This window comes from Zosterops lateralis (genome assembly GCF_965231275.1).
Source record: "Zosterops lateralis genome assembly, chromosome: Z".
NCBI lineage: Eukaryota > Metazoa > Chordata > Aves > Passeriformes > Zosteropidae > Zosterops > Zosterops lateralis.
This window is the reverse complement of record NC_139800.1, coordinates 42627615-42771793: the sequence shown is the minus strand read 5'-3', so window position 1 is coordinate 42771793 and position 144179 is coordinate 42627615. Positions and strand designations below refer to the sequence as shown.

Sequence of the window (144179 nt, the reverse complement as noted above, 5' to 3'; positions counted from 1 at the left end):
TAGCCAGATACTCAACTATTATTTATTTGATGACTGTTCTAGAAGGGCTTGGTGAATTAGGAGCAAAAAGTAAGAGTAGATTCATAGTGTTTATTTGCTTGGAAGAGAAAGTGTCAGAAGACATTTGGTTTCAGGACTCCAAAAAATAGTGGGAATGGTTTTATGCTTTTTATGAGTTGACCAGCTATTACCCATGCACTGATTGCAATGTTGTCATTAGAGTTACAGTAATTCCCTCTCAAACACTTTGGAGCTCCACAGAATTACAAACAGGAGCTCCTGGGAAGAACAAACACAAGACATGGGACTCTGCCATGATTTGATTGTGGGTTTGTCTCCTGCATGCAAGCATCCTTCCTTCTCTTAGTGCATCTGAAAGAGACGTTATCTGAAAAAGTCTGCATCAGTCCAAACGTTCTGAAGAAGCTAAATGGCTGTCTAATACTACCAACATTCAGATAACAAGGTCAATTTTTCCACCACCATCCCTCATTCCTGTGACAAGTCAATGCACAACCCAAAACATTAGCTAGTTGTTAGACTTTTTCATGTTATTCAGATTCTTAGATGTGCAAAGGGGCATTTCATTTAACAACTTACACTTGTAAAACAATTGGGCTACCTAGGTATCTGTATGTGCCAGCATTGGTATCCATTATGTCTACATTCTGAGGCATGATGCTAACAAGTTTCTAACAATTTGGACCTCCAAAAATTCTCTTAAATTTGGTATATAAATATACTGAGAACATAATGCATTCATTTCCATGGCAGCTCTGTTATGAAACCCTGAAAGCTGCGACATTAAAGCTTTGTATAAAAATCAGAAAATATCAAAGCATAATATTGCATTACACCAAAGAGCTGAAAAGATGATAAAATGCTATGAGGGCAATTGTAGCAGAACACTGTTTTCCTTTCTCTGTGTTCTTGACACTATACACATAAATAGACAAAACACGTACTCAAAGTTTTCATTCTCAATAAAAGACTTGGTGGCGTATGTTCTATAAAAGCTTCATGGTTAAAAATGTGAACAAGCAAGCATCAAAAATATTTGTGTAAGCAAAACTAAATTGGACAAGTGACAATAACAACATATATGAACTATCAGTATTGCATGGGACTAGAAGGAATTGTTCACATTCTCTCATTTTCTGTTACGAGATTACATAAGAAATGCAAATTTTAGCTTCTTTCATTTAATATTTATGTCACTGAAAATAAACAGGAGCAGAGCAAACAGCAGTTATTTGATGGTATTGACAGGTATTAGAATGGGATATTTTCAGTTGTCAGGGATCTGACAATGGTCATCTAGTCCCACTGCTTCACCACTTCAGGGCTGACCAGAAGTTAAAGCCCATTGTGTAGGGCATTGTCCAAATGCCTCCTTTTAAGACACTGACAGACAGGGAGCCTGTTTCAGTGTCTGACCATTCTCCCAGTAAGGAAATATTTTCTTATGGCCAGTCTGAACCTCCCCTGATGCAGCTTTGAACTATTCCCATGTGTCCTGTCACTGGATCCTAGGGAAAAGAGATCAGCCAACCCCTCTTCACTTTTCCCTCCTCAGGAAGCTGTAGAGAGCAGTGAAGTCACCCCTCAGCTTCTTTCTCTCCAAAGTAGATAAACACAAAGCTGTTGGCATCCATCTGGCACAGATAGGCCCTCTCTAAGCAGAGCAGAAATACCAGCACCAGGGCTGGATCTGGACCAGTGAGAGGAAAATCTGTGCTTAAGGGCAGTAAGCCTTTTCTTGGCTGCCCACCAGCTGTGCAGCCTGACACAGATGCCAGTTTGACATTGTCCCTTCCCAGGGGCAGGACTTTGCACTTCTTGGTGAACTTCTATGGGCCCTTGCACCTTGGCAGGGTTGGATGGTGGGATGACAGAGAGAGCAGCACCAAACTGTGACTCCAGGCAGGGGGAGGGAATTGGCCCTGGCTGTAGTGAGGCTGCACCACGCAGCACAGGCTGGTAGGAGAGCAGGGAACCAGCATGGGGGGGCAGAGGCTGGCCTTGAAGAGCTCATGAGTGGTCTGGGGTGATGATGAGCTGTGGGGCACAAACTGGACCTGGGAACCACGCCCCCCTTCCTGCTGGAAATATCTGCCCTGGGCCTGGCTACAGGAATGGGTCTGGAGCTGGCCATCTCTTGTCTGATGGGAGAATAACAAAGACAGAAATGCCACCTGTCTTGTTTGTAACACTAAGACATTTTTGAGTTTCCATGCATTCATTTTATTCGGATAGCTGGATCTGAGGGACTGAGAGCCCTAGAGGGTTGGTGCATGCCCCAGCTGGTGGTCCAGTCCCAGTTTGGCTAACCCCTGAGGCATCCTCCAAAGTAACGGATGCAGGGGTGGCTGAAGAGGCCCCAGGGCCACTTGCCTGCCTCTTCAGGGGTCACCACAGTCCCTCAGGAGAGGGTTCACTGCCCTGTCTGGAAGTGGAAGGTCCAGGAACAGACTCCTCTGGGTCCTCCTGGGGCTCTTCTTGCTCCAACAGTGATGGTAATGGGTACAGAGGGGTAGCTTCTGAAATCCCCATCCATGGCAGTGGAGGAGGTGTTGGGCACCTCATCCATGGTGCATCTTGCAGGGCTGTCAGAAGGGCTGGGACCTGGGCAGGAAGATAGGGCTGGTGGGCCAGGAGACGACAGGCCTCCCTGCTGCACCATCGCACAGCAACACGGATAAGCTGTTGCACAAATGTTGCTGCATGGTTTTGGAGGGAGACCCCCAGCATCTGGACCAGCTGGTCTTCATCGATTCCATGGTTGGTCAGGATGTCCATGACAGTGTCCTCTACTAGGTCTGCCTCCATCCAGTTGTTCCTGAAGATCTGCCTCAGCCTTGGTCGGACCCAGAGCACCAGGGTATCTAGGAGGCATGGGTGGTCCCGGAAAAGTACCACCCATTCCCCAGGCTGGAGGCTGCCCACAGGATGCCTGGGCACTCCTGCAGCCCATGCTTGGGATGCTCCAGAGAAATGGAGGTCAAGGTGCCTGGGGTCTCCTCTCGCCTGGTGGACAATGATGGGTGGTGTTTCAGATAGTGCAATGACATGCTCCACATAGTCATTTTCTGTCCCCACCGAGTGCAAGATGGATAGAATCCTCCTCTTGCAGAGAGGGCACTTGGGTGTGTTCTCTGCCCACTGCAGGATGCAGGAGTAACAGAACTGGTGCAGGCAAGGCAATATGTAGCTAATCTCCTTCCAGCTGTCCAGGCAGATGGGACAGCAGCTGTCCATCTCTGTGGCCATGCTGTTCTCTGCAGTGGCCTGACTTCTCAGGCTGGGATTATGAGTTGCTGGGGTTATGAGTCGCTCCTGTTCATCAGCATTGCAGCAGTAGGTTTTACTCTGGGAGGGGAAGAAGCACAATGGCCATTTCTTGGACCCAGAAGGGGCAATAGAAATGCCCTGGTCCCTCAGGAAGGAAACCATTTCAGCTCTGCAGTGGGTTTCACCCCCCAGCTCACCTTTGCTGCTGCAAGTGCAGGGTGTCCTGGATGCCTGAACCTGGCAGAGAGGGGGAAAATCCTTCAATGGCTCTGGAGTTGAACACAGAGAGCTGCAACAAGCAACTCTCCTTGCACAATAACAACATCAAGGCCTCACTTAGCACTCCAAATCTTGCTCAGCAGGAGTCACAGATTCATAGAATGATTTGGGTTGGACAGGGACCTTCATGATCATCTGGTTCCAACCTTCCTGCCATGGTCAGGAGCACCTTCAACTAGAACAGGTTACCCAGAGCCCCATCCAACTTGGTCTCGAACAGCTCCAGGGACAACATCCACAGCATTATCAACTTTCCTGGGCAACCTGTTCCAGTGCCTCACCACTCTAACAGTAAATAATTCCTTCCTAATATCTAATCTAAACCTACTCTCTTTCAATTTGAACCCATTCCACCTTGTCCTGTCACTACATGTCCTTGTAAATAGTCTTGCCTCATCTTTGGTGTAGGTTCCCTTCAGATACTGTGAGGCTGTAATAGTCACTCCAAAGCCATCTCTTTTCCAGGTTAATCAATCCCAATTCCCTCAGCCTTTCCACATAGGTGAAGTTCTCCATCTCTCTGATCATCCTGGTTTCCTCCTCTGGACTCACTCCAGCAGTTCCATGTCCTTCCTGTGCTGGGACCCCAGAGCTGGGTGCAGGGTTCCAGGTGGGGTCTCAGCAGAGCAGAGCAGAGGGGCAGAATCCCCTCCCTCCCCTGCTGCCCACACTGCTCTGGATGCAGCCCAGGACACGTTTGGCTTTCTGGGCTGGGAGTGCCCATGGCTGGGCCATATCCAGCCTCTCACCCACCAGCAGCCCCAAGTCCTTCTCACAGGGCTGTTCTCCATCTGTTCATCCCCCAGCCTGTGCTGATACTGAGGGTTGTCCTGACCTAGGTTCAGCACCTTGCACTTGATCTTGTTAAACCTCATGAGATTCCCATGGGTCCACTTCAGGAGCCTTTCTAGGTTGCTCTGGATGGCATCCTGTCCTTCAGATGTGTCTGGGTGTGAGCTGGCTGTGTGAAACTTGGTGTTCAGCTGTAAGTAGTGAGGGATGCTGGGTCACAATCCATTCCTCAAGGGCATCACAATCCATCTCCAGGTGATATCACAATGGGCCATCAACACCCACAGTACACTGTTTCAGTACGTGCATCTGGGGTTACCTCTACACCAATGCCAACTCCATTCCCCATCTTGTAATCTTATACTCACATTGCTGTTACAAGATAGTCACTGAGGCCTTGGCTGTGCCTACCCAGGGTCCTAACAGTTTGCTCTGGTCATGATGGACATCTTCATGCACATGAAGCATGAGGGATCATTCAGCAACAATTTGTGCCTCCCTGGGAGGCTGCAGGACAAAGGCCCACAGGTTCTCCACACACTCCACCCTGCTGGCCAGCCCTTTAGGATCTCCTGATTTCTTCCATGATTTGTCACAGGCAGCACTTGGCTTGTTCTGGCATGTATTCTCCTATCTTTGTTCTCTAGCTGGAAGGAACTAGGGTGATTCCCTTTGCTCAGCATGCATCAGACTTCACTCAGGCACTCTGTCCTCTTTGGGGTCCTGGAGTCGGATTGACAAATAAGAGAGGCTCCATCCTTTAAAGCAAGAATGCTCTGTGAAGCTGGCACTGGTTCAACATGGAGCAGATAAGGTGTTGGGACATCTCATGGCACTGACTGGTCTTTCTAAGGATGGGGACATCCCCTGTCAAAAGGGTGGGAACAGATGCATGGGAGGGTGAGAGAAGGTGATATCTCCTGAAACTAGAGAGTTTCAAACTGGAGATAAGGAATAAAAACAAAATTGCTGCAAGAATCACGAAGCACTGAAGTTGTCCAGGTCTTCAAATCCTGAGTGGCCATAAGCCACAGCACAACAGTCACAAGCTGGCTGAAGTTCTGGAAGAGAAAGCATTGACAGTAGGAAACAAAGCAAAGTTCCCCAAAGGAGCAACAGCTTTGAGAAGGTTTTTACTTCCTGGTTGCATTTGATTCAGCAGCTTTTTTAATTTGGAGAGAATAGAATAGTTCCAGTTGGCAGGGGCATACAACACTCCTATAGTTAAAGACCATTATTGAGGGTGTTTTCCAAATGCCTCCTTTTAAGGGGCCACCAGGTATGAGACGTCAACCATCTTTTTAGGGAGCCTTTTCCAGGAAATGCTTCTGAATGTCAACAGGTCAGTTCTTCAGCCAGCACAGTGTGCACTTGCTCATCTCACAGCTGGACAACTTGTCCAAAAAGATGCTCCAAGAGACAGTATCAAAAGCTTTATGAAAACCCAAGAAAACCATATCTACCTCTTTCTCTTTACCCACTAGGCAGGCGACCTAATTGTAGAAGTGTCTCAGATTAGTCAGACAGGCCTTCTCTTTGTGAACCCATGCTGGGCCTGATGCTTGTGTTTCCTTGAAATGCCTTTCATGACCAGTAGTATATTCTCCATATTTTTTTTCTAATTACCGAGCTTAGACTCACAGATCTGTAGTTTCCTGTGTCTTCCCTCACATCTTTCTAAATTGTAATGATTGGCCAGCTTCCAGTCAGCAAAGACCTCCCCAGACACCCATGACTTGAGTGGGGTCCTGCTGTCACATCCAACAACTCCTGCAATACTCTGGGATGAATCTCACCAGGTCTCATGATCTTATGGACAGTCAGGTGATACAGCTGGCCCCTTAAAATTTCTGTGCACAAATGGAGAGTCACTGTTCCTGCAGTTGTGGTCCTTCAACTCTGAGGTATTACCAGTATTATTAAGGGCAGAGGGGAGGAAAAAAGCACTGAATACCTTCAGTTTTTCTGTGTTTCTATTTGTCAGGGGACCAACTTCAGCAATAATTGGTCCAGTGGTTTTTTTTGGCCTTCTCTTGCTATTAACATGCTTTACAAATCCTTTCTTGTTGTTCAGCATAACAATGGCCATTTTCAACTTTTATTGAGCTTGCATGCCATCTCCTCCTGTGTTTGTAAACATTTGTGATTTTCCTGCAAGTTCTGATCTTACTTCTAGATATCATCCAAACTCTTTTTCTTCCCAAGTTCCAAGAGGAGTTCCCTGTTCAGCCAAGTTGGTCTTCTGTCTCTCTTGCTTGACTTGTGACAAAAGGATGACTTGCTTCCACACTTTTCAACAGGGGTTCTTTAAGACTGATCAGCACTCAGGGCGGCCTCAAAAGCACATTCCTAGGGGACACTGCAAAGCAGCTACTTGAGTAGCTGAGAATTTGCTCTCTTGAAACACACAGTAGAAACACTGTTGAACTCTTTTCTCATTACATTAAGAATTTTGAACCCAACCATTTCATCATCACTGTGGCCAAGACAAACACCTACCATCACAGGCATGAGAACTTCTCTAAAAACACATAACATGTATGGGAAGGCATCTTCTCTGGTTGGAGGATTTGTAGCAAGAAATTATCTTCAAGTAGCTCCAAGAATTGCCCAGACTTGCTTGTAACATCAGTACAGTATTTCCAGTAAATGTCTGTGAACTTGAAGTCTCCCACAAGGACAAGGAAATCCAGAGATTTCCGTTAATTGCTGATAGAATAACTCATCAGTGCTAGTGTTAAAAGGGTATGGAAGACATATACAGTCTTTTAGTTTATAAATTAATCCACTTTTTTTTTTTTTAATCAACAATAAATTTCACTGTAAATCCTAGCAACACAGTGATATATACATGGAAATCAAAAAGAATGGCTTGTATCTTAGAGTCCACTAGGGAATCTTCTCTTTCTATACTGAGAATATGATGTGATCTATACTCATATATGATTCATGTAATATCCCTTCACTGGTCTCTCCACATATAAAAAAACCCAAAAGTGTGGCCTATAGATGACATTCAGAGGGAGGAAAACCACTTCTGCAGTCTGAATTCTTTAGAAACCACTCTGGTTTTTTTAATGTCTTTCATCTTCTTAACAAGTGCAGGTTGAGAAGGAAACTGCCCTTGTTAAAAATGCTACAAACTTCACACCTTTGTGTGTTAGGTTTCATGTGAATAAATGTTTAAGTACAATGACAGATTGTACAAGAAGTCAGGTGTCTCTCAGAAGATTATAAGTATGATGTCACATAATGAATCTGAATAGTAAGAAAAGCCTGAGAGCCTCCTGGTTCCATGTTATCACTATCTGTTTCAATCTGTCAATGTGACACTTGAATCTGATGCTTTCACTCATTAGCTTGTTTCATGCTTGTGTTAATTTTATTTTTCTTCTGGTAATCCTGCTCACCTTAAATCTATCTGATAATGCTTCTTAAGGAAAATATTCTTTCTGTTCACGTGCAGCCTCAAGAGATTACAGAAACACCTCAGAGACTACATGCTAGTCTCCTCTCTCTTTGTCACTTGTACACATTGTCTCAAAAAATTGACTGGAATTGGCCTTTTTTCTTAAAAGACCATTGGGGTCTATCTGGATAACAATGGACTTAGACATTGCTGCTGCTCCAGAGTGATTTTCATATGTCTCACAATTGCTGGCTAAGAGGTTTTTCTCTCCTGTCAATTCCCATGGGCAGATCTCAGAAAGTTTCTGTCTGTACCAGTAATGAACTACTTGAAGCTGTCACATCCACAGTAGTTAGTTAGATGCTCAAATTTTTTATAGGTTGCTGAAGCTATCTCCTGAAATAAAGAAATAGTGATTAGTTCAGTCCCACAAGCAACTGCTGATTAAAATCAGCTATCTTTATGGTTCTTATCAGCTTCTCCTCAAAAAGCATTTATGGATTCTAAGCATAAATGAATAATCCTAGTTAAATTTAAAAATTAAAATATTAACAGTTGTTCCTAAAGAAAGTTGACCTCCTTGTTTATTTCTGTTCTATAGACTGTATCTCTCAATATCAAGCTGAGTATTATGGTGTGTTACATGGTATATACTTTCCATCTATATCTTCTGACTCCTGTGAAATTAGGAAATCTGAATTCTACTACCTTACTACTGCTTTAATTTGGCATAAATTTTCTGGCTGCACTGTATTTACATGAGATAGAAGAAAAGAGATACAGCCTTCAATAAGAATCTCATTTTTTTAATGGTAGAATCTTTCTGTGTGATGTAATAGGGGTGCTGGAAATGGGGAGAATGTTAAAAGCAAAGCAACAAGTGTATTCATTGCGTGTGGTTTGACAACTTGGATCATATTTGTTATTTATTATACAAGTCTTTCTTTACACAATGTGGTGTAATAGTTAGATTTCAGTTTTCTGGGATTCTCTGCCTCAAGTTAGACAGAAGTATTTTCTGCAATATCTTTGAAAATGCTTGGTTCCAAACATTGTTAATTAAGTCATAGTTATTTCACAGGAAAAACCCCAATTGAATCCTTTAAATCATGAAGCAAAATATAGTCCTTTGAGAGGCAGCTGCTCCTTAGAAAGGTACTCAAGTGTTTGGACAAAAGGCAGATTTGTTTTTAGAAGGCTGCATACATACATATTTTTACTCATTCTCTTTTCAAGTATCCCTGATCCAGCTGAAGCCACAGTCCTAAAATATCCATAGACCAGTTGACTGCATATGGCAAATAGTGGTTTTCCTGAAGTGTAGTAGAGTGTCTCATCGGAATTTCAGTCAGGACTATTCATGGTTATTAAAGTACTTAGGTAAAGAAGAAAAGAAATTAGACTACAGATGCCAATAGTTTCTATTTAAATTCAAGGATGACTGAAAGTCCAAGGGCAGTCTGCAATTCAGTAAAAGGATTACTAATTCTGAGATATGAAAAGGGAGACAGGTTATTGGATTAGGAGGTGTTTTTCTTGGAAATGGTACAGTGTATGTGTTTGCCTATCTGTCTATTTATAACATGAAACATGACCCAAGCACATTTTTCCTGTGCAACATTTTATTAAGTGTTGAATGGCTTTTGAATACTTAGGTAATGGTGAAATACACTCAAAAGCTGCTGTTATGGACTGACCCAGTTTTCTCTCAAACTTATCAAAACCCCTTTAGTAATAATAATAATGATAATTAATAAACCAGTTTGTTGTTCCATCAGGTTTTGAACCTGAGTTTAAAAGAGAATTGTGAAGAGTAAAATTTGTTTCACTGAAACTGCATTTCTGTAGCTCTCCAAGCTATTTTTCTGAGTTTGAGGCAGAAGCAGTGTCTGTTAAAAACTTCTGCTAAATTTATGTCTTAGTACATTTCTGAGGCATTCACTAGAGAAATGGGAGCTCTTATGTTCTTGTCTGTGACCATTTTACCACTCAAAGGTTATGGGAAAGAACATTAAAATGGGATAAAGAACAACTGAATTTGCAATGAAATCAAAAGAATTTCCCTTAGTGTAGCTGATTAAATACAGCATCAGGCAGAAAGTTAAGTAAACATACAGTCATAGTAAAAAAAAAGATCCTACACTGGGGAAGACTCCTTTGCTTCTTCTTATTAAAAAAATTGCTAGATGGCAAGACTAATTCTCTCAAGAACTTTGTTACAAACTTTGCTGCAATCTTTGTGCTCAACATTTGGAGCTTATCCTGTCAAGGAGAAAGTAGAAGTACATGCAGCATGAAAGAAACATTTCAGTTTCCATGACAAATGTCACTTGAAAATGGGCTTTGCTTTTAATTTAGAACATTGTAAACACACTAGGAGAAACTAGTTTTGATCATTTGCCAAATATTGCACAAGTATTTAGACTAATAAATAGCCTTCCATAACAGGAAGCGTATTGTATATTTTATGTGTTCCCACAATTTTTAAGAGAAAGTCTCATCCCTTCTGTTTCACAGATGTTTATAGAGAAAAATACCCTAAACTAGATAAAATAGCACACATTATTGTCCAAAAAGCTTTTCAATCATCAGCTAAAGACTTACGGAACTTCAGGGGTATACTTTATAAATAAGAGTACATTTTAACTAGTGGGTTTTGCCGACTTAATAATCTTTCAGACCCCAAGTTAAAGTCTTATCTTACTGAATTAAATGAGATGTATAGTTAAGAAAATAACCATAGGGTCTATCATTTCATTATTTTCATTGTGAAAAATACAAAGTAAGGCACATTCTAACTGTAAGGAAAACCAATTGGTCTAATTTCCTATGCCATCATTACAACATGTGAATCAGACCTATGAATGTACACTGAACACTATATTCTGTCTCATATTGCTGTTACCAAAGATACGATATGGATGTAGAGCTAAGGGTTTTGTTTTCTAAACTTTGCACTGTACTCTCCTTTTTGTATCCAAAATGTCTCAGGAAGGAAGTGAGCCCAAAAATCCTCTGTGCTTTTTATGCTTGACAAAAGCTCTCTTACTTGCATTCCCCTGCCTTTCATCTTGAAGGGCAGATGATATGGAAGAAGCAAAAATAATTCCAAACCATTCTTCCATGTGAAGAATTATTCTACTTGTAAGCCTCCCAGCTGTGGGGAGGGGTGGGTGGATCTGGTGATGTAGGTATGTGTGGTAAATACTAGATGAAGGAATGCATGGTTATCTTTATTTGGGTTTTCACAGGACAAAGATGTTCTATGGTTAACGGAGGTAACTTCAGCTAAATTCTGCAGAAATTTGGTGTGACTTTGGGGAAGTTACAGAACAGTATGCAGACTGCTCAGCAAGTTCTTGGAATGCATTAGTAATAATGTTTTGGTGCAGGCAGTGAAGTATGCAGTAGTGAAAGAGCTCTAAAGTTTCATTCTTACCAAGGAGTTTGAGAATGTTGAGAGTGCAAAGTAAAGCAACTTATCAACCATGACTTGAGGGCCGACTTACTTTTAAAAAAGATGGTGCAATGTAGCATGAAATCAGCAAGCTGAAAAAAAAAAAAGCAGAAATCAGGACATCAAGTCAAAGAAGTAGAAATTTTTGTAGAGCCGGTAAAGCTCTACAAGTGATACTAAGAACACAAAGTAGGGAAACGTAGGAAGGGAGAAATTTGCTTAATGATGGATTTCACTGTCATCAAACACAAGCAAAACATACAAAAGGTGGAAACTAGATTCAGGTATGTAAACACATACGGAGATCTGAGGTAGAAATTTGTGAGATACATCACCAGGAACAAGAGCATCAGCACTGTAAGGCTGAGAATTGCTGCTCTTTTGCAAGCAAAAGAGGAGGAAATAATGATATATATAATGCACAAAATTCAAATATTTCATGTTTCTTGATTAGTATTCTCTAACAACATTAAGATAGTATGAGGACAAGAGAATATCTGTACAGGACAGCATGAGAATAATTCAGTGAACTTGATGCTTCCAAATTGGCATCCACTAAAGTATTTCACCTGTGGATTAATACAAATTCAAACTAATGACTGATGAGATTCTTGGTCAAACAATCATCTGAAGATATCTCAGAATTTTTAGTAGCTATTCTTGAGCAATGGAGAAATTCTTGAGTCTATGGAAAAAAAAAAAAAAAGAAACAGATTCCTTCTTTTAAAAATGGGAGGCAAACTGAAGTAATGAATCTATCTACTTGCCAACACTACCAAGTCAGTGTGGAAATGGGTGAAAACACACAGGAGTTCATAATGAACACATTAATCTGCTGTAGTCTAGCACAGCCTCTGATGGCTATGGAGAAGAGAAGAACATATAGATGGTATATATCTTGAGTATTGTAAGGGTCTTTTTTCTCTGTTTACATGACAGATGCATACTAGGTCAGAGATGTGTGCTTGAGATGAAATTCCTAAGATGGGGATGGCAAAAGCACTTACATGAAAATACCTCATGGTAAGTTATCAGTTTTTTAATCTAAACAAAACCTGGAGCAGATAGTATTTTTCACTAGCCTGCACCTAGTTTCCTATGTTAAATATTTTCAGCAAAATTACAAAACTGTAATGTGCTTATTAAATTTGCAGACAATGTGAAAGAGGTTGAAAATGGTGTTGCAAAATTGGAAAAAGGATACACAAGTGAGTGGATGATACACAATAGTAAACACAGGACAAGACTTTACTCAAACAAGAATGTTCAATTGCAGAATTATGAGATGAGCATCAACTGCCTCACAACAAGCCTCCATGGGTGTGACTGTGACTTGGTTTACCAGTTGATCATGAGTTAACAAGACCATGATGTTGGAAGAACAGCATATTGGGACATACGAACAGAGGAACAGTTTAAAAGATGTAGATAAAAATTCTGCATTATTACGGCTTTGCGTTTTTTCAGTTTTGGACAGTACTTTCAAGAAGAAAACAAAGCAAAATCAAAACTATAGCAGAAGACCCAGAATAGGACCATGAAAAGCTCACTGAATGCAGAACCTACAAGAAAAACTAGGAAAATCAAGGTTAATTAACCCCCCTACCCCCCCAAAAAAACCCCAAAACAAACACTAAGGAGTAATACAGACAAGAATCTTCATGTACATAAAATGTTGCTGCAAAGATTAGGATAATCAGTGACTATTCAATGGCGATAAGATGGGAAGCAATAGGCTTCAACGAAAGCAAGAAACGTTAGAGATGCTCAATAAGAACAACTCACATTAAGAATGTGTTGGAAAGTCCTGGACAGATAATTTATGGAGGCTATGAAATCTCCTTTACTGGACATATTTAAAGGAACCTTAGATAAGGATCTTTCAGGATGTTAGTTTTTTGGGAAAGGGGATAAATAGTCTGTTTCTTGAAGTTCCTTTAGACCAACCTTTGTGCAGTTCTGTAGTCTGTCTTTGCCCTAGCTGCTTATCTCAACAAACCTCTGCCTCAGAATGAATGTATAAAAACCAGTATTTGCAATGTACTTGGAAATAGTGGTAATCAGATCATTGTTTTATGAGTACACTAAAAGAATCAATGTTTAGATCATTTTCAAGGAACTCAGGCAGTTATTTACAGCTGTACAAACTATGTGTGCCCTTACTTGGGAAAACAGGCTCAGTTTGCATGGATTTACCACTGCCAGCAATGTCATAGACTCACAGAATCACTGAACACCTCAAGCTGGAAGAGACATAAAAGGATCATGGAGTACAACTCCCTGCTCACCATAGAATTGCATAAACATATGACCAAATTATATGTAGTAGGAGATGCCACAGAAGCCAGTAGTATGTAGAAGAAGGAATATTCCCAGTCCTTACTAAGAGGGGCAAAATGGTTGTATTGTTGACTGTCTTTCACTAGATGTTAGTGTTTTACTTTTATCCCCACCTCCTGTTCATACAGTATTTCTTTGTTTTTGCAGCTTATCACTATTGTTACAAGTAAAAGCTTACAGAGTGAAATTTAATATCATTGGATGGCATGTTATTTCTTTATAGCTTTTAAAAATTCATATAGAGCCATTATGATTTGCTCTGGTTCTGACTTCAGCCACTGCTGAAAATTTACTGTTCCCTTATAATACAAGAAAATGTCAGACAGTAGTTCAGCTATCTCTGCCCCCTGAATGCTGTTTGATTTGTAGTTCTATTCTAGAAATACGTGTTTTTTATAACTATACTTTTTGAAGGGACTATTTGATTTATAAATTATTTTCATTGTATTTTAGACTTGCTATTACATTGTACCTGACTCCTACTTAATTAAACACTTATCTCACCTCATCAATTCCTGTTTGAAATGTCAAATCATTGCTATTATTTTTTTTATTACATAACAATAAGAATTATATTGGTAAGAAAACCCCATCTCTTTAAAAAACTTTAGCTCATTGGATGAAAATATCCCTATGAATCTAAGAAGGAACTTGATTTACTTAAAAAATGCAGATAAACAAAAAGCTGTGATGGCTTATATTTATAATGTAAAAAATCTGTACAGTCAAATAAAGATGTTTTTGAAACATTAGTTAGACTGCGGTAGTAGAAATACATAGGAATTACTTTGGAAAATACAGTTCTCAAGACAAGGCATTTGTAATACCTTTGACTAGACATTAAGTCTTTGTTTCTGACCCTTTTTCTTACTTCGATTTCAGATAATGGATCTTTCCTAGGGTGACTTTATGACGCTTGTATCCTCAGTCATCTGATTTGTTTATGTTGGATATTGTGTCCTGTACCTCTAAGACTGGTTCCGAGAGCAAAGATGGGGAAAGAAGAAATGTGCAGTATGTTCTCAGAAACCACACTCACTCCTCCACATTCTGGCTTCTGGACTGTGTTGTCTGCAGCATGGATAGACGGCGGGATAGAGCTCTCCTTTGCTTTTAGTTAGTTTTTGCTAGCTGAGGCAGAGAAGTTGCGTGGACTGGTGTTTTTTTTTTTTTTTTTTTTTTTTTGTTTTGTTTTGTTTTGTTTTGTTTTGTTTTGTTTTGTTTTGGGTTTTTTTTTTTTTTTTTTTTTTTTTTTTTTTTGGTTTTTTTTTTTGTTTTGGTTTTTTTTTTTTTTTTTTTTTTGGAATTGTTCGAAGCTGCTCTGGACTGAAACCCAGAGGAGCGCTGGGACCTCACACCTGTGGCCACTGGGGCCCAGGATGGCATTTTCCAGTGCCAGAGGGACTGATAAGAGACTGGGAGAGCTGAGCTACACCTATGTCAAGGACTTCCTCAATTTACCATCTCTTTTCAGAGTGGCAAGAGGTTTTATTGTTTCATATTATTCATTTTTTTATGCTTGTGAGCACTTTATTTAATAGCTTTTTCCACTTTTCTGAGGAGATTTTTTCCTGGACCAGTTGGGAGAGAGGCCATTTGGGTTTGCTTCCCATAAGGACAGTATTTGGAGGTTTTCTCCTAAATTTGCCCTAAACCAGGACAAAATCACAGATGCCAGAGTCAGAAAAATCCAATTAAGTCACATCTACCATCAACATGAAGGAACATACTCCTCACTATTTTTCCAGGATAATCTAAAAATTGTCAAATTATTAAATTTTTCATATTGTAGAAATTCCCTTACTTGTTTTCAATTGACATTAATCTGGTTTCTCCTAATACAATTTAAATACAAGTCTTCTTTTTCTGACTGTACCATGTACCATTGTAAACACAGATCTGCCTTAGACTCAGTGTCATTCCTTGATTTTATGAGACATCCCTTCTCAGTTACCTTATTTTTTGAGGAGCATGGGTTTCTCAGAGCGAGGAACTGAACATTTCTAAAATTAAGAGTTTTTAATATACTCAAGTGAAAGCAGTTAAAATCCAGTCACTTCCAAATACAGGCAATTGGAATTGAGAAAATACATCTAAATTAACTTAAAGGCAGTGGAGGCAGAATAAATATTGATAATTCAAAACAAAATGATACACAAAAAACAGAGAAAACTTTTTTCCAGCGTGAAATAAAGAAAAATCCTGCCCCTAATATAGTAATAAGGGATATACCCATTCAGTTCTGTGGTAGCAGGATTTTTACTGTGTTAACACTTGAAACATATTTTATACTTTTAATTTCACCTGAAAACACTGTGGAGGTTTTCTAGGTTGTTTTTTTAAGAGAGCTGAATGAATTTACAAAAATTTACAGTTTTTTGTGGTAAAAGTTTCCAGTGTACATAAAAATGGAATATATATTATTTCTGTTTTGTCAGTTAAAAGATAGTGCCCTCTTTTTTTTTTTTTCTTTTTCTTCTCTTCCAATAATGTATTGTTGTTTGTCTGCCAAGTCTTGTAAAAGGAATTACTTTCTTTGGAAATCTTTGGAAACTCCTACATGTATAAAAGAAAATAATTCAGTAGCATTATAATATAACAAAAGTTATAGCCGGCAATGTTAGGGCATAACTGGGGAATTGAATCTGAGCACAGTATGAAACCATTTAAGGGGAAAAAGCATTAGCAAATGCACAAATTTTGCTAGTGTAATTTGTCATTTCGAAGAGAAAAACAAATAGGTCAGAGGTGAAAGTTCAATTTTATGAAAAGCTGTTCCCGTATCTTTAGTGCTTATTAGCAGGGAAAATTGAAGGTTTTACAGTCAGTTTTGGCATTTTCCAGAAAGGGTGAGAATGTTTCTCTCTCTTTGTAGTAAGAGTTCTGCATTAGTTCTGGGAGTTGTTGAGATCAAGACTGGAGTTACTTTCGATTTGGCCTACTGTGATTCCTGCATACAAGGTATTCTTAGAGAGGTAGAATAAAGTAGAAATTCAAGGTCACCTACAAATTGCATGAGAAATTTTACAGGTCCTTTATGACTGAGAAGCCCAGTGCCCCAGGCAATTAATTGATCTTATACTGTATTGCTTGAAAACTTTTACGGGTGGTTTTGGACAGAAACTGAGAGTCTGAGTGAGTTTGCTAATTATTTTTCCTCCATCCTTAATGCCTTTCACATAGGTGCCTATGCCACCTTGAAACAAAAGTTTTTTTGAATGAATAACTTCCTTAAGAGCAGTTTATTTTTCTACCAAGGAGAAAAAAGTATAAACACAGTATGTATCTTGTTTCTTATAGACTGTATAGAAAATGTAGCTTTAAAAGTAGTTTCAAACCTATACAGCAGATATTTGCATGGATTTAATTACTTTGATGATACTGCCTCAATATTACCATATGGCACCACTTGTCTTTAAGACACACTTGTGTTTTAATATGGCTTATTTCTAAATTTTAGGTCCTTCAAGATGGAAATACTGCAACTTAGCCCTGTTTGCATGACTTTTGAGAGAAGGGTGAAAAGTCAGCAAAAGGCACATCCTTGGCACTCCAGTGATGCCACTGATGAAGTGTAGTACTCTGCGACAAGACATGGAGATGATAAAGGGCTAGCTAGCTGGCAAAGCTTTCAAGACACTTCATTTCCTGCAAAAATCTTAGAAATGACTGGGTCATTTGGTTTTAAACTTAGACAAAGCCTGATACAGGTATTCACCATGCCAAATCTTAGTCTGAATGGCTACATTTATTACAAGTATAAACTGTTTTATAGTGTGGACAGGGGGACAAATGTAGGCAGCACTGGTGTATAGCATGAAATAGTTTTCAGCTTTCGCTCTTCAAATACAGAAAATAAACTGTGTCTGGATGAGTATCTCTGTGCCAAAGTCAGCCTCCAAATAATCAAATGTCTCTCATCTACTCTGCATCCCACACACAAGTGTGTGTGGGAATGCTTGTAAATTTAATGAACTGCTGACTGAAAGAAGTTTATGCCTGGCTTCTAATTAAATACTAGTAAGATAAGCTTAGGCAGCATAAACTCCTTGTAATTATGAAGATGGATTATGTTAGCTATCAGCAACCTCTGACCTCCCAACTTTATAACATTGCCGATTTTTTTTTTCAGTGGGATCTTCCGTTGGTTATAGTGAGGCTTGGATTGGTGTCTTTGATGTGTAGCTGTTGCTAATACAGGGTAAGTATTCAAATACCACACAAAATGAGTACAAGAAATGGTCATTGATCCATCTTGTACAAAACTGTAATCTGGAGGTAGAGCAGAAGAAAACAAGATATCTAGTCCTTTTTTTTTAGATCTCCCAGGTCATATGTAGCTGGTGGTTTTCCATCTATTCAGATCAAATTGCACATTCCAACTGTCTCTTAGCTCCAAGTAAAGATCTGGGCATTTGTACATCTATTAGAAAAGGTACAGAACAAAAAGAGTCTACATTCTGCGTCCCTACCTGCACTCTTTTTGAGGTCTGCCTGTATGACATATCTGTTATGTAAGCACTTTGGCCTTTGTACAAACATTATGTTCATCAGTTACCTTGGATGCAAAAAGTAAACTTTACTGCTAAGTTTTTCTAAAAGTGAGCCTGGTATCATGATAGAGAATATTTCAATGCCCAATTTTTAGAACAACTAAGTGTACTGCTGGGCTCTACAGTTTACCTCCATGACAAAAAGGTGGACATTTTAAGACTAAGATTGCCAAAAAAAAGCAATGTAAGCAGCAAACAATCTAAGCCAGCCAACAAGGAAATACTGAGGGAAAAAAAGATTTAAATACTTTATCCTATCCACAAAGCTGTTTAGTCCTATCATGAAGAAACAAATGTCTTTGCTACTTACTGGGATCTGAAAAAATATATTCAGAAGGCTGCAGTAACTCCTTTTTTTTTTTTCCTTTCAAAATTTCAGTCTTCAAATTGTTGCAATTATCTGCGTCTTACCTTTGTTGCTAGTAAAAGTGTAACAGCTGGTTACATTCTATGGTAGGAATGGGAATGTAGCTCACTTGGTACCACAGAGCATCTTGTAAGCACATTTTTATTCCAAGACATACTGTATCTGACAAGTCTGACAGACCACATAAAGAGCTAGTAAGAAGTTTCAGCCAACACATGTAATTGAAGTCTTGGATACAGTAAAAATAACCAAAAAGACATGCAAAATCCGATCTCAGAGAAAATGTCATTTTGTGAACATACTAACATTAATTTGAATAAATCTTTACACGGTACTTCAATTAACTTTTCCAGTAATGAACAAAGAGCATAAGTAGCAACTCTTAATCAAAATGTATTTTTTTCCAATTGTTAACATTAAAAAACCCCACCTATCATTTTCACTTCTTGCTCACTATTGTGTCTATTTTGTGTACTTCTGTATTGTTACATGTAATAATTCAAGGTTGGTTTTATGATATACTTGTACATGTATTTTACATAAAACTCTAAAAACAACACTGTATTTGAAAGAGAAATTTCCTTCAGTACACTTCAGTAATAAAACACCTTACTCTTTGTATATCCCTGTGTATTTTTTCCTTTTAGCTTGTTATCTAAGCTTTGCTATTTGAATAATGATTTTCTTCTTCTCTAGTCGATTTTTAAAAACAATATTTGATTGTATCAAGAAGTTCTAACTGAATTTGTGATATCAATCACTTCCATGACAACAGACTCCTGCTTTAAACACAGGATTATTATGAATCCAATATAGGATTGAGTAAAAGGGAAACAAGACTGTGAGCAACCAAGATTTCATTAGACTCAGTGGTGTTCTGTTGAAAAAGTGGAGAAAGGAATATAAATGCTGAATACACTTCCACTTTTTAACATTACAATTCTGTGTGATGGTCCATACACTGTGGTTATTTATTTCAGATGTTTACAATATTTGATGTAACCTCTGTGGAATTCAGACATTGCCAAAATTTTCAGACATATTAATTAGTCTTATTTGTGTGTACTTAACTCAAAGTATAGTGAGTTTTCATGACTTGTCACAGTGCTACATAGGCTCAGTAGAGGTAGTTTTCATCACCTCTGAAAAATCATGCTGGGAACATTCTAGGCTTAACTTTGAAAAACTGGAACACGGGCAACTGTTTGGAAATATGACTGTAGATAAATTTGTCTTAGTAAGTTTATGTTAAGAAATTCTATGCATTTAACAAAATGAGTCAAAAAATCCACTTATTTTAAAGAATCTTTTTAGTCCAGCACAGTACACTTTATGTAATGGGAAAAAAAATGGTGTGTCTTCTGTAAATGGCACTTCCTGTAGCTGAATTCTGTTATTACGAAGCACCTTGAGTATAATGCAGATATACACATGGATGTAGATTTCTGTTGTAGAGTGAAACACCTACTCTTTTTTTTCCAGACTAAAGAGCTACTAGTTGCATAAGAAATTTTACTAAAAATCTAATTCTAGAGTCAAAGGAAACTTCAGGGGTTCCATCTTGTTCCAACCTCATCCTACAGTGCATACAAGTGAAGCTATACTGACAAGGCTCTTAGTAACACTGACAAACCAGAAGCTGTGGTTGCATCAAAATGACAAAGAAAATGACAGAAGTTTTATTGTATGGTGAAGTTATAGTACTCTAAGTTTCTGGGCAGTGGCTACTGGAAGGATTGTCTAATCCTGTTTTGCTCAAGATGCATGAATTCAGAGAAGTATGACATTTTCCCTGTGAGTTTCACTGGCAGAGGGTGCCCAGATGAGATAGTAGAAGATGCCAAGGATATTCAATACTTCCATTGCAAAAAAAAAAAAAAAAAAAAAAAAAAAAAAATTCAATATTGTTGTAATTAGAGCCTGATCAATACATGGATTAAGAATAATATGTAGAATTGTCCCAATATACCCAATTGTATTAAATATGTATTTCAGTTTTCACTGGTAAAAGAGTTTATTAGTTCTTCTGAATATCTTGGGAACTTTTTTCACTAAGTAGTTTTTAAATACTGTTTCAGAATGTGGAAATGCTCCATTCTTCTTCATACTTTACTTCTTTCCCCTACTGGTAGATTACATCTTCCACAGAATAATGGCATGCCTGAAAGACTTCAATGAAAAGGAAAACAATGTTCTTAACTTTTTTTCAGGTACACTGTTGAAACAGCACATTTGCTGCAGTTTCTGAACGTTAGGGGCCATTTTTGAAGCAGACAGCTGTGGGCAATTTTAGTTTAACATACTGACTTAGTCTGGCAAATTTGGTTTACATTTTTTTAAAGTCTTAGAAATGGTAAACTTTGTTCTGCTTAGCAGGTAGAACATACTTCACCATGCATAAAGGAGTAGGATTATAATTTCACCTTCCAGACATAAAATGATATACACAAAAAGATACACTATCTAGAAGAAAATGTTAACTATGACTTTGCAAATAGGTGGGTTTTTAGGCTTTTTTTGTAGGTATGTTCTCTTTAATTGATGTTTAATTTTAAAAAATTGCCAAAATTAATTCCTAGATGAGATCTTATCTTTTACAGATCTACAAAAACAAATTCCTTATGGAATGCTGTATGAAGCCAAGCAACACCAGGCAGGTGCAAAGGAGAGCAGTTTTATTGCAAAAACCTTTTAAAGCAGCTGGTTATCAGTTTACATAGTTTTAAGGTACAACAAGTCAACCAACACACCCTGATGTGGACATGGGGCAGTCACACAGCACGTCTCTCACATTTCTGACATCTCTCTACCCCTATCCCAGCTGAGTCACTCTCCCATAGTTCCCTTCTACTTAGCCTAAGAAGATCAAGCCTGAGCCATGATCTTACAAAAGTAACAAGGCCATTATTTTATAAGGCTTTACCTATATGCAACAGAATGCTAAGAAATTAGAAGCCTGGAAAACGCTGTGTTGGAAGCGGCTGTTCACTGGCATTGGTGAATAACTCTGTATTGCATCTGTGACCAGGCACATAAGTGCATGCTAGCCATTTAGTAGATATTTTTCTTTTTTTTCATATACCAATTGATAGGTTCATTGTTCTTGATCTTAAGGATTCTGCTTTCTTATATAGACAAGTGACTTACACTGAGGTGATTAAACAGAAGTAAGGTTATGATGAATCCATTTTGAAAAAACAGAGTCTTTAGCTTATGAAGTTTCCCAATTTATCTATTCTTGAATCCATGAGATGTGAAGACTGTGATTATTTAACCTTTGCTCTGTCCTGGAAATTTGGGTCATAAGGTCATGTAGATTCTTTGTGACATTAGAAGAATTCTATATAGGACTGAATAGGCTTTCATTGAAAATGCTTATTCAGCTTATCAGAGTATTTTAATTGGACCAGTATGTAAAAAGTGCAGGAAAATATAGTTAAGGCTACAATGTAAAAGGTAATCTAGTCTAATGTGAAGAGAAGAGCAAAAAAGATTCTAATGTTTTCCCCATATGGTGTGAAAATCAAAGTGAGGCATCTCTTAGAAAGAATGCAATATATTCAGTAAAACTCGGCACAACATACTGTTAATTATAAAAGACTAAAAATTAATTTTATATCATAAAATGTAAGCTTATATTTTTTAGAGTGATTTGTGTCATATTTTTCAAGCAGTAACTATGCCATTATCTTCTTTAAAAATGCTGCAGTTTTTAGCAAAACGTTGAACTTAGTGTACTATCTACAGTATATTGACTATAAGCTGTGTTTACACAAATCCCCTCCCCCATCCCCAACAAAAAGAATTAGCTAAACATAAAGGAAATGTAATTATGCTATTCAGAAATGTAACACACATTTTAACTCTTAGCTTGCTCATGGAGAGTAGTAAAGACTTACAACCAACAAAATAGGCTATGTAGTGTTTTTCATTTTTCTGTTACCTTTTCTTTCATTACTTGAGCATAGAAGACCAGCTTCTCTTAGCTCCTCATAGTGAGCTGACCTTCATGAAAAAAGTATTACCTCAAACAAAGCAAAGGTTCTTGGTAACTTCTTTTCATTAGAAATCATATTACATGAGGACAGAAGTATTAAAATATTTTTCATCTCCTGATTGTACTGGTGACAGAAATTTTAAATTCGTTTCATTGAGAGTTCTACTGAAATGTCCTTTATTACTTTAATCAAAAAACTTTAAACAAAATGTTACTCAGATGAATTTCCCTTTCCATTTTACCAAATGCTCGTGTAGTTGAAAACTCCACTCTCTGCATTTAGACACTGTTTTGATGAAGATAGTATTTTTTGTTGCAAAATGCTTCCTTCTGTGGGCTTACATCTAGTTCTATTTCATCCTTCTTGATATAACAGATTTGACAATATTGTTTTACTGTCCCCTTAGCAGCAGCTTGATAGCCTTCTACCACACATAAGAGTATCCAGGTAAAATTGAGATATCCATTTTCTACTAGAAATTTACATTGAATATCTTAAATCAAATGCTGTTTACATTAATTGTGCTCTCCCTGGTTTCTGTGCTTTTTCTGCAGCTTTCACTAACCCATCTATACTACAGGAGAGCTTGCCCTTGCCCTGCCTGTAGATAAAGCAAAGATTCTCTCAGGCACAGTTAACATCAGTGTTGGCTCAAGTTCTTCTGAAGGATAAGGAAGGAGAGTATTGCTTCAGACAAAGGTTTACCTGATCATGAGGAAAACAAATTATTTTAACAATCTTAATAGAATGGGGTACATTCATGTAGCAATGTATCTGTATAACAGGCTGCTCTGATGCACCAGCCAAACTGGTTGTGAGTAACATTACCAAACCACCTGCAGTTTTGCTATTAGAGCTCTCAGGAATTCATCAAGGTTACTGAGAAAACAACAGGATCAAAAATAAGAAGAGAGCCTGAGAAACTGTCTGCAAAAAATGTAAGCCCTAGACAGGGGAAGCACAACGTGAGGATGGAGGCTTGACCAACTGGATGTCCTGAAGGATGTGTGCCTGCCTCATGGAGAAGCAGCTCAGCCAACCCAGAGATGTGTGCCCATGTGTACAGTAGACCTAGAATCTATATCTGACATGTAATGCAAACAATTAACAGCTCTGTTGGAATCATATTGATTCGTGTATTTCAGTTGTCCATTTTCCCCCTGCACATTCACTGCAGAAAAGTATTCAATGATGTTAAGAGTTGGTTTGCAGTTTGCCTGAATGCATAGTTATTTAGTTGGCTTAGTAAATGTCTGAGGTGTTGAACTACTTTAAAAATGTAAGAAAGCTTTTTGAAAGCTTTCGCGAAAGGAGATGTATCAACATGAACATATTTGGGAATTGCAATTACATACAAATATATCCATTTTTAAGATCTTCACTGTCTGTAAATTCTCTGTTTTCAGTATCTGTGTTTATGTGTAACTTCATAAAAATAAATACCTTTTATTTTAGTCCTTTAGGGATAAATTATGTGTCCTGCCTCAAAATAAAGCATTCTATACATTTTATTTAATAAATATCTGGTCATTTCCAGTTTTAAGTACTTAAGGGCCTCCTCAGGCTCTGATCTTCCACTATTACAGAGCTGTAGCCCTGTGGCTGCTGGTGACAATTTATTCATGGAAGATGCCCTGCTCAGCATGTTTGTGTTCCTGTAATTGTTTTAGCATTATGTCTTGTTTGTGATCTGAAGAGAATGGGCAGACAATTTTGGGAAGTAGGTTTTTAAGAAATCCCTGTAATTGGCTCACATATGCCATGCAGTTTTCAGTATATTAATCCAATGCAGTTGTCTCTATTTTCAAGATGAAGGAGTACATGCAAAAGTAAATGGGGCTGACATTAATTCAAAGCCAAAATCTGCTCTGTGCTCCAAGACAGGAGTGACACATAGGTACAGTTCTCAATAACATGTGCTGGAGCCAAGTAACAAGTGTCAGGTAAGCAAGCCTGTAAGCATACCAAAGTAGACTAAGTTTAGTAAGAGTAATTCCTGAAGAGAAAAAGTAAGTTGTAAAAACATCTTATATCTTGGCATTACAGTCTTAAAGCTGCACTGAAAAGAAAGAAAATAGACAATTTAAGGAAACACCTGCCTGCAAAACATATTGAATAGGCTCAGTGCCAAAAAAGGAACATGCTGTGTGCACCATATGCTTATTAATAATAAATACATAACAAGGGTTATGTCTTTATCACTATGAGTCGTAAAAGATCGAAAAGGTTTTACAAAAAGTTAAAAACAAGATTGGAAAGGCAAGTGTACTAACTGTACAACACACTAATCAGAAAAATCCAGCTGTTGATAAAAAGCAAATATATGAATACTAGAAGAGACAAACGCTTCTGGTGGGTGGTGTGAAATTGAAACAACGTTTGCAAACCAACTTTAGAGGACAGATAACTGACAGATCTCACTCCCAAATACCACAGTCCCTTTACAGAGACAAATACTTTTCTATTTGAAACACAGACAAAGTTTGAAAAGCCAAAATTGGGTGCTACATTTTTCCTCTAAAACTTGTTCCCTTTTCACTTTACCCATTGACACTGACATGCTCATCCAGAGAAAATGAAAATATTACACTTTACCTACAGACATCAATGTAAGAAAATTAAAGCATCTTAGAACTAGGTGAGATTCCTTGCCCTGATATTCCTGCTTCATTGTACATACTGTCTGAACCCTTTCATTGTTCACCATAAAACCACATGCTATATAAATATGCATGCAATTATTTTTCTGTCTCATTTCAAATGATTTATTAGCATTTTTAATAGCACTAGATCCCTAACTGAACATCCAGAAGTAGTTTCACACTCTTTGGTTTTAGGTACTTAATTTAGATCTAAAGTTTGGAGACCACATGCTTCTGTTATACCTAATTAACAGTGAGATTGCTCCTCTAGAAAATGAACCATGGCAGGTGCCCTGCATCAACACATACAGAGTAGCATTATGAAGAAACTCCTCTCCACAAACCACATAAACAGTCTCCCAATTTCTGCACCTTTGCCCTGGTGCTGCATAAATTGCAACAGTACTGTCCTGACCCCAAGCCCCAACCCCCCTGCTTCAGATTATATTATCAAACAAAAGACATAGTCAAGCTACAAAAGGGGCTGCACATTTCATCTGTCAGTTTCAGTCCTGTACACTGTGAGAACCTGTAACCTGACATATATGGGCTTTCCAAGGCAACTCCAAATGTAACATTAATTAGGGTGAAAGACCTTCAAGTTTTTCCCCTTGGATTAGACAATAGCTGAGGGACTGTACTAGAAGTTACAGCTGAGTACAGAGAATTTGGCAAGCTAGTCTCCATCTACACCGGTTCTATTTTCGTTCACTGCTTCCGTGGACATAAGGGAGGCTGAGTCAAGATTTATTGTAATCAATTTATTTTACCCATCACCAAGTATCAATATTTGGATTTCTGTGTGTAGCAGCAATCAGGCTACCAAGCAGCGTGATGTGATTTAGGTAGGTAGTTACAATTGTCTTCCAGTTGCACCTTTTTTTAAAATTAGGATGTATCTTTAAATAATAATCCCCATATCAACATACTTTACCTTTCCATGTACTACTGTGACCCCAAGGCTGTGTTTAAGAAGTAAAGTACAGTGAAAAAAAGCAGGGAACAAGAGAATATGGAAAACTTAGCTTTCATTTGAGAACTGAATTATGCTTGCATGTCAGTGAATGGAAGGAATAGAATATACAGTATTCAAAATGAAGTATAGTATTAAATGACTGCAATAAAACACACATATAAGCATATCATATCATGCAGTTTTACACACTAATAGAGAAAAATAAATAGAAAGTAAATTTTCTTTTCAGTTCTTACACAAAGAAAGTAAAGTCAGACAGTGGCATGTAAAAGAAAATTGAATTTCTAAAATTTTTCATTTTAAAAATGACCTGGTGTTTCTACAACACAGATGAATCCATTGACTTGACTGCCCTTACTGACCTCTGCTCAGAAAAGTGCTCACTACTTCTTCAGTCTGGGAACCACTGCATATGACTAAATGTTTGCCTTCAGCTTCAAGGCAGCATTATGACGTGGCAGTGAATTTAGTTCTGCTTTTAATGCCTTTTTATCTTCTGTATCTTTTAGAATAGTGCTGTCTCTCTGTTTCTATTGATGTAGTTGGATATGAGGTTTCAAAATTCCTCCTCATAAACGAAAATGTCCTTCAACTGCAAACAAAATTTCTTTCTTTCTTTCTACTGGAACTCTTTGGCATTCTGTGGGCTCTGCTGGAAAGGGCTGTGAATCACAAGCTATCGCCCTGCTTAAATAGTAAAACACAATATATGCAAGGTGATAGTTTGCCTATTCCTCCCCCCACGTGCACATTTAGCCTTCATGGTGCTCCACAAGAACAAACAGGACATTATTTTTAGACTTTAATTTCTTCAGAAGGAAGGCATGGAGGAGCTGCTGAGCAACCGCATGAAGGAACGCAGCAGCTAGTTTTCCGAAATAACAACTAAAATGGCTCCATCTGAGCCTCTGCTCAGAAGCACTACAACTCTATTCCCCTGATTAAGTAACGTTGAATTACGAAAATGGCAGGGGGTGGCTCAAAGGCATGTTTTCATCAGTTCTCAAGGCCTAACTTGAAGGAAATAAACTTGAAGAAGACAAACTTCTCAGCTTTTAAGAGCCTCATTACTGGCCTGCATTCACTGCAGTTATAACAACCTTTGCCAGATCCTGTGTAAGGGAACAAGTCAACTTCTTTTATATCTAATGCAAATTCTGGCTCAACTAAATTGCTACGGTGTTGACACTTGGATTGATGAAATTTCAACCATTTTGAAACAGGTCATAGCTGTCTTGAGTCATGTGAATTTACAAGAGAACATAGCAATTACCTCCTACTGCCATTGTTACTGCTTTTATTGTTTGACTTGCTTCATGCTGGTATGTCTGTTGGTGTGGATGGAGGGCAAGCAGGCATTATGGCAGTGTTGCTTAGAGACCTAAACCCAACTCTAAACACCAAGGTGTATTAATTTGATCCTTAGTTTTGCAGCACAATGGTAATTCTGAGAGTCCCAAACCAGGAGGATGGCCAATCCAAGCAGTCTTTTATTGCAGCATACAGAACCATGTGCTACCTGGTTTCTGTTACTGACCATAGCTCCTTTCTTTGTTCAGTGCTGATACCAAGATCACACCTGGCCACGGCTGGTGTGGGGGAAGAAGCAAGTGCTGCAGAGTTCATAAGTGTTCATTCTGGTGTCACCACACACAGCACAACAGAGTCTGAGCACTTTACCTTTAAGGCAGGATGTTCTGAAGTTCACGGTAAAGAAATGTGCTGCACAACTTCCAGAAGTATCACAAAGCCCTGATGAAACCAAACATCTGCATTTACTGATGAGAAATTTGTCCATGCACCTGCATATTTCAAGCTGTGTGTCAGAATCACAGAATCATAGGATGTCAAGAGGTTGGAATGGACTTTAAAGATCATTCTGTCCCAACCCCCATCCCATGCCTTAGGCAGAGACCAGCAGATCTCCTGCTAGGCCAGGTTGGCTCAAGACCTTATTCAGCTTCAACGCTGCGAGGGCTGGGGCACTCACAACTTCTCTGGGCAACCTACTCCAGCATCTCATCCACTGTCACAGTGAAAGATTTCCTCCCAAAATCTCACCCAAATTTCCTCTCTTAATTCACACTCATTACTGCTTGTGCTATCACTACAGATCCTGATGAACTTCCCTGCAGACACTGGAAGGCTGCTGTGGGGCCTCCGCACAGCCTCTTCTCCATCTCTTCACCAGAGGCAGCTCCCTCCGCCTGTCTTTGTAGGGGAGATGCTCCAGCCCCCTCAACACCTTCATGGCCTCCCCTGGACTTCCTTCATCAGTTTCTCGTCTTTCTGTATGTTGGGCACCCCAGAGCTGGATGCAGGGTTCAGGCGGGGTTCCACCAGAGCGGAGCAGAGGGGCAGAATCCCCTCCCTGGCCGCGCTGCCCACGCTGGTTTTGACGCAGCCCATGAGGGCCGGTTTTCTGCCAGGTCTCAGATCTCCCCTGGCCGCAGAGCCTTTTCCTGCCACGCGTACCAGCCGAGACGGGGCCGGGGCGGGGGCCGGGGCAGGAGCAGGAGCAGGAGCAGGAGCAGGGGCAGCAGCAGCAGCAGGGGCAGCAGCAGGAGCCGGGCCCGGCAGGCCGCCCGCCCCTTCCCCCGGCCCGGGCGGCGGCGGCGCGGGGAGCGGAGCGGGGGGGAGCGGGGGGGAGCGCGCCCCGTGCGTGCCGCAGCCGGTCACGTGGGCGGCGGGAGCGGGGCCGGGGCCGGCGGGGCTGAGGCGGCGCCGGCAGCAGCGATGGCGGCGGCGGTGGCGCTGGGCGGCCTCGGCCTCGGCCTCCTGCGCGCCCGGCTCAGGCTCGCAGCCGCGGCCGCCGCGACCTCCGCCGCCCTCTGCCGAACCGGCCACCGCACGCCCCCGCTGCGGGGAGGCGTCGCCGCCGCCGCCGCTCTCCCCTCGGCCGGGAGGAGCTACGGCTCCCAGGCAAAGGAAGAGGAGGAGCTGCGCGTCCGGTACCTGGATGATGAGCACAAAGGTAACGAGGGGAAGGCGGCTCTGCCCGCGCTGTCCCGGCCCGGCCGGGGTGACCCCAGCGGGGCAGGCAGAGGGCGGCCCCGGGGGCGCTGCCCGGCGGTGCGGGGCGGGAGGAGAGCGGTGGCTCCTCCTTCTCCTTCTCCGTGTCACCGCGGCCGGGGTGGCGTCGAGGGGTACTGGGCGCTGCAGGCATGGCAGGGGCAGGACTGGGTCAGCTTGGTCTCTCTTGGCTCTTCACAGCATCGTAGAGCGGTTTAGGTTAAAAAGGACCTCGAATACTATCTGGTTCTAACTGCTCCGCCGTGGTCAGGACACCTCGTACTAGACCAGATTTGCTTAGAGCCCCATCCAGCCTGGCCTTCAGCACCTCTGGGAGTACACATCCACAGCTTCTCTAGGCAACCTATTCCAGTGCCTCACCACCCTCACAGTAAAGATTTTACTTATATTATCTAATGTATACCTCTTCTCTTTCAATTTGTACCCATTCCACCTTGTCCTGTTGCAATATGCCCTTGCAAATAGTCTTGCCTCATCTTTCAGGTAGGTTCCCTTCAGGTACTGGAAAGCTGCAGTTAGGTCACTTCAAAGCCTTCTCATTTCTACACTAAACAGTTCCAATTCTATCAGGCTTTCTTTATAGAAGGGGTGTCCCATTCTTCTCATCATCCTGGTGTCCTCCTCTGGATTCGCTCCAACAGTTCCATGTCCTTCCTGTGCTGGGACCCCAGAGCTGGGTGCAGGGTTCCAGGTGGGGTCTCAGCAGAGCAGAGCAGAGGGGCAGAATCCCCTCCCTCCCCTGCTGCCCACACTGCTCTGGATGCAGCCCAGGACACGTTTGGCTTTCTGGGCTGGGAGTGCCCATGGCTGGGCCATGTCCAGCCTCTCACCCACCAGCAGCCCCAAGTCCTTCTCACAGGGCTGTTCTCCATCTCTGTTCATCCCCCAGCCTGTGCTGATACTGAGGGTTGTCCTGACCTAGGTTCAGCACCTTGCACTTGGTCTTGTTAAACCTCATGAGATTCCCATGGGTCCACTTCAGGAGCCTTTCTGGGTTGCTGTGGATGGCATCCCAATCTTCAGGTGTGTCGACAGCATCACTCTTCTTTTCCAGAGTACTGCAATATATGTACTCTGCTTGTGAGGTAGATCTCTCTGAGCTGGCATCTGTTTTCCTCTCTAATTGTGAGAAAATGAAGTTTAGCAGCAAACTTCTACTCATGCTGCTTCAGACATGAGTCTTGTGCTTGTGTGCAGGGAGCAGAGAAGGGCATAGATCAATGATTTCTGTGCTGGAAGCTATGGCTTTAGTATTCTTTCATCTCATGCCACTTTCCTAATAACCATCTCATCCTCCTCCTTGCTTTTAGTGTTGTCAACTAAAACCTATTCATCTTGTTCTACTCAATTATACCAAGAGTCTTATTTTAACTCACCTGCTTAAAAAGAGAAGAAGATCTGTGCTCCTTAGTGACCTACAGCCAGTGCATCATAGCACAAACATTTTGTATTTCCTGTTGTGATGTCATGCTCACTGGATTTTGGAGGTGTTCCACTTCCTTTGCTGTTTGTCACTTCCTTCCCCCATGGATGCAGCAGGGCTAGGAGTGGTGGAGAAGTAATAAGTGCAAACTCTATTCCTTAGGATTTTTTTTTATAGCTATGATGTTTTTACCTGCTTTTATGTAGAGGGGCGTAGTATGGAGTTTTGATTATCTGCAACACATGAATCGCTTTATATGGAGATTATATCTTGGAGCCGCCATGTGTTGAGATGCACATTTTAGTTGGCATCTTTGAGCACATTAACTCAGCTACTTCAGACCTGCCCATTCAGGCAAATGCCCGTGAGTTAAGTATACCTGTATTTAGATTTGTATATGTATACAGAGAGGTAACTTTAAAACTTTGAATTTTAGTATGAGGCTTAGAAGATTATTTCTTTTTCAACAGAAAACTGATGTTGTGCTTTCACCTGAGGGCAGGTTTCTGTCATTATTTAGGATTGATAGTAAAGATGATGATGTAATCTGATCCTGAAGTCATTGAACTTGTAGTTCTGTTCCCAACTCTTTCCACTTCCTTTAAAATGGAAGGACTACTTTAGTCCTGTTTTTCCAGCCAACTGTGGAACATGGAATCAGTTTGAAACACCTGTTCTGATTTTTTTGGGGGTTATTTTAAGTTAAGGAAGAGGCAACACAGGGACAAAGAAGAGTTTGTAAAATGTTAGAAGAGTGTTTTTCCTTGTTTATTTTGTGCTTTACTAAGAAGTGGTAGGAAATATCATGATCTTACATAGTACTCAACTTTTATTTCTGTTACACAACAAACACAGAATTATGCAGTGTGTTCCAGCTGTTGAATTAGCCAGGAATCATTGTTTTTGTAATGTTAGAAAGGTGTTTCATACTGAATATGTAGCCTAATGCTCCAAAATGTGGAGATAGCATTTGTAATGTTAAAGCAACTGTCAATGTCATGAGGAAGGATTCAGTCAGTGTATTTTTAATGAATGAGTTCTCTTAAGCAGAAGGAATTTTCTTTGGTATTGACTTTCAGAAGGACATAGAAACCAACGCTGTTACAAAAACATGAGAACAAGGATATAGAAATATAGAGACATCATATGCCCTCTTCAGAACCACAAAGAACAGGCAACATTTCTGCAAAAGAAAAATTACTCTGCTTCCTCCCTGTAGTGCTATCACACACCCTCCTCCTCACCTTATATGCCAAGTTCATCTATATTTATCTGCTTACAGCATGTAATATCTTTGCTGAATGAGGACACCAGCTCTGTAAACACCCCTGTGGTCTTTCTTGCTCTTTTCTACCCTGCCAGTCCTTGATCTACCATTCCATGTTCTAGACTTTCCCACATGGTACTCTGGTGCCCCTGTGGCCTCATCACACCATCCCATCCCATACTTCGTGGCTCCACACAGGGTCAGGCCCTGTTCTCTGGCTACCTTTTATGGCACACACATGCTTGTTGATGCTGTGGTTGTGCTCTTGCACATGCCTGGTGTTTCCATGTTGCTCAGAGAAGGATGTGTTGTGAATACTGGGGAGAAAGGAAAACTGGCTGTACCTGTCTCACATACAGGCATGTCTTGTAGCACTAGAGAAATCTTTGCCTGTAGGCAAAGTAGCAAACTGTTCTGCTTCATATCACTTCCATGTGATTTGCATACCCCAGGTCTTGGGAAGTTGTTGAACATGAGCTAAAACGAGACTATATTTGCAAAGGCTAGTTATTGAAATTTTAACTCAGGGTTTTCCAGCTTCCAAATTTGACCTGAACTAGAATACAAAAGGTGAGATTTTTTGAAGAATGTGATTGAAAAATACCTGTGTATTCTGCCCATGTTGCAACTTGTGAAGCTCTTAGTGCCAGTTTTCTGTGAGTAAAGATGACTATTTGTGTGTTAGTTTTTTAAATTAAGTACATATCTTTTACTTTATTTGAGATTCTATTTGATCATCACTAGGGCTGAAATGTATTACAGCAATTGACCTTTCAGAACTTAGCCAAATTGCATTAGTGATCCCTATACAAATTTAAATAATCTAGTGCTTTGGATTTTTAAGTTATGGGTGCAATTGGGAGAAAGATCTTTTTAGTCTTGACTCCAGTGTTGGTGTCACTTGCCAGAATGTGATATAAATATTTATAAAATTTAGATTTTAGAATGACTCCTTATGATCAAATTTCCCTGCTGGTTTTGGTTCAGAGTTTAGAGTAAGACAGCTTTTGGTCTTCATCAGTTAGAATTTTAATGTACATGGAATGGGCAAAACAAATACAGTCTTGGTTGAAGTTGTTTGGTCAGAGGTTGGAAAGTGATAACTAGCTGATAAATTAGAAAAACTTCCCATTCTTTTGCTGTGTTTAAAGCAGGGCTGAGCAGGTGAGATATACTAATTTAAGAAGTGCAGAAAAGAGTTAAATCAGAATTTAGAGATAAAACAGGCTCAGGGGATTTCAAGGAATGTTTTGGTGCTTGTAAAAAGTGCTGGTTAGGACACTCTGTGTAATTTTTCCTTTAAATACTTCTTGATTAATGAAAGCCACCAGAATTGTGTGTGATATATTCACCATATGTTCCTGTTTTGCTTAAGAAACTACTTTAGAATAATAAACATCTAAATCCACTTGTCTGCCTTGGTTTATCTGAGTAGTTAAGTGAAACAAGCTTAAAAATAACTTGCTTTGATCCTCCTTTAATTTTTCAAGCATAATTCAGACATTTTAAAATATTTTTAAATTATAGAAAATTACGTGTGTGTATTTAATGCAAATAAATAATATAATAAGTACAAATTTAAAAAAAGCCTGCAAGTACTTTATATGCAGATGTGGTGAATCTTTCGAACTCTGACAAAATGATTAATAATGGTTTAAAGACAAGATTAATTTATAAGTAACCGTTTAAATATGTTTCTACCAAACATTGAGGATGAATGTTTTGATCTCTTAAAAGTGCAAGATAAAAGAGATAAAAACCAATATTAAAAGTAAGATTTCCTGTGTGCTGATACAAACATTAGTTAAACCAGTATCTAATCTCTTCACTTTATTCAAGTATTAAATTTAGTGTATGCCATGAAATCAGGATATTTCTGGGAATTTACGGATATTTTGAAGCTATCTTCCAGATATGTATGTATCCTTATTTCAGTAAAAAACATTTTTTGCTTTTACTATGCTTTCATTTTATAATATAACTTCCATTTTTGTAATATAGCTTTCATTTTTTTTTTCTCTAAAACACTGAGAATTATACCATAGGCAGCTTTCTCTTTTGACAGGATGAAGTTATAAGTAGAGAACGTATTGTACATTTACATTTACTACTTTCCTAGCCAATCATTAGATTGGCTAGGAAAGTAGTATAGAGGAATATTGTGGTTTATATTAGACAACACTGGGAATCATAATCTCTTGGAGAGTCTGGCCAGTTAAGTTAGTTTTCAGTATGAAGATACATTTTTAATAGATGCACATTATATGCTGAATTGTGTCCCAGAAATAATGTGGGGATGATTCCCAGGAAAAACTATGACATTAATATTGGGTTTAGCATTATGTGAATGCTTATTCTTTTTTAGTAGATCTGTCACATTTTTGATACCATACAGAAACCCCAACAAAGCAAATACTACTACTAATTTCTACTTATATTTATTAATGATTGCTTTTTAATATCTTTTCTTTCACAAGTAGATTTTTCAAACAGTTTATTTTAAAGGATTTCAGAAAGCACATATATATGCGTGTGTGCTTTAGGAAGAATGAATCATGATTAAATGTTTCAGATGACAATGTAACAGGTCCGATTGAAAAGTCACAGCAGTCAGGTCAAGTGCCTGGTGACTGGACAAGGGGAAACATTGTACCCATCTTTAAAAGAGGCAGAAAGCTTGCAGCTGAGAACTAATGACCAAGGAGCCTCACCTCCGTGCCTGGAAGAGTCGTGGAACAGATCGTCTTGGAAGCTATGCTGAGGCTCAGGGAGGACAGGGAGGTGATTCAAGACAGGAAGCACAGCTTCACCAAGGGCAAGTCCTGCCAGACCAACCCAGTGGCCTTGAATGATGGAGTTCACTCCATCAGTAGTTTAGGGGAATGGCTACAGATGTCATTTATCTGGATTTCTGGAAAGCCTTTTGCAGAGTTCCCCACAACATCCTTCTTTCTGAAGTGGAGGGAGATGGTGTCATGGTTTGAAAGCAAAATGAGTGAGAGGCTCCAAGTCAGAAATACAATTTAATAAGAAAAAAAAGGTAAAAAAGTAAAATAAAATAGAATAAAATAAATGCAATAATACAAAAGACCACTGACAGAGTCAGAATACAACCTGAGCAGCATGGTGGAAGCAGTCCAGGTGAAGTGCTCTTCCTGAAGCAATGATCCTGTAGAAAGATCTGGTAGCTCTGGTCCTCTGGGAATCCAGTAGGTAAGGGCTGCTTGTACTGCCCCAAATCCCAGCTTATATCCAGGTGAGAATGCTTGGCTCCTCCCCCTGGCAGAGCATCTCACAATGGGATGATGAGTTGTGAAGTGGGTCCTTGATGGCCCATTAAACAGAGATAACTCCTGGAGGGAGTTACCTGTGAGTCATGGGCAAGACGTTGATGGGCCATTAGCAGAAGACACCCCAAAGGCAGGGGGCCTGGGAAAACACTGCCCCACTTGGTCTAACAGTTCATGAAGATGGTGATAGAATAAATACTTTGTGTACATCCTACACTACAACCCAGGACAGATGGATTTGATGCATGGACTGTTGGAATGTGGATGAGAAGTTGGTTAAATGGTAGCATCCAGAATGTAGTGGTCAATGGCTCAGTTTCCTTATGAATGTCAGTGACAAGTGGTGTGCCTCAGGAGTCTATACTGGGACCACTGTGATTTGGTATCTTCACTGATGACATAGATGAAGGGATTGAGTTCACCTCAGCGAATTTTTAGGTGACACCAAGCTGATTGGTGCCATTGACACACCTGAAGGTTGGGATGCCATCCAGAGGGACCTGGACAAGCCTGGAGAGTGGGCCCATGGGAATCTCATGAGGTTTAACAAGACCAGGTGCAAGGCGGTGAACCTGGGTCAGGGCAACCCTCAGTATCAGCACAGGCTGGGGGATGAACAGAGATGGAGAACAGCCCTGTGAGAAGGACTTGGGGCTGCTGGTGGGACCTTAACACCTAAGGTGCTTGAGAGGCTGGACATGACCCAGCCCAGAAAGCCAAACGTGTCCTGGGCTGCATCCAGAGCAGTGTGGGCAGCAGGGGAGGGAGGGGATTCTGCCCCTCTGCTCTGCTCTGGTGAGACCCCACCTGGAACCCTGCACCCAGCTCTGGGGTCCCAGCACAGGAAGGACATGGAACTGTTGGAGTGAGTCCAGATGATTGATGAATATCACGAGAGGGATGGAGTACCTTTCCTGTGAAAAAAGTCTGAGGGAATTGGCATTGTTCATCCTGAAGGTTAGACTTTGGGGTGCCTACTGTGACATTCTGTTTTCTGAAGGGATCCTGTAGGAAACATGGAGAGGGTCTTTAAACTGAAAGAGAGCGGGTTTAGTCTAGATATTAGTAAGAAATTCTTTACTCTTAGGGACTGCAACTGATTGGCCGGAGATGCTGTGCATACCGCATCCCTTGGAACGTTCAAGGTCAGATTAGATCAGCCTCTGGACAACCTGGTCTAGTGTAAGGTGTCCCTGCAGGGGGCTTGGAACTAGATGATCTTCAAGGTCCCTTCCATCCTCAGGATGCTTAGATCTTGTAGTAATAGCATATCAGAACAAAAATGATTCAAATGTGACTGTAAAGCATGCCTTTTGTATATATACGTCACTGCAATACGTAGGTATCCCTTTTATACTTCTCCTCTTGCAATTCTTGCTTCATATTTTTTTTTGTACTTAGATGAAAACAACTGGATGGGTGCCATCTTTATTTTATACTTCAGTAGAGGGAAGCAGAAGTGGTAGTTTTATGACTTGATACGAAACTGCTAAGCAAAAATTGACTTTTATGATTTGTCTTCGAGGATCATTCCTTTGTAGGAAAAAAATCTTTTAAGTGCTTTAATGTTAGTTGGAGCTTCCTTCCGAGCACACTGTTGGTGGTGGTGGAGTAGCAGTCTTTGGGCTTCAGTGGGGAGAAGAAGAATTCAAGTGTCATTAAGTGTCATCGCCATTAAGTATACATGCTTCTGAAAAGGACTCTATTTCCTGACTGAAGTACAGTTTGGAATAATAGCATCTCTAGTTTATTCAAGTGTAGGATTTGTAGTGCCTGAAAATCAAAGTGAAGTCAGGGTAAAGGGTCTTTTCATTGCTTTAATGTGTGATAATGCTTTTGCCGAATCTATTTGTGTTGAACATATGGAGTATTTGAATTAGGAGTGATCTTCCTCCTGGAGAAGAAGTTGTAACAGCTGAAGAAAAGTGCTACGGCACCACTCCTTTTTGCTTAACAGAATATAAACAGATTCCTATCTAAGTGCTGACTAATGACCTTTGCAGGCAGTCCTGTATGAACATCTCCAGCCATAGGGACAAACGTGGGAATTCAGGCTTGTAGAACAAGGCAATAAAGGTCATTTGGGTTGACCTGGCTCCATTCCCCTTTTAGGAATTATCTATACTTAGCAATTGACTGTACCTTAAGAACAAGAAAGGCATGTGTGCTTTATTACTTGCATTTGGCACTATTTTTATTTAAATCTTGAGAGTGGTAGCTGGTAAATAGAAGACTTTGTCTTCAAATTGGTAACTGCAGAAGGAGTTGGAGCTCTTCTCAGTCTTGTCTTTTGTGTATATGCGTGCAACATACTTGCAGGAGGAAGGAGAGGAAGGGAGCTCAAACACTTACCGGTCAGTCATAAAGGAGGACAGGTTTTCCGGAAATAGAAGAAGCAGTATGCACTGAGATGACAAGGAGGGCTACAATGGCGAGATTATGTATAGACTGTACATTCTAAGCTGAGTGGTGAAGTAGTAATCACCTGGGTAAACACTGAGTTTCTGCAATTTTGTTCTTTCGTATTGTAGGTTGATGGCAGTACTGTGGGCATTTCTGTTTGAGACAGAGCATCCTTTCTGCCTGTCATTCCTCCTCCCACCCTATTCCTTTTTTTCCCTTTATCCTTGCATTCTTTGCATGAAAGGTCCGGATTGATAAAATGTTACCAGGGCAGGATCAGAACTCTGTGCTGGTGTTTTGAACTCAGGCAGTTGTGTTGGGTTCAGGCAGTAATTGTCTAAAAGAGTGCTATAGTTGTGGTAAATTTAGGCATTACCAAATAGACTTTTCAGAATTTTCCTCTTTGATAATCATGCCTGTTAATCTGAGGGGGGCAAAATAAAGACAATTTTTGTTCCATGCTGCAACATTTAAACCAATGCACAGGTAATCAGTCAGTTAGTCAATTGATCTGTGACTGAACTAAGGGAGCTGTGAATGTGTCTTTGGAGCCATGAACCCACCATTGAGCTTGATTTTTGTGTTTCAGGGCAGAATTATTTTTTGATTTTGTTTTGTTCCTTTTTAAACAAAACTACATGTTTCCTTTGGCATTTTTTCTATGTTTATGACATCCTTCTTTCTGTGTTGGAATTGCTGGTCTTTGCTCTATAGCACTTCATGTTTTAAGAAGTCTCTGAACTCTAAATATGGAAGTATGTCCTTTACAATTAAGCAACTTTCCTGATGCCTCAGGATGATGATTCCTTAGCACTTCATGCACAAACATTAAATTTGTGCATGCAGTTGTCTAATTCTACATTCAACCTTTGTAAGCACTGTTTCCACATGAAGATGTTAGGGCCATATTTTTGTTTTTAAAGTAAGTGCAATTTGTGTTGAGTATTGAAAAGAATATTTTCTCTCAGAAACTCCATAGTGTTTACACTAGCATTTTTTCAGTCCTCACTGCCTTTTTTATAAGTTAATAATAATAATAATTTACATAGATGATACATATTTCACTGAATTGTAACAATGATGTAATCTTTCTTCTCCTCCAGGAATTGTGGTGCTTGGATTAAACAGATCTCATGCCAAGAATGCACTTAGCAAAAATCTTGTGAAAATGGTAAGTGAAAAGAATAGTTTTTAGTGTAAAGGTAAAGTATTGGAATGAAGCACTTTAAAAAGTGTTTGGTTATTCCCTTTCCTCCTTTTCTCTCTAGATGTCAAAAGCTGTGGATGCTTTGAAATCTGATAAGAAAGTACGAACTGTTGTATTCCGGAGTGAAGTCCCGGGGATATTCTGTGCTGGTATGCAAACTTAATTTTCCTGAGAAGCTGGAAATCCACATTCTCCTATTGCACTAAAAAAAAAAAAAAAAAAAAAGTCCCAGATTCCAAGGAAACGTGTATTTTTCATGTATTCATCTCAGTAACAAACAAAACATAACATTTTTGAATTATTTTTCTCAATTGCTAACACACATCAAATATTGGGTTTATTCTTTCTGTGTCATAAAGTATTTCAAAATGCAAAATAGTTTAACCATGATGGTGAAAAGTCATTTAATTGATGTAGAAACTCTTGCAAGTATGTCAGAATAAGGTGCAAATAATTTTAGAGGCTGTATAAAGAGGCTTCATAGAAAGCTGTATCAAACCTGTGTTTCAAACGTATTAACTTGAACTTTTAATTAAAGAAACATATGTAAATTTAAAATTTCATGATGAATATGCATATTACTGCAGACTGAATGTATTCTTAAAAAAAAAAAATAAAACAAAAAGCACACACCCCACCCTACATATCCAACAGTATATGCATCTTGTTAAAGTGCTCAGAAAAGCAAAAGCTCTCAACTACCAAATGCTGGGAAACAGAATTTGCTGATATGTCAAGATCGATTCACACAGAAGTATCTTTTAAGAATATCAAGTGAATAGTCCTCTTATTTAAAAATATTTCAACCAGGTCTTACTTTATTCAAATTTAATTTACATCCATTTGAAACAGAAAACAGAAGTAAACCAAATTGTTCTTTCTAATACATTAGCAGAACTGTCAATAAAGAGGTCAGTTCTGAAATTTTACTCTTCTGATCATTTATGTGGTTGCTATTCTCGATGGCCCCAAATAGCATAATTAGTTTAGTTTTAAATGCAAAATGTTTTTCCAATTTTTTAAATATGTAGCATGCCTAAGCACTTTTATTTGAATTTAAAATTCTTTTTGTTGCTTTTAGTAAGTCTGTTCTTATGCAGATACAGTTTGTCACTTATAAGACTTGTGAAAATAATTGTCTTGGAAAAAAGGGAATAATCAATTCAGTACTTAGTAATACATATAGATAGGTTAAATATGTATGCATTAATCAGCATATTTAATTTAAAAGTTGTATCTTGTTTTAAATAAATAAGTTTTAAGTTTTAGTCATCTCAGAAAAACACTGTAGTTTTTAAACTGATGAAGAACGAAGCAGCAGAGCAACACATACAAATGGTGTTTCAAGTTAAATGTTATATATTTGAAATAAAAAGATGGCTGTTGGAGGTTTTTAACAGTGTTTTTTATTTGACGTTCTTGAATTTTGTAGTGGTGGTATATTGGAAATAGGAGAGCAGAAATACTGATTTTGAGGGAGAGTATCTCAGGTATGCTACTATTATTGTACTTAGGAGCTCCAAGTACATCTCCAGTATTCTTTGTCATCTGACTCTTCCAAGCTGTTTTGGTATAAGGATTTAACATAGTCATTGCTGCGTATTTGTCTGGCTTAGAAAACGAAGCAATTCAGAGTATGTATTAACACATAACTATACCGAAGATACAAGGACATTAGGAAGGAAGATTAGTCCTGAAAAGAAGACTGTGAAAGACAAGGGATGTCTAGCTGTGTCTGGATCTTAACCTAGGGAGTAAAGAGGATGTGAACTAGGTGTCTGTAATTTTAAAAAAGTGATGGGTAAAACAGGCATCCTGAGAAAGGAGATTCTAGTAGCTGAACAAGTGAAACAAAGGATGTTCCTACAGTGGTAATTGAAATTTAGAGTGAAACAATACCTGAGGTAGAGTTTTTTTAAGGAAAATAGGCAAAAATTGCACAGTGGATGGATGGATTATTTCAGTAGGTGACTTTAACAGGTGTCTCTAAAGAGAATGATAATAGAGGAAGCATGGTGAGATCTGGAAAAAAACAGGCTGGCTTAGTGAAGTAAGAGGAAGAGAGGAACATACTGGAAGTAAGAAGGCAGTTTCTGGAGGGGACTCAGGAGATTCAGTAGAACAGAAGAAAGCATTTTCAAACTTAAATGTTAAAGGATAGTATGTTCCTTCAAGAACATTTAATTTCCTTAATTTCCTACATTTTTTAAGGAAATGTAAGCATCATATTGTGAAATGTCACATTTTCTTATGTCTTATAGTGCTATTTAGTTAGGCTAAACCTGGAATGTTTTTATTTTTTTGTATTTCCTCAATAATGTTTTCTTGCTAACATGTGTGGGAATGTATGTTTTTAAAAATAGACTTTTATGATTATTTTTTGGACCACCATCTGATGTTTTACAGACCACAAATTGGGAAACTTTGTCCTAGAATATAGTTTCCTTTTATGAGTGGAATGAAGTCCAAGATCATTAAATCCTGCCATTCCTTAGCTCTCAACAAATATCTGTGAAAGCCACAATCCAAATGTCTTGTTTCCTTCTATGGCCTAGTCCACAAAACATGACATCCAACCATTTTTCTCAAAGTAGCAGTGTGGATGATTAAAAGATTTAAACTCTGTTGATGACTGATGTAGATTTGGGTAGGATTTCAAATTATGGTATTTTCACATGGTGAAATTGGAGAGGGACAAAAATGGGATTGTATTAAAGAATGTAGAGGTGTGCCAGAAATCATATAGTTTCATTTCTGCATAAAAATTCACTTTGAGTCTTTACCTGCTCTTTTCTTTGTGTCTCCTTTTTAGTACTTCATACATCCATGGGTGCAGAAAGTTCCTCATTAGTGCTCTAGCACTGATCAAAAGGGACGCCCACAAGTCAAAACCTTGCATGTCTGGGGTTAAGGATGTCTGTGATTATGCATAAACTATGTCTATGAGCAATTATGTCTATGAGGGCTTCTTGTGCTTCCATTGGAAATGCTCTGGCACTGAGTCACTTCTTGGCTCTTTTCTTTCTACATCTGAAACCAAATAAGTAAAGTATTGGACTTTCTGGAGTGAACATGTGTGACCAGTCCTGGCCAGTATAAGTTGTGGCTGTGTACTTACCATTCTACAGCCAAAGCAGATGAGTCTGTACAGGAGTCTTTTTATTTCCTGACAATGTTCCATTCTTGAGGAAGGCATAGGTTTGTGCATGGAATAAGGTAGGTGTCCATCCCATGGGTAAAGTGCTGTGATCAAGTAGTCGTGGGCTGTGCTGTGTTCACACAAGGGACCAAATTACATTCACAGAGGCAGTTTAAATAGTTTGATTTTTCATTATTAGTATAATTTTAACATATGCATATTAGAGATATTGCTGAGATACTGTTTCTGAGCAGATTTTTAGGCTTTTTTCCTGTTCAAAATATTTCTAGAAGTAAGTATGTGTGATAGTGTTGGGTGATACAGTACTGTGAGGAAGAGAGGAGGCAGTATCCATGAGTTGTTGCAAAATCTAATTTTGTGTCAGTGTGCTGGCAGAATGGATAAGGTTGGAAGAGACTTCAATGAGGTCATCTGGTCTAGCCTACTGCTCAGTCAGGGTAATTCTGGACACAATCTTCTGATTTTAACTACATAAGGTCAAAAAAATGGTACTAATAAAACATATTTTTTAAGAATACTTTTTCTGGTTTTCAGAGAGTATTTGAGAATGGTTTTGGTCTGAAGAATTAAAGCTAATATTGCACCTTAAAGCTTTTGTTGTTCAATTTTCTAAGGTTTTGAATAAAACGTAAGATAATATTAATAGAACTTATAGTTATTATAGAATTTTACCTTTGAATATGTTTTGCCTGAAGCTGAAGACTGCTGCCTGGTTCTGAGCCTCCTGCTTTCTTCTATTTTTTTCCCATCTCACCCACTCTTGTCAGTGTGTTTGATGACATGAAATAGGGATTATGCTATATTTTGCAATTGAAAACTATGGGTTTAGTAATAGTCTTTCCTTTTTAAACAGTTTTATGTGTTCATGGTTATTGTGATTAAAGGAACCGATTCTGATTATGTTCTTTTCCTTCTCCTTTTAGCTTGCTGTTCCTTGTACTGTTGTTTTTCTTGCTACTGTCATGTTCCTCCAGCCCTCTTTTCATGTTCTGTCAAGCAGGCATTAAAAAACCCATATTCTTCATGTATTTGTCTCAGGTAGTAACTTACTGGCCTACAGTCCGTTGGTTCAGTTTACAGCTCATGCTAGTAACTAAAACTCCTTGCTACTGTTCTGCAATTCAGAGTAGCACCTCTGGTGCCTGAACAACCAGGACAGTTGCTTAATTCTTACTGTACAAATTCGGTCGGAGATAATTTCTCTTAAAAATCCTTACGGGAGTTGTTGCCAGTTTCCCTGCATCCATCCCTCCTCTGTTGATATGCAGGAAAAAAATCATACTATCTCGTAAAGGAGAAAAGAACTAGAGTAACACACTGCTTCTGGATTTTGATTTGCCTAGGAGAGTAAGGAGAGCTTTCTGTTGGAACTTTGAACTTTTAGAGATTTTTTTGGTGACTATGTTTAGAGTTTAAGGGTTTAGAACAGTCTCTCTTCAGTATTGTTTTGTCAAAGGGAGCTGGACTATATGAAATAGCGGTTGTGAGGTTAATGGGTTATTTTTTGCATTTTATATGTGTGCATACAAAGAGAGCAAGCTTTGGAACAATTTTTACTTGGCATATTTGAAAAGTGTTCTTTGGAGACCTTATTTCAAAAACCTTTGAGACATATCAGAATATAGACAGTTCAAGACAGTTTGGAAAATTTTGGTATTTGAGCTCTTTAAACCACTTCAACCTAAAAGTTACAGCAGCTTGGCCAATAAAGTCCCTTCTTGGAAGAGCAGAAGAAATCTCTGTGCCAGAAAAAATTCACTGTTTGAATCTGTGGTGTGAGTAAAGCCAACCCAAATGCTTTTCCTTTTGGCATAATTTGTCTGTATCAGAATTTTGTTTCCAGCAGGGTTGAATTGGCTATTTGGAGTCTAATTCCCGGCTGCCACATCCAGCTGGTGCAGTTTTCTGGCAGAAATTTATGAAGCAGACAAACCTGGTAGAGCAGATCCTTGAAGACTTCTTTGTTTATGAGGTTTTGATCTGAAGGAGTAGAGGAGTTTCATAATAGCTCTCAAATACTTGACCTACTCTTATTTTTATAGAACTAGCAGGAGTACTAGGGAGGTATTTCTGTGGGTGTAGTCTCTCCTTTTTTCTTGCAGTCTCTGTTAAGCAAGCAAGGAGGAGTGCATACTTTCACAGACCATATTTGGTTCTCCAGATTTCATCTCCTGCACCAGAAACTGAGAAGAGATTTTGTGTATTACTCCACTCTTCCCTCTTGAGCATTCAGATCACACATAAAAATGTTGTAATGTCTTCTGAATATTTCTGTTGCTGCAATGTACCTTTCTTTCCCCCAAATAAATGCCTTACGATGTAGACTGTAGTTAGGTTCTTCCCTCTTTCTCATTCCAAGCTTTCATCAGTGTTCAGACCCACAAGTGCTGTTAGTTGCTTGTAGACTATTAGACTCAAAACCAGTTTCATTTTCCCTAGAGTGACATCAGTGGCATGAAAGGCGTTGGGTTGGTCAGCCATGTGGCAGCTCTGTCTTGTGATTGTGTGGACACTCATCTGTTACATCTGGATTCTACAGCTTTCATTTGTCTGACATAGTTGATTTTGCTCCTTAATTTTGATGTTGTCTTTCTGGAATGACTAATTCCCGTTATGGTTTTCTAGATCACATGTTGAACAACTGAGTCAATAAAGAGTGCAGTTAGGATTATGATTTGATTCTCTAGTCTATATACGGAAAAAAATCCCAGTAAGAAAAACTGGGTTTAAGTACCTTTCTTTTGGAAGTACCTTAGTCATCTAACTCCAAATGCTCCTCTACCTTCTACCCTGACAGCACATACTAAATTTAAGAAGGAATTGGAGTGACAGTGGATTTTTCAGAGCTAAAAAAAATGCAAAAAGGAGTTTTCCAGGAGGTTTTTTAGTAAGAATATGAAAATTTAATGATGGTAATTTTTTTTGATTTGCAAAAGACTGATCCATTCCTGATGAGGAAGTAGGCACAAAGAATATGGTAGGAAATTGGGTGGGACTGTACTCAACAGTGCAGTCTTCAAATCCACATCTAATCAACTAGGAAATTTTAAGCTAAGAATCACTTGTCTGTCTTCTCATCAGTTAGTGCAATGCCTTACTTGAGAAAATGATAAAATTTGGTTTTTATCTGTTCAGCTTTCTGAAAGTTATTCTCTCTGATTGGGAACGGAACTTGCAAACTCTATTGTAAATGTTTGCATTTACATGGGCCTCTCTTGGTACTTGACAGAGCAAGCTGCAGCCAGTTCCAAAACAGACCCATGACTGCCCAATGGTGAGTATTTAGGAGATGCTGGTGGCACCTCTGTGATATATGTATATATTAGAAATTGTAAAGAACCATGTGCAGTGGCCATGAGAGAGGAATGGGAAAAAAATGCAAGAGGAGCAGCCTTCCAAACCCCCAGATCAGTAGCAAGGAAGGGCAGGAGTTGCTCCAAGTGCCAAAGGAGAGATTCCCTTACAGTGCAAAGAGAAGACCATGTCAAACCAGGTTGTCACCCTGGAGCTCAGGATCAATCTGGAGAAGATATTCACACTGCAGGGCATGAGGAACCCCATGCTGAAGCAGGTGGACACATCCTGATGGAAGCTGCAGCCCATGAAGAGCCCAGTCAGGAGCAGGTTCCTGGCAGAGTTGTGACCCATGGCGAGCAGCCTATACCGTACCAGATGTTCTGGCAGTTGTGACCCATGGGGGGCCCATGCTGGAGAAGTCTATTTCTAAAGGACTGTGCCCTGTGGAAAGGACCATGCTGAAGCAGTTCTTGAAGAACTGTGTCTCCTGTGGGAAGTCCTGGAAAAGACTGTATTGTGTGGGAGGGATTCTATACTGGAGCAAAGAAAAAGAGTGAGGTGGAAAGAGTGGCAGGGATGAAGTGTTATGGTTGAATTACAAGCCCCATTCCCCCTCCCTTTTGCTCTGCACTGCAGTGGGGAGAGGTGGAGGAGTTAGTAATAAAGTTAAGCCAGGAAAAAAGGAATGGTGGGGGGAAGATGGATTTATTTTGGGTTTTTATTTTTGGTTTTTGTTTCTCACTATCTATCTTTTATTGGCAATAAATTAAATTTATCTTTCCTAAATCCAGTCTGTTTTGCGCATGATGGTAGCAAGTGAGTGATCTCCCTGTCTTTATCTTGATCCATGAGCTTTTAATTGTATTTTTTTCCCTGTCTTACTGAGGAGGGGAACTGGCAGAGAGTCTAAGTTAACCTACTACGTCCAGTTATTGGGGATTTTTCAAAGTAAGATGAGTCAAGACCTTTATTCTTGAAGACCTCAATTCTTTGAATTGAGGGTGGATTGGTTATATAAAGTCTCAGAGGACCTTATTTAAAAAATGGTCCAAAGTAAAAGTAGTCAGGAAGATTCCTATCCAGTTGAGTGAGTAGTGACCAGAGCTGTGTAATAAGTATGGTACAGAAGTTTAAGTGGAATAACTTCAACATAAAATACTAAATCTGTAACTACTTGGTTCTTTTTTCCATCCTTTACTTGTGGGTGCAGGATTTTTTTCTTAAGGCTTGTGTATGGCATCTGTTTAGATGACTCACTCTTCCTACATTATGTGCTCTGAAGACTTGTGTATGAAATATTGTGTGTCTTTCTCTAGTTTTGAAGTTTTCTAATGATAACTTCAGTTTAGTTACTCCTTTAATATCAGGAGCAATTTATAAAAGTATTATATTTCTGTCTAAGAGGGATTCCATTATTTCACTGAATACAGACAGTTTGAATTGAAAGTACTTTCAACCACCATGTACTTGTCTCCATGTCAAAGATTTCTAAGGGTCTAGTGGAAGTAGAGACAACTTAATTCATAGCTAGTATTAGCACAGCATAAAACTAAGGAAAAAAAAAGTTTCTGGTAATTGGATGTATTCAGTTGTAATGCTAAGTTGTGGATATTTCCATGCCATTTTTCTTCCCTTTTTGAATGAGCTGTTGACCATAGCTTACTGTGATTTGTGCGTACAAAGTAAAAAAACAAATTTAACATCAGGCCATTAGTGAATGATAAATTATCAGCTCCAGCTGGAGAATCATCTTTTTAGCAGTATTTTTCCTTGGTTGATGCCATTTTGAGATTTGCTTTTACAAGCTGATGAAACAGAACTTCTGACCATTCTTTCTCTTGTCTGTTTTGTGACATCTGATAAAAAATGGAAATGTAAAAAGGCTTATTTGTTCCAATGTTGCAAGCATTCTTCTTCTTCCTTCCTCAAGAGAACTGAAGCAATCTTGAACTTGAGATCCATGCTGTTACTTAAAGTTGGCTAAAAAGATTCAAATCTGTCTGAGTTGGTTCTGTAATTGTGTGATGAGCTCTACCAAACTGAATCAATATATTATAGACAGTTACCTAATTTGATTGATCAAGTTAGTGCTTTACTAGTAGAATATTTACCAAAGGCTGGACTCTATAATACAGTTATGTGGAAATACAACAGCTATTTCAGTTACTGGAAATGTGGGACTATTTTATGAGGTGGATATCTGTCTTTAGAACTCATTTTGAGCAACAGAACGCTATACTATATTTGGTGTCATTCATCTGGCTTATATGTTTTGGGAAGTATACAAGAAGGATTAAAATGTATCTTTGGCTGTTGGAGAACGTAGTGAGGGTGTTGTTTCACCTGCTGATTAAAAATACATTTTTAATCAGCAGGTAAAAAATTTTTAAAAATTTTCTGTTTTAATAGTTTAACAAATTGTCTTAGGCTTTTAGTCCATTACAACAAATGCATACAATTATTGTGGTATTTTCTGGAAATATGTTTTCTACTGAAAACCATCTAAAATATTAAGAATAATAAATTTTTTCCGAGGTAGTGGTTAGTTTTGGTTAGTTCTTTATCCAGAGGAGGGTAACAAGAAAGGGAATGACTTTCCCAAAGCCATGAAAAATTATAAAAGCATGGGAAAAAATAATCAAATTGAGTGCCTAAAAATGTTAAATTGAAATATTAGGTACAAAGTAATTTATTACGTCTGGAGAAGTAATTACAAATAAATTTACTGTGATAAGAGAAATTTATTTCTTTGGATTGTGTGTATGGCAGTCAGAGTCACGCTCAGGGTATTTATTCTCTGAGTAGCTGTACAGAAAACCTGAGGAGACAAATGTCTGAAGGCAACAATTAGCCATTTTTGAGTTCCCTTCCTACATCTTGTTCATATTATGTCAAGTAAAATTTTGGAGGTGCAGCTTGCTTTTAATAATGGTAAATAGAGGATTGGAGTCTAACTTTAGAGCTAAGACTTTTATAACCAAATGACTGAAAGTCACTTAATGAACGAAAAGAAGTATAACCATATAGCTTACAAGTAAGTAAATCAAGTATGATCCTGAACAGCTGGAGAACTTCTGAAGTTTCTTGAGATGCTTGAAATGGATGCAATGCTCTAGATCTTTTGGATTTTTACACAAATGGTACAGAAATCTCCACTGTAGTTACATTTGTAGTGACTTATTGTCCAAACTTGATACAGGTGGGAATGGTGAATATTTGGGATATGCAACAACTTCAGCATATCCCAGAATTCAAATAAAAGTGATATCTTGATGATTATGAAGCAATGAAAAGTACTTCACTGGGGTATGTCAGCTGACTACCTAGAACAGAGAAACACACATACAGACCTTACTTATAATGTTATAGTGAGTTTTCAAACAGTGAAATATTTCCTGGAGTGCATATGTACCAGGACAGACTAAATTAAAATGGAAAAGATACCAGATGATGCAGAACATTATATATTGGGAAAACTCTGTTCTGCAGTGGATGTTCCTAGCTAGTTGGACAACTTGTTTTCCCATTTGCTCTTATAAAGAATCTGTGCTTTTGGGATATAAAATATTTAAAATATTTTATGTAAATATTTAAAGAATAACCAGAAATTGTTTTTGTCTGTGTTTGTTTGTCTTTTTTTTAATATATGTCTCAAGGGCTTGCTCCTCAGATGGTGATGTCACTGCCATTTTGCAGTTTTTGCTGCTTGGGAATGTATCTTTAATGGCTATGTATGTGCTGCAAGTGCAATACCTTTAATTTTTGATTTAAAAAAGTTGTTCTATACTATTTCTGTCAGGTTTATCCAAGCCCATATTGTATGGGCTTGGATTACCCAAGCCCTAGCCCTAGATTGTATGGATAGATGAATTCCTGTATTTCACATACTTGTTACTGTTGGATTTGACTTTTGGAATATAGTCCTTGTCGCACTGCTTAGGACTGCTTGGGAGTTGCATTGAATTTCATGTATAGGTACTCACATGCATCACACTTTTTTTCTCCCTCCTTTTTAATCTTGTATCATTGAACCATGTAATTAGAAGGCTATTGGCATCCATGACACCATAAGAAATTCTTATAATTGCTCGCATGTTAGAGATGTGTAGATGAACTTGACTGTTGTAGAGAAAGACTTAACTGGAAACCTGCGTAATTATCAGCAGGCCGCTTCTGATGTTTGTGTGGATCAAAGTGAGAGGACTGTGGAATTCAGTGCTGCTGAAGTCTTTGATTTGCTAGGATAGACTAGTGGACAGGATGCTGTATCTGAACAGTTTTGTTTCCATGGAAGTGAGTGAAGTCTTGAGATTCTCCTGTTCAGAAAAAAAATTAGTGTGGTATAATTTGTCATCTTTAAGCAAGCTCTGGTCTGTGTCCTGCAGGTGTATTAAAGCTAGAAAAGTGTTAATTTAATATCTAAATCTGCAGGAATAACTGTGTAGTCATCGTTGGTATTTTTAAGCTCTTTGAAGTCGCAGGGCAGTTCAGATGAGTATATTCTTGTATATATCAACTTTCAGATTTCTGTACCTCTCTGTAGCTATTTTAAAGTATTTGAGTTTTTTTCCTCTGTGGTCAATGTGTGTACTAACAAATGTATTAATTACTAGTGGTTTTATCTTTAGAACTTGTGCTAGGAATGTCTGGTTTAGAGTTCATTTCTCATGTAGCAGCCCATATGGTGCTGTGTTATAGATTGGTGACCAGAACAGTGTTGAAAAGACAACGTTTTATAATTGTCACTGAACAGTGCTTGAACAACATGAAGGTCCTCTGTACTTCTCGCTGTACCAGTCAGCCAGCTGAGGGTAAGCAAGAGACTGGGGTGGGGCACAGCTGGCAGAGCTGATGTGAATTGAGCAGAGAAATATTCTGTAACGTATGACATCGTACTCAGCAGTAAAACTGGGTGGTTGTTTTTCCAAAGTAGACCTTGTCCAGACTGGAGAGACATTGGTCTGCTGGTGTGGAATGACTGCTTTTGCATCATTTGTTTTCTTCATTTTTTCTGCTTGTATTTACTAAACTGGCTTTATCTCATCCTGCAGGGTGGGTCCTCCTCTCCCTCCCCACTGCTTTTGTGGTTCTTTTCATTTCTCTATCCTGATGTGCAGTGAGAAGGCAACTGGGTGGGGGCTTACCTGCTATCCAGAGTCAAGCACTACAAAACTATGGGTTTGTATGACATGAAAAATGAAATCTGGAGTCATTAGCTGGATTAGTTCCAAAAATGTCCTGTATGGTAATGAATACCAGCATTGCTATAATGCTACTGTACTCCTTTTTAGCTTTGCTAGAGGGATGCTTGAAATCACTTTAAGCCTGTTCTGACAGGTGTTGCAGCCCTAGATGGTTATTCTTTTTCCCCATTCTATTTTCAGGATACAGTGGTGAAATCTTGATTAGGAACTTAGTATTTAGGGAGGTGCTCATTAGCTATTTTTAATCCAAAAGTACCATTAGCACTCTTTCAGTAGAAACACAGGTTTTGGACAAAGATTCTTTCTGTACTTCTAGCCCCTTCACGGTTAGCAGTTAGAGAAACTCTGAGATGATTTACAGGTATTGTTATTCTCACTGCTTCACAAGTTGCATTTTTTTCTTGGAGTCTGGAATTGCAGCACCGTAGAATATTAGGTATTAGATTATGAATTTGAGGTATATTCCTGAGTTACAAAATATTGTTTGACTGTCTTTCTTTATGTAGACCTTCATCAACAATATGATTTTGTTTTAAGCCTTTGATTTCAAATCTTGGAATAGAGACAAAGTTGTCTATATTTAAGAATGAAAACATTTTTTTTTTCACTTTTTTCCCCCTTCTTTTTAGATCTCTTGAGACTTGGGTTAGTATCATAACTGGCATTAAGACAATCCAGGAACTTTATCTTTTCAAATTACTTGCACTTTCTGTAATAAATACATTTTTAGATTTCCAAGACAACTTTGCATATTTTGAAATAGAGTTTTATACAATTGCCTGGAAAACACAGAGGACTGTATTAGGTAGAATTCTGTGTTATTGTAATAGCATGTTGTTCATGGTCTGGCAATTGTAACAGGTTAGTAGAGGTGTTGAGCAAATTGATTGAGTCCAGCAAGGTCTCTGGAGGTATTTAAAAGGCACTTAGGGATGTGGGCAAGGTAAATGGTTGTATTCAATGATCTTGAAGGTTTTATTCAGGCTAAACAATGCTCTGATTTCATGATACATGAGCCATTTTGACATGATTATGGTGGAGGTTAGCTGTTTTAGTTAATGTAATTTTCACTGTTCAAATCTTAGTTAAAAAGAGAGCAATAGCATGCTCATGGATCAGGTTTTTTTTCAGAACTTAAACTCACTCATCTATGATCCATATAAAATGGTTTAAAACTTCGTGGTTTTAAAGGGGCTAAAACCATGTGAAGATCGCTTTAACAGGAAGTTACAGATGATTGATTAGCCCTGATCATACTAAATTGATAAGATAAATTTGTCAAGGCTCTGGTAATTGCATTTGTTCTTACATGAGGAACTTCATTCCTCTTAGTTTCTTTTATGTACCTCTGAACATTTGACTTTCCACTGCAGTGTCTAAGGTCCAGATCTCTTCCATAAATATTAAGTCAAATTGGGCAGTCACTTCCATTTGAAATGTTCATTTCACATCTGTGGGTATTTGTCATGTTGATTTGTGAAAAAAGTGTGCAAGTTTTCTTTACAGTTTTCTGAGGCAGATTGTCACAGTGCAGTGTACGAGTTAAGTAATCCTTTTCTCTAGAGTACTAAGCGCCTGTGGCACCTGATTTCTTTATTGGTGAGGGAACTGAGCCTGCTTAGCCATTTATATCCTTGGCAGAGAAAACCTGCTGGCAAAAATAATCTGATCTCGTGTGCTTGATGGTAGTGTGCTGGAAATAGAACACATGTGCGCAACACATGGCAAAAATAGTTATTACGTGGTAAAGAATTCCTTCCCATTTGCTTTTCAAAAGAGTGAATAAAAGAGGCATGTAGCAGAGGTACTTAGATATATCTGAATCTGTTGTATTTTCATCTTAAGACAATTTGCAACAGTCAGTTTCACATCTGCTTTTATAAATGGCATAGAATTGGACATAAGGCAGCTATATATATGTTAATCGTTAATGTTAATTTATATATGTGTTAATTACGACAAATATGAAGAAAAACTTCAATAATTAAATTTTACTGCAGTAAATACACAACAAAGGTATTCTTAAAATAAACCAGTGTCAGCTGCAAGCCAAGACAAGAGAGTAAAAAAAGATATTTTTTTGGTAGCATCTAAATTGAATGTGCAGCTCTTGAAAGCTGAAGGAGAAAAAAGTAACTGAATTTATATAAATGGAGCATGGAATTGCTTATATATTTGCATGTGTAACATCACCTTTATAATATGTTCATGAAGTGATGCAGGAAAATGTAGAGACCTGTCCATAGCTAAAATGGTTTTAATTTTGTTAGATTTTTTTTTTTAATGTACAATCTGTGGACATTTGTTTTGAACATTTAAAAATGTATTAAAACATGAAAAATATATTTGTAAAAGTAATATAGGTAGTATAAAAATGAAGAGATTCTGAATTTTCTATTTTGATCTTCTCCTTGTAAAATTTTTACTTTTTTTCCTAGTTAAGCACTGATTCCATGTTTGTAATATAATAAATAGAAATACATGGGTGCTTCTGTTTATACAGATCAGGTTTTGTTGTCTTGCACAAAATTTATGACAGAAGTAAAAAAATGCTCTGATTTCTAGTCTGATCCTGCCTGTTGTGACAAAATGCAATCCCCCAAACTTAGTTAATGATAAAAAGCTGCATTGATATTGAAGTTGGCTAGGAATGAGCTTCTAACACAATTTGAAGTATAAGAAAGCAGGTGCTCTTTATTGCAGGTCTGGACACATTTGGAGGATTTTTCCTCTAATTGAATGTGTGTCATGAAACTTTACAACAGGGTATTTATTCCATCATGATCATACATATTCATTACAGCATACTTCCTGGGTAATACATAAACATCACTTTTCCTAGAACTAATTTGCATGCATCTGCCTCCTATTGGAAGTCCTGTTGTGATCCTTGAGTGTCGTCAACAGGGGTCTCTGGTTGTCTCATCGTATTCACTGGGTGCCCCCAATGTTGTAGTGACTTTGCCTTGAACTTCTCTTAGGTCATATGCTGTTGTTTCTTGTTACATAGCTTTGCCACAAAACCCACTTATTTTCCTCATTACCTGTTTATCCATTGGTTCCAGCTACTAGTTTAGCATCCTGTGTGTCTAGATTCACATTCTTTAATCTAATTTCGTATTTAGAATTTGAGCTGTATTTTGCAACTTCAAGGAACTGAAGATTTCTATTCTCTGTTGTCTGTCAGCAGGTAGATAATTAGTTGTCTACAATTTCCCTCGGATCTTCCAATCTAACTTATGTAGTTCATATTAATGGTGAAGCATTAGGGTTTTGTAGGATATAAGAAATTTAGATCTAAAATAATATCTTTTTATATTTTAAGATGTCTTTGTGAGGTTCTTGTCACCAGCTGGAACTTACTGAATGCATATGAATGGACATGGTTTTTAAGTGATTGACCTTAGGTACAAATATTACCAATCCATATAATTTGCTAAACCCCTCCAGATGGCAGGTAATACTCCTGTGTTGGATCTTCTTTTTTTTCCCTTTCTTTCTCTAAAGTAATTTTCTGACAAGTCTATTGGATGGTCTTTTAAAAATAGAGGAGATCAAATATCTCTGAAGTATTTTAAAATAACAAGTCCTTAGAAAATAGAATTCAGTTTGCAATATTGGTGCTGAAAATATATTCAGTGGATGGGAAATTTTGTAATTTGCAAGCTCTTTGATTTATTTTTCTGAGTCAGTTTGAAGCCTTTGGGGACACCAGGAGTAAGGGGAGATTACTGCTTTTGAATTGCTTAACTTGGTGTACTGACAAATAGAATTGCAGCTGCTGTTTTCATATCTAGTTTTGTGTGAACAAAGGATAATTAAGATATATTCTTGTTCATGGCTCAAATACATACTTGTCCTTAGTTTCACACAGAAGAACACATTCTACTGTGTAGAATGGGAAGATTACTGTCCTTGAATGCCCCAGTATTAATCTGATCCAGAGATGTTTGTGCAGAAATGCCAACATTTTAATGGTAGTGCATGTTTGAGGATTTTTTTGTTGTTGTTGTTGTTGTTTTTTTTTTTTTAGTCCAAGATTTAAGTTTAGGTCCAAGATTTAAGTCCAAGACTTAGAATAGCCAAAGCTGAGCTCTGTATCTTTAGCCCAGAAAATGCTTCTTCTCCCATTTGGATTTTTCCACAAAAATCCATGTTCTTACCTACAATAGCTTGAAAAGGTTTCTGGTCAAACTCAGTTTTCACCTCATACGGTCTTTCTAAGGCCTAAGGCCATTACTTCAAGTCTTTCTCAAGTTTGTTTGCAGTCTGATGTATGCAGAGAGTGGTCGTTTTGTAATTTGGGAGCAACAGGACATGATTATTGTTGCAGACATTCTTTACAAGGTTGTCTGTGTTTTCGTATACTGTATGTATTATTTACTAGCTTCTTTAAATGTTCCACTGAAGGTATCACTTGCTGCATAGCAGCACAGAATTCAGTGTTGTTGAATCTTGACCTCTGGGAAGTTTATAGCTAATAGTTTATAACTACTATACCATCATGACTAATACAGATCATTGGAAGAGGAAAAAAAAACAAAAAACAAAAGAGATACAGGGTGATGAGTACAAAATCAAGGGAAGGAAAGGAAAGTAGTGAAAAAGAATTTAACCCATATCTTTTTCTGCATTCAAATGATATAGCAGTACAAACCAGTTTTTCTCAGGAAAAACTTTTCCTTTCCTAAATAGCATTTATGCTAGAATACTGACTTCAGGACTTCTTTAGAAAAAAATCTGACTTTCTCTTCTTTACCACACAGCACACTTCCTCTTTTTCTGTTTACAGCTCATAAAACCGGGTGTGCTGCTAGTAAACTATTTTTCTACTTATTGCTAATCAAAAAAAGGTTAAGCCATCAGTATCAATTCCTTTTAATATTAAAACCCTATATCTGCCATGCTCAGATGTACAGTATATGCAAAATATTTGAGTCAGACATCTGTGATAGTGCTATGAAACGTCTTTTATTATTACTGAATTTACTAGAAAACAAAGTGGAGTAGACAGGTTGCTGAGAATTTTGTGTGAGTTCATATTTTTTTGAGTTGAAAGGCTTAGTAGTATTTACTAAAAATATTTAGTCTGAATATTCATTTAAGGTTTGAGAAGAAAGATGAAGAGTCTCACCACTAGCAAGTTTTGGGAATGCTTTCTTGTGAATCAGAAGATAGAAAACTGTGTGTAGGTTGTTATTATAGGGATTAGATGTTAGCAGACTTTACTGCAAAGCTGTTGCAATTGATACAAATAAGATGTGGTACTACATTAATGCTATTTTTTTCAGTCATAGTGTTGTTAGAATTACCATATATTATTATTCTATTAAGTAAATTAGTTTTATTTTTAATAACTTTGGTGCTGATCTCTTCAGAGGATTTTGTTTTGGAAGATGCAGAATTAATAGAAATCACAAGTAGTAATTGCACCATTAGTTTGGAGCTAAATAGTAGGGTAAAAAAACAGGTATTGTGGTTGTCTAACTTGAACTTTCCTATCAGTATAAGAATTCAGTTCTGTTTAATGTAGAAGTTCTCCTAGGGAAGGTTGAATCTGAAAATGAAAAGTTATTTGGGGAAGTTGAAGTTGAGTTTTCAGACTACCACAGTGACTGAAGTACTAAGTACTTCTGTAATGCTTGTTGTAGAAATAATGCGGAAATACAAGTGTTAAAGGAAAAAGCTTTACTTTTTTTTTTTTTAAGAAAATGCTCTGTATTGAATAATGATTGCAACATACATTTTTTAAATTAAATTGTGATATCTTTACCATGATGTGAATTGTAAACTCATGATCTTGTCCTGTAGCTGGGATACTTTATAAGATACTATTTTAAACTTGGAGCACACAGATTTGTCACAATTTGATTGTTTTAGAGGCCCATGGTTGTGGGTTCTAGCAACTTACCAGCTGACCTTTACTTCTATCACCACCATTTTCTCTTTCTGGATCTTCTCCATTGATTCTGTATCCATCTGAGAATCAACATTTATGCAGCCTTTGTGCTACTCTTCTGGTGGTCCTGATTTGTTAGCCTGACAGAAATCAGTAGAACTGAGACATAACACAGAATCAAAAAATAATGTCTTAATTTACTCTTTGGAAACATGTAACGGTCCTATCCTCATACTTTTCCCAGCTGTGCTTAGTTCCCAGCAAGCAGCTGGGAACTAAGCAGACACAGCTGCTTGCTCACGCTCTCACCTCAGTGGAATTAGAGAATGAATTGGAAGAGTAAAAGGTATAAAACCTATGAACTGAGATAAAGACAGTTTAAGTGGGAAATCAAAGGCTGCAGACACAAGAAAAGTAAAACGAGGCATTCATTCACCACTTCCCATGGACAGGGAGGTGTTCAGCCTTTGACAGGAGAGCAGGGCCACATCAAGTGTGACAGTGACTTGGGAAGAAAAATCACTCCAAATGTCTTTCCTTTCCTTCTTCTTCTGCCACACTGTATATGATCTTCCACCATTGTCCTGAGCATGATGCCACATGCTCTGGAATATCCCCTTGGTCAGTTGTAGTCACTTGTCCTTTGTCACCTTATGTCTGTGTTCCATCTGATGCGCCCCCAGTCTCCTCAGCAGCGTGACAGTACAAAAAGCAGAAAAGGCCATAGCTCTGTATAAGCCCTGTGCAGCAATAACAAGAACATCTCTATATTATTGGCTCTATGCTCAGCACAAATCCAAAACACAGCCTCATTCCAGATGAAAAGAAAAAAAAAATTAACTCTACCCAAGCCAAGACCAGCCATAACTGGTTTATTTCAGGTTTCATGGAGGAAACTTCCGGAAGTCCTGTTGTAATAGGAGCTATAAGAGAATAGGGACTGGGGAGAGACTGGATGATGCAAGTTTCACAAAGAAAGCTGGTTGATATTTAGTGAAAAAATTCGCTTTATTTTTAAGAGATGAGGTTTGTATCTTTATAATGATTCTTTTTTTCCCTGCTTTTGCAAGTGAGTATGATTTCAGGAAACACATGTAAGGTGTAAACTTTTTTTTTGTTTGTTTTGTTTTGTTTTGTTTTTGTTTTTGTTTTTTTTCAGCTGAAGAGGTTAACAGGAGGAATATTGTTGTTTGTGTCTAAATTTAGAGCTGGACACAGAGGATGGAAAAAAGAGCCAGCTGACTTTAAGCTATAGCTGATCTGAATTTGCATAGGCATTGGAAGAAGATTTTAGACCCTTTAAATATGAAGTTAGTTGTTTATATTCAGGATTCCTAGATTTTTTTTCACACAGTGGAAACTTGTGTGAAGTAGCACCTGGGCCTTTCAGAAAGTCTCAAAATTCAAAATCTTAAAGGAAAAAAAAATAGGCAACCCTCCCCCCTCTATCCCTGAAGTTGTACCTTCTGAAATATCCTATTTGGGAGAACTGATATAGCAGCTAGTGCTTTAAAATATGCTGATCTACGTGTAAATTATTGCAAGATATGTAAGATAACTTACAGTGGAGCTATAATGCTGCCATTTTACCAAACAGGGAATGTTGAGGACCGGCATCTTGCCACAGGCTTAAATATATAGGAATTGCAGACATTTTGTTTGTTTTTCACAGTTGGATGGTTCTCAGGAATGTCTCTCTGACAGGAGGGTATATGTGCAAAAACTGCAGATATCAAGTCATGCTAATAAATTATTATGGCCAATGTTATATGGAAGAATATAAATATCTATTTTGGCTTAAAAATCATATATCCACATTTAGATAACTTTAGGAATATACAGTACAAATGAAAGAATTTGGTTTTATTAATTTAAATTACTTCCTTATGTAGGAAATATACATGGCAGCCTTCATGCCAAACTGTTTTTCTGTCAACTAAAATGACTGCAGTGACTGTCTTTCTCATTTTGTTTTGAAATTTAGAATGCAGCTTGCTTTTTATAATTGTTATATGTAAATGCATTTTCATTTGTACTCAGTTCAGATGGTGTTTGCAAAGATTTGTGTCTGTACAGGTGTGCAACAAGATTGATGGTTGGTCTTTAGTAAAGCAAATGGCAACAACTGAAAGTAGATGATTACTCTTTAGTTTTGAAGGGTGCTTTCTCCTAAGTTGTGAAAGGTGCTTTAACCATATATTGTGAACTATTTTCTTAGATAAAGTGATATTTACCAGGCAATTATGAAAAATATGTCATAATCTCCTTAGTATGTTTGTGTAACAGTACCAAAGGCTGAGAGATAACCCAATTAGATAGGCATAGGGCCAAGGTCTGTGTTTTCAGCCAGTGACTGTTTAGCTCTTTGCACTTCGAATCCTGATCTTAGTATATTAATTCACTGTTAAAGCTGAATCTCGTGGTAGTGCTGTGGTTTTACTTTTTTGGTTCCTTACATATTGCATATTCAAATATCTTCCTAATGCCCATGAACATATGTACCCTTACTTATATTAGTTTCAAATCATTCTGGATCTTTGCAATTGCTGACTTTCTAAGAATTTTGTGCATCCAGAAAATATCCGAATACTTTTATGTACCTTTTGAAGTTCTCTATTCCATTTTATATGAGAAGATTTTAAGCAGTTGCTTAGTATTTTGTGGTATATTACTGATTTCTTTACCATTGTGTTTTTTGTTTCCTACCTTAATGAAATCATTACATGGTTTTTGTTTTGGGTGGGACAGAGTCTATTTTCTTCCTAGTAGCTGTTACAGTGCTGTTGTTTAGATTCGGTGTGAGGATAATGTTGACAACACACTGATGTTTTGGTTGCGGCTAAGTAGTGCTTACCCTAAGCCAAAGGCTTTGCAGGTGCACAAGAAGCTGAGGGGCATCACAGCTAGGACAAGCTGACCCAAACTGGCCAAAGGGCTATTTCCTACCATGGAATGTCATGCCCAGTTTATTAACTGGAGGCAGTTGGCTGAGAGCTGCTGATTGCTGCTGGGGAACAGGTGAGTGGTGACCCATTGTACATCATGTGTTTTTTCTCCTTGGCCTTCATTTGTATCTCTCTTTTTTCTTGTATCAGTTGTTATTGTTGTTGACATTATGAAGATGATTATTCTTATTTCACTCTCATTATTAAATTGTTCTTATCTCAACTCTTTTCCTGATTTTCATTCCCATCACACTGGTAAGGAGCTGGAGTGAATAAGTGGCTGTGTGGTATACTTAGGTGCCAGCTTGGGTTAAACCACAACAGAGGTGTACCAAAATGTAGAGATCCAAGTCATGTTTGCCACATAGAACTGGTGATCATGTCTGTTTAACTTCAAACTAAGAAATAAAGGAAAAATTAAGTATGAGAACAAGGGAGAGTTTGAAGAAACTTAGAATAAATGTTGTGGCATTCTTTCCTCATTGAAAAGTTTCAAGGTACTCTGCAGCATGGGCAAAGTTAATGAGAATCTTAGGGTTTTTTATCAATCCTTAAGGAGTTAGAAAATAAAACAAAAAACAAACAAACAAAAAGTTATGCAGAGCCATGTTTTGACAACCATACATGATTTTTTACAGATTATTCTCTGAGGAAATGATCTTTTGATATAAATTTTACCTGTTACATGCACATTTAATTTCAAATCTAAATATAAAATCTCAGATCACAGAAAACGTAGAGTAAATTACACTGCTTTGTAAGATCTTCCTGTTCAGTAGCACTCCTAAAAGAAGCTGATCCTCAGAAGCAAGTTGCTAGCAGTTCTTTGTTTAGTAGATATTTTGGTATGATTTTTCACTTTTTGTCTTTAAATTTCAGATCTCTCTCTCTCTCTGAAATGATGTTTCATTTCTTAATGTTATGAGTTAGTAACTGATTTAGAAGTATTGGTAGAGTCAGTTTGAATCTAAAATCTTGAAAATATTTAGGAACGCAGTATATAGCGTATTCAGTACATTTTAACTTTGTGTATTCTTTACCTTTTAAACATTTAGATTTGAATATCCATTTTTATTGTGACAAAAAAATTTAAAAATTCTTGTCTTTTAATCTCTTAAATATTGTTTTTATATTTTTGGAGGAGTTGTTTATTCACCCTTGGAAAATGGGACAGACTTCCAAAGTGCTCAGTTATGCAGAAATATGTCTAGGGTGGAAAAAACTCAACTGGAGTTTGAACTGCCAGGTATTAAGAGCAACAAGAAAAACTCCTGTAAGTATGTTAGTACCAAATGTAAGGTCAAGGAAAATGTAGGTCTCCCACTGCACAGGTCTGACAGCTTAATTATGGACAACACAGTAAAGGTAGAAGTATTCCATTTTCTCTTTGCCTGGGAAAGGTCAGCTCCCAAGTCTCTATGCCAAGAAGCAACAACAGAGTTAAGAGCAAAACAGTGGTATAGTAGGATTGAGTTAAGATCCAGCTGTAGCAGTTGGAGACATGAACAGTTTTGGTGGGATGCATTTGAATTGGTCCACCATCTATCTTATTTGAAAGGTCATTGAAGGCCTAAGTGACTGGAAAAGATCAAATACTATACCCATCTAGAGAAATGAAAATTTGGGGAACTGCAGAGCTGTCAGTCTCACCACATTTTTGGGAGAAAAAGTGTTTGTGAAACAAGTGTTTATTGAAGTTTTTTCCAAGAATATGAAAGACAAGAAAGAAAAGGGCTGGGAAAACCCAACTCAGACTTACCAAGGTAAATTGTGCTTTACCAACATGATGTTTTCTGTGATGAAACCACTTACTCGGTGGATGAAAGAAGAGTTACAGATGCTCTTGATTTAAACAAGGAACTTGACATGTTCACCCTAGTATTCCTGTAGAGAAGTTGGTAAGATAGAATTTAGACGTACAGACTGTGTAAAGTGTCTCATCTCTAAAGATCAAAGGGCAGTGTTATGTTAGCAGCTCAAAGTCTAACTGTTAGTGGTCCTTAGAGTAGAGTTCCTTGAAAGTTGATGCTGGGTCTGATAGTGCTATTCAATATATTTGTAAATATTCTAATGATAGGACTGAACCATCCCTGAGCTTGCAGATGACTTCAAAGTGCAAGGAGGGGAGATGTCTGAGGAGGAGCCACCATTCATTCAGAGAAACCTTGAGAGGCTGAAAAATTGGACCAACAAGAATTGTGTGAGTTTTAACAAAGATAAATAGGAACTGTATCTGGAGTGGAATAAACTTAAGTGGCAGAACAGGCTGAGAACGCACTGGCTGCAAAGCACTTGTGGGTTCTGGGAGACAGCAAACTTAACATGAATTAGTACTATAATACTGTGTAAAGAAGGCAAACAGTGTCATGGAGTGCATCAGGAGAATCATCAGTAGATTAAGGCATGTGCTTATTCTGCTCAGCACTTCATAGGCCACATACCATGATTAGCGGGTTGGAGGTTGCTGGGAGGGGAGAGGTAACTAACTGTGCCAGGTAGATTTAGAGAAAAATACTTTATTTGTGAGGGTTTATACAGCGACAGAAAAGGCAGTGTGCACAGGTTGCTCTAGAGGAATACCATCCAAATTAAAAGAAAAAAAAAAGATCAGTGTGAGAAGATTAATTAAGAATTAATCATAGGAATAGCTTTCCCAGAGAAATGGTGGAATCTCCCTTGCCAACAGTATTAAAGACTTGGAAGGACCCCAGACAACCTCATCTAGGGCTGTGCATTTGATAGAAGTTTGGACCAGGTCACTTCTAGAGGTTTTATATGAGAAGATAAAGTGATTTTTTTTTTTTTAACTTCGTGGAATGTGTTCCAGAGTGTCAATAATTATGACACATTTTGCCTGTTCTTGATTGAGCAGCCTGAACTCATTTGCGTTCAGGATTACAGTCAGTAATAGCCCTAATGGTTACAGATTGATGATCTGAGTATGCTGGGTCTGGCTGAGCTGGAGGTGCAATGGAATTGCACTGGTATACATGCATATATTTTCTGCAAAGCATAAAATGTTTTATGTGGGCAAGAGGTTTCAGTAGTGACTGACATTGTTTTGTGCTGTGATTTGTCAAGCTTGTAGCTTTATATGCAGAAAAATATTAGTTGAAACTGGAGTAAAAATCATTAATCTATATGACAACATTATTATGATCGAATTTAAATGATGCTTTTGTGGATTTTAAGGATATAAATTGTAAGTATATATCAGTAGAATAATACTCATGACTTACTACTGTGTTAATAAAGTTCTACTTGTGTTAGACTTGACACTATCTTTAAATAAATACATTTATTTCATAGGGTATTGTAGTTTTAAAATTGGGAGTTAAGTTGTCCTAAATAGATTTCAGGATGTAAAATCTTTATTTCTGAAGTTCTTTGAAATTGGAAAAAAAAAGAAATGTGGATGAATCTTTCTGGTTTTGAATGTGAGTTGACTATAGTGTGGTCTTCACATATGTATGTACTGCTTCATCTTGTGGTATTCTTCACCTTGTAGAAGTTTACTGGTGTTCTGCTAATGGTTTCTTGGATTTCTTGGAATGACATCTCTAGAAGTTGCACACATCTGCTTTTAAGTAAAGATATTTCCACGTACCTTAATGGATTTTTTTTAGTGGTTATAAGTTAATCTATAATGTATGTCAAAGTTGGCCCTTTGCCTTCAGTATTTTATTTAGTTCAGTATGTGTGGAAAAGGATGAATATTAATTCATAGTCTGCTTAAATGCGTTGTATGAGAATAAGATGAGGGTTCATAAGAATTCTTAGCATTTTAATCGGTGAGTTGGTGTGTGTTTTGTATTTCTAGCTAAAAGCACTATATGTTTCCTTCATAAATTCCTTAACCTGTTTGAATTGATTGGTGGTGCCTTTGTGTTTTGCTGTTTGCAGTGTTCTTAGTTCTTGCTGACAAGATACAAAAGAATTGGATATAGTATGCAAGACATTATCTTCTGATATTCCCTAGTGTTACCTCCTTATTGAAATTTTAGTGTGTTGAGAGAACTGGTTGATCTGTGTTTGGTAAGATCAAAGGACAAGCTCATGATAACACTGCTGCTGCACCAAGAATTTAATGCTTTATTCTATCTCAAATGCCTGTGCATGTGTCACTTCCTTTCCTCTTCTCAGACAAAAGACAATTCAAGAACCTTTTGGACACTTCATAGAATAACTTCATTGTTTAATTTTGGTGTGCCTGCTTTCTAAAAAACATATTTTTTAATACAAAGTATTTATTGAATAAAGTTTAATTTTAAAGTATCATATATAAACCATTACATTATGCGTTTTTCATTTAGAGATTTTGGGATGTGTTTTGGAACTCGCATAAAATAGTCCATACAAGAAAATTTCTAGGCATTTATATTATTTGGAAAGTGAGGCTGTTTTCTCCCAAGTTTGCCCTAAACCAGGACAGAGGCTTATAGTTGGAACGTATTTTACAAACAGAACATATAGCTTTTCAACAGTATATAAATTTTGATTAGCAAGTTTGTAAAAATATCCAATAGGGCAGGAGGCATGGCATCAGAATAATCACTGTAAAATTGGTTTCCTTTGTGTGTTCTCTGAGTTAAAAGCCATCCTTGTCATACATAGGTAGGTGTAGGTGGAAGACCTCTGGTGAGTAACAGCAATATCCCTATCTTGCTGAGCTGCCCTTGCCTTTCTCAAATAAACATTTTTCTGCCATCATTGTGAAGTGGAAGTCAAGCACCTGCTGCAGTAATTCTCTCAACTGACAGTGTATTACAGCCAACCATTGAATAGCCAAATATTTGAAACCATGTGAAAGAGAATTATTACGACAGCATCTTCGTATTCAGGGTAAGTAAGGTAAAAAAGGCAAATAAACTAGCCTTCCTATTTTCTTCCAATATTGAAGGAGGGAAATGAGAAAGTGATGGATCAAAATCAAACAGAGATTTTCTTTTGGATTGACCAACCTGAGTACAAGTGTAGGTAGTATTTAAAACAGCATGTGTCTTCCGTACATCAGTTTCAAGACTAGATCTGGAAATACCAGATCACTGCTGACCACTAAAAGACTGCTGTTTACACTGGTATTTTTCAAACATATCTTTTCATTGAAAGGTGTCAGGAAAGTTCTCTCCTACCCTGTTTGCTGTGTAAATTTTGGAGTGATACTTCTGTGAATTAAGTTGATTGAAGAAGAGTTTATTCACAAGTGGAGAGTACCTGACCAAATGCTGTTATAGCTGTACGAGGAAGTGGTTGATGGTACTGTCAATGTAGTCTTTCACTGTGGCACTTCTCTTTTGTTCTGCGGTAGCAGTTTGTAATTTGAAAATTCACAATCACTTCACATTTCAAAATCTTTAAAATGTAGTTCATAAAATGCTGGGAACAAGGAGGTGAGAATTGGGGAGCATAACTCCTAAAATCACGCTTCTGCTATTGTTCTGAGTGGATGAAAATCAATTAGTGGGACAAAGAATCAAGATGCCAGGAAGCTCAATATGGAGGAAACAATGATTCATGCTCCAGTACAAACTGGATGGATGTGGGGACATAATTACAGTGTACCATCAAGACTGCAGCAGTTCATTTGCCTCTGCTCCCTGGTAGCTTGGTTTTGCTGTTTTCCTTCTTGGGTAGAACCTCTTAGAGAGTTCTGTATTTGGTGTGGTGAGAAAGAATGGACTCAGAATAGAGCCCCTGGAGTCTGTTGGGAGTGGATGTGGGGGAGCGGATAGGTCAAACTTTCCACAGATTTCAGCTGTGGCCCACAGAAAAATTGTAGAGTTTTGTTGTGCCAGACTTTTTGTGGTTTGAAGACCATAGCTACATCGTTGCTCTTAGCAGTTAAGCAAATACTATTTTCAGCTACTTAGAAGTAGAAAAAACTGGGGTGATAGGAGGGGTCTTTGGTTTTAGTAGCTGAGAGAGCAGAACTGTGTGGTTCAACCTGCATTCTCCTTCATGGCTAGCTTCAGAAACATAACCTTTTCTAATTCTGATTTTGAAGAACTATATGAACAGTTCTTTGCTATGTGGGTCAGAATTCATCAATAACTCTTTGAGCAATAGTCAAATCTTATAACAGGAACAAAAAGTATTAAGCTGGTGACAGTTCCATTTCCTGTGACCCAGAGGATGCCAAGGCATATGTTCTTTTTGGAGTGCAGTGAATGGCTTCTCACTAAAATTCTTCCCTCTGAGAAAGCTTCAGTTACTATTATTATTCTTCAGAGAGCTAAAATAGAAAAAGGGCTACCAAAAGGGCTCTTTCCATTTCCTTGACATTTATGAGGGAGAAACACTTAAAAAAAAAAGAGATGTTAGTTTACAGGAATTGGTTAAGGCATTAAGATCAACTATGTACTTGAAATTTCTTTACAATAGTCAATATTGTTAATTTTAAATTAGAAGCTATAATTTAATCCGTTCCTAAACAAGGTTTTTGTTAAATATTTAATCAATTTATATAAATATCTTCAAGGAAATGTATAATCTAACTGAAGGAAGAAGTCTGCAGTGTATTTTTTATTTTAGATTTGAGATTTATTTTGGTTGAGTCCATTTTTCTGTGCATATGTTCTAGTCTGAATAAATCAAACTATAAAAATTGCTTTAATCTTTTACTGACAGAAGATTTTCCTCACAGTACTGCTAGGTGTTTTTTTTAATAATGCTTTTCAAGAGGATGCCCAGTGAGCAGGATATCAGTGCATCAAAGTTTTGAGTCAGATTGCACAGCTAAAGAGGTTTTTGTTCGTAAAGCATACAGTTTCTTACATAGGCAGTGATTTGAACAGAGTTGAAGAAGCTAAATCCAGACTTTAACTGATATCAAGTAAATGATATTTTTTTATTCGCATGCTTGCTGATGTGACTTTTAAAGCAATTTACCATTTAGCTTCTTAAACATGACATTTGAAAACCTCCTTTTAGCTCCAGAACTCTATACATAAATGGATTTGTGAAAGTTGCTTGCAGTTTTATATGATTTGGCATTCTATCCAGATTTATGGATGCAAATTTTGTTTGCTTTTTGGGTTCCTGGCAAGATTTCTTTATGCACTGATTGTGAATTACTAAGGTAGCAGTTGCAATTTTTCTGCAGTGCAGGCTTGACTGTAATAATTCCTGTTTTGTACTGTTTCGTCAACTGGCCTGTCCTACTGTCTCAGTTGGGGCACATTCTAGAAGGTTGTTTGGAAGTTTTTGGCAAAGTGCCTGATACTATAAATTAAGCTTAACATTACTTAGCAGGAAATAAGCAAATGCAGCCCCAGGACTGATGCTTCATTGTTTTTATATTGACATAGAAAGAAGGAGAACAGAAGTCACAGTTAAATGAGGAGCTTTGCTATGGTAGAAATAAAGATGTAGAGCTGCATTATTAGGCATTGTACTTTAAAGCAATAAGCAGATGTCCGTCAAAAAATACTGGATTGAGATACTGATTTTCATAGAGCTTGCCTAGTTTAGCATTACAACTAATGCTGTCAACAAAAGTATGTCTAAAGCTATGTTTGATCAAGAGGGCCAGGATGGCCTACCATGAGTTAAGTCCAGAAAGTTAAAAGGTGAAATGAAACCTATGAGTACATAATTAAAAAAATTCTGAGCTACAGTCTTCACCCTCAGGTTCAGTGCATTTTCCTGAATGGATAGTGTTGTCAGGGTAGAGAAATATAAACCCCTTTTCAGCCATACAAAGAGACTAGCTCAGTAGGTTAATTTTTACCAAATGAAACAAACACACCCTAGGTTGCATTGTGACTGTTTGACTTCTTTAGAGAATAAATGTGTCTATGCAGGTTTTGCCTTCTTAATGTATTTTTCATCTATAATAAAGATAGGCTGCTGTATTTAGCTATTATTATTGTTATGGTTATTATTGTTAATTTTCTTTTTTTTAACACGCTCATGAGTGAAAATGTCAGCTTTTCTGAAAAGAGAGTTTTTAAAAACACATTGTGTCCATGTCTAGCTATAGTATGCTTATTAAACTAGCTTATTTTTATATAGTCATGAAGAAATAGGTAAACATTTTCAAGATGTGGCTTTTTTTTTACAAACAAAAAAGATGGTATATGTAACTTTTTCCAAAATAAATTTAGGTAAATGAGTGGAAAGTGAGTTGAAAAATTTGTCCACTGTAGCATTTTTATTTAGATATAGATAGTCTGTTAATGTAAAGCCATGCAATGTATGTTCTATATGATCTACCAGTAAGAGAATAACAAGAGTACAGTATGAAAAACACATGTTTATCAGACTTTGTGACACAGTTGGGAAAATAAAATAGTAAGACAGATGAACTATAAGCATAAATACTACTGTTCATAAACTATTTTAAATAAGAGAAAAAGATATGTCACTGGGAAGAATATACTCAATGAAAATCTAGTTACGGATAATTTCTTTTTTGTTTGTTTTGGGCTTTTTGGTGGGTTTTTTTTGTCTTTCCTTGATAAATATGTTTTCCTTGAAATCTGTGGAAAATATATATTACCAATTTAAACTCCTTGTTCAGAAGTAGACTTAAAATTTTTATAAATGAAGAAATATTTTACTTTTGAAAATGTAACTAAATTACTGTTTACAATTTGCTAACATATATATATATGAAATGTCACTTACAGGTGCTGACCTTAAGGAAAGGGCAAAAATGCACTCAAGTGAAGTTAGTTCTTTTGTCTCCAGAGCAAGAGCAACTATTAATGAATTGGGTGAGTAACCTCTCATTTGAAAAATGTTCTTGTAACTTTAACTTGAGAATGTTAGATCAGAGGAGTGAACATAAACATGCATAATTAATTCTGGACAGGTAGTAGAGTATCCCTAACTGTGTAGTATCACATCACAGATCTTGAATTTGAAAGAACCCATAAGGATTTTTTAGTATATTGATAAATATGAATCATGGTGCATTTATTCTTTTAAAATGCTCCAAGTTGAGTTGGACTTCTAAAAAGGATGCTAGAAAAGCTGAATCTCAACTGAAATAGAGGTGTTTTGCCCTGCTGTTTTTACGCAGGATGGACTGATGACGTGAAAGTGCTTTACAATTCAGTTTTTACTATTGCACTCTTTTGGTTTGTATAATTAGTACAGTTTAATACATTTTAAAAATATGTTAAACATCAGCTGTTGATAGAAATTTAGCTACTAAGGTCTTTTAAAATTTTGTTTAATATATTTTAGTGTAGTAAAACCTGTTAATAATTTTGGATTTCAATTAACTTGTACCAATTTTTAAGGTAGTAATTTCTCTGCATGTTTTACTTTAGGAATTCACCATCAAGTAATTATATTTCTGCATCTCTGCTGATCAGTTTAAATATAAGTACTTTTCAACAGGTTATTGCTGATACAATCTGTTGAAAAAAGAAGTGTAATGTTCCAAGTTTTAAGGAATTAATTTTCTACATTTAACTTCTATATAAAACATATTCTGTCACTTGAAATTTGGCACACAACTCTGAGGAATAAATAATTACTTGGAAAATTTCTTCAGATGCATTTCCTTAAAAACTATGTCACATTTTGGTTTGGCAGAATGTTATGAATGGATAGCAGGGGTTTTTTTGGTAAATGACAACCTGCTGAAGAATGAAACTTTGATTAGGTAATTCAGGGAGATACTTATGTCCTGAAATGACTGTCATGTCTTTGAAGTGAAATAGACACTCAAGGCTGTTTAAATAAGTGAAATCTGTAAAATAACTAGGAGTGAATAGATCATTAACTTCCTGCAGCTGATACTGTATGTCATGCTAGTACTTGTCCTTTTATTGGAATGCTGAGCAAGTGGCAACAAGTTGTTCCATTCATTTTCTTTGTAAGAATTTTGGGAGGCTTTCTCTACCATTAAGTAATAATTTTTCAGCCTTCCTTAGCTTGAAGTTACTGGAAATACCAGCTGTTATTAATGTTTAAATGTGAGCAAGTGGTTTCAAGATTTTCTTATGATTAGTAAATAGTTTCATTTACTTGATTATTTTCAAATTTTAATTGGGAAAATTTCTAAAGTCTGAAGAAATATTTGGATTTGGCATTCTTTTCCAAATGACTGGAAAATGTTCAGTTACTTGATGATTTGTTTTGCCTCAGGGTTGAAAAAAAACTTTGAGAAAAATGTTTGATTGCTTTCATTTTCATTAAAGTTCCTGTGAGAGTATTTAACGACTGAATATGTGAGCAAATTTTCAGTATTATCTAAAAGGCTTACAGTGAGTTACTTGCCTCAGTCAGTGTCACTCGACCATTCTCAGTGCCCCATCCAGCCTGCCCTTGAATGCTTCCAGGAATGGGGCATCCACAGCTTCTCTGGGAAACCCGTTCCAGTGCCTCACCAGCCTCACAGTAAAGAATTTCTTCCAAAACCCTCATCTTTTCAGTTTGAATCCATTCATCTTGTCCTGTTGCTAAAGACTCTTTAAAAAGTCCCTCTCCATCTTTCTTCTAGGCTCCCTTCAGGTACTGGAAGGTTGCAGTTATGTCGCTCCAAAGTCTCCTCTTTCCCAGGCTGGTCTATCCTAATTCTGTCATCCTTTTGTCATAAGAGAGATGCTCCATCTCTCTGATCAACTTGGTATTGTAAACAACTCAAAACCTGGGCAGGAATGAGTACATAAAATTCAATTAGAACCCATTAAAATTACAAAGGAAAGAGGGGAACAGCACTGGGAATGTGATGGGACTCCTGCCCACCTAAGGCTCCGCTCACAAAATGGCATCGCCTCCTTTTTTATATACTGAGTTTGTATTAGGCTCGTTAATATTTATGAGTAGTCCTTATTAGTCCTTCTGGTGCCTCCCCCAATCTGTAGCTTTGTCCATATTTGTATACTTGGCTCCTCCCAAGGCCTGTCAGTCAGTCCTTTCATGCCTTTCATTGGTGGATGGAGCCCTTCTTGTATCCTGATTGGTGGTGTCATGTTACCTTGCCAGGCCTCCTAGAACAAGTGTCCTCCACTCCCTGCCGCCTCTTACAAGGGCAAGTGTACTCCTTCCCTGGTATGTTTTTACAGCCCTGTCAGACAGAGCTGCCAGGCAGTAACCACAAAAGGGGAGGGGAGTATTGAAGGGACAACGGAAAAGGCTTCAAAACTATACTGGAACAACAAAAGTACATGTCAAAAGAACTGTAAACCCCAACAGAACTTCTCCCCACCATATTCAACAACTTCTCATTTGCATGAGCCAATCCCCACACCTTATTCATAACACTGGTGTCCCTCCTCTGGGCTCACTGCAGAGTACACTCACACCAGCAGGTCAATGTCCATCCTGTGATGAGGACCCCAGAGCTGAATGCATTACGCCAGGTGGGGGGTCTCATTATGCCACTCGCTACATCAGGAAATGGTAGACAGTATAAAAATATATATATATATAGGAGGTTAGATTAGTTGGGTGCATAAAATGTCCCATTGTGTGATGCCCTAATGAATATAAGTGAATATTAATTTTACAGCAAGTTAGAGTTCCTTCTTTTATTATTAAGAATTGTCATTACAAAATGTAATTTGTGTAGAAGTATAGAGACTTTGTATTTGCATTTGGTCACTGCAATTAATCTGTAAATTGAAGATAATAATGGTATTTTTCTTGCCCAGCAACAACTGGGCTGTAGGATAGTTAAGAGGGAAAATAATTCTCAAAATAATATTTACCACTGTAGAATGTTATGAATCTAGGGAACACTATTTCCAATCTCTTATTTTGTTCTTTTTTTGTATCTCAGTTTAATACTATAATCTCATTTAAAATGTATTCTACTTCTTGCTTTTCAGAACTAGGTCATGTTTTGATAGTTGCATTTATATTCAGATGTGTGACCTAATAAGGAGTTATGTCTTTTTAACTGTATTTTAAGAAAGAAGATATTAAGTTACCTTTACAGATGAAATACAGTAAAGGTTAATTCTATCTTGTACAACTAGATAAACTTAGCTTTTCTAGAATTGACATCCTTTGGCTTTCTTTAGTTTCTTTCCATGTCATTAAATTTAAAATCCTTACACTGCTTATTTTGTAAAAAGCTGTAGTATCATTTTGGAATACGAAATAAAAGCTGCAGAAGGGGTTTTTCTAGAAATTAAAAACATACTGCACTCATTTATATGGGAATAATTTGTAACTTCTTGCTAAATTTGAAGTAAGACTGCAGTAAATATGACTTTGTTTATAAATAAATGCTTAAAAAAGAGCTGAAAAAATTGAGCGGAGACATTAGACATTAGTTGCGGCACTTAGAGCTTTAAGTTGGGGAGGGAGAAATGAAAAAACCCTCTATTTTTAGCAGTGGATGCTTTTGCTAAAATTATACCAGAATTGTGGAGGTTTGTTTGGGGTTTGGGTTTGTGTGTGTGTGTGTGTAGGATTTTTGTACTTTTTTTTTTTTTTTTTTTTTTTTTTTTTTTTTTTTTTTTTTGTTGTTGTTGTTGTTTTTTTTTTTTTTAATAGTAAGAATTATAAGACTACTTGTCCATTACTACTGTATTCTGCCTTGTAGCACTTTGTTACTGATGTAAGGCTGTCTTTACCCTCAGAAAATTGGGAGAGAAAAGCCTTAATAGCTCTCTTGTAACTATGCACAACAAGACAGGCCTGACTAAATTAAGTAAAATGACGATGATTTCCAGAAGCCTTGTTTTTGAGGATTTGAGGGGAGGGAGGGAAAAAAATTCCCATCATTGTGCATCAGATCTTCAATACATATTTTATAGTATGCCTCCTATTAAATCCATGTTGTTCTTTACACTGGCTGTGGGGTCAGGGCTGTGATAGTGTGTATATGTTACCTTTTGGGATTTCAGTTGCGAAACAGACTAAGGCTATGTGTGGAGCTGAATGCAATAACCACACTCCTCAATAAAAACACCATATTTAATAAAAATGAAAACTGAAGCTGTAGAAAGAATTTCAATTCAGCAAATACATGTCATTACTCAAATTGACATTTGGCCCCCACCTCTATTACGTGAGGAACACCACTGATTAACAAAAAGCTTTTCCAAAGAATGTAGACATAAGTGCTGAAATCCCATAAACAGGGAATAAAAATTGGAGACTGTCTTTCTTGGTTAGTTCTTAAAATTAACATGTGGTCAGGCTTGTATTTTATTTCACATTTGGAGACAAAACACCTTACTCATGGCCTGATGGAACCTAGATCTGAACTAAGTTAAGAATGGATTTTTAAAATAAAATACTAAGAATACTTGTTTTCTGTTGGTCTTGTTGCATTATAACCAATCTTACAAGCCTTTGTTGAAAACATTTGATTAATTTTGATGCATAAGCTGTGATACAACTTTAATAGGTGGTGATATTTAGTTTATACATAGTTCAGATATGGTTAGTTTTAACATACTCCACTTTGAATGAGATAATCCAGAATGAAAGCACCTTGTGGTCAGTTGCTTGCATTTGTGTTTTTTATTGTGTGCTTTTTTTTAATTTTATTCAGAGCAGATACAGTTCTATATTTACAGATCTTTTTTTCCTTCTTTAGTATTTTTTCTGTCCTTCTGGCTTTCAGTCATCACCAAACTTTTATCTAAAAGAGTGCACTTGTTCATCCTTGAGACAAACATCTTTTCAAAAAAAGTTTCTAGTTTGACTATTGAAGATTGTGCATACATGCATTTTTTGGTGCCGTGTTGTATGCTATGGTTTGACTTTGGATACAAGCTGTCAAAAAGTGGTTTCAGAGGTCCCAAGAATGGTATCAAGATTATAAAAAATTGCACTTGATTGCTGGTCTGCTAACTACTACCCCACCTTCCCATTGTGAAGGCTTTTAAGTAAGCAACAATTATCATTGATGAGGTTGGTGCTCTGCCTTGTTTTACTGTTTGAATCTCTGAGGCTTCTGTGGAACTTTGGTTAGCATTTTAAACCCTGGTTTAGTAGTGAACATTCAAGATTTACCAAATTTACCAAATCCATCTGTGTTTGCAGGAAATAGATCTGACCATCAAAGATGGAGTACTCTAGTTTGGAAATCCTTTGATAAGAACTGTGGATTTGTCTCTGAGGGAAAAGAGATACAGGCTATGAGTTCCATTTACTGGGAAGCGGAATGAAATTTCAGATAGTTATCAAATTTGAGAAAGGACAAATTACAGCTAGCAGGGTCATGCTTAATATATGACTTCAGGCATTGTGGTCTTTCTGTGTTGCTGACACTGTGAAATGTAGATTTTAACAGTATTTCGCTTGCTGTATTGTGATGTTGCCGTTTGGTTAAATGTTAAATGTAACAAATACAGTCCTTGACTACTAGCATTCTGAGTGTGTTGCAAGGATCTTGGTTGTTTTCCAATAATAGATTTATTTCTTCTCTTGATATTGAATAATTAATTTGAGATAGCCTTTGACTAAGTGCACTCTGATCCTGGTGCTGCTGTACAGCTGTGACAAAAATCAACATAACCACAGCAGTAGTTTAGTTTTTCTTCTAGTAGTAATTTCTAATGTTGTTCTGGAGGACAAGAGGCTATGCTCTGGACATGGCTCTTTTAAGTTTCCTTCCACAAAGGTAACCATACCAAAAGTAGGATGCTACTCCTTCAAATGGTTTATTGAGATCAGCGTAGCCAGTTTGAACTGTGTTGAAACAGGCCTCCAGTATCACTTGCTGTCCAGGGCTTCCATTCCCTCTCCAAGGAGCCACACTGTGCATGTTCAATGCATTGCTAACACTATCCTTTCCTCACCCTGTTCAGGTTTGAGATTGCGTATTTCAATCGCTGAATGAGAAAGAGTAGTTAGTGACCTCTTTGCTTTGCCTGTCTTGGTCTCTGTCTCTGTTCCTGGAACAAATTGGTATTCAAAGGGTAGCAACACCTTACATGGTGCTTGTTGGGGAAGATAGAACAGGAAGGACTTATGGATATGATTGTACGGTAAGAAATAATGTGCATGTAAAACCTGTGAGTGAAATAGAAATGAAAGCCAGCTTTGAGAAGTAGGCATGGGAGGCAGGAAAACGGTGATTAGCTGGAGATGAGTTGAAGGACAGGAAAACAAAAGGACTTACGAATGTTGCCTTTCCACCTGCCAAGGCATCAGGGAGAAAACAGATAAGAAAGTAGTCTTTAGAGTTTAGAATATAAAATGACATGGTAATATAGTAGTTCTTATCGGCTGCATGCAAAGTTTGTAGGTTTTGTATCTTGCACCGGTTGGTCACTGTAAATTAGAATATTCAACACAAAAAGAGATATAATGTATTGTAACAAGGTACTCTCGCTCTTGCTTTTTCCCCCACGCTTTTGCCTTTGCTCGCTTGCTCTTTCCCCCCTGCTCTTTCCACCCTCTTTTCCCTGTTCTCTTACTCTCCTACCCTGCTTCTACCCCTTAGATATACCCTCTCTCTCTCCCCCCATTCTCTCTTTTGGGGCTTCTCTTCAGCTGAGGCTGGTGGCTGAAGGCAGGCCCTCTTTACCCAGGACCCTTGTAATAAAGCCACGTGTTTCTAGAATATCTCAGGTCTGCAGAGTTCCTTGTCCCCGCTGTCCGCGGATACTACTACAGGTGCTGAAAGCATAGAGTTGCTCTTCTCTTGAAGAAATCCTAATCTCACTGATTGGGCCAAGCATGGGGCTTTGACTTCAGCATTGTCAAGTCTTGTAGTGAATACACCTTTTGCCTAGGTAGGCACTTCCTTGATGATATTACTAAGCTAGTGTTAAAAAAAAAGCTTACTGTGAAATGTTAGGGAGTGTTTCTTCTGTAGTGTTCTGTGAATGAACTGGCTTGAAACTATTACTTGGTAAATTACGCTAATTTAGAATTAAAATATTTTAGCGTTAGACTGGAGAACATATTGTGTCAAACAAGAGTGCTAGTAATAATAGAGTGTGTGTTATCTTCCTACTGTAAATCAGACAAGTATAAAATAAAAAAAAATGAAAACCGTATCTAATTTGATTCTTGAAACAACCAGAGATTATATTAGAGACTATATTTGTGTATATTATATAGAGACTATAGTTTGAATTTTATTTTGTGTGCTCTTGAAGAGAGAAAAAAAAAAAGTTTTATAAAAGTAGAATGTAAAAATGTAACTGAATTAATTTAACTTCTTTGTGTTTCATAAATTCACTGCCTGATTATGTGCTGTGCTGTTTTTGTGTGAGTAATAAGTTCTTAAATGTACTTAGTAAGAGAAAAAGTACAAGAAATAATTTTCATTTTTCTTTTATCCAAAGCTTTTATTCATTTGCACAGAAATTGGAATCTGTCATCTAGGTTTTACTTCATTATTGTCTTACTGAGGGCCGAATAAGACTGCAAGATGGAACATTAGTAAATACGAAGAAACTGAAGAATCTTTTTCATCAGGCTGAGAGATGATTGAAATAGCCAAGTGATTTTCTGTAGTACAAGAAAATCATGGAAGAGTTGGATACAAAAAACAGTAGCTGAAGGGTTTAATTAAACCACCTCTTTCGTTCCCATTAGTTTCCCAGTTTCTGTTTCTATTATCAACAATATAGAACACACTGTCTCTCTTATTTGTCCATAACAAAGTACCAAATAGAAAATTTTAAAGTAAAGATTTTAATATCCCTCTATTAAAGTTGCAACTTTTTTTAAATTCAAAAATACATTGTTTCTATGTCATATATAAGAGTGAATGATTAATGGAGGAAATTGGGCTTGAGTGAAGTGCTTTAGCCTCTGTCAAAATAAATGGAAGAAAAACTTTATTCATGCCTTTTGCTTAATAATCAGCTGTAATGTGCAGTAACCATTTTCATTAAAAAGCAAACTTTCTTTACATATACTAAAAATACATTTTTTTAAATGCAGCTCTTTATTGTTAATGATTGTCTTCCTGAACTTTGAAGGTATTAAAGCAAAGACTGTAATGTTCAAGTCTATCAATAGTTGTAGTCTATTAAGCTTCTTATCTAAAGCACAGGACTTAGAGGGTACCTAAAAGCCTTTCACAGTTGTAGCTAGCAAATGTATGGTACAGAATTTTGTATTCAGACTTTAAAGTGTGGTCGTTTTTGCAGATGAATATATTTTCGAAACATATGGAAATATAGAAATTAATTGAATAATCACTTGGTAATTTTTGCACTTATGAGAGGTAAAGTTTTGTAACATTTAATTACTTGCCTTGTGCAATAATGATTTGGCCAATATTCTTTACCCTGAAGTTCACGTAGGAAGATTTGACAGTCTCTCTCAGTGTTGGGGGTTAGGTTTGTTCCTTTTCTACTCTAAAGATTTTTTTTCCCATAAGTTACCACGGAGACCAAGTGTTGGATACTTAGGATTACTTAACCAAAACAAAGAGGTGGACAAAGCTGGAGGGGAGGATAACGAGAGTTCTGGGGGCAGGTGAAGGGCGGAGCCAGAAGCAGCTGCTCTCTCTGGCTCTCAGCATCGGAGGGGACACGGCCAGATTGCTGCGGGACGAGTTCACTGTCACCAGAAAAGTCCAGTCCTGGGAAATCTACCATCATCTGCTCTGGTGCCCTGGAATTCTGAGCTCCTCTGCCGTCCTGCTGGAGCTGGGCCAGCCCTTCCCCGCCGTCTTCAGCATGCTCTTTTTGCTCCAGTGTGACCCTGCACCCCCCTGCCCTGCTGGAACACCCTGCCCCTGCCTGCCGGGGACATCCTGCCATCCCAGATACCAGTCCCGGACCTTCCTGCCTTCTAGCTTGGTGTTCTGAGAATTCCTGCAGGGGCACCGAGACCGAACTCTTCTGGGTTTTTGTAAAGCAAAGCCCTCAAGGTTCTTGGTACTGTTTTGTTATTAATGCTGTCGGTGTTGGTTTTGTTTTGCTTTGTTATGCATACTAGTAAAGAACTACTGTTTCTATCCCCAAATCTTTGCCTAAGAGCTTCTAACTACAAATTTATAATTGGAAAAGGGGGGGGGGGGGTGGGGGGGGGGTGGGAGGGGGCGTGGTTTACATTCTCCATTCCAAGAGAAGCTCCAGCTTTCCCTAGCAGGTACCTGTCTTCCCAAGCCGAGACACTCAGCCACTTTCAAATGTTGCTGCATACACTGGTTGGTTTTCTTAGTGTTACAGACAAAACTCATTGCCAAGGTTATATGCCATCACAATGTCTTCAGGAAAAGGTCCCCAAAAATGAAATTAAGATACAAGTGCAGTGTTGTAATTATTTTTCTGATTTCCTGTGACATAAATTATTTAATATGTTAAGTATAATTTTGTGATCATAATGCTCCTAATATAAAGAATATTTCAGTTATGCCTCACCATTTTTTTAAGTTAAAAGATCTTAGATTTTATAATCAAGAGCCACATCATGAAGAGACATCAAGAATCTGGGTAATGAAGAGGAAATTTATTCTGAGTTACAAAATAAAATATTTAGGTATTAACTTAATTATTTTAAAAACAAAGTAAAAATCTATTCTCAGTTATTATGCAAGCTAGTACGTAGTTTCAAATAATCATTACTGCTGATTCAAAATTTTTTATGTCTGTGACCTTTTGAAAATTCTTTTATAACTTTTGACCAGACAGCTTGGACATTTTGGGTACATAGTGAAACTCTGTAAAGTAACAGATCTCAAACCTTTCAATGCTGTTGTAGGAATCAGCCCATAGGCTTGCAATATCATACGGGTTTAAGCTATTTTTAGTTGAAATATGCACTAAAGATAAATGGCATGTAAATAAGTGCATTTCTTTGTAATAAAAAGACTGAAATTTGTAGTTCTTTATTTGACATTCTCACTCTTAAGATATGACTCTTCTTTCCTTTTTCTTGCTTTCCTAATGGGTGACCTTGAATCACGGAATCTATCTGCATGTATGCACTTAGTGGTATTGAAACATTTTGGTGGCATGTGACCATTCTTTTTATTAATTTGGAGTCTCCATTGTTACTACAGTTAAATAAATGTACTAAGAAATGGGAAGGGAGCTTTCTTATTTGTAGATTAAAATTTGTCCTTGGAGAGGTTCTGGAACAAAAGTGAAAACTACTACTGGGCACACAAGGGACAAGAGAGTCATAAGATGTAGTCATAAGGTACAGTCAGAGGAGGGAGAAGGTGCTTGACTAGTCTGACAACCTATGATGAAATGAGTAGTTTGTTAGATGAAAAACAGGCAGTGTGTATTGTCTACCTTGACTTCTCTAAAGCTTTTGACAGTACCAACTGACAGTTGTAAAATTCTTGTAGAGTAACTGGTGAGTATGGACTGGATGAAGAGGCAGTGAAATGGATCGAAAATTGGCTACATGAATGGGTCCAGGCTGCTCATCAGCAGCATGAAGTCTGCTTGGAGGCCTCTAGCTAGTGTGTATCCCAAGGTTCAATCCTATTCAACATCTTTAATGGTCTGGATGATGGGATAGAATGTAGTCTCAGCAAGTTTTCTGATCACGTAAAATCATAAGGAACGGGTTGTGCTACCATTCAGAGGGAACTCAGCAAGCTGGAGAAATAGTAACCTTTTAGAACCTCAGTAGGTTCTACAAAGGAAAATGCAAACAACCTCATGCATCAGGTACATGATGAGGGTACTGATAGGAAAAGCAGCAGCACGAAAAAGCCCGGCAAGTCTGGGTCGGTCACCAAGTTGAATGTGAGATAGCACTGTGCCCTTGTGGCAAGGAAGAACAGTGGTATCATGGGCTGCACTGGGATGAGTGTTGCCAGGAGTTGATGGAGGTGATCCTTTCGCTCTCATCAGCACAGGTGAGGCCACTGCTGGAGTACTATGGTCAGTTCTAGGCTCCTCAGTAAAAGACAGAGCCTTCCAGTGAAAGGCCCTGAAGTTAATGAATGCTCCAGAGCGTCTCTTCAGTGAGAAAAGGCTGAGCAAGCTAGGGCTAGAGAAGAGAAGATTCATGAGGTGATCTCAGCAGCATATGAGGGTGTTAGAAGACAAAGCTAGGCTATCTCTGGTGGTGTCTAGTGGCAGGACCAGAGGCAATGGACACAAACTGGAACATAAGAGATTCTCCTTGAGCATCAGGAAGTCCTTAATCACTGTGAAGGGGACTGAGCATTGATACAGGTTACCCAGGAGGTTGTGGAGTCTTCCTCCTTAGGGATCTTCAGAAACCACCTGGACATGACCTTGAGCAACCTGTTCAAGATGAAACTGGTTGAGCAGACAGGCTGGACAAGGTAAGCTCCAGAGGTCTCTTTCAGCCTCAACCATTCTGTGATTTAAGGATTTCCCATGTGCTGGAGACATACGTAGGCAGATATTTGCCACACTTTTCTTAATTTGCTAGAGTTAAATAACAAATTGTGGAACTGTTAATCTCTTCTGCAGTTTATAACATACTTTTCTCTAGTAATCCACTGTAATACTGACAGTATGCAGGATATTTTTATACAATTCATCTTCCTGGCTTTATGTTTATGAAATCCATTATTCAAAAGGAAAAATGACTTGCTGGAATTGTCCCCTGAAGTTGCTTGTCCTAGTAAACTGTTCACTAATCAACCTTATTTGTCAAATAATCAGAAATGCACATGTGGAATAAATAGCTTGGACAATCTATTTCTTTGTTCTATGGCAATTCAGTTGTGCTGTTATTTAAAACTGAATTCTGTAGCTACTTCTGTCTTAGATGGGTACTCACAGTTTTTGAGGCGAATATGCTCACTACTTCCTTTTCAGTTTCATTCTGGGAAACAAGAATTCTTCTGTTCATAATTAAAGACAAGTCAGGGTTTTGAATATGGTTCATTAGGTACTAGAGGTAGTGATAAGCTTCTGTTTATATCTGGTTTATTCTTTCTGGAGGTTGGTTGCCAGAGGTCATAGAATTAAGATGAGAAAGGAACAATAAGGGCCTTTTTTTGAACATTGTCCAGGTACAGGACAACACAGGAATAGCAAGGGAAGTTAAGTTCGTTTTAATGTTTTGTATCAAATGCATAAAAAGACAGGCTTTAAACTGAGGCTTCATTTGAATGTTTGTAGATACCAAATTCTGCTATAATTACTTGAATTGAAAATATTTGCTCTAATCTGTAAAAAGTACTTTAAAAATAGAAGTTAATTATATCTAAGGGTCTGTATAGGACTTTTGCATTGTTAGGGCTTGAGTGGGCTTTCATGGAATTTTCTGATTCATAGGAATCATGGAGTGTTATTGCAGTGACAAAGCAGTATTTACCATTTACTTTTAGAGAAACTGAATTCTATATCTGTTGGATTTTAGTTCTTTAATAATGACTCCTTCATGTTAGCTAAAAGAAGGGAGTACTGCAGGTATTCTTCAGATTGATGGTAACAGCTGCCAAGCTACAAATGAGTGCTTCTCATACACTTCAGTGGCACTGGAATAGTCTAAATCTCCAAATCTTGTATCTAGCTTAGGAATGGTTGTTTTCCGTTTATATGAGTATCTGATACAGTTGCTTACAGAAAATCTTACATGTATGAATTTGTTTAGCAAGCAGGGTGAACACTCCAAGGAGGTTGTTCTTTTTGAATTTCATATATTCTGAATTTGTAATTCTTTTTCCTGTGTCTTAAATATTTTAGGTTAATCAGTTTGGACAAGTTCATGCAGGTGGACCAGGAACACAGATCACAAAGTCTGGGATTCTGGATAACCATATTATTCTTCCTCTGCCTATTTCAGGAACTCATAGTAAGGAATCAGCATTAGTAATAGGTCTTTCTTTGAGTAATTGGACACCAGCTGAAGAAAGTGGTTTTTTGCCTGTTATGTGAAATCTACTATATACAATGTTTTATAAAAGCTACTTTTATGTGTGAATTGTTGCTGTTTTGGTTTTACCATATGTATTCATTCTTCATATTTCCTTCTTCCTTACTAACTGTGAAAAATAGGTTTTTCCTTGTTGATAAGGCCATTTATTTTTTGTCAATAATGAGAAACTGAGGTTGTGCAGGAAAAAAAAAAGCTGCTTGAGAGTGACTAAGAAAGTGTCACATATAATCCTCCCAGCTATTATCTTACATATCTGTAAATTTATAAGAACTTTCTTAATAAATTTGTCAGAAGACTAAATAGTCATTTATGATTCAGGTCAATAGAATCCAGGCAGTTTCTGCTTTCTATTTGGGGAATGTCAGTATCCACAATAGTATGAATCAGCTGTGTGGGTGTTATTGCACACATCTGAGAAACTATTTAGTGGTCAGCTCCTCCAGACTAGGTGCCTGTATTCATATGCTGGCCTGTTGTTTGTCATATCATGGTCTCTAAGCAGAAAGGAAATCCCTTGTTAGTCACCAGCAGTAGACATCATGTGGAAAGTCACTTGAAGATGAAATAACAATTACCTGCCTCAGAACAATTGTGATTCTTTGAAATTACTTCCAAGACACTACATGTGTTTTTATATGCTTAATTGCAAAGTGTTCCCCCTGTGACATTAGGTACTTACAGCAAATTCTATTGTGGGAGTAGAGTTGACTTACTCTATTCTTTCAGTACATCTTTCAGTAATGAAGAGTCACAGGAGAGCAGGAGGTATCCCAAGACTACAAGATGATGCCAGTCTGTGTAATCTCAAACTATATGTGACATGTCTGTTTACCAGGGATGTATTCCTGAAGTTGAGCTGAAGGTTCACAGTTACTGCAGAGTAGGAAGCAGGTCCATCTCTTTATATTGCTATATGACATATTTTCTGTTTTGTTTGAGCTGTTTATGGATTTAGTTTAGCTATCTAGTGTTACTAAGTTTATTTTCCCTTATTGAAGTTACTCAGTTTACCTGTTGGTCACTCCACCTGTATCATGTCTTGAATGGTGTCGTGGTTTGAAAGCAAAACGAGTGAGAGAGTCCAAGTCAGAAATACAATTTCATAAGAAGAAAGGTAAAAAGGTAAAAATAAAATAAAATAAATGCAGTAACACAAAGGACCACTGACAGAGTCAGAATACAACCTGAGCAGAATGGTGGAAGCAGTCCAGATGAGGTGATTTTCCTGAAGCAATGAAATGTCTGGTAGCTCTAGTCCTCTGGGAATCCAGTAGGTAAGGGCTGCTTGTACTGTCCCAAATCCCAGATTATATCCAAGTGAGAATGCTTGGCTCCTCCCCCTGGGCAGAGCATCTCACAATGGGATGATGAGTTGTGAAGTGGGTCCTTGATGGCCCATTAAACAGAGATAACTCCTGGAGAGAGTTACCTGTGAGTCATGGGCAAGGCGTTGATGGGCCATTAGCAGAAGACACCCCAAAGGCAGGGGGCCTGGGAAGAACACTGCCCCACTTGGTCTTACAGTTCATGAAGATGGTGATAGAATAAATACTTTGTGTACATCCTACACTGCAACCCAGAACAAATGGACAGTAAACATCCTTTTTTAGAGGTTTTGTTAGCTTCTGTGCTAAGAGATTATTCTTCAAACAACTTAATACATAAAATTTATTTTGGTCTGCTTGTTCACATTTGTCTTCAGCTAGAAGTCACTGCTCCTGTGATCTTGAATATAGGGACATATTTTTGTCATATGTCTGGCTCTGTTGGTGACATAACATAAACTGAATTGGACCCTTCTATTTCTTTACTGTACTTAGAACCTTACTTTTCTGTAATATGATTAAGCACTGATGTTACATTAGGATGTGACTACTGGCATTTGCTTGGGATGTGTTTTATGTGCAGAATAGAACTGTATTTACAGAGCAAGCAGAATGTTTTACATTAGAATAGAAGTAATGTGTGAAGTAATCCTTTCTGAATTAATTGTGTGAACTACCTTATTATTTAGTGTCCTTCATATTTCACACTATGGTGTACTATGGTAACCCAGTGAAATTCTCTAACTAAAGTTTAATGCTGCTCATTACTTAGTCTTTTTAACCCTTTCTAACAACATTAATCTTTATATATACGTGATCTACTCATCTCTGTGTTGTACTCTCTCATTTAGTTTAGCTTATCTGTTTCTTTAATATATATATTAAACTCCTTTTTTATTTCAAATCTGCAGCTCATGATTGCACTCTGATAAGCCTGTATCACATCTAGAATTTAGCAATAATGAGTAGTACCACAACAATGGCCTGAAATTTATATCTTGTTATTTGAACTGTGACAAAAATGTATAAAAAATGTTAATGTATAAAACCACTAGGCCTCTTGGCAAAGCTTTAAATATTTTTTTTTATCACTCACAGCAAATGAGCCTTGTCATGTAGAATCATTGTGGAGATTGACCTCTCTATATGTGTGATTTATTGTTCCTAAAATTTGAGTGCATACAACTCAATTAAGCCTACAGGGCATTCTTTGTCAAACATCATCTCTGTTTTTGTTATAGGCTCAACAGTTTTGGTAGTTGTACATTAAAATCATGCAGATAAATGTGATCAGGTGTTTCTTATGCTGCAAAATACTAATTCTCCAAGAAGCTTTATCCTTTTTAACGAGTTCTAGTAGCCTAGAAACTCAGTTTACAATCTCAAGTGATTACTAACTTTCTTCTGTGCTAGTTTTTCTGATGCTTTACAAGAACTTGTTAAAAGGATTAATTTCTTAAATTTTTTAAATAGATATACACAAAGCTATTACAGAGAATTTGTCTTTTGCCTTTCATTTATTGTCAACTCTTATGTCAAGTGATCCTTTCAAATTAATATCTGCAGGAAGTGATGATTCTAACATACATTATCCAACTTCTCTTTATCCCCTTAGATTATGATTTTTAAAAAAATTATTTCATTATAGGAGTGCTGGTTGTAATTCTTGAAACCAAGCTGTTTTATAATACTTATTCTGTAACTTCCATTTCCATGTGTAATAGTCTACTTGAATTGCACCATAGCTAATTCCGGAAGTTGCTTATCTTAGGAAAGTATTCTGCCTTGGAGTACTGCAAAAGCCATGCAAATACTGCTGAAGATACTGTTTGCTAATCTCTGATAAATGGAACATTCATACAGGCAGTAACTGCCGGAAACTGCAGTTAACAATGGCCCTGCCTTCATGTTCAGGCAAACTATTTTTTATTTACCCCTGGCAAAGGCATATTTCTTTAAGAGAGAGGCTAGCTGTGTCAGCTAGCAAAATTGTAAGACTGTTTGGCAAATTGGTTGTGTTGACAAGGTTGTAAGTTTCCATCAGCAACCAGGCCCTGCTGGAAATGAGAGTTGCCTTTCCACATAACTAAGAAGAAGAAGTAAATAGAGAAAGAGCAGATTTTTCTACTGTTCTTCTATCTCCTATACCTTCTGTGGCAGATGGCAGGTGTAATGGATGCCTTGAGTTCTTTTAAGTCACTGAAAGAGCTCTTGCAAATAATAATCACTAGCCTGTTTTGGTACTGAAATTGATTCAGATAATCACTATTAATCATGATCTAAAACAGCAACTCAAGGCCTTTGTTTTAAAGCATCTGTTAGAATCTTTAAAAGCATTGCTAAGTTTTTAATGTCCTTTTTTAAAGACAATTGGATTTTCATTAGTTGTTAATCATAAAAGCAGGTCAATTTGCAGCTAAAATAATCTTTGTTTAATTACGTATTTGTTTGTTACCCAGTGAGAGGCTACAGGCTTGTATGATAATTGTCATGCTGATGTATGCCAATATTTAATTGATTCTTTTGTTAAATTATCTGAAGTTTATCTGTTAGAGAGGAAAAAGGTAGGCTAGGTAGCACAATTTCTAAATTTATAACTAGCGTGTTCACTAGGAAGAGTTCTAATTTATACATTAAATTAATATTTTTGTTGGATTACCCTTTTAGATTTGAAAAGGAAATAAGTATTTTTTAAGTCTTTTGTGTGTCATTTTCATTTATGTGTTGACAGAGGAGTTTTTTCTCTTCTATTTCTGGCTAAGACTGAATGAACTGGTCACTGAATTCAAATAGCTGAAATATTAAAACAAAGAAAAAAAAATTTTAACATCTGCAGGAAAAGCTGTTGCTGTCCAGAGCTGGTTTAACATTTCAACAAGCTGTACACCCAGGTGTCTAGCTGATGAATTACTTCTGGCTATCTTTGAAACTTCAATAGCAACAATGTATTATTGGACTACTGTTTGAGTATATTTTAAAATACATAGCTTGTGGTAGTTCTGACACTAACTATTATTAAAGCTGTAATATACAAGATTATTTCTAAAATGAAAATGCATTTTTCATCAAGCTTTGGTGAGGAGGGATAAAGAGAACTTGAATTTGCAGAAGGTGAAAAGCAGTATTTTAAGCTGATTGTTTAAATTAATTTCCTGCATCAGAACATTGATGATAAATTACATACAAACCATACCATGGTCGCACAGACCTCTGGAGCCCTGCTACTTGACATGTGTGCTTGACAGTATGTACATCTGTTTGTCAAAATGAGGACTTTCTCAGGGTCTCACCTCTATTAAGCTGTTAGCTGCTACTTTACAGAAGAAAAGGGGCAATAATGGTGGCCACTATTACTAGTGGTGGTCTGGGAATGTCAAGACATAGAGAGCTTCTAGCTGTGAAAGCATCAGAGGCATGTCATACATACAGACACCTCTGTTTCACCGGGGACTGTTTGTATAACTGCTTTGTCTAGCTCTGCTGTCTGTATTCTAAAAGTTTACTTTTCAGATTTTTGTCAAAAGTGAGCAGAAGCCAGAGAAAGACGTGGAAACCTATTCAGGCGCAGAGGGATAGGGAAACATTTTTTTTTTGCCAACATTTTGCTGATCAGTTTTTAGTCACAGTGTATTTTATGAAACTTTTTTTGCATACTATGACTGTAGAATGAGCAAAATGTAATGAAATCACATTCTAGAGGTGTTCTCTATGAGGTTGGTGTTAATTGATACTTTCTTTTTCAGCTAATCTACCTGTACCTACTATTGCTGCAATAGATGGAACTGCCTTAGGTGGTGGCCTAGAACTTGCGTTAGCCTGTGACATACGGGTGGCAGGTAGGTCTGAATGCTGCCATGGAATATAGCAGCTATTCGCGTTATTACTGGCTTGACTAATCCATCTGTTGGCAACAATCTTATAAAACATACTCTGTATTTGGCATTGTTTATAACCTGTTATTTTAAAGGACTTCAGCACAAACCTGTCTAAGTACTTGCTAACGTTTCATTTAAAGCACCCCTGTTAGCTGGATTGGTTTTATTATGTGTTTATTTGATTCTTCTGAGGCTAATTTTATCAGTTTTGCCAGAAGGGTCATGCAATTTTATTTTATTTTATTTATTTATTTATTTATTTATTATTCTTGTGCATTTGAAGCGCTCTAGACAGAGGTATGATTTTCTCTAAACAGAGTGCGGGGAAAGAACAAAAGTTGCTAATGAGTGTATTATTACATAAATTAAATTGTAAAAGTGATGACAATTCTTGAAAATAGGAACCTTGAGCTAATAAGCTGTCAGAACTGTAAAGCAAATTGATGGAAAGTAAATGGAAACCTGGTCCTGAGCAATTGCCAGTAACTTAGGATTTATAAAGTTATTTGACCTTAGAGAATATTCTGTCACCTTAAGAATTCAAATAATCAGATACAGAATTCTACCCCATTCTAACATGTTAAGCAATAGCAGCCATTTTCTTTTAGTACTTTCCATTTGGAAGCAAGTCTCTGTTACTCACTGCAGTTGCTTAGTTGCTCTGTGAAAATTAATAACATACTGTATTTGCCTTGATTGAAGTAGTTGGATTTTTCACTGAAGGCAGATCAGTTGAATCTATTTTAAGCTCTTTTAATAAACAAATGCTTTAAAAAGTGATTTATTATTCTTTTTGAAGAAAATGTAATATATTAGCAAACTGGTATGTCATCATTACATATTTTTTGGTAGATTTTTTTCCCCTCTACAATATAGTAAGAACTCCTTTACATTCTGTTTTTTAGCATCTTCTGCGAAAATGGGCCTAGTTGAAACAAAGTTGGCGATCATTCCAGGTGCAGGTATGAATGTTTTGCTTTTGCTATCACAGATAACTAAGTAACATATTTACTTAGTATTAGATTTTGAATTGTTTATGGATTTCTGCTTATTTCTGTTAAGTGTTGTAGCATGGGTCACAGCCTATTGCTTGTATTATTTACCAAAATTAATTAGAAAATGTTTTTCTTACTTTCAAGGACAGTCACCTGAATGTTATGTTTTTAAACAAAGTCTTCATTAACCAGCTCAACTTGGAGTGATTCTGTAAATTGCATTTAATATGTTTATCTGAAGGCTGAATAATTTTACTAAGGGTCAAGTGAGAAGGAATGATTAGCTGTCAGTGTACAAACGCAATTATTTGAATTAAGATCCGCTTTTACATAACATTTGGTACTTTAGGATTCAAAGTCTGTTTTCAAGATGGTTGTATATTGTTTGTAAAGAGTTGAACAACTGAAAGTATAGCTGTGGATAAATCTGTTACCTTGCCAAGATTTTTTGTGTCAAAATCTTCTTTTATATTTAGAAGGCCAGTTGACCTGCTTTTTGTGTACTCAAGGTGAATGAAAGTTACATAATAAAAAAAAATTTCAAGGAGTCATTACAAACCTTTCGTTTTTATTTTATGTATAAATCATTGTTACTTGAATTAAGAAATTTGCAGCTCTGGGAAAAGGGCAATAACTGGGAAAAAAGTGCATCCCTGTGATTTCTGGCCTTAATTTCTGGGAGTTCTTGGAAACCTCATAGTGGTTTTTTGTTCCTGCTTTCTTTCTAATGAGTGGAACTTCTTCTGAAAGCACTTCATTGAATTCTAATGGATACCATTGCAGGTCACATAAAAAACCCAGTAAAAACAACAATAATGAGCACAGTGGTATGAACTTTGTGTATAAAACTGTCCCATCCTATGACTAATCTGGACAACTATTGTACAATTTCAATTGCTATGTTATTTTGATTGTTGTTGAGATGTGATTTCAATCAACACTTTCTGTGGTTAGAGCTACATTTTGCATAAGGAAAACAGTTATGATTGATGTCTAGTTTCTTTTTAGTGGTGGATAAAGATAATAATGCAAATTATTTTAAAGATATTTTTACTGGTAGTGGTGTTGTCATGAAATGATATGCCTTGGTAGTAAGTCCTAGTAAAGAAAAAGATAAAAAATTATGTTGTTTATCTTTATTGTCAGTTTTTGCTCATTGTCCTCCCAGTCCCTCCTTTTCTAAGTAGTTCTGTAGGATGTATTGGAAAGATAATCTCCAGTTCAGGAAGTTTGGCTCAAATTCTCCATGTATTCTCTGTATTCAACTGTTTTAGATTCTTTCATTTCCTTATCTTAAGTTAATTATAGATGTTTCAAATTTACATGCTTTTACTTTAAAATGTTAGTTAATGACTCATTATAAGTTTCATTGCGAGTATTTTTCTGCTACTCAAAGACTGAGGTTTGAATTTTTTTTTTCCCTTATCCTAAAATAACTGATTCAGGTGTATGTCTTCAGCTCCTTGGAAATGTGACAGATTTAATCTTGTTACATTGATTTCAACTTACAACTTTTTGGGGTATGTTCAGTGATGATTTTTTTCCCCTATTCCTATCAGCCTTTCTGACAGCTATTTTTGTTGAACATATTTGAGCTAATCACAACTTTTTCCTGATCAGCCTTTGTTTGCACCAGTCCTGTTGAGCAATGACACTGTTTCAGCCCTTTTTGCTTCTTATCATCCAAATAGTAACTGATTGTGCCTTTTGTCATCAGAAAGGGAAGAATGAGTGAAGGAATTTTGCATATGTCATTTAGGTAGAGAAGCCAGATACACACACTTTTGAACTACAGGCTCTGTGGATTAATGGACTGTTTTCCAAGAGTGTTTATTTCAAGCTGCTCTGAGCCAAAGCAGAACTGCTGAGTGGAGCTGAAAAGTGACCTGTTGCTCTTAAGAGGCCTACATCAATTTCTGCTGCCATCTAGTACACCTGAAATGTGCTGGCAAACTGAGTTGCTTCTTTGAACTAGGTCTCTGTACCATGGCAAGCTACCGTTTTTATTCAGCTCTGTTATCTACCAGGAGTATGTGATAGATGTAAAATTTTAACTCGAGTGATAATTAATGTGGATGTTTGAGGCTATGTGGAAAACATATTTATACTGTGAGGGTTTGCTTTTTTAAAACCCCAGAAAGTTATAATCAAAGAGCTGTATTTGAATATTGTTACTAGAATTTAATAGTATTAAAATATAGATCTAGGGCATATCAGCTGTTGTAGTTTGGACCTTGTTGTATTTTATGGTTTATTCCATTTTTAAGGATATGTGATTATCAAAAGACACAGTGAGGTGCTTTCTGTTGACCAAACAGTTTTAACATCGATTTCCCAGGTGCAAGAATTTTTTTGTTTTAAATATGCACAGATGTATTGCAACTTTCTAAAGGCTAAATTTGAGCAGCAGTTTGTTCAGTTAATCAAAATGAATTGTTCCTTCTAAGTCTGCTGAGTAGGCATTTATAGAGTATGCTGTATCATAGCAGGTTGAATCTCCTCAGAAAATTCATCCATGGCGGACAAAATAGCAAGACCAAGTGGAATGGCAGCAATGCCTGCTTTTATACAATAGCTATGTTCACAGACCTGCTGTTTGTGTTGTGAGGGAGCAGGATTATTCTTCTACATTCGGAAATCTAAATGCAGTTTTCCGCACTATGGAAAAAGCTTAAACTGCAAGAATGTGAACTAGGAAAAGTAGAAGAACTTTTTTTTTTCCTCTAGAGTACATTCCACTTTCTAATAAGGAAGGCAAGATCCAAAGAACTAGTGGAAAAGTGTAGCAGAGAGAAAAGCTTCATAACTTAGTGATGGGAAAGTTACCTGAGAATGAATATTGATAATTTTTCTAAGGAGAGTCTGCCAATCAACATTGCATGAGTGGTCTTATGCCAAAACAAAAGATCATGTGTAATAGAATAATTTGGGTGGGAAAAGACCTTTAAGCTCATGAAGTCCAACTGTCAAATAAGCACAGCCAAGTTCACCACTAAACCATGTTGCTAAGTGCCATATCTACGCCGCTTGAGTGACTCAGCCACTTCCCTAGACAGTCTGTTCCAGTGCTTGACAACCCTTCAGTGAAGAAATTTTTCCTGATATCCATTATAAGCTTCCCTTGGTAAAACCTGAAGCATTTGTTACTTGGTAAAAGAGATTGACCCCAACCTCCTTTTAGGCAGTTGTAGAAGGCAGTAAGGTTTCCCTTGAGCCTCATTTTCGCCAGGCTTAACAGTCCTCAGCAGTTCCTCACAAGACTCATGCTCCCTTCATTGGCTCTATTGCCTTTCTCTTGACATCCTCCAGCACCTTAACATTTTTTCTGTAAAGATCCAGAACAGGGCACATGATTCAAAGTATGGCCTCACCTGTGCCAAGTTCAGGGGGACAATCACTGCCCTGGTCCTGCAGGACACACTGTTGCTGATACAGACCAGGATGCCATCAGCCTTGGCCACCTGGGCACAGCTGGCTCATGTTCAGGGCTGTCAACCGGCAGCCCAGGTCCTTTCCTGTCGGGCAGCTTTCCAGCCACTCTGCTTCAAGCCTGAAGCGTTGCAAGGGGTTGTCTCCAAGTGTCTTTTTTTTTGTGGAGTTCCAGCAAAACTTTCTGTTCAGTCACGCTGGTCTCTGTTCCCATTGACTCTTCTGCCACGTAGGAATGGTCTGCTCCTCTACCTTTAGAATTTTCTTCTTGAAAAATGTCCGGCATTCCTGGTAGCCTTAGGGCTTCTGGACTGCCTCTATAGAGACTCTATCCACTGGTCTCCTAAACAAGCAAAAATCTGTCCTCTGGAAGTCTGTGGAGGCAATTCTGCTGGCCCCCTTCCTTATTGCTCTGAGGACTGAAAATTATCATTTCATGTTGCCTGTATCCTAGATGGCCTCTGAGCAGCACATCACCCTTCTCTGTTTGTAAATAGCACTAGGGCACCTGGCCTCTTGGCTCACTCACCAACTCTGTCAGGAAATTATCTTCCATGTAGTCCAGGAATCTCTTAGACTGTTTCTTCTGTGCTCTGTTATATTTCAGAGTGTGTATGGGTCTGTTTATCCCCTCTGTTCCTCAGATTTCTTCACTGTGAAGTCAGTGTCTGATAGCCTGTTGTGGTATAATTTGTGGTTTCTAGGGTAGAGGCTGCAAAAACAAACAATCTCTAGAATTTTATTAAAAGTAGGTGGCCAGATGAAGGGAAAATTTTATTGGCCTCAGATGAAAAGGTTTCAGGACAAACTAACCTGTTCTTCAGCATGAAAGAAAGGGCACACAAGGAAGTTGTTGTGTATGTCTTAGCTGTGGATAATGTTTCAGTTCAGAATACTCATCACAATAGACAGCTATGAGTTTGTATGAGACAGGATTTCATGAGAAAACCAGACTTCGTTAACTTTGCAGTTTAAGGAGGTGCTTGTTATCAGATCAAGATGACTTCTCAAAGCTATTCATTGCTAAAAGGAGTTACTATTTTTTTTATCTCTTAGCTAAAAAGCTGTTTAAACAACTTATTTTCTGTGTAATCCTGTGCTTGTACAGAATTTAAAAGTGTGGGCAGAATCTTTTTACACAACAAAATTGTGTTCATTCTCTTTGTTTTGTTTCCCAAACTGACATTAAAAAAGTGCAAGTATGTGTCATTAATTGAATGTAGTTTTTGATGTCTCTCAACTTGCAAAGGAAGTATTTTTCAGTGACAACTTTCTCCTCAGTGAAAAATGGTCTTTTGGAGCATTTTTTTTGTTGAATTCCTTGTTTTTCTGCTTCATAACTTTATAAAACTGTGTCAATTCATGATGTAATTTGGTGGTTTATCTCTAGATTCTCACAGTGGATGTCACACTAAAACTGCAACTGATAGATGATGCCTTTTTGGCAGATCTGCTTTTATTGAAAAGTGTTGTATTTATACACCATTCAGTATTAGATCTGTTATGAGAAGATAAAAGTGCTCATAAAGAACAGACATAAACTTCCTACTCTGTTAATAGAATGAGATATATTAGTTTCACAAGGGGAAGTATTCTGTGATAGCAAGAAGTGGAAAAGACGGGCATATAAATAAAAAATAATTTGTGTTTTCTTTATGTAATTTATTTCCACAAAAGATTTAGGTGTAAGCTAGAGGTATTGGAATACATCAACAATTATGTTTCCATTTAAAAAAAGGACCTTCGCTGAAATTAATATGCTTGTGTAAGCAGGTAATTTGACCTTGCTAGATAAAAACTGGCTATTGGCCTACATACCTAGAGGTGGGTGTTGCTCTTTTTTTTTGGTTTGTTGTGTTTATAAAGGCATTTTATTTTGTTCATTTCATCATAATTTTGCCTTTATTCTTCCATGCTCCTCCCAGAAATCCCACTACTTCATTATCAAGGTGTCCTCCACTGTTTAATATTAAAATAAAAACCAAGTGCATAGCCCTGGGATTGGGCTTTCCTTGAGAGCATTCAATTGAAATCGTATTTTATGAAGAGGACTTTTTTAAAAAAAAGGAAGGAAATAAGAAGTTAACACTCTGTTAACTCTCTAAAAAAGTTTTTGTAAATAAGCTATATATTCTTTCTACATCAAAGGTGCTTTGAACCCTGTTTTCCAAAGGTGAGACTGAAGCTTCAAGGTGTAGGAGACAGGACTGGTTTTGTCTTTAAAATATAGAACAAGGAAGAGATTAAATTACAGCATTTCTGTGTTCTCCCCTTACTTTGGTAACAGTATTGTTTTGACTGTTTTTCTAGACTTTAAATTGTATTTGGACAAATTATAGTGCTTGCAGATTTTAAGACTATAAAATAAGAGACGGGAACACTGAAATATTGGGGGTTTTTGCGTAGGAAGAAAACCAGTGTAAGAATGAAAAGTAAATTTAAGTAATCATAGTATATTTTCCTTATCTATGAAAGTATTAATTCTTTGCTTTAAAAATCATTCTTATGGTCTCTGTTGCAGTACTTACTTCAAAGCTGAAAAGCATTTTTTATTTTGGATGAGAAAGATGTCAAGGGAATTTCCACATGTGAAAAATTCACAGAGAATGTGTTCTTGCTAACAGCTGTAGTTGTCCAATTCAGCCAAGTGTAAAGGTTAAATTGAATGTCAGGTATTTCAAGTTGAAATCCAATGCACATTACAATGGACTGCTAGGATGTTCTTTAGATTTCTATACTTCAGTTTCATCCGTAATAGGAATAGCATTTGATAAATGCTGAAAAAATTGAAGTGTTGCTATTTGTGGTAATATCTGAGGTAGGACTTGAAAGCTTCTGCACATTTAGTGTCATTTTTGTACATATAGGTGGTTCTCGATGGTGCATAATCACAAATTTTAGAATGAAAAATCTGCTTATTTTGTATAACTTTATACATCTTACCTGGGTAATACTGTACCTTTCTTGTCCATCCTCATTCCTACCCTCACTAGCCTATTCTTTTCTTCTCCTTTAATTTTTTTCATATAGTGTCCCAAGTTTTTTACATACACTTTTTTTTCCCCCCATTATATACGGCAACCTGTATAAGAGTCTTTTTAAATTTTTAAAATTCAGCTCTTAGGCCTGTTACAATTGACTGACTGATGGGGATAAAAACCCAAAGTGAAGAGTTAGCTGTGAGTCCAGGTTTTTTTTCAGTTAGTCTGTAATGTCTTTTGTGACTTCTATTACAGCTCCTGTTTCTTTATATGTGTCCTGTATCAGAGTTTTAATACTGTAAAGTACACAAATTAAATAGTGGTAGAAGACAGTTTAAAATATGCTCCTGAATCAATATGTTCAGCGTTTCATCAATACTGTGCTTAAATTTTTATTTACTGTGGAACGACCAAGAAAATGCATTTTCTTCTTCTTGACTTACAATTAAGAAAAGATTTTAATTTTTTTTACAGTGGACTAATAGTGACTGTTGAGCATTTAACAATTCTATTATGGTTCGATAGAGTGAAAACCTCTAAATTAGCTACTCTAACATTTATCTGTTTTTCTTCAGTCGTCTGAAGGCTCAATACCTCTAGTTACATCTTAATATTTTTAATGTTTGTTTCATGAGTTGTATTTAATAAATAGCCTGAAATAAGAAACCATCAATAGCATAGAAAACAGGTGTCTTAACATTCATGTTTTCCTTAAAATAATTAAACACAATATATGGAATGTTACTGGATGGGGGGTAAATTTGCTGTGCTTCTGTAAGTTAAAGAGAATTGTGATTCTTACAGTTTCCTTTTCTTAAATGCAAGTAAGCTGATTGTCACCAACGATAATTATTTTCTCCTTTGCTTTTTGATCAGTTGTAATAGTGATGTTGAGGCAAAACTGCAAAATATCTTGCAATATTAACACTGCAAAAGCTCCATAAAAACATAAACATAACATAAAACTAATGTTTCATAAATTATGTATACAAATTTTCTTCATTTTTATGAATAGAATACTTCCCAAGTAGTAGCAACATACAGCAAAAGAGATGATAGAACTCTGTCAGCCGAACTATCCCCTGTACCTGTGAAGCAGGTACTCTAGTACTAAACTTTGCAGGGGGATCCTCAGAGCAACCTTTTCCCCTTGCCTGCTAGGCATTGAATACTTTCCAAATCTGTTTTAAAAACACAACTAGTATTTCTTACAGAAAGAGGAGGTATCCGAGGCTGTCATGTGTCCCAGGTGACTGCAGTTGCGTAGAATTGTATTTGAAATGTCAAGTTCAGTGTAAGAAATTTACCACTTCTGACATTCTGCTTTATTTTGGTAGCAGAGATTGCATTTTTTCCTGACTTTAATTTGGATATGTCTTGTTTGCAAAGCAGAATTAACAGTCAGGTATTTGAGAAACTTCAGTATCTTAAGTAGCAGCACTGCATGTGCAACATACTGTGTTTAGTTAAGGTTTTTCCTCTGGTGCTGCAGAGGGAGAAGAAAGTAAAACAAGGACAAAAGAAAGCCCCAGAAGCTAATCTGAACATTAGAGGAAGTGCCAGAGCAGAGATGGGGAATTTTCTTGATCTTGGAAAGCAGAGCATAAAAGTTCTGAGATTGGTATGATATACTAATGGTGAAATAAAACTTTACCAGCAAACATTAGTTGAACGTTCCTTAGATTTTTGTCATGTCTTGGGAGAATAAAACAATTGTTCTTTGTATCAAGATTGAATTTTGGGGTACTGTTTTTACTAAAATTCATTCTTACAAGCTGAGCAGTGTTACCAGTTGTTTTCCTAATTATCATGGGTATATAAGAAAGCTTTCATGAGTTGGAAAATTGTTTTGTGAGATTCATGGATTGGTCATTTTTGAATTACAGCCAGAAAAATGAAAAAAAAAATGCAACAAGTTACTTGTTTTCTTCCATCCTCCTTAAATAATGTAGACTTAAGCCCCGTTCAGGTACTCTTTTGCGGAGCATGGGTTGTACTATCACATTTGTATCTTTTCTAGACCATCTCTGTACTGTGGGGAACTGCACAGTGAAGCTTTGAAAAGAAAGCAAACCTGAACTTTGTTTTTGCAGCTTTGTTTTTCTCACCACATATTTAGAATAGTATGACACTGAATAGAAATTATGCTCTAGCCAACTGTAACAATATCAATGTAATGATATCAGTGGTTTCATAACATAGGTGCAAAGTAGGTTATATTCACTTGGGGTGCTCAAGTGAAGAGAACGCAGAAAGAATAAAGTAAATAGAGAAAAGAACGATCTAAGATGGTGTCAAGTAAGGAAGTTTATATTTTTTCAAAGCTGGTTAAAATAAAAAGGTTACCTGTGTACAGACTTGCACATAATCAGTTAAATGAATTTTATATTGACTCATACAGATCTATCAGAGTTCATAGTTCTGTCAGAGTTCATGAATGCCTTTGATGAAATAGTTTTCCCCTTGCATAAAGGTTGGACTTAACTTTAAAAGTTCTACAAAGCCTTTGTACAAGACCACCCTTTTTTACTTTGTAAAACACCATGCTTTTGTTCCCCCAAGATGTCCTAGGACCAGAACCTGGTGTCTTTCTCAAGCTGTCTTGTCCACTGAAAATCATAATAGAAACTTCCAACGGCACACTTTCATGTGAAGGTTTTTTTATTATTTTCTTTCAATATCTTATTTCTGAGCTTATGCAAAAGCAAGAGGAAGACCAAGTAATAGTAACTGGTGTTTCTGGGGAAAAATGGGGCATGAGAAAAATAGAAATTTTCTGGATATGGAAAACAGAATTGCATTATATTTTCTATTAAAATTTGGTAGTTTGGTTGTTTTGCTCAGTTTTTAAATTAAAATAAATTGCATTTTGGAATAAATACTGTAAAAATTAAGGATTTGACTCCTTCTGGTAGCCTAGAGGCTAAACCTAAAATCTTTAGCTTAGATTTCTAGGTTCAGCCTCTTCCATAGTTAGCATTTCTGACTACCTTTCCAAGTTGCTTTATAAAGAGCCTCACTGCTAATTAAGCTCATTGTTAGAGATTAAATATTATCTCAATAGTGTCCTTTCTTCCTTCAGCTTCATTTACTAACTTTATTTGACAAACTAAAGCAGCTTTTTCTCTATTCTTTCTAACTCTATGGTAGCAAAAGTGGTAAGGAGAAAGAAGTCCTTAGGAGTTTTAAGAGAGGTAGGAGAAAATGAGCAAGTAAAGTAAAGAAAATTATTAATCTGAAAGAATTAATGAAGAATGAAGATGAAATGCGTAATGGGTTCAGTCTGAGTTCAGAATTTATTTTCTAAAACCTTGAGGTTGTGAGGAAAAGTCTAATTTTACCTTTTAGTATAGAATCACACAGAAATATATTATTACCAAGTTACCAGAATATATACATGAAAAATATACCAGGGCAGTGGAGTACAGCAAAATAAATGAAATAAAGAAGATTATTCATCTAGGTAATTTTGGAAGATTTAATTCCTATCCTGTCTCTCTACATTGACAGCCCTAGAAACTTAGGCTTCTTATTTTAGTTCTTGGTTTGTCACTAAATAAGATGTGTAAAAAGGGTGATGAAAATACTCCTTGTAGTGTTAAGAAGCTTGTTAATCTGCATCACAATAGACACAATTCAGTACAAGATGGGACATTGGGTGCAAACCCATGTAAGCTGATCATACTACATATCACTTGGTCATTTTCATTAGTCCTGTAAAAGCAGTGACCAAATGTGCATTTTAGTTGTGAGATAAAAAGTATGTGTAGAAGACTTGCATGATTTTCATGATTGAGGTGAGCAACCTTCATAAATTGGAATCAAACAGTATATAAGCCACTTTAAAGTCGTTTGAAGTGACTCAGCCTCTGTGGTGCATCCCTCTGTCTGCATGACTGGCCTTTATTATTCTTCAGTCTAAAGTTGACAGCACTTAGTTACGATACTGCCACAGCCTGTACACATAGTTGGGATGCTAGTCTACAAAGACATTGTGCATAGACACAGAGACAGAAGCTATAAGAGAGAAAAAGGAGTAAAAAATACGCACACTAATAATGAGGTTACTTGAGAGATAAACAAAATGGGTTGGAGATACAAACATGAAGACTTTGAAAATTTTTAATAACTGAAGAGAAATAAGATGTAAAAACTTTCCTATTGATACTTTTATGTGAATGGTTTACTTTTTATTAAGAAAGTAATTACTATGGCGTTTCATTCTGTTTATTTTTTCCCCAGATACTCCCACAGCATTTTTGAAATTTAAGTGATGGGTATGTCCTTCCAAAACTTAGTAATCAGTATTCATTACATTATTTGCTCAAAATTTCCATTGATATGACTGTTTGCCGCAGTAAAGCTTGCAAAAGCTATGATCATCCTCTAGGATTTTTTCAGTAGCCATGAATCCAGAGGGAATCCAGAGGATAAAAGAAAACCCAATATTTTGAGGAGATTAAATGATCAGGGATTTTTTCAGCCTTTTGAATTCTAGACCTCTTGCGTAAGTCATTGCGCAAATGACCCTCACTGCACATAGCACACACAGAACAGTTGCGGTTTTGTCATTGGCATGTGTTAGTAAGGACTTGTAAGCAGGGATTGCTGGATGAAATTAATTGCATTGCTTTACTTATGTCATGTTCAAGTCTGACTTATGAAAGAATGTTCTGGGACTTTTACCAGTGCTGTAATAGTTTTCTTACAGTATTTCTGTTTACCTTCTGCACTTTGCTGGATTAGTGAATGGAAAGCAATTTACAGAAAGCAACAGGCTTTGGAAAGATGAAAAGAAGATGAAGTATCTTTTTACTTTGTGTTGTTGTTAAGATTTCCCTCTTCAAAATGTCTTCACCCCAATATAGATGTTACTGGAGGTGAAGGGTTGGGAGTGGGGCTCTGGTGGACCAGCTGGAGTGTATAAATGGGGGCTAGTATAGATGCAACAATACTTGGTAAGTTCCTAAAAATTATGTTGACAGCTGTTGAGCTCATCTATACTCAGTGTGTTTTTTGAAGAAAAGCCAAGGAATTTTTAATCAAGGAAGATTACTGAGCAGAATACTGTGTGCTTAAAAATAGACTTACTTTTATTAGTAAAACTTTTTGTTTAAGCCTGAAGTGTTACATTTTTCACTGAAAATGCAAAAGCTATTTTGATTTAAAATGGTATTAAATTATTATGAATGAGATGGAAAGATATAATGAGATGGAACGAAGATAATATTTATTCTGTTTAATCTAAATGTTGTATGGGAATGTCAGCATGAGTAATACAAATGCATTTTAACTTTAGAATTTAATGGATCTCAGGCTGACATTTCAAGGGAGAGAGGATTTTCAGTGAGTTGTTAGATTGGAATATTTTTGATCTAAAGAAAATTCAGCATGGAATGTTTTTGTGTGAAGTTATTTTGGTAATCTGCTCTCTTAGGACCAATTGCTAGTTTTTTCCCACACTAATGAAAGTAGGTCACTTGTTTTTGGCACTCATCCAAGTTGTGAGATTTATTTGGTGTTCAAGCGCACTGTCTAGAAATAGTGATGCAATGTCAGCAAGGCCACTTTTCATTTCATGAACATCATTTTCAGTGCCCTGGAATTAATTTATTCACTGACCTGTTAATAACTGCAATCTGTCACTGGCTTAACAGAAGCTGAGGAAGTGTCTGGATATAGTCATGGTCATCCTACCAGGTGATCAGTTACAGGACTGCTGTTCAATGTAACATTTTTTAGTTTTGATCGTGCAGAAGGGTCTGACTGTTAATGAAAACAAACCAGCAATGTAATCAAAAGGAAAATACATGTAATTACTAAGTACTGGAGAGAAAACTGATTGAAGCAGTGGTTTTACTCCACATTACACGACAGTGTATCTGAGAACTATTCTGATTACCTTTGAAAAAGTACAGAAATTTAGCATCTGTAGATGATACATAATTCTTTAGAAAAACGCATTATTATAGTGTTGTCAAATAAAAAGAAGCTTAGTAATTTGAATTTGCTGGTGTTTCAGGTTTGTTCTCATGCGCAGCTCTACAAAAACAAATGTTTTTGTTGAAATCAGAATTGTCTTTTGTCACAGGCATGGCAGGCAGTCACTTGTGGCAGTGGGTTGTTCTACAGAGCAAAATAGATGTTAACCCTTCTCTACCTCATATGAGCCAGAGCTCTGGAGAGACAAGCTTGATGCTGCCATTGGGGGAGAAGTCTTCAATAGTCAGAAAATAGTTCTTACTGACAGTGACACAGCTGGCTAATAATTCCTAGCAATGCTGCTGCTATCTTCAATTTTTCTGTTTCCACTGTAGAGAAGCATCAAACCTAGCTCTACAGGGATCTTTCCCCTCTCTGTGTGCATCCCAGCTCTGAGCCTTTTACCTTACTTTAGATCTGAATATTTCTCCTGTTCCTCATTTACCATTCCCAATGGTTCAGCATCCTGGCCCTTAATCCACCATCTTGAAAAATTAAATTTTGCCTATAGCAGTAAGATAGCTCTGATTAAAATATCAGGCATCATCACTGTAAGTAGTACACCTTACCATTGGATATATATGGGGACAGGCGTTTCTAGACTTGTACAAAATTTGTCTTTGGGCACAGAGTAAAGCTTAATAATGAAAGTTTTAATGGGATTTTTTTGATATTTTCTTTCTTTGGTTTGTGTTTGTAATGTGAGGGTTGTGTTTTTGAGGGATTTTGAGGTGTTAAACTTGTGATATTTGAGATACTAAATTTGTGATGGAACTTACAGCAGGGCATAGTGCTGATCTGCTATCATTGCCATTGCAAGCGTGGAAAGAGTTGCCAATTTTTTGGTCTTAGGTTTCATAATCAGTAGTGGGGGTTTTTTGAGTTTTAGTTTTTGGATGAAACTTGTAGCCTGAACGTCCATGGCTGAGTAATGGTAGTTGCAAACATGTCCCTTCTTCATAGTGCCTTGGAAAGGTAGTGTAAGTGATTAGCTATTTTTATTTCTAATCTGATTTTCTCCGAGTCTTGCTTAAAGGTCTTAATGGCATTTGAGGATGGAAAAGCACTAGAGATCTTTTTTAACAGTAACTTTTATGTTAAAATGGATTATCTTTGAAAATTCCAACTTTATGCAGTATACCTGAACTCTGTAGAGGGGCCAAACATCTTGTTGTTATATCCACTGCAGTATTATCCTACACCTCTGTAGTGCTGGAAGGGAATTTATGAAGTCCGATTTGAAGGCTAGTTGTTTTTCTGGAATTTAATAGGAAATACATTTTTTAAATTAAAAAATGGCAAAATGGGGCAAAAAATAGCAGCCTTCTCACTGACTCTTCCTAAACCAGTATTTTCAATAGAGACTTATATAAAGGGCTATTGCATACTCTTCTCTTTTGTGATATTTATCTTACCAAGCTGCTAACTATATGATTTCCTTCCATGGAACAAAGAAAGATCTGGCTGCTTTGCATAATATCCAGTCATTTAGTGTATGAAATGCTAGCAAATTTTGATGACTTGGTCCAATGTGTCTTTTGATGTCTCCTTTGTTTTCAGATTCTTTCAAGTGACAGTAAATTAAGCTATTCACTATTCTCTGCATCTGCTGACTGCTCCCCAAGGTCTTTGTAATAAAAAAGAGTAAAAACGAAGTAAATTATTAGTGATTCATTTTCTAATGTGATAAAACATAAAACAAAAACTGGAAATGAACAATGTGAAAGAATGTTCTGATCTAGTAAATCACATAGATGAAGGGCATACTTACTTGGTTTTTCATGCTAAGTAGATCAAATGAAAATGATTTTGATACATCTTCTTGTGTTTAAGATCCGTGTTTTTTCTTAAAAACATACTACTGAAATACTTTTGGTTGTATTAATTTTTAAGTTATTTTTAGGAAAATTCTTCTGGTCATTTATTTCTTCTGGTTCTTACACTTTTACATTATTAATACATGGTGTGGTCATGATTTTTTGCAGGGAGAGGTTGTTTATTTTTATGTTTTAGCAAGAAATAGAGAAATATAGTAATATTTGATGGCTTTCTAAACTTGCAGTTGTTTTGGCATGTTGAAACTGGCATGTTTGGAAAATCCTTCAGCTTTAATCACTAGTTCACCTGTATTGTAAGATAGGTAAAGTAGAGCAGTTTAATTATCTAAACATATGTATAAATGTTGTTCTTGAAAATACCAGTGTGCTAAGGGTTAGCGGGTTTTTTTTGTCATTGCTGTGAGAGATTTTTTTTCATTTTGCTGAGCTTGGCATCTCCTTTATTGATTGTTTCAAATGTGTTTCTATGACACTTTTGCCAAGTGTTTGCATTTACCAAGAACATAAGCTAAGTGCAGTATTCCTCTTCTGTCATGAGATCACTTTTTTCATCTATTTTTATGAGGAAGGTTCTTTGGAAAATATCTTTCTTAACTCTTGTTTTCTTGTAGAGTCAGCAGGTGATACTTCTCCCGGTAGAGCTGGAGTAAAAGTTGGTCTTGCAGAAAGCAGATGAATTAGAACCAATTTAAAATATTGGAAGCCTTCATAGGTTTGAACATTTTATGCATTGAATTTTCACTGCACAGTATAAGACTTTATTGTTGTAACCTTGTCTTCAAAATCATCAGGCCATTCTCAGGTGTCTTAATCCCAATTACATCTATAATTTCAGTGAATTCACATGTCTTCTCAACATAAGGAAAAACTAAAACATCTGTAAACTCACTTCTTCTAGTCTGTATGAATGAGTGAGATGCTAGGTGGATATTAGTGGAATTAGAAAAAAAAATTCTGGTAAATTTGTCATAGATCACAGACTTCCCCAGCGTATTTTTACAGTGGAAGTCTGTTTCAGTGTAGCAATAGGCATGGGAGAAGTTGTCCACATAGAAAAGATCAGAGAAGGGTAGCTATTTTGATCGGAAAGCTAATGTTTTCTGTATAGTTTTCTCTTTCTATATTAATCTTAGAGTGCGACCGCACCTGGAGTTGAACATAGGCAAGCCAAAGTTAAAGTTTCTCTCTGTGTATCCTGCTACCTGGTTAGACAAGTCTCAATTCAGACATCCAGTAACTAGGTTAATCTAAATTGTCAGGACAAAGACAAACAGTAGCAAAAGGACCTAAGTGTTTCTGAGTTTTCATGCCTTGAAGTAGAAACCAACTTTTTCCTTCAGGGAGTTCCTAAAAGGTTGTACTTGTCAGCAGAAGAGAGGATGTGAAACTCAGTTCTCTAAACAGGGTGTCCTTATGCCTTGGAGTGTCTGGCTGGGGCTCTGATTACTTCTGTGGCCTTGCTATCAGTGCAAGAGCTGTACAGATACTGTGACATCCAAAAGCACTTCTCAAACTTCTCAAAATAGGTGTATTAAGTTGAATCCCATGAATAATCTCAGTGTTACAAAGCTTCAAGCTCAGAAAGCTTTAAGGGGAGTTTCTTGTGAAATACAGAACGTAAGAGCAAATTGGTTTTATGTTCTTTCAAATGGATGCGTCTGGGTTTGATTTTTTTTTTTAAATTTCTTTCTATTACTTAAAAGAGACATACAATATACAATTATGTGCATATGATTTGCTCTGATAACAAACTCATGGAGATACAGAAGTATGCCACAGGTCTGCACATAGCCATTGTGAATATGCCAAATAAAATCTGAGAGGAAAGTGTGCTTCAGAATAAATATTTAGTAAGTGCATGTTGCATGGCCATAGCCAGTAATTTCTTTTGAATTTTGATATATAAAAGCTCACATAAAAGATTGTAGCAACTCTTTTATAAGTAATGAGTCAGGAAAATAGAATAAATGTTCATATTTTTTTAATTTTCTTTTCCATTTCATTCTTCATTTTACATAAAATTTAAAAAATATTAGAAAGGAAAGAGTTGATACAGAATTGACTCCTTCCAATATGGAAGAAGACAGTTGTGAAAGAGAAGTGTGATCATTTGAAGACCAAATGCTCTCTGCTATAATAATTCTGCCTGAAAATTAGCTGGTAGCTATTATCTTTTATTGAAATTCCTAAGTTTGATGCTATGTTCGTGTACTAATTGCCATGAGTTTGAGCAAGGCAATATATAGTATGTACTTTAAAGTTCTTTCACCTGAGGAAATTAATAGACAGTTTTAACTGTTACATTGGGCTATCACCTCCTACAGGACTGAACTCATAGCAGTGAAAAATTTCTTACTGCTTCTCTAAGATTAGAGGCAGAAATGAGTGTCTGAATTTTGATAGTTAAGTTGCTCGAAAGGATGTGATGCCTAGCCAGCTTTAAAGCTACTACAGATGATCAAAAGCCTTCATGCTGAACACTTTAGAAGTGCCAGATTTCTGGATATCCATCTCTTCAACAGAATAGGAGGTCACCCAGAGCATAACACTGTTGTCATTAAAAAGTTTTCTTTTCTTCAGTCTTGAAGGGAGAAATACAGAGGAAGAAAGAAACATGGGGAGTACAAAAAATAATAGTACATGCAGCATAGGAAGCAGCTATTGTTGTCCTTACTCATTGTTCATATGGAAAAAAATAAGCCTCTGTGAATTAAGAAGGATTTAAGGTAGCCTTGGAAATGTCAAAGGTCCAAATAGCAAAAAAGGTTGATATGTTGTCACTTCTGATGCATCTTCATTTTAAAATGGGTTAAACGCCAAGTAAATTGTTTCCATGTTCTGTAAAAGAGGTGTCCTAAATTAGAGTATGGAATGTAACTGCAGATTGTATTGTAGCTACAGATTTTCTGATACACTGGAATTCCCTGCAATACATATATAATGTCTCTAGAGAAGACCTTTTTTCCAGGTCAGAAAAGTCTACTCTACTTTGGCCTTTACTAAGAGTTTATCCTTACAATACCTTTTTTTAAAATTTTAAAACCTGAATTTGGTTTGGTATGGTTGAATGTCTGCAAAAACATATGCCTTTCTATTTTAAAGAAGAGGTGATTATATATAATGGAACGAATTATAGTGACAAAATTTCTCTATTGTTTCCTATGGTACCTGCCCCAGCACCCCTGAAAAAAAAGCCCCCCAAGCCCCCCTGGAGGTTTATTCGTCCAGGAAAATAAGTGTTTATTTAAAAAACAAGGACAAAAATATCAGTAAAAGCTATGTTTTGCATTTCTTGTTCTGGTGGGCCAAATAAATAATTGTTAGACTAGTACATGTTTCAGGCTTTTCAGGTGCCATATATTTTAGCAGTTTTGTGTAGATGTCTGTTGGCTTATCCTGTCATCCAGGAGCTGGTTACTCCATTAGAAAAATTAGGTCTTTGTAATTTCTTTATCTGGATATGGTCCTGAGCTTTTTCTGGATGACCTTTCATGGATACTGGACAAGGTGATCACCAGAGCTTCCTTCCAACTTAGCATTCAGTGATTCTGTGATTTTAGCAGTTCAATGAAGTATCAAAATACAGTGAAAAACACGTTCTTTGAGTTTTGATTTTTTTATTTCTCAGAATCAACATCTTCTCAGCACAACATAAAAAAATGTTAAATGTGTATGTGAGTCTAAATCTGGTTGGTTTTATTTTCCTTTCCCCTGCCCCTTGAATAGAAAAGGGAAGTAGTGCATCACAGTGGTGAAGTATGATGTGTCAATGGAAAAATCATTGAATTTCCTGAAAACACCATTCAAAGAGCAAAATATTATTGCAGTCTCATGCCATTCTTGTGATTTGGTGTTTTTTTGGTTTGGTGGTTTTTTTGTTTGTTTGTTTGGTTGGTTGGTTGGTTTTGGTGGTTTTTTTTTTTTTTTTTTTTTTTTTTTAATTTGTTGTTTCCTGATGTTGTAGAATTTCATATTAACACTTCTGAAAAAAACCCAACTCCAAAGGTTTCATTATATGTATGATTCATACTTTAGTCTTTCAAAAGAGGAGTTTAAGTCTTTTAAACAAGGGTGTTTTGTGATTTCTACCTTTTTTCTTCTTATTCAGTGTGGTGTGGACAGCAAACTTACTTTCATATTCTTCAATTGATTGTAATAGCCTTGCTGCAGATCTTTAGTGTACTCCAGTGTAACCAAGGATAAGATATGTAAGATGTGTGTAGTTACTGAGTTGCTGCCAAAGGGAGTTTGGCTTAAGCTGTCACATGGGGAAGCCAGTTTGAGTAACAGGAAGGAAAATTAAGTTATCCTTACAAGTAAATGCAGAGTAGTGAAGTAATACTACTGCTACAGCTAAGGTTGGAATGAATTTAGCTGTTTAGTTGAAGATCTTTTCCTGCTTTAAATTTAAAATATGTTCTGAGATTATCTTAAAAGTGTACTTATTGAAAATATTATTGTGAACAGCTATATTCAAGGAACAAGAGATCCACAAGGTCCAGTGATTCTTGACCCAGTGGGTGGCAGGACAGAAGATATAAAAAGGAATGGGCAGATACCCTAGTACAGCCTTATCCAATTCTGATTTGAATGTGTATGAGGATATAGATGTGAAGATCAAACTGTAGTAGTTAATTTCAAAGTGTATCATCAGACTGTAGAGAGACTACTAAAAAGGACTCTGAGATTGGTGGTGAATTTCTAGGGTAATAAGTCTTTTATAGGCTGAAGAGCCATTTATCTGAACTTAATTTTTCTATACTCTAGCATGTCTGACATTACTGACTGAGTTGCCTTGGGTGTTTGTTCCAGGCTTTGCTGAGTCATGTTGGGTTGGTTGTTCTAGGATTTGTTTCTAACTAGGACCAAACACCAAGTAGGAATCTTTCTTTCAGTGTATGTCTAGTGCCTCTGCAGATGCCAAGAATATATGGAATGACCTTAACTAAAAGGTTTCCTTTTGAAAATTATATTGAGATAATTGTTTTGTTTTGATATTCAGGAGAAAAATGAGATTTTTTTTGTTTGTTTATTTGTTTTATTTGTTTATTCTTATCAAGGATGTAGTTAAGCTGTTGTAGTTTTCATCATTCTCTGAAGTAGCCATTGGTAGAGGTAAGATTCTGCATTGCCTGAAGAACTGATTGAGATCCATATAGAATGCCAAAGTAAACAGATATGAAAAAACCCACAACTAATGCAAGTGTCAGATTTTCTTTGCTTAAAGGAATGATCTCTTATTTATATAAACATAGTCTAATTCTGTTAGGGACAGTGTTACTATTAGGCACTTACATGAACATATGAATAAGCACTTAGCTTAGGGGAAGTGTGTTTTCAGAATCATAGATCCATCATTTCTCTGTGTGATGATGTAGATTTTTTTGTCACAGAGAGAAATGAATGCTTAATAATATAATGAATATTTCTATTATTTCTGTAACATTATTATCAGATCACAGGTTTCTGAAAGGATGAGTGTAGATAATATTTTACAGTGAATATTTAGTGTACAGTTGAATAGATTGTAAGGTTACACTAATGATACATTTTTAGTAGACTTGATAATAGAGTCATAAGCACAGACCATGTGTGGAGTTTGGTCGACTGACTTTGTTTGACCAAACATGACTTCTGACATTTGCTGAGACAGTTCTGACAGTTTCTGCAGCTGTATACATGGTCTTTACTGTCCCTTTCCTCTGCAAAATAAAATAGAAGTATTTTCTGGGGAAAAGTTGGGGTGATGTTGGTTTTTCTTCTTGATCTTTCCCTTCTGTATAGAGATTTAGAGCAGGTGAACATAATGCCTTTAAAGAATTTAAGCCATGACAGGTCAGCTCTAACAAAATATAATGACATAGTTATTTTGTTTTAAATAATCATAGGTTATGAAAAATGTCGTTGTGAGTGTTTTTTAATAGCTTGGAAATTTTTTTCATTAAAAATGTTACTGATTCATTTTTGATCTTCAGATATGTGTGAAGTAAAGTATAAGTAGGAATTTTTATGCCTATTCTTGGAAATGTAAAATAACTCCAGACTAACCTGCACTGCCACAGAAGTGGGATATTGGGACATGAACTATTCACAGTGTATCTCACAGATTTTTGAGTGTCTGATTAAAGTAAATTACGTTAATCACTGAGATGGCAATGTAGAAATATGGAAGTGGTGTAATAATAGTAATCATTTCCACAATGGAAAAGTCAGCTTTAAGAATGTGTGTAGGAGGAAATTTTTTTCCCAAGAATTAAATGCATTTGAATATCATTTAATCTAAATAGCACTCACCACCATATGACTGATATTTTCATTTCTAGTAATTATTGACATTTTTTGTGAGTAGTTGCTTTTCATTCCATCTCTTGAATATTGGCTTGCTTAGATTTTTGTTTCTTTACATTAAAATAAAATAAAAAAAGAAAGGAAGTTTATTCTGATTTTCATATGATGAGTCAAATATTTTCAGCACTTGTTTGTTTGTTACTTCCATAGTCAGTTTTCTCTGTCATCTTTCACTGTGATTTACTAAGTTCTTTTGATGGTTGGTGAAAAAGGCTGATTTGCACATTTCTTAGTCTCATAATCAAGTATGTGACTGATTAAGTCAAAATCTTAAAATCTACCACTTCTAAACACAATCAGAATTAAGCAAGGTACTTACTTCTACAAAATAATTTTCTTAAGATGCTAGGAAGATTTTTTTTAAAATTACTTATTTGTTTTATTGTAGACTCCCAAATACTTAGAAAAAGTTACAAACCATTTTACTTAACTAAGTCAATTTCTGCAATATATGATTAAGGAAAATCCAGATTGATTCAATAATACACCACACTCCTTTTTTGTGTCTTTCTGGGGAAGAAATATGATATTGAATATGAAACTAGGTGGAATGGCTTTTTACAGTAGCAAAGGCTATTTCATAAAGGCTTTGCCATCATAACTGTAGTTTAATGGTGCATAAGCAGAAAGTAACCAATGAAATAGTTCATCAGTTTGAAAATCCTACATCTTGCAGAAAATGGAGAAGCTTGCTAGAAGTTATCTACTTATTTAATTATTCTAGCTCCAGTTTATGTGTACAACCTTAAAAATATATACTTTTAGTTTTCTACTTCCAGTCTGCTTAGAAATCAGACACCTGAAACATCATTAAAACTTGTCAATAGAGCTTTACAGGTAAGATAAACAAGAACATATATCTCTACTATGAAGTCCGTACTGTTTGTCTGTGCTTAGTATCACTGACCTTGCCTTGTGATTCTAGCCAAATACAAATGATTCCAAATAATTAGAATAGAATTTCACACAACTAAGGACTCTATTGTTTACCTGGAACTGAGGTTCTAATGAACTGTTGAACCAAGGTTAAACTTATAGAAGCTGATACCATAGTTGTAGTATTTTCCTGAGTCTAACTAAATGTAGATTTACAAAATAACTTAGTAAAGAAGATATATACATAATGTTACACTGTATCTGAGTAATTTTTGTTGTTGGATACGTATGTTCACTCTAATTTCAAGTGTTTGCTGTCTGACAGTCATGCTGTAGGATGCCCAGCTCATTTTACAGACTACTGCTTGTTGTTCATGCTCTTTTGAATTACTTTCAGTAGAGGTGATGAAAAGTAGTTCCGTGAATGTGTAGTGAATGCTAGAATACAGAATCCTTTAGGTTGGAAAAGATTTTAAAGATCAAGTCTAGTGGTTATTTACTTGACTGATTTATTGTAGTAAAGATATATAGAAGTTGTATGTGCAGAAAAGAAAATGTAATATGATTTATTTAGAAATAGTATTCACTTTGAAGAACAGAATGTATAAAAAATCTTAAATATTTACTTTGATATATGGAAGTTTAAATTTGTAATGCCTCTGAATAAAGTTATGTCTTGCTACTCCCTTGTACTTAGTATTCTGCAGCAGCTCGTGTAATACTGTAAATGTGAAAAAACAGTGTGTTGAAGGGGTTTGCTACTATACCCAGAACAGTTTAAGTAATTGTAGATGTAAGAATTTGTTACCCCAGCTTTTAGAGGGGCAACACGTTGTGACGTGGGAGTGGACCTTGACAGAGGACAGCAGGCAGCAGCTTGGTGAAATATGGAAAGCTCTTTATTATCTGACTTCAAAGGCTTATATACATTTTGTACAGAGGGCCAAGATTGGCCCAAGGAGGTTACAACCTCCTGACTCCATTGGTCAATATGACCATCAGTCAAGTTCTCTCTCAGAGAACAAGAATGCAAAACATACAGATAATTTCTAAGAATACTTATTGTTTACATGAAGCAGCATGAGAAACTGCTGCAAAGACTTAAACACTTTGAAACCAAGAAATGCAGAGACGACAAGAATTAACAGTTTAAAATAACTTCTGTTTTCACCTTGTGAAGAGTTTTGTATACCCATGTATGCATCCCTACACTTGTGTTTTTTAGTGAACGCAGCTAGTTAATTCACTAGCTACAATTTTCTTCTTATTTTTTCTTAACTTTTTAATTTTTAGATGAATTTAATGTAATTTCTGCTTGAATTTTTTGTTTTAGAAACAGTTTGTGGAACTGTTTTGAAAAATCTAAATGACAATGACTCCAAAATTCTTATTAAGTGCTTTGGAAAAGAGTAAGCTACCAAATTATCTATTTGGTAAGAAAAAAAGTAGTTTTATGCAACAGAGGCTTGTAATGACCATTATCAGCTTCAATTGACATTGAAGAAATATAAATAATGACTTTGTTCAATTCTTGACAATTAAACACTCAAAAAGATTAGCAAAGTGTCTTTTTGACTAGAGCTGTGTGATACTTGTATATCTTTAGGTGTTTACCTTTGAAAATTTCAAACTTAAAATACCTGTGAAAGTGATGTTCATTAAACATTGTTCTTTTTATTTTTTTCTACTTTTTTAGACTATCACCATCGTAGAAGTATTTGCTTTTATTGCATGTTAGTAGTATAGGATGTTAGTGGTGGTATTTCCATTATTACAACAGCAGCTTACTCATTTTCATTTACGCTGCAATAAATGTTCATGCTACTGATGACTCTAAGCCCGTGATGTTAGATTTTTGCACTAGCTTCAGGATTGAGACATTTTATTCTATGTTTAATGATAGGAAGGTGGAACAATTGCCTAGTTTCACAGGCAGCACCAGTTACCTTACAACACAGTAGTTACCACACTCAAAAGATAAAATATGAGTTTTTGAAGACCATCAAAGAAGAAGCTCAAAGGGATTTATAGTAATCTCATAAAAAATAGAAAGTGTTTTCTCACATTTCAGAAGATCATATAGATGATAACTTGTATATTGAAATTGAGGAGCTGAAAAACTTCTGTAAAACTTGTGAGAAGTGAAATGCTGTCAGTGATATGGCCCTCAGTGAAACATAGCCAATGTGACTGTGTAACCCAAATAGCTCTTACTACAATCCACATTTATCTTAACATTCAAAAGAAAGGAAAAAGAAAAAAAGAAAAAAAGAAAAAAGAAAAAAATCTTTTTATGACTGGCAGAACAAGAAGTGATAAAGTGTTTAGATTTTACTAAATACCTTTTGAGTTAGAGCACTTTGACTCTAGCAAACATCTGTATATCAAGCCTTCTGGACAGTTAAGGCTTTGTATCATGCTTTAATCTTTTTTTTTTATGGAAGAGTTAATGTGGCATAGTTTCTCAGAAGTTTAGAAAATGTCTATTATATGAATCACTTTGTCTCCATGGAATAAAAGCTCATTGAACTGTGATCCACATCAGCCTCTTGTTTTATAGTCATATGAATCAGTGTTTGGATATTATTCATACCATGAAGCCAGTGCAGTAGAGTTAGGCTGCTGTGTTACATGTTGGAAAAATATTACGTCTTTGTATCTGGACAATTGCTCTCCAATTACGGAATGGCAGCAGTCTGTTAATTTGCCATTTACTTTAAAGTTCATTAAATCACTTCAATCTGAATATGATTTAAAAAAAAAATAAAAATCAACCCTACCCAAACCCAAATAATTTGCATGTCCTACTTTATCTCTGTGGTATTTAGATGAGTGATTTAAATGAACTTTCCAATTGTTTTTATATTAAAAAAAAAAAAAAGTTTTCTTCTGATAACTGCAAATCTAACACACTAAGAATAGAACTAAATAATTTTGAATATTTTCTAAAATCTGTGATATCAAAGAATACTTCTAGAATTACTTGATATCATTAATTTTTACTCTTGTAGCACAATAATACCCTGGTTAAAGATGAGAAGCCTGTATTTTAAGGCAAGGTGCAAAATGGAGGAAGGTGATTGCTCCTGATGGGAAATATTTACAATATAAGTGTAAATATAAATGTAGAAAAGATGCAATATATTGTTTCAAAGTATAAGAAACCATGACACTGTAATAGGTGTGATGGGTAATGTTTTGAGTCTCCTCCATCTTCAGTTTTCTATAGGCATCAGAGTAAAGAAAATTTAAGGCCTGAGTTGAAGAGGCTAGTTACTGTGTTCACAAGACTACTCTCCAGGATGAGGTGTGTGAAGGAAGAAGGCACAAAGGTGCTTGTTTCACAATATGAGAAGTGAATGATGGAGGCTGGAATTACTCCTATAGTTGAAAGAGCAGATTAAATCTCACAGTACAGGATGAGACTTCATGGATAGATAAAACAAAAGCCTAAATATTATTACATTGTGTAGAATAGAAGCAGTGTAGGGTCAACAAGAAATGCAAAGAGAGGAATGTCAGAAACAGAGCAGAGACAATGTCTTTGACATTTAGAGAATGAAGAATTTGCTGAAGTTTCATCCTCATACACTGATCAGCAGAGGTGTTAAGGATAATTTTACATACTGTAATCCAAACCCATTATTTCTTTTGAAAGGACTAGGAAAGAATGCCTAACACTCCCAAGATATTCTAGGTGGAGAAAAAAGAAACTGTTTTCAATACTCTCTCGATACATTACTTGTGATCTTTATGACAAACCTTTTGACCTGAAAAATAGTTTTTTGATGCTGCAAATGAAGATCAGTGGAAATATGGAAAAAAGGTTTTGAACTGTCAAAGGACCTGTAGGAAACCGGTGAAGGAAATCAGAGTACATTTGATTGAGTAAATACATCTTGAGCTATTAATCTCCACTGGTTGAGGTGATTGTGCAAACCATTTAATGGCCTTCTTTTTCTGTCTGATCCTTTAATGAATCCCTTAGGGCACAGATGAAGATGTTATTAGAACTTCTGTTTCTGGCACAGATTTACAGTCTTGTACACTTGTCTTGTTTTCTATATATTGAAACAAGAATAAAATAGAAACTCAAAATTTAAAATGTATTGCTAATGAAACTGCAATAGACTAAATGTTTTTGAGTTAATTGTCTCCTGATATACACACAGTCTAACATTCTATGACAGTTGATTAGTCCACAGAGTAGTTTAAGAACTGGTTGAAGTCTATAAGCTGAGATTTAAACTTTCAAGTACAAGGATGAATAGAGGCTGTAGTTTTCCACATATGATTCTCCAGCTTATGGATGGGGCTTATTTGAACAAGTGAGACTTTAGACACTAAAGAGCTTGTATTGCATACCCCAAAGGTCTGACTAGTCTCATGTCTTGTCTCCCACAGGGCAAGCATCTATAAATGAAACTTCACTTTATTACTTTCCCAGTCTCTGTTTTTTGATTCAGAGTTTTCTGAGCTGGATGAGGTTTATATATTTTTAATTACTCTTGTGGGATTTTGCTTCCATGAATTTGTCTGATCTTTCCTCCCCTTAAGCCCCTGCTTTGTTACAAGCTTTGTTCAGAACTTGTACCACTGAGCTGATTTTGCACAGGGGGATCTGTAGATTCTAATGTAACAGTGACCTGATAGTTAAGTGATTGAATGATCTAAGAACCACTTTTTTTTTTCTAAAGACCATTACATCATTGCCAGTGCCTGCAACTGTGGATTCTCTAAGCAGTAAAAGAAGTGCTGACAAAACTCAGGCATTTTTTTGATTTTCTGCTCCCTTGGTCCTTGCTCCTTACCTCACTCACACTAGCTTATTTGGGTCTGTTACCTGACAAAGAACAGTTGCTTTGTTGAATGCTAGCTCTGGTGGCGTGGTCATGATGCACTTTTTCCTGATGTGGTTGGTGAAACAATTTAAGTAGTTACAGGGAAGAGTGTCAGCATATTACAAGCAGCTGTGTCAAGAGATTACTGCTTACTATCATACCCTCAGCTGCATGTCTTGCTCTCCTGCCAGAAGTCATCACCCATTTAGATCTACTTGTAGAACAGCCTGTTCAAATTATTCACTATTATAGTAAAATAAAAAGGTCTGCAAAAGAGTTTGAGATGTCCAGGCTAATTTTGACTATAGAAGACTTATAGAATCTGATTCTGAGCCCAGGGATCAGAAGCAGCCACATGGGTGTTTGGAGAAACAGTAACCTCTTTTATTGGAATGCCTGGACCTGTCAGGTTGACTAAGGTTGGTGCCAAGTAAGATGAACTTCTCTTGTGTATTCTAGAATGATAGAGTAACTTAGGTCGGGCAAGCACTTTGAGGACATATACTTCAGTTCCCTGTTGAAGTTAGATCAGGTTAGTCAGGGCCTTGTGTTGCCATTTGGTATATTGTAAAGACAGGTAATTTCTCAGCCTCTCTGACCAACCAGTTCTATGGTTTAGTCTCTTTTGAAGACCTTTCTCCCTATATTTTATTAGAATATAATTTGTTACAACTTGTTCTTTTTCTATCTGAGGCTTTTGTGTGATGTCACCAACTCTGAGATGAGTTGGTCTTTGTTTTTGCTATAACTATTATTTAGCTGGTTGAGGAGAACATAAAGGACACTGTGGTTGATTGCCAAAAACTCACAAAATTTGTGGTAAATTACAGTCTTTGCTCTCCCCTCATCTTCTGAGTCAACCATGTCACTGTCAGGTTGGTCAGGCACTTCCTCTCCTGTGAATACAAATGACTTCCATGATACTTTACTGCTGTGACCTTTGGAAGAAGAGACTCATCACAGTGACATTAGTCAACTTCCTTAGCATGCTTTGGTGCATCCCATCTTGTCCCTGGAGACTTGGAAACACCCAGTTCTGCTCCTCTGGTCCCTGACCCAGTCATCTGCTACTGTGTGCAGTACTTCAGTCTCACAGACAGAACTGTGATGCTCAGGAGAAACTCTGATGGGCCAGGGGGCAGATCAATGAAAAACAAGGCAAAGTAAGCACTGAATAATACTGAGGCCTTTCTGTGACCTTTGCCCTACCTTTTCCTTGTCATTTGTTGTTTGTCTCATGCCTTATTCACAAGAGACCCCTGCATTTACTTTGTTAATTTTTTAAGGTGCTAACATGCTTAGAGGTCTTGTTCCTCTCTGACTCCAGCTCTTACTTCCACTTGTGCACATGTGGTTGGTATCTCTGTATTGTTCTTAAGCGGACTGTTTCCACTTCCACTTTACATATACTTTCTGACATTCTGGGTTTTTTCCTCATTTTCCTTTGAGATGTTGTATTTGTTGTATTTATATTTGCAGAGGGAATTTATCATGAGGCTTTTTGCATGCCCAGTTTTTTTAGTTGATGACGGCTGCTGAAATTTCATTTGGTTGGAGAAATACTTACCTTTGAACAAATAGTTCAATCACCTAAGTCTCTTCTCATGGGTAATTGACTGTGCTCCGTAATTGAAATGCAGTTCCTGCTAACTCATGTGGGAATGTGATACTAGATGTATGTTCTGAAATACAAGAGCTAGGATGCAGTCCAAAACTGTACAATAATTATCAAGTTATACAGAGGGTATAGTAAACCTTTTTCTGATTTTTGAGGTAGTTGTTTCTGTTTAGTCTGTTCATAAAATGGACAAAGGCAATTATAAGTTAAATCTTCTTGTTTAAACCTTAGAAGTGCCATGCAGGTGTTTCAAGCATGTATTTAAGCAGTTTTCCTTCTCTTTTCTTTTTTCAGTATTTGAGACATTCCATTAAAAAATAGATAGCTTTGAATACCTGTTTTGTAGCTTTTTTCAAAAAAAGAATCATTCAGTCATTCTGTGATGAGAAAATTTGTTTCTAAGAAATTTAGCAATTCAGAAAATTAGAGAGATAGCTGTTAATATCCTTATGTATATTGGCTTTATTAGCAAATATATATTTAATTTTATTACTCTGTAAGAAATTTAGAAAATGTCGTGCTGTTCACAAAGAGTTATCTTATGGCCATAAAATACAAAAAGCCTAATTACTGCAATCTGTAGATGTAATGGATATGTGTTTAACACAGTTCAGGGCTCACTAACCAGTTTAATGGGCTGATCACAATTTTCTCATAATGGTATTGTGTTTGTAGCACTTATCATGTACAATAATTGTGTGTTTACATTTTGTATGATGTATGAAGAATTACGAAGCTTTTTTTTTGTCAGTGTCTTAAGCTGGGCAACTTCAATGGTTTTTAAATTAGGAGTTTAACTGCATCCAAAGTTGTTTAATCATGCTCTTCCTAAAACAAACACTTTCTGTAATACTGTCTTATGAGATGATGACTTATCTGAAAAGGCAAATTGCTCTGTTAGTATAAAGCAGTTAAAAAGGCATAGACCATAGTTTTCAAATCGTTTGATTTAATAGTTTACAGACATGTAGGATGTTCAGTGACAGTTTCAAGCTTTATGTGGTGAATTAAAATGAGTTTTAAACTCCGATGACTTCATGTTGAACAAAGTAAAATTTTAGCTTTGATCCTCAGGGATGGAATGTGTGTGATGACTCACTTTTGTTTCAGATTATGATGGTTTTAGTAACTTGTTGAATGGTGCTACATTTTGGGAAGTCTGTAGGAATAAGCGAAACAACTTTTGTACTGTATTCACAATTTTTTAATGGTTAACCTTACACTCGTAATCAGCCCAAATTTAAAAATAGTATCTTTTTTAATAAAACAGCAGATATATTATATTTCAATGATTTTAAATTACTTATTCTTTCTGTAATCTGCGTAAAGCACAGGTGTGTTAGACTAATTATTGAAATCCCTTCCTGATCTTTCAGTGATAAAGGAACAATATGTAGTCGCAGTGTAACTGTTGTAGAAAATTGCATTTGACATGTAACAAGAGCAAAGGAAGAATTTCACTATGCTGTTTCATTCTTCAGCTTCTGGTTGAACCTAAGATATAATAATTTGTATGTAGGTTAAAAAAAAAAAAAGCCTCTTCTACTATTTTTTTTTTAAATACCACAAAAATCTCATTTTGGAAAGGTAATTTTAGAGATGAAATAAGAAAGAAACTGGTGACCAAAATATTACTGTTCAGTCACCTGGTCAGGAACTTTTGAATTAGGAGGTAAATGAATTATAAAATACTGACTTCTACCACTATGGAATACCAGTTGATGTTTGTATACTTTTAGTCCTGTTACTTTTGGAAAGTTACGGTTTTTCATTTCAGTTTCATTTGTGAGTTGTACAAACAGTTTTAGAAATTGCATTCAGACATATAAAATACAACAAGGATAGTAATGACCAGAAGAAAAATGGACAGATGGAAAAGGCAAATAATATACACCTATCTAAAATATTCATTCAGTTATTGATTTTCTATAGGAGCTACTTTTATGTAAGCAATAGATGAGTATGTGTCATGTATCCGTTAAAAATCTTAAATGATTGTGGGGAAAGTAATGATGTGTCCGAATTAAAATTAGAATTTCAAAAATTATCCATGGCATTGGAAAAAACTGCAGCAGTTTATCAGAGAAAATGGTACTGGACCAGATGCATCAAAATTTTAGATTTAAATTTTCTTAACACAACTCTGACTTCTGGATTCTCATGATTCCTGGCCTGAACATTAGTGCAAACAGTTGTGTAGCATGAGCATCTTGACCTACACTGTGCTGCTAGAGGAGTAGTCCTGTATAACTTCACTGAGCTCTGAGATGAGCAATGACATGCAAGGATGATGCAAATAAAAATAATAAAATCCTAATCAGAATTGGATTGAAATGTAGCAAACCATCAAAGATGTTGGTTAACGGATTTACTTTTTTATATTTTTTTATTTATTTTTAATTTTTTTTTCTGGTAAGAGCTAATACCCGCCATTATATATTTAGGTGTCCTACCTGCTTGACTAAGATATTTTCCTTCTAAAGTCTACATGCTTTTTAAATTCATAGTAGACTCTGTAAGATCTCTTAGCTCTGCAGCAGGGAGCTTGCTAAAAATCTATGCCAAGGCTTTGCAGAATAATGGATTTTGGAGGCCTTGAAGTCCTTAGTTCAGCCCTGTCATCAATATATGAATTGCAAGGAGACTAGGAACGTTCTAGAGTGCTCATTGAATTGCCATTTGAGGGCTTTTGTGTTATTTGACTGTACAAAAACTAGAGTTAAAAGATGCAAGATAAACTTCATATCCAAAACCAAGAGAGAATTGCTAAAAGTCTTCCAGAGACTCTGTGTTTCAAAATGCATATATTTCAAATCAAGGGGATTTTCAAAATGTTCCCTAATGAAGTGTCAACAGAAGCCAAAAGTTTGAAGAGAAGGTGTTTGACATGCAGGAGGATATTGGAGCATTTAGAGAAGCATGCAGATGGATGACATTTTATCATCAAACTGTATTGCTGCAGATTGTACTGAATAGGAAAAGGCACTTTGCAGAGCTTGTTCTGGAAGATATTTAGTATCTCCTGTTAACGTATGCATCACTATGCCCACAGTTATGTCGAGCTTGCCCTTTTAAGTTTCCGTTTCCATTCGCTTTAATAATAAAATAACTGGAAAGCCCCCAGTGCTGACAAATTCTGTGACACATACAGAATGCAAGCATGAAAGGTTATCGTACCAGTAGGTACATGGGTTTTTTACATAAATATATGTCAAGATTGTACTAGGGACATGATATATTTAAGTATGACGTTAGCATGTGTTATTTTTGTCTTGACTGAGAGAGCAAGACTTTGGAGCATATTGCTATATCTCAGCTTCAGAAATGAAAGTGAAACACTTTGATGGACACAAATCTCTACATCATGAAGAGTGAACCTTTTTTAATTAAGGTTTTTGAGCAAACTCTCTGAGGGACTGCTCAGGAGAGAAAAGGAATTGCGCATTATATTCAGGATTTGTTTCCGTATTTTTAGTTTTCCAGTTGGAATTTCTTCATTTTGCATTTAAGAACTTATGTTTTCTTTTTTGTGGTCTAAAAAGTTCACATTTTGAAGCAGTTCATCAGTTTCACTGCAGTGCTGTTGAGGGTGGAAAGTTGTGAAGCTTCAATTCAACAAATTGCTAAAGCAAGTGGTTGTTTTGAATATAAGGTATCAACTGATTTCCTGGAGATTTAGATCTATGCATCTCCAACATCTCATGTCAAACACTGATGTACTTTGCAAATGCAAAGGGTAATAGCTCTTAACAAGTGTAAATATGATGTTACATTTCTCTGTGTAATGTTCACTAATTTGCTTTAAACATAAACCATTGTTTGTTTATGAATGTCAATAAAAAATATGATTTCCTCTTGGCACAAAGAGTTTCAGAAAGCCAGAAAGAGCCTGTATAAACCTAATTGGTAATGCTATCTGAAAGTGACTCAAATATGTGTATATACATAATCTGTATGTATTATATATTGGTTGCAGTTGTGATTTTCTGAATTTGGAAAGACAGACACATGCAATTAGAAAACAAAGTAGATTTTCTAATGTTTCAGTGGCACTGATGTTTCAAAGCTGACTTCGAAAATTTCAAGTTGACTAATCACTTTAAATTTAATAAATTAAAGATAGTTATTATTCACTCTGTTTTAACTTTTTCTGTCTGAAACTGTTAAAATGGTGTAATGAAATAAGTATATATAGGGATTGAGTTGTTTGACAGAATAATGTCTGTGACACTGATTCCAGTTGCAGTGCTGTGTGTGATGAAGAGAAATTGCTGTGTGGTTCGGTTTCTTCTCTAAAGAAGTCAGATTATTGCAAGAAACAACACTGGATATGTAATGGAGAACTACTGTAAAAGGAAGAAAAAATAGCTTGCATGGATGTTAACTCTCCCTGAATGCTTTAAGATATTCAGAGGAGGACATGAGATTTCTTGAAAAGCTTGCAAGGACACCTTCTACTAAAACATGGAGCTCAAATCTTCCTCCAGCCTGGCTTTGGACACTTTCATTGTATTGATAACTTCCCTGGGCAACTGTTGCAGTACCTCACCACCCTCACTGTAAAAAACAAACAAACAAACAAACAAAAATTCTTCCTTATATCTGTAACTCTCTGTTTAAAGCCATTAATTCTTGTTCTATTGCAACAGGCTCTACTAATCTCTCTTTCTTACAAGCCCTCTTGAAGTACTGAAAGGCCACTATAAAATCACCCTGGAGCCTTCCAACCCCAACTCTTTCAGCTTTTTGTCATAAGAGTGGTACTCCAGCCCTTGGATCATTCCTATGCCACTCCTCTGGATGTTCCATGACCTTCCCCATGCTGGGACCCCGGAGCTGGGTGCAGGGTTCCAGGTGGGGTCTCACCAGAGCAGAGTGGAGCAGAGCAGAGCAGAGGGGCAGAATCCTCTCCCTCCCCTGCTGCCCACACTGCTCTGGATGCAGCCCAGGACACATTTGGCTTTCTGGGCTGGGAGTGCCCATGGCTGGGTCATGTCCAGCCTCTCACCCAGCAGCACCCCCAAGTCATTCTCACAGGGCTGTTCTCCATCTGTTCATCCCACAGCCTGTGCTGATATCAGGGGTCTCCAGAGCCCAGTTGCAGCACCTTGTGCTTTGTCTTGTTAATCTCATGAGATTCCCATGGGTCCAGTTCTTGAGCTTGTCCAGGTCCCTCTGGATGGCATCCCATCTTTCAGGTGTGTCAGTTGCACCACTCAGCCTGGTGTCATCTGCATATTTGCTGAAGTTGCACTTGATCCTGATGTCTGTGTCATTGCTGAAGATAATAAACAGCACTGGTGTCAATACAGAACCCCTGAGGGTTATCACTTGTCACTGATGTCTGTCTGGACATTGAGCTGTTAGCCAGTGTCCTCAGGATGTGACTGTCCAACCAATTCCTCAACCAGTGACCAGTCCACCCATCAAATCTATCTCTTCAGTTTAGAGAAAAGGATGTTAACGGAGAATGTATCAAACTCTTTACAGAAGTCCAGATAAATGATAGCTTTCTTTTTCCACTGATGGAGTAATTCCGTCATTCAAGGCCACTGAGTTGGTCTTGCCTGTGATGACTTGCCTTTGATGAAGCTGTACTGGCTGTCTTGAATCACCTCCCTGTCCCACATGTACTTCAGAGCTCCTAGAAGGATCCATTCCATGACCTTCCCAGGCATAGAAGTGAGGCTGTTGGGCCAGTAGTTCCCAGATAGATTTGCTGGTTCCCCTTTTCCATCCACCTGGGACTTCACCTGAATGACGTGGCTTTTTGAATATCATGGAGAGAGGTTTGGCAATTACAGAATTAGAGAATTACAGAATATTCTGAGTTGAAAGGGGCCCACTAGGATCATCAAGACCAGCTGTTATGTGAATGGCCCGTATGAGGATTGAACCCGTAATCTTGGTGTTACTAGTACCAGGCTCTGACCAACTGATCTCATCTTAGGGTCTTATAAGCTAGTTGTCTCAGGACTCTGTAAAGCATTTCATAAGGTCCCACAGACTTACATGCATGTTCAGGTTTCTTAGGTGGTCATGAACCCCATCTCTTACAGTGGAGGAACTTTGGTCCTCCAGTCCCTTTCTTGTGGTCTGTCATTTCAGAGATGTGGGAGCAGAGGCTACCACTGAAGACTGAAGCAAAAAACCGGAGTCTTCACATACTATTTATTTGTCTGCCACTTCCCAATGACATTTATTTGTTTCTGTCCAGGCCTGAGCATTATTTTCCTTGTGTTGAGAGCCTGAAGTCAGGTGCCAGGGCAGAATTTTTTTTCCTTTCCTTAACCTTTCTTGGTTACCTTTTTGCAACGTCCACCATATTACAGCGTGTGGATGGATTCAGAGTACCCCAATGGATATTCACAGCTCATAGGGACTGTATGGAAGGAAGATGCAGCTCAGGACTTTCTTAGCAGAAAACTGTATTTCAACTGGAAGCAAAATTGGAGAAGGTATGGAGTTTTGGGAGGAGTTACATTAGCTTTTCTAGGTGGAAAAAATTGGTAGGTGATCCTGGAACTTAAAGGACAAGGTTTTAAGGAACTAGTAGCTAAGGAAGAGAGAAGCCTGTTAAAGAGCTATAACACTGAGGAGGGGACTGGGGCTGATAACTCAGCAAGCAAATGGGAAAAAGGGCAGGGCACACAGTGTCCAGATGGACAGATGGTACATCAAAAACATTTGGATGGGAGCATACCAGAGATGACTGTGCCAGCTAAAACAGTCCCTTACAGAGCTGGGAATGGAGCTGGTGTTTTTTGAAGAGTTATGTATGTTGGAAGAGGGGATCTACTTCCAAATTTATTTGTTTAAGGTATTACTTAAGCTTTAAGCTTTTGTGTGGAGAGGACACAGATGATTCTCAGTTAGAATGGACTTAACTTGCTTTATTTAATTAACTTTGAATTTCCTTACTTCAATATAAATCAGTCTGATATTTTTGAATGCTCCCATACAGTCATCCTGCAAGTCCTATTACTCTTCTGTCATCAGCAGACCCAGCTGCAGTATGTACTGTGCTTTACATGGCATTCAGTGATGCCGTAGGAAAGTATTAATGTTCTCTTTTAGCAGCAGAGAAATCCAGGACCTTGCAGCTGAAGATAATATGCCTTATATGGTTCCTCAAACTGTCTACCTTATATGGTTCCTCATACATATCCTGAAAAAAACAGAAACAGGCAACACCTTGAAGATTATAGAGACATATGTAAAATGTATTTTGGCAAAGACTGATTGAAAATTGAAGTACACAAAAATGAGCTATTTAGGTGCAATTTTGCACAAAACTGTACAATGTAGCTTGTAAAATTTTAAGCCAGCTCTTCATGCTTTATTCTGTATATTCTTTCATTCATGGGTGTATATACTGGTTCCTAATGAAAATTTTTTGAAGACTGAAAGTTCCCCAGATATGTTGAGTTAATTGCAAATGACACTGCAACATCAAGCCAAATTTAACTCTGTATTTCAGTGTAAAAATGTTACAATTACTCAAAACAAGGCACTTTTTTCCTCCCCTCCCTTCCCCTCCCTTCTCTTTTCCTTCCCTTTTTTTTTCTCCCCATTCTTTTTAGAGCAAATTACATTTTACTGTGAGTTTCATTCTTAGGTACAGCTGAAATTTTTAGCTGAATTAGAAAAAGAGTAGCCTGTGACCAGTCTAGCAATATGAACTGAATGCTCTGCTGTTTATAATACTTATAAAGGAAAGAGATTTTAAAAAACTTGAGAGATTATGCTCAAATAAAAGTAACATTCTGTATTGGAAAATTCTACATTATAATAATAAAGGTGATACTACCAGCACTGCCTGGTACTATGGTATTGTGCAAAAGATACTATAATTTTCTGAAATTGAGGAGATGGGTGAAATACAGTCAGAACTCTCTTTGGTATCCTCTTCACACAGAGGCCTAGAAATATTTTATTAAATATTAATAACAACATAAAAGACCTTTGGTCTTATTTTCATTTTAATTAGGCAGGATATATATGCCATTCACTTTGAAGCCAAATGCTATTCCTTTATATTAACCTGTAGGGGGTACTAGAAAATTGAACCAAGTAGCATTTAGCTAGTTCTCCTCCTGCCAGAGATAATTAACATCTACTCTTTTGCAGAGTCTCTTATGGTTTCCTGATCCCCATAAACAGGTTTCATATTCACTTCCAGAGTTTGAGCAATAGGGTGTGAAATGCTGCCTCAACCCATTTCTTACCAATTGGCAAAACTCAGGAAAGTTTTTAACCTTCAACTTGCTAAACTTACAGGGGAAACTTAATCTCATCAAATCAGATTGGTGAGATAAAATGGACAATAATTCCAGGAGAGAAACAAAGCTGTGTATAATGCACTGAACCCATTTTGTTTTATGGTGAGTGATAAAGACAACTGAAGAGCCTAAGAATGATAGTTGGTTTGGCAGAAGGAAGTAGGAAATTTTTTGACACATAAAGATAAGTCAGGAATTAGTAAGATGCAAATGAAATAAAAGGGTAAGAAATTAATTGTATGAGGTCTGTGGGTTTCTAGACATTTGGCTAGTTTATGCAACCTTTCTGCCTCGTACATAGATTTTCCACACCACAACTAAAGCCTGACAATTATCTCAAATGGGGCCTTGGAGCTGCTGATGTAGCAGCCATTTATCCTGGAGCCTCAACTGGGAGAACCTTGAAGAGCTGCCAGGCTTCTTGGCCAGCTTTTTCCTTTGGCTGATGGCCTTGGGCATTCAGTTTGGCCAGAGCTTAGGGTACTTTAGCCAACTGTCCAGGTAGCTTAGTATTTCTTTTTACTTAAACCTAACATGTTTATTTTGGTCAGTCCACTGCAGAGCTATAATCTTGCCAGTCCTTCAGTGTGGGACTGGACAGTCATCTTGACTAAGCTTTCTCAGAGTGAAAAGTCTGGTGAACTTAAATGAACTACACACATTAACCAATAGGAAGCAGACCTGCTTTGACAGGAAACCTACTTGTGTTCTGCTCATAGAAAAATATGTCTGAATACTCCACTTACTGGTGAATTCACATTTTTTGATGATTGTTAGAGAAACTGTAAGAAGTTCAACTGTCACTATAATGCCTTTTGACTGAAATTATCTCCTTTGTGCATAAGCATTATGAAACATGATGTATTTTTTTCCCTGACCCCCTCCTTCATAAAATAGATGGTTCTCCTTTGATCATCTAATACTCAATGGTTTGTATATGTTTTTTCCTGCTGATGTTAAATTAACATCATTCCCTCTTGCTTTTACATTTTCTAGCCTAGTTCTGGGAACACAATTACTGATTTCTCCATGTAAAAGTACGTGATGGTGATAATGCTTTGTCTCACAGGAATGTTAAGAAAACAGATTTCAGTAGTATCCATGAGGAAACTGTGTTGTGGTGATAATAAGAAGTTTGTTTTTTCCAAAACTCCTGTGGAGTAAAGGAGTATAAATAGCTTTGTTTTATTAACAAGGTGAAAATCAAATAAACAACAGCTTCCTTCATCTCCTAATTGTCCTGACTTTTTAGAAAAAATGTTAAATGTGCAACAAAAATATTAATCTCTACTTTTTCTAGATGAACTCACATTAGCCCATTTGTGATACACTGGGGTATTTTCCTGTGTAGTTTGTGAATTTTAACAGGTGTAATCAGATTTGTAAACTTAAAACTTCCACATCTGCTGTAACATATCCTAGGTTCTACCTCTCTGCTTTTAGAAAAGCCAATTTAGCCTCTTACACAGTGGTTACCAGACTTGGATTAGTACTGACCACAGAGGCTGCAAAACAGATTCTGATGAATCTCACTTCCCTTTTTCACAGATATGTATACAATGTGTTAGAGCAAACTGAAAATAATAAACCTGTTTTATACTACTAGAGCAGTTGGTTTGAATTTGAAAATTTTAGCGTTCAATCAAAAGAAATCCGTGTCTTTGCATGTAGGGAGCTGTAAGAGTATGAGCTGTTACTAAGGGGGAGGAAATGGGGAGGAAAAAAGGTTTTGTTAGTGCATAAAAGTTTTAGCACTTTTTCATGTCAAAAAAAACCACATTAAAATAGCAACTCTCCCAACAACTCATTTATGGGTATTACAAGTGGACATTTTCTGTGTTTTAAGAGCTGTACTACTAAAGAGTAGCATTACTACATTAGTGAATGCACATTAGCATGCACTAGAAGTGCATTACTACTAAAGAGTTTTGAGACATAGAAGATAGAAAATATTAGGCTAAACTTTTGTTTTTACTGCATTATAAAATACTTAAGAATTTTGAGGAACAGAAGATTAAAAGTGATAGTCTTTTGTTTCTACTAAAAAGAGTAAACAAATCAGTAATCGAACCTGATTAAGCTTAAAAGATAATCACATTTTTTTGTTTCGTAGGTACAGTAACTGAATTTAGGATACTCATACAAAATCAGTTATGCATTGCAGGGGGGAATGGGCAACTGAATACAGAACCAATATGACTCCAACAGAAGCCGTTAATTGTCTACATTACATGTCAGATATAGATTCTAGGTGTACTGTCCATGTGGGCACACATCTCTGGGTTGGCTGAGCTGCTTCTCCATGAGGCAGGCACACATCCTTCAGGACATCCAGTTGGTCAAGCCTCTATCCTCACGTTGTACTTCCCCTGTCTAGGGTTTACATTTTTTGCAGACGGTTTCTCAGTAACCTGGATGAACTCCTGAGAGCTCTAACAACAAAACTGAAGGTGGCTTCTTATCTACAACCAGTTTGTCTGGTGCATCAGAATGGCCTGTTAAACAGATACATTGCTACAATGTGTCATTTATCCTGTAACAGATAAAATGCAATTGTTCAAAAATACTTGAATAATATTGTGTGGTTGCCATCATGGCATTATAGAACATTGAATGATACTTGGAAAACAACTAAGCCATCTCTTGATCTCTCAGCTAGGATACTGTAAAGATATAATGAAACATCTGATATCTCTGATACTGAAGCACAGCTTTCTAGTTTGTTTTGGCCCCATTTTCAGCTGTCACGGGGTTAGCGATTGTGAAGTAAGTTACATTAATGTGTCAGGCCAACGTAAGACAAAACACTAAATTTGTTCTACTTATGGTAAATATTAAATTTGAAGGAAATTAAAAATATATCTTTTATATCAGTATGAATAGTGTAACTCTTTTACTTGAGTAGTTTACTTATTTGGAGATCTGTCATTACTGAATAAGAGTACAGAATCTAATTATTTCCATTTCATATTCATTTATGACTGTATTATAAGAGAAAGAAAAATAGTTTCCAAACTCCTAATGAATTCAATGTCTGGCATTTTTCTTCAGCATCCAGAAAATTCCACAAATGAAATGGCAATTGTGTAGTCTGCATCAGAGGAACAGCTGCACAAGTTAGTTCACCACAAAACAAGCTGAACAAAATGATTTATGGAGTACTGTTTCCTTAATTATTTCACAGAACCTTTCTGGCTCTGGAGATTTGTTTGAGCCAACTATTGCAAATTTCTGAATACCAGAAATAGTAGATTCCTGTCCTTCTTTCTTTACCTCCATTTTTCATCATGAAAACAAAAGCTGTTAATCCTTTGTAACTTTTTGCTAACAACTAAAGAACATTAATACAATATTCTTTATATTTTAATAAGAAATTGAATTCTGGGAAGACAGTGTTAATCAGATGACTGAGTTAATTTAAGTTTTCTCCTGAGTAATTCTAAACTAATTCTTGCTCTGGCAGTTTTGTGAAACTGTAAAGAAAACTGGAACAGAGTGCAATGTACTTGACATAGACATGAGTGTTTCAAGAATTCTGTCTCTCAAAAGCCTACTCTGATGCATATTTTAACATTATTTTACATCTGGGCATTAAGAAATATAAATAACTACATTGAAACTTGATTTATCCAAACTGAAAGGATGAAGAAAGTTAGTTTAATTTTGATCTTTTAGTTTAGTATGCTAATATGAAGAATACCTGACAGAAGGACTTTCTTGGTTCATTATGCATAGTGTGAATTTCTCCTCTTACCTTGGGCCCTATTTGGTCCTCATAACTTCCTGGCTGCCTTGATTATGCAGAATGATGAGACATATTTATTGGCCAGAGAGAATTTGGATGGTCCTAAGAATTTTTTTCTAGACATTTCTAGAAAACAACCAAGCTAAAGGAAGCCCTTATTTGCTCAGTTTCTAGGAAATAGAGTGATGATCTTGCACAAAGAGGAAAGAAACATTTAGAAGCTTTGCACAGGGTCAACTGGAAACTTTGCTTCTAATTACAGTCATCTGTTCTAACTTCCTGCAATTTCAGGCTTACTGCTTACCCTCAGTTTCCCAGTGTTTTTTCTTTAAAAATGTTTTTCTCCCCGTATCCTGCCTTCTTTTCTGTGTGCTTTCAGCATCATGTATATAGTTCATATTGATTATATATGTAGTAGTAGTTTGTATTAGCTGAATATGTATGTAGTTTATATTAGCAGAAAATATTTCTTAATTTTTGAGAGGGAAGTAGTTGTCTCTTTCCCATTCAGCATGTTTGCAAGAAAACACCATTGCTCTCATATTTAGGGACCTAAGCCAGAGTATTGTGGGGGATCATGACTGTGTTTAGTCAAATAAGGAGGGTGAGATTTTCTGTGGGATTCAAACCTAGCAGCCTGAGCTCACAAATGGACCTAGCCCTCTGTTCTGTTATGAACCAATAAGAGAGGATGTACTTATTACCAGGGCTTGGGAATTATTAATGCAAAAAAACTAAAATTCATTCTGCTCAAGCATACTCTACACATTCAGTGTGAGTACTATGTAAGATCACTGTCACATTAATGGTCTCATTTTTATTGATTATATTTTATTTTTTGCCTGTTCAAACAACCAGGGTTTTCTTTCACGTGAGTTCTCACTGGTATGAATTAGTATGTGGCTTGACTACAAGCTACAGGCTAGAAGGGTGGGATAAATTTGCTTTAATAAATCTTTTTCAAGTGTAGGTAGGACTTTTAAAATTTTGAGGGTTCAGTTCAATGGCTGCACTTAATGATCAACCAAAAACAAGTTGTAAAACTGTAATGTTTTGTTTCAGATTATTTTTTTTTTTACTTCACCAGAAATGTTGTTTTAGAATCTTAAACACCTAAAGAATTAGAGATGTATGACAAGGAAATAGATGAGAGAGACTGAGAGAGCAAAGTAGACTGTCTCAAACCATATTTATGTTTTGTAACATGAAAAGGCATAAGGGCCATGCTAGCACATTACAAGCTTATCTTGCTTTTGGTATTCCACCAGATAGCTTCACACAACATCTACAACTCTGTGTGACCTTCAATTACATGTGCATGGTAAGATACAACCCTGTTTGACTAGGATTAAAACTGGAGGTGTGATAAATGCTTTCAATTTCTGAGCTGTTTCAGTGGTCTACTTCCAAGAAGAATAAATGTTACAGCTGAGTCTGGATAGGGAAGAAGGCTGGCAGTAACTAGGGTGAAACACATCCCAGGCTTAAAATGAAACAGAAGTAGTAAGTCTGTTAAAAAAATACCATTTTATCTGACAAAAAAAAAAATAGAGACTGAGGCCAATAAGGTGATGTGGGTTCATGCTTGCTCATCAAATTTCTGGCCTTTCAGGCTAATGGACTCTTACAAAGCTTGTCATTTAACCTTTTTTCCTCAAAGAGTCCATGATTTTCTTCAGATTTCAAGAGAAAAGTGTCCTTTATTTAAAGAATCTTTTTTTTTTTTTTTTTTAGCTTCTTGCTCAAATGCCATGTGTTCTCTGAAGGACTTAGGCAGTAATAGAGCTCTTGGTGTCTCCAGGCTCCAGTAAAATGTTCCTAACCTGCTGAGGATTTGGGAGAGGTCTAGCACTAAGTCTTTAGTCAAGTAGATGGGTTGCTGCCAGAGGAGGGTCAAAGGATCTGCATGTAATAGTGCCCTGAGAGATACAGAAACCGGAGGAGCAGCCGGGCTGTAGCCAAAAGCAGAAGCACAAAGTGTTCATTGGTGGGCCCTGTTCACTTCAGAATAGTCCTGCCTGAAAAGCAGGGTAAAGGCAGCTTGTCAGAAGTGAGTGGTGTTCCCCATCTTGTTGAACCTATGTGTTTGTTATACAAACTATTCTTAATTATATATGTTAATTAAATATATTTTTAAAGTTTTTAATAAGTGCTGTGCAGGACCCCATAGATGGAGGGCAACTATTCTAGCTCTTGCTAGAATAGTTCATTTCTTCATTATCCCATGCCTATATAGACCCTAATGTCTTTCTTCCTGGAATTTGGATGTAGGATGTAAGGAAAACAAAACTAGTGTCTAATTTCTTTGATCCTTAAAACTGTTAAAGTCCATGAAATCCAACTCATTGGGCTTTATTAGGTGACAGAAGAATATAATTAGCACTAGTCTCTTCATCTATGGGGAAAGACTTGCCATTGCATACAGCCTTGTTGCATTACATGCTAAAACCAGTAACTTTTGTCCTGTATTGCTATGTCACAGCAGCAGGGAAGAGGAACATAAAAGGTGTTTTCTTAATGCACTTCATTTCTCTGGTGTTGTAACCATCTGACAGCTGAAGAATGGGAATAATTGCTTATTTAGTCTCTTTCATTGTTGATTTCCTCTCACATATTGATTTCTGGGGTTTTTTTTCAAGAATTAAAAAATGTAAAGAGGATGATGAAAGAGCCGTAGTTGAGGAAAATTGTTTGAGTAGTAGAGAATAAAGTATTGAAATACCAGTTTTTGCATATTGTGGTAGGCTCAGTGTTGTTCAGGAACTGTCTTTAAACTGAAATGTTGATACTAATGTATCTCAAGTTCTAATTTATGTAAGGGTTTCCTTTTTGCATTGCATATTGCTATATTAATGCATGCTGGTATTGAAGGATTTGGCCAGTTTCTTTGTAGAATCTGTTTTTTCAAAGCCACTCCCAAATTGTTGTAGGCATTATGTTACAGCCTAGTACTAGGTTAGCTGCAGTTAGCTGTAGTGTATGCTTTCTCTGCTGGGAGGACATTTTACTTATGACGAAGAATGTGCTTCATATGTCCAAGTTAATTTTGCATATATTTATCAGTAGAGAGAGTGCACTGCCTTCTTGGGATTTGGTAGCTGAACCAGGTGAGATTGTGTCCTCCTGCTGTCTCATTGACTTTGCTGTTTTCCCTGACCTTCCATTCTATTAGCCACCAATTCTCCTTTCTTTAGTGCTACTCAAGACACAGAATTTCAGGGATGAATAATTACAGACATAAATTCTTAAAAACCCATTACTCTGGAAGAGTTGAAAGCAGATTAATTTGATAATAGTCAGGATGCAAGAAAGAATAGGTTTGGGGGGTTTAGCAGATTTTTTTTTGCTGTGCAGAAGAATAAAATGATAGGTTTCTCTAAGAAGAGCACTGAAGTGAGGAAAACATGTAAGTCACTAGCTTTTAAGCAGTGAAAACCAGATTTTTTAGTCTGTTTTTTGCTTTGATTGTTGTTTATTCATTTCAGTTCTGTCCACTGAAAACTATAGCAATTGACCCAATTTCAACTGTGATCTCATTAAAGTAAAAATAGGATACTACTGTGGTAATTAATTTTTCTCTTTTGTTTGCCCTAGGTAGTGATAAAAGTTTTTCTCTGTTTTTTTCTTGTCTTGATTTTCACATTAAATGAAGTTTAGCTGTCATAGTCATTTGAAAAGTGTAAGAATATGGACTAGTAAAATTATTTGTTTAAAACACAAATTAAATAAAAGTTCTTACTTAATATTACACATAAATCCCACATGATTTATGAAGTATGATCATACAGTGCAGCACTGGTGTAAACCTCCTACCTGTTACAGCTGAGTAATGACTTCATAAATGTGTGGGTGTAATTTTGAAACTGGAAAATGCCTTCTTGTGGGCAATTAATACTTATGTTTTAATGTGTATCTACTTCTGAATTTTGTTTAAGGTGACTTACTGCATCGTCAAACAAAATACCAAGTTCCTATATGGAGTAACAGGAAGGCGGGTGGTCTTACTGAGTATCTCTGTTTGCTCATGCTTGTTGCACTTGTGTACACTTAAGTAAAAGTTAATAAGTAGATGAACAGTCTGTGGCATTTCTGTTTTGTTTTTTTTTTTCCCAGTGATTTTTTAAAACCAAATAGGACATACTGTTGGTGTGTGCATTATCAAGTCCTGGGAGTCCATGGGGAGTAATGCAGATCAGTGCTGCTAAATCAGTGTTTTGTCTGACAGTGGAGTTTGTACCAAATTTGTGAGTGAAATGTGGAGTGAGCTCCTTATGTCAGGTGCAGAGTCCATTTTATAAACTTTGAGTTCCAGATGCATGTCTTTGGTTCCATCCATTTCACGTATGCAGCCATCTGCTAGGAAATCATGTTCTAGTTTTTCAATCTACAAGACAATTACGTATTTTGAAAATAAATTAGTTTTTCTAAATTACATGACCATTTCATCTTTCAGTACAAAAGCTGTAATTATTTAACTGCTAGTGAATTCTTAAAGTGTATTTACACTTCCTCTCACGCATCTTAAGCATTCGTACATCTTCAAGCCAAGTACTGCATTCTTCTGACTCAAGCTGTCATCTTCAAGCCACCCACGCATGGCGGTTTGGTGTAGGCATTTTTCAGATAGGTTTTTAAATAAACCAATCCACAGATGCAGATGAATAGAACGGATTGTGAAAGTTAAGGACTGATTTGCAAATTAGGTGGGCTGTTTTGGAGATGGGATTTGCCACAGTCAGACTGGCATAGATAGCAAGTTCTCCTGCCTCTTGGACTTCAGCTAGGAAGATTGTGTCTGGTGTGCTTCTGGGACTTTCTTTGGCTTGACTGACAAGCCAGATTTCTGTGAGCTCTTTTGGCAACCTACTATAAAATTTTGCTCAAAAACCTTCTTTTCTCAGTCATTATAGACCCCAGAGCAACCTTTCAGCCAGCTTCAGGCCACTGTCTCAGTCTCTTCTCATGTCTCCATGACTTGTGTGGTGTGACCTTACCTACTGCCTGCTCTTTGGCATCTCAGTGCTCTCTTTCCTCTTAAAGAAATAGTATTTTTTCTTCTCCATCACATTTTCACCCTGTCATCTTTTTGCATTGTTATGGATGTCTTTCCTAGTCTAAACTGGTTTTGTGAGTTGCAATGGAAGAGTGAAAAATCTGCTTAGAGTTTTCTGCAAAAAATTTGCAAGGATACATTTTACTTCTAATTAGAAGGTTTGTGTATGGCTGGCTTTCATTTCACCACTGATTATTAATAAAAGGTAAGATGTGCAAAGTACTCTTTAAAAAAAGAAAGCTAGAAATCTGTCAGTCAAATTAATCTACTGTTAATCAAACAAAGAATAGGATAGGATAGGATAGGATAGGATAGGATAGGATAGGATAGATTGGTTTTTACTTGATTTAATAAACAGGATTATTACTGAATTAAATTTTTGATTTTTTTTTTGTCAGAACATGATTTTTTCCAATATGTTTTGACAGTGCCATCAGCTATGAGAAACTACTGACTGCAGATATTCTCTGCCAGAATGATGAATCTATTTCCAGTAAGCTAGTTGCTTCATCTTGTTGGATATACTCTTGGGCATTTATCACGTAATTCCCTTAATTCAAACCAGTTGTGTACATATTTTGTAATTGATGAATTACTCACAGTAAATAAATATTCATACAAAATCAACTATTTGTTAAATTTTAAAAAATGCTGTTTAACAGTTTTGATACCAGAAATTAGCAGTCTTTTGTTTACTACTTTTTTGTTTACTTTTTTTACTTTTGTGTCTTTTCACAGTAAACAAACTTTAAATATGAATTAGTGTATCTAAAAATGCTATTTACAATTATTACAACATTGATTCTATGCCATTTCAGGTAAGAACACATTTACATTGCAACTGTATGTTAAATACTTATATCAGTGCAGTGAGCAATACCAGATCACTAGACCTTGAAATAACATGTCATTAAATTTGTGAAGATGAAACAACTATTCTCCCATCAAATTCTGCACTACATTTAGATGAAATTGGTTAAGTAACATCTTTGAAGATTGGGTGTTACTTTCTTTAGCTCTGATTATAGTTGGCAGACATTATGTGTTCTTTGTGTATTACCAAAACAGAACATCTATCTGTGGCATACTCTGTCTTTTCTTCATAAATGGATGTAACTTCCGTGTGTTGGATGTATTTTAGTGTGTTGTTTGCATTTGATTTATTTGGTCTTACAGCTTATGTGTGTGCACGTTTCTTAACCCTACTACTGAGTATATATGATTGATGCAGTGAACTGTTGGCTTCTGTTCTGTAAATATTAATCAAAGAGTATGCTCCTCTGCTTAATGGCTTTTCAGTGTAGGAGGCAGCCAAACAGCTATAGTCTGCTTTTTTTTTTTCTCTTTAATCATTATTGTGTAAGACACTGGCAAGAACATTTTTTTTTAATCTATAAACACTATTTCATGCTTCAGCATATCCATTGTTGGGTCAAAGTTATGAAATATTGTTGCTCAATGGAACTTTGTTTTCAGCATTTCCTGGTAAAGCAGTAATAGGAGAGATAAAACAGTAAAGGAAGGGGCAGATAATTAAGTAAAGAAAAATACTAGGAATCTGTGCAAGAAAGAAGCAGAAGGTGCATAGTCAGTAAATTCAGACTCGTATGGTTTCAGATATTATGATTTGGACAAACAGTTTTCCTTAATCAGAAGCCAAACTTGATTCTTTTCTAGATTCCATGGCTGCAGTGAAAGGAATAATTTGTGACTAAAATATTTTTGAGGAGAGTAAGGTAGACATTTGCTATGCTCCAATGTGTGCTTAAAATGTGCATAACAATACATGTTGGTAAGTGTGACAGCTTATTTGGGTGAGAAATTAAAAGATGTTCTATATTTAAATAAAAAAACCCAATAAATGTTTGGTGAGGGTGATGGTGGTACAGCTCACTATCAGGAGCAGTGAGTTTCTTGAAAACACAGCTCCCATTTTTCTGGCATGTAGGTCTGGTATAAGTTTGATGGATACAGCTTTAGTCATCCTCCATCATTGTCACCAGGGAGGCAAGCCAAGGCTTATGCTTCAGGGTTAGTAGTGTTTGTTGGGGTCCAGTGTGGGGTTAGTTTAATGTATGCGCATCCCTTGCCCCTTTCTTAAAGATGTGTCTAAACTGTGCTGGTATAAAAATTTTACACCTAGCACTATCACTGGCTTAGCTTTAGAAATTAACAGAATTTAATGAATTGCTGTTGTCTTTGGCCATTAGGACAGATTTGCTAAAATACTCTCAAAGCACTGCAGGATTGTAGAGAATATCACATTATTTGTATTTACTATTGCTTTTGTTCTACACATTTTATTTTAATAATCATAATATTTTTTTCATTCCTCTGGTTTTTGCCTGGGAAATGTATCTCAGTTTTTGTTATAGGTCATCATCTACTAATTCTAGAAAGACATAAGGAGAAATCCTCCCAACCGTCCACAATTTTGTATTATATAAGGTGTTCAAAGGCAGATCTGTTTTTATAGAAAGGAATAAAATAGTACTGAGGCTTTTGGTTCAGAAAAAATAGCAGTTGAAAGCTGAATTATTAAATAAGAAAAACTTTTCGTTTGTTTCCAGTCAGTTTATTTATCTCATAATGTATTGAAAGTATTTTCGGGAAACATCAGTAAGAGAACTGAATGGCTTGAATAAAAGCTTAGTCCACATTATGTAGTAGAAATTAATATATTTTGCTAGTCAAACACATATTTGCACAGTTTGTGTAAAACCAGCACAGTGTTATATCACCTCGCTTTGAACAACTCCTATAAATATTTCTCTTGCATATATACATATATTTACATTGGAATATATTAGCATGCTCTTGCAGAAATAACTGTTTGGAAAGAAATTTTCAGTTACAGACTGTTTCTATAAATTGAGTATTTGTCTCAGATCCATGTCAAAATGTTATACCTTGTGATTTTCAAACTCCTTTCTCCTGGATAAAGGCCATTTCCACTGTTTTAATTCATAAACATGTGCTTCAGTGATTTGAATCTACATCTTCCATTTTGATAACAATTATTCCCACATTCTCATTTTTCGTTAGTTCTCAAAAGTTAATTGTTAGTCCAGCTAAACAATCTTCATGTCTGGTTAATGTAGTTACCACTCATAGACATTCTGAAAATGCTGATAAGTCAAAGAAGTTTTTAATGTGCTAAAAACAGCTAACTGTTGTTAAGTTAGATGCCTTTCTGCACTGATCTGCACCTGTCATTGTTCTTCCCTAGTTTTTGTAAACACCCTTTAAGGTTGCAATAATAATACAGGAGTAAGAGGAGGCAAAACCATGGCTTCTTAGAGACCTTGTCGAGTAGTGATTTTAGTTTAGTTTACCTGTAAATATTGTCCCTAAGGTGCAAATTTTAGAATGGACTTGTTAAGGCATATTTTCTTTTTAAGTATAGTTCTTGGGAAGTGGTGATCTATATAATGAAAATATGTAGTGTTAAAAAGAAACAGAGGATTTGGATATGTTAAGTACTGTTAAGTAGTTTTTGTTTGGCTTTTGGCTGAGAGTAGTAAGGTAACTTGTCTGTTATAGAGCAGAATCTCTATTAATACTACCTCTTTGCTGTTATTACATGTCTTTCTAAGAAACAGGGCAATTGATTTCAATTTAGATGTAGTCTGAAAAACTGAAGAAGTTACTTAATAATGCCTTTGTACTATTTGAATTTCTGTATGTTTATGTAATTTTTTATGGAATTTAAAATGAAAATACTTAAAATGGACAAGGCATCTACATTTGTGGTATAGATACATGGGAAACTAATAGTTGCATTTTCTCTTGTTACAAACTCTAGGGGGAACACAAAGATTACCTCGCACAATTGGAGTCTCATTGGCAAAAGAACTAATCTTCTCTGCACGCATTGTAGATGGTGAGGAAGCCAAATCAATAGGATTGATTAGCCATGTGGTAGAACAGAATGAAGCAGGGGATGCTGCGTACAGAAGAGCATTAGCTCTGGCGAGAGAATTCTTGCCTCAGGTATAACAAATTATTTTGATTTCAGTTTTTATTTTTTACAAGATAATGAGACTGAAAAAGAAACAGCTTTATTAAAGAGAAGTGTCACAAAATTATGTATAAAAAAATGTGCTAGTTATGTGTCAAGTAATCAGAAGTTTCTTCTCTTGTACTGAATAGTCTTTTTTGGTAATTATTTCATAGTGAAGAAAAAGCCTCCATCAATCCTCATCTTGCCATGATCTGATCTGTGTTTTCATTATATGTTCTGGCTTTCAACTTTAAAACAAGAAAAAAAATGTTATCTACGTTTTATTTTTTAGCGTAGCAATTATTTTAATAGATTACTTTGTTGCTGTTGAACTTCTCAGAAGAGAGGCAAAAGGTCCTAGGTAGAAAATTCATAATGATGCCTTAAGTTTTATCTTTCATGTTTTTCAGATTCTGTGCTGCCTAGTTGTGTAGTTCTGAGCCTCATATTAAGTGCCAGTAAGCTCTCTTCACAGGGTAGATAGACAAAACAAATCCTTTCCCAGATGGAGACCAAGGACAACTGTTGCGAGTTTTCAGGCCCAAAAGCATAAACAACAGTGGGTTGAAGAGAGAAACAAGAAGGATGAGACTTCATAATCTGAAGCTGTAATTGGACAATTAAACCCCAATATGCAAATGGAACAAAATTTATAAAAGTGTGAGACCTTGTGACTGGTTGTCCATTTTGTGACTATTTTTTACACCTGGGTATAGCCCTGGCCAGGTTCTTGTAGGTGCATCCTTAAAGGTCTTTTAATAAATACCTACTTTATTCTGTTAGCTCTGTCTCTGTTCCAGGACAGCCTTCCCAAGGCATCAGTAAGAGGCAGAAAAAGAAAATAATTAGTTAACCACTTTATTGGATCACAAGTGTAAAGTTTTTCATTGGAAATGTAAAATGTTATAGCTTAGGTATGGCATTTAATGGTGGTTATTTGTGTCTTGAACACCTTGATAGAAAAACAAAAATTAGAAGTACAGTAAAATTTTTAACATACAGTGGTTATGGAAAGTTGATGGATTGTTACAACTTCTTATTAGAGCTGCCTTATAAGCATTTGGCTTTTCTCAAGTCATCAGGCCTGAACATCCAGAAGCTAATGCTGATGGATAGGTGCAGGACTGAGATGATTCCCAAAGATGTCTTGCAGTTCTGCAGCACACTGGAGGAGAGTGTGGGAATCCCTCTGCTCATTGGAGATCTCAACCTGCTCACTTTACCAGAGCAGGCTTTGCTGTAGCATACTGTAGGTTTGAAGCTTGCATCAATTAATTTTATTTCATGATTACATATTTTCACGTGTCTCCATTGTGCAATAGTAAGGGCATACGACTGATGTTGCAAAAACCTATAATGTTGTATCTTAGTGGCTGTTCTGAGCCTTGTTTTGAAAGAAATTGATAAAGTTTGACAAATGTGGACACATTCAGCACCTTTGAAACATAAACCAAACACAATAATTAGGTTCTTTTGAAAGTAGTATGCATTTACTTTTTCCCAATATTTAAACTATCAGTTTAGAAGCAAATGTCTGCTATAATGATAAAATCTAGGATATATGATTTATATACTGTAAATTTAACAAAAGTCCAAAGTCTATATTTTTCTAATATAAGAATATTGATGTGTAGACTCTTCATTTACAAATCTTGGAGGTTTTAATGACATGTAAATAAACTTTTTCTCTCATTTTAGGGACCAGTAGCAATGAGAGTTGCAAAACTGGCTATCAATCAGGGAATGGAGGTAAGGATCTGTACTTTCCATGGGAGTAGGCCAGAAGTCAAGTTGGCAACAGTTGTACCATGGTGAAATTCTTTTTCTAGAACTTTTATTTTCTCATTGTGTAGTTTTCAAGGTCTATTTGACCAAAACTTTCTAAATAATGAGATGTATTTTTTTATATCTCAGACTGCTGAGATGCTGTTTTCTGTAACAAGGCTTAATAATCTCTAGAATAGTGTACTCTGCTAATTATTAATAGTAGAAAGTAAATATAAACTACTATGGACAAACTGTGTTTCAAATCTCAGGTGGGAAAAATTACCAAAGTTGTACTCTGTTAAGTCTGTCAAGTTCTTGGTGTTTAGTAACTAATAAAGTTAATAGCTGAAGGGTATATTATTAATTTTTAATAGTTTAATAGCAGTTACTGTTAAAATTGTACCTGAGCCTGATTTCATGTTTGATTCTGATTGCAACTCCATTGCCACACTATTGACCCCTAAAGCTCATTTAAAATCCCATTTAGACATGTGTTCTACTTTAGGTGTACATATCCTAATGCTGAGTTCAGCAGGTCTGTTCATATTTAAAGTTAAGCTATGCACCAGACATATGTACCAGGTTGTAGCTCAACCTGGTACAAGGGGAAGAGGATCATACCATGTGCAGCACCTGAATCCAAGAAGATGTATTTGTCCTTTTTTCTTAAAAGTCACAAAAGGAACCAGTGAGTTCAGCAAAGTGTAACATCAGTAAGTGGTGGTCTGCGAACCATTGCACAAGGAGTATGTTAGGTTACCACAGCAAGTTATGATGTAATTTGAGATTTATTTCAATATCCAAGGTTCAAAATGGTACAAGCTAAGTTATCTGACTACTGGATATAGTGGATAGAAAGGTCAGATGATGTTTATAGAATTATAATGATGTTTATAGAACTAGGGATTATAGGCTTAGATGGACTCTGAATGATTGTCTCTAGTTCAGTCTTGAGGCCCAAGACAAGATCTATTGTATCAAAACCAGTCAAGCCACAAGGTTGATCCAAGCTGTTGTTACCAAACTACCACGGCACAGATTTCATGGCTTCCTTTGATAATTTATCCTATAACTTATCTCCCCTTGAAAACTGTTTACGGTGCATAGCCATAGTCCTTCCAGTGGTCATGTTGAGAGCTAGTGAATTCTGCAGCATCTGGTGAAATAGTGAGGCCAAAATTCAGCCTTTTCAACTGTTCGGGACAGCTCACAAAGAAATGTATTAAATGTAGATGATAATGATGATGCAGGACAGATGTAGGCCTCTTTATTTTTCTGTTTTAAACCCTTTTGAACTTGAATCTCTGTGGTATGCTTTCTGTTCTTATATGACATTTTGAAGATGTATTGTTTCAGAAAAAAATTTAAATAATCATGCAGTGCATCTTTTCCCCTGTAGTAAATGAAATTATTATAAATGTGCATGTAGCTAATGGTTTTTACCTAACCAGATGACTCGTCTTAAAGAGCAGACATTTTTTGAGTGTATTGCATGCCAGTGGTATTGCCAAATCAGGAGTCTGTTACAGAAATACTAACCACTCTTACCACATGTCAGTGTAGCATTTCCATCTTAAAATAGTGTAGAAGAACTTTGCAGAAGAGTTTTAGTATGTGGCATATAAAAACACAGTATTTATGTAAGCTGTGAGAAAATAATGAAAAATAAATAAAAAAGTATTTTTAAAACCACTGTATTCTTATCCTCAGGTCGACTTAGTAACAGGTTTAGCAATTGAAGAAGCTTGTTATGCTCAGGTATGTAAATATGATTACATGAAAAAAACACAGAAAACAGGCTTTGTTGATGACTGTTACAAAAAATGCAAAAATTCAACTAGAAGTTGCTGTGTGATTTTTTCTGCAAACTTTTTGGCATTATATTTAAACTTCCATCTACTTTGTCGGATTTTGTAAGGAATTTAAGGGAGGACAATAACACATCTGTACCAGTACTATTAGGGTGAAGGTAGTGAAGTAGTACCAGCCATACACCTAGCCAGTCATAAACTACCATGCCAGTCCGAAGACTGTCTTGCTTTTGCTTTGTTTTGGTTTAACATGAAATAATACAAAGGACACTTCATTAACGTGCCACAAATGGCATATGAACTAACCAATAAAAATTTGAGACAAACCTCTTTTCCAATGAAAGGTGGGAATGATGTGTTTGAGATTATATGTTCTTGCACTTTGAGACAGGTTTTTATGATGGAAATAGAAACATCATCATTATATGCTTATTTAGGATGTAATCAGATTAATATAATCAGATTAATAACCTTCTTTCCCTGTCCCAAAAACCCAAAATGAACCCAACCAAAAAACCCCTAAAAAATCCAAACCCTGCTTTTCTCTTCCTCACCAAATAAACAAAACAAATTAACAAACCTCAAACCTTGAGAATTTTTTTAACTCATCGGTTTGGAGAAAACATACTCCTTCCCAACCCAAATTGTTTATTAACCTTTTGTTGTGCCCTTGAAGTGTCTGATACATTTCTGTATATGACTAGATAGTTTTAATTTTTCTGCTGCATTAAAATTTTTTCTGATGCATATTGGATACATTTTAGATCTAGGATTTGTATGAAAATGTCTTTCTTGGTATTATTTTTGGTGTCAATAATGAATTGTTACTCTGCTCCTTGCAGACTATCCCAACAAAAGATAGAATTGAAGGCCTTCTTGCATTTAAGGAGAAGAGACCTCCTCGCTACAAGGGAGAATAAAAGAATCTGATGCCTTTAAAATACAGGGGGATAAAAGTACTTCTATGAGGACCATTAAGGTGCACTTTGCGTCTGCACCTGGAATATCACAATCACCAAAGTAACAGCAAATCATACAGATGTTACAACATTTTGAATGTGTCCATACTTGTACAAAGCTGAGGTAGAAATGTGTGTCAGCTCATGCTCATTACAGTTCCTGATGGTTGATCTATGTATTGGCAAAGTCACAGGTTCATGCCGGATTTTTAAAATTTCACATGTATGAAACGTATAATACCACAACTGAAAAAGCTCTGTAATTCTTTATATAGACAAAATATATCTGTGATGTTAAGCATAAATCTGCTGTATCATTCTATCAAAACAAAAGCAACTACTGAACACCAAAAATAAGAAATTGTACCAAATATGCATTTAAATGATTCTGTATATCAGTAAAAATTATATTTGAGTATTCTATCAGAATATCTATATTATTAATCAAGCTAGGGGAAATGAAAAAGATTATCATTTAGAAAATGTGAAGCTTTGTTTATCTTACCTACGCTATCCTAAGCAAAATGAAATTCATTTTAGCATTTAATAGTGTCCTTTTGATAAAGTTGTTGCCATTATATTAACTTAATTTTATTAAATTAAGACATTTCTGAGGCCAGCCTTTAATTATACATTCTTGTATGTTAAACTTGATTTTGTCTTGCGTTTTTCCAACATATCATCTGATCAGCACTGTAATGGAACAGTATTTATATTCACCAAATAGTCGAGTTATTTTAAATTTTTGATGATTGTATTAAAGATGGTTGTGCGGGGATATGACCAATGTGCTGTAATAGAACCTAGAATTATCTTAATCTCCAGAATATTCCTTTTGCAAGTTTTATGAATGTATATTTATATACAGCAGGGATGATATTGAAAGATTCTTTATTTTGTGATGGCCTCAGAGTTCTTTCATACATTGCAAGAGAAATGCAATAGGTCTCAAGGTAAGAAAACTTGTGATTCATACTGTGTATTTGCAGTGGACGCAGCATATACAGCAAATGTCTGGAATTCACCTTGTAGAAAGTATTTTTTGTTAATTTGACTGGAAAATAAATATGACTTAGCAGTCTGAGGCTGTCTTTTTTATGAAAACAAATTTATTCTTGCTGTGTTATCATTGGCTTATGAAACTTGTCCATGCTTTGCTATTTCTGCAACATTAGCTATGGTCACTGTCCATATCTATGATGATAAAGCAGCTCATCAGCATGAAATGACAAGAATTCATTTAAATTCATATTTAGACATATCATTACATGTAAATTGATTATAACTGGTAGAGCTCACACTTTGTTGACTGGTAAACTTGCTGAGTCAATCATTTCTTGCACAATAATTTGCAAATAAAGTACTGGTACTTGTTTTGATAGTTAAATAAAGCCTAGAGGGTCATTTTCTCATGTTTTTGAAATGCTAACATACCATTTTCCTTCTTACTGACTACAAAATAATTATGTTAATAGGAAAAAAAATTAAGCACATGCTGATGAGTTTCTGTTGCATAACTTTGATATAGTCTGGTTATTGAGTTGTCTCTGTTTCTGCCAAGCACTGATTAAGTAGCTTCTGTGAATGTCTATTTAAAAACATCTAATAGCTTTAAATACTGTGGCATATGACTGTGTAGGTTCATTCCTTCAACTAGTAGTTTTGATCTCAGAAAATAATTTTGCTATTACAGTGGTCTCTGCATTCCTTTTCTCAGGAGAAGATAGTGTAATATCATAGCAATTTGAGTTCCTTTGAAGTCAACAAGTTGGAATATTATTACAAAGTAAGTATCAGTAGGACAGTTTGTAAAGGTACTTTGGAGTGATGTTGAAGTTGTTCTAGAGGAACAATATTTTAGCAAAAGATGTGTTGATCACTTACTGTCTGATTTTTTAAGTGACACGTTTTGATGGCTGCAGTGCTCATAATTAATAGTAGTATTAGACCTCTGCTTCCATGAGCGGGTTATTTGCAACAAAAATGTTCATCTAAAGGCTGATTTTTCCTTATGAAAGGTATGATTTGGCAAATCCTCCTTCATGCACTTAGGCTTAACTCTTTCAGTTCCTGGTAAAGCCATGCTTTTCTCCACAATACCTCAAGGATGAGTGAGTCCTGGTCTCTGATGGTTTTCTGAAAGGTTATCTCATGGTCCCTAGACATAAACAGCTTTTTCTCCTGCTTCTACTGAGCTCAAGGGATAGTGAATTCTTCTGCACTTCACTGAGTTGGATTTTGAAAAGTTATAACACAGGTAGGTCCATTATCCATTATTAGTTATCAGCTGATAACTTCTTGACATTTGTAAATTCAGCTTACGGAATTGCCTAGAAATTCTCAGTTTCATGTAGAAATTAATGTGTGACTTTATATAACACATATAATTTTGGCCTTTAATATAGCAAACTGTTTATATTTTCATAACTGAAGTAATTCACATTCTTAGTTTTACTAAATTTCTGGATGAAGTTTTCATGATTGTCTGTATGGCTTTAGTCGGTTCAATGCTTTTGGGTAGATCACCTATAAAAAAAAAAGGTGTGTTTTATTTATTCTAAGATTGTGTAATGATAGTTAAGTGCTTTTGAAGATGTTTTCTATGGAACCTTTTTATGACATTCACAGTCATTGGTGCCCAGTTATTTTTGCAATACTGTAAGTCTATGTGAAATTAGTCCTACATCAAAGTTCATGTCACCGCTTTTCTAGAACTGCTTTAACCAGCTGCATTTAGAATAGTAAACATCAAGATCCTTCTCACTTCCTATTTTACTCAGTCATTGCTCTTTGATGCATTTAATCATAGTCACAGTTGTTGAAGAGATCACCACAGGAGAGAGGAGAATATCATGCTACTTAGAATCTGGTTTTGGGAGACTTAGGGAGTAAAGTAACAGGTTTTGGCACTAGTGTCACTTCACATATCAAACCCAAATCAGATGCAAAGTGAAAAGAGTAATTGAAATCTTAATTTATCACTGCATGGTCTTTACTTACACTTTTTTCATGCAAGAAAATCCCTGAAAATATGTCTGCTGAGATTAGAGAGGATATTTATTTACAATTTTATAAAAATGTACTTAAAAAGAATCATTGTTCATTTGAGTGGTGTGCATTGAACAAGATATGCGTTCGTGTCTCATTTATGGAATTTTGGCCTTGTTCTTGAACCTAATGACACTGCTGAAAAGGTATAGGGCTTCATTGTCTATTGAGGCTGATACAGTCTGTGTAGTTAGGGTGTGATAAAGTTCATGATGATGTGGTTAAGATGTACTTTTTCTGCACACTTTTAGAAAGAGAACTGTCTCCAAAAATGAGAAAAATAGAAATGGCAGGCAAATAAACCAAAAGAAGAATTGTTGTCAGCTAAAGGTAATAAAATTTCTCCTTTCTACTTTGTGGGATTACAGTAACTTTTTTTTCTATTTGTGCCTTTTTTTCCTGTTGGCTTTTCTTTCCCCTAAGTCTCAGACATGAAAATGTGTAGGGAATACTTTTAAAAATTTGT

At 36.7% G+C, this 144179-nt stretch overlaps 1 protein-coding gene and 1 long non-coding RNA gene across 6 annotated transcripts; both read left to right on the top strand.

Annotated features, from left to right (window-relative positions):
• Positions 1 to 28829: 28829 nt before the first annotated feature.
• Positions 28830 to 141744, top strand: AUH (AU RNA binding methylglutaconyl-CoA hydratase). 5 transcript variants are annotated; one of them, XM_083882858.1, is made up of 10 exons: positions 28830 to 29078; positions 38624 to 38691; positions 38789 to 38876; positions 67863 to 67949; positions 86006 to 86098; positions 87043 to 87099; positions 135931 to 136008; positions 137827 to 137877; positions 139606 to 139653; positions 140549 to 141744. In XM_083882858.1, the coding sequence occupies exons 1-9, from the start codon at positions 28841 to 28843 to the stop codon at positions 139632 to 139634; spliced, it is 789 nt and encodes a 262-aa protein (XP_083738984.1). In that variant the 5' UTR covers positions 28830 to 28840; the 3' UTR covers positions 139635 to 139653; positions 140549 to 141744. The 5 variants fall into 5 exon arrangements, with proteins under 5 accessions (XP_083738984.1, XP_083738982.1, XP_083738985.1 ...); XM_083882856.1 differs by having other exon boundaries at positions 135931 to 136118; XM_083882859.1 differs by lacking the exons at positions 86006 to 86098; positions 87043 to 87099.
• Positions 59180 to 61519, top strand: LOC310923276. Its single transcript, XR_014592573.1, has 3 exons — positions 59180 to 59312; positions 60374 to 60505; positions 61310 to 61519. It is a non-coding gene; the product is annotated as an uncharacterized lncRNA (long non-coding RNA).
• Positions 141745 to 144179: the final 2435 nt, after the last annotated feature.

Excerpts from the sequence above, each read along its gene's own strand:
- AUH (XM_083882856.1), top strand. The coding sequence starts at position 28,841 with ATGGCGGCGGCGGTGGCGCTGGGCGGCCTCGGCCTCGGCCTCCTGCGC. Across the intron at positions 29,079-38,623 it reads CCTGGATGATGAGCACAAAG|GAATTGTGGTGCTTGGATTA; the intron begins GTAACGAGGGGA and ends CTTCTCCTCCAG. Across the intron at positions 38,692-38,788 it reads GCAAAAATCTTGTGAAAATG|ATGTCAAAAGCTGTGGATGC; the intron begins GTAAGTGAAAAG and ends TTTTCTCTCTAG.